At 39.5% G+C, this 121,896-nt stretch overlaps 5 protein-coding genes across 9 annotated transcripts; 3 read left to right on the top strand and 2 right to left on the bottom strand.

Moving 5' to 3' along the window:
- Nucleotides 1–1,586: 1,586 nt before the first annotated feature.
- Nucleotides 1,587–37,517, top strand: cbfa2t2 (CBFA2/RUNX1 partner transcriptional co-repressor 2). 5 transcript variants are annotated; one of them, XM_076884304.1, is made up of 11 exons: nucleotides 1,587–1,834; nucleotides 27,154–27,312; nucleotides 27,501–27,742; nucleotides 27,835–27,924; nucleotides 30,032–30,216; nucleotides 30,310–30,563; nucleotides 32,164–32,249; nucleotides 33,048–33,240; nucleotides 34,614–34,682; nucleotides 34,846–35,033; nucleotides 35,625–37,517. In XM_076884304.1, the coding sequence occupies exons 1-11, from the start codon at nucleotides 1,807–1,809 to the stop codon at nucleotides 35,964–35,966; spliced, it is 1,836 nt and encodes a 611-aa protein (XP_076740419.1). In that variant the 5' UTR covers nucleotides 1,587–1,806; the 3' UTR covers nucleotides 35,967–37,517. The 5 variants fall into 5 exon arrangements, with proteins under 5 accessions (XP_076740419.1, XP_004547701.1, XP_004547702.1 ...); XM_004547644.3 differs by having other exon boundaries at nucleotides 1,588–1,834; nucleotides 34,843–35,033; XM_004547645.5 differs by lacking the exon at nucleotides 1,587–1,834 and adding an exon at nucleotides 16,751–17,141 and having other exon boundaries at nucleotides 34,843–35,033.
- Nucleotides 37,518–44,992: 7,475 nt separating this feature from the next.
- necab3 (N-terminal EF-hand calcium binding protein 3) lies at nucleotides 44,993–89,776 on the bottom strand. The gene is made up of 13 exons (XM_004547643.4): nucleotides 89,488–89,776; nucleotides 85,034–85,058; nucleotides 74,350–74,458; nucleotides 72,683–72,708; nucleotides 71,187–71,284; nucleotides 68,409–68,545; nucleotides 65,151–65,272; nucleotides 60,861–60,940; nucleotides 53,118–53,171; nucleotides 51,057–51,169; nucleotides 50,606–50,683; nucleotides 49,961–50,052; nucleotides 44,993–45,925 (listed from the first exon to the last, which is right to left on the bottom strand). Exons 1-13 carry the CDS (start codon nucleotides 89,608–89,610, stop codon nucleotides 45,897–45,899), a joined length of 1,086 nt encoding a protein of 361 aa, XP_004547700.1. The 5' UTR covers nucleotides 89,611–89,776; the 3' UTR covers nucleotides 44,993–45,896.
- Nucleotides 89,777–90,390: 614 nt separating this feature from the next.
- On the top strand, nucleotides 90,391–98,034 carry rbck1 (RanBP-type and C3HC4-type zinc finger containing 1). The gene is made up of 12 exons (XM_004547641.6): nucleotides 90,391–90,670; nucleotides 91,044–91,188; nucleotides 91,512–91,608; nucleotides 93,209–93,407; nucleotides 93,543–93,685; nucleotides 93,793–93,966; nucleotides 94,442–94,602; nucleotides 95,351–95,447; nucleotides 95,639–95,818; nucleotides 95,909–96,007; nucleotides 96,710–96,853; nucleotides 96,953–98,034. Exons 1-12 carry the CDS (start codon nucleotides 90,631–90,633, stop codon nucleotides 97,031–97,033), a joined length of 1,560 nt encoding a protein of 519 aa, XP_004547698.1. The 5' UTR covers nucleotides 90,391–90,630; the 3' UTR covers nucleotides 97,034–98,034.
- Nucleotides 98,035–98,274: 240 nt separating this feature from the next.
- tbc1d20 (TBC1 domain family, member 20) lies at nucleotides 98,275–105,155 on the bottom strand. Its single transcript, XM_004547642.2, has 8 exons — nucleotides 104,713–105,155; nucleotides 104,405–104,590; nucleotides 104,212–104,292; nucleotides 102,316–102,502; nucleotides 102,047–102,148; nucleotides 101,252–101,393; nucleotides 100,574–100,752; nucleotides 98,275–100,415 (listed from the first exon to the last, which is right to left on the bottom strand). Exons 1-8 carry the CDS (start codon nucleotides 104,762–104,764, stop codon nucleotides 100,151–100,153), a joined length of 1,194 nt encoding a protein of 397 aa, XP_004547699.1. The 5' UTR covers nucleotides 104,765–105,155; the 3' UTR covers nucleotides 98,275–100,150.
- Nucleotides 105,156–105,810: 655 nt separating this feature from the next.
- znfx1 (zinc finger, NFX1-type containing 1) lies at nucleotides 105,811–120,335 on the top strand. The gene is made up of 19 exons (XM_004547640.5): nucleotides 105,811–105,963; nucleotides 106,822–106,908; nucleotides 107,013–107,842; nucleotides 108,277–108,511; nucleotides 108,682–109,034; nucleotides 109,208–109,387; nucleotides 109,524–109,630; nucleotides 110,462–110,700; nucleotides 110,821–110,952; nucleotides 111,211–111,359; nucleotides 111,618–111,761; nucleotides 111,855–111,972; nucleotides 112,331–112,563; nucleotides 113,534–113,673; nucleotides 114,215–114,347; nucleotides 114,912–115,079; nucleotides 116,706–116,816; nucleotides 116,972–117,067; nucleotides 117,274–120,335. The coding sequence occupies exons 2-19, from the start codon at nucleotides 106,863–106,865 to the stop codon at nucleotides 119,725–119,727; spliced, it is 5,868 nt and encodes a 1,955-aa protein (XP_004547697.3). The 5' UTR covers nucleotides 105,811–105,963; nucleotides 106,822–106,862; the 3' UTR covers nucleotides 119,728–120,335.
- The last annotated feature ends 1,561 nt before the right edge of the window (nucleotides 120,336–121,896 follow it).

Below are 121,896 nucleotides of genomic sequence, written 5' to 3'. Positions count from 1 at the left end.
CACAGTGACTGATGGAGTTCCCTACTGAAATAATAACAGATGTACTACAATACAGGGGCATTACAGTATTTCAGTGAAGCCTGTCTGAAGTAGTACTGCTAAGTAGTTAAGGTGTGCGCACAAGTGGTTTACAATTTGGGGTGTTTATTTTAAGTTTACAACCGCTGTCCAACTTAAACAATGAGTTGACTCATATAAATAGATTTGAATTCAATTCAATTTTATTTATATAGTGCCAAATCACAACAACAGTCACCTCAAGGCGCTCTATATTGTACAGTAGATCGTACAATAATAGATTTTTTGCATGCTCATGCATGCTTATTTTTTGCATACTTCTTATATTGTTCAGTGCTGTGTTTAACTGTATGTTTTCCACGCCTGTCAGGCATAAAACCAACCCTATTTACCGGAACTATAAATAGGCTTCTTATGTTATTATAAAGAAAGTTAAAACTGTGTTACTCTCCTATAAGTGTAACTTAACTATTGAAAAATGCTATCTGAATGTGAACAGTAAGTGCTCTAGTGAGTGGCAAATGCAACTCTTGTAAAATCTGAAGATTCTGAACAGTTTTATCTTAAATAATAAGGAATGTGTTGTGAATGTGTATTCTTTCATTGTTATGTTGCTTGTGAGAACAGCACAGTCAATAACACCTGACTTGCACAGACACTGACTGACACAGCATATTGGCTCATGTGTCCCCAAACTGTAACTCCCCCTGATCTCCTGCTTCTCATTAAAACGATTAGTGTCCCTTACCCCTTCTTTGCACATGAAGGGGGGAGGCACACAGCGCCGGTAGCTGATAGCTCTTCAAGTCTTCCATGGCAGGAGTAGTAGGTAATGACTCCTGCCTGCCACGGTGGACCTTAATTTGTCATTGTAGCACAGCAGCTGTGCAGCATGCTGCAGAGAGCAGGTGGCAGCCTGGCAGGAGTGGAGGATGGGGAAGGGGGGGCGGTTGCTGGAAGGGAGAAGAGGCGGAGGAGGTGGTGGTGTGGGGTGGACAGGAGCGTGTGGCATATGTGGATGGGTGCGGGAGGGGTGGATGGAGAGCTGATGGTGGCTGGGTGTGTATATGCGTGTCTCGGGGGTGGTACAGTTGACAGCCTTCTCAGCCAGCATCCAAATATTACGCTGGTAAAGAAAAAAATAACACGTGAGACTCTGGATGCAATCCAAAACAATTTGTGGCTTCGACTCAACAGATGACACACAAAATATTCAACTTTGTTTTAACTTGCGTGCAAGTTTATTGTTCAAAGTTCAACATTAATTCATCCCTAAAGGGTAAATATCCACCATAGTTCTCTCGTCTTTGCTCGTTTCAGTGACAATTTGTGAAAGCTTTCCGAGCGATAGATTTAGGCTATGAAAAACAAAATCAATACACCAACAAGTTGAGGTCGTAAACGACTTTGCTCAAGGCAATGGAAGTGTGTCTGCTGTGACGATTATGCGAGCTGAACTGGTGTCCTATTGTTGCCGCTGGGAGTTAATCATTACTGTTTCCCTGCTGCAAACGAGCGTTATTGGCTTTCTGCTTAAATGCTTACAATTAGTACCGCCCACTCAGATATTCTCTGTTGCGTTTGAGAAAACATACCTGATGCCTGGCGTTGGACTGGATCGATTGTCTCCGGCACATCGTGCTTCATTGTTTCTTCATTATTCTTAAGTGTTTAGAAGGTTTTTGGTTTGGAGGAAGGTCTGCCAAAAAATAAGCGAGAGAAAGTGCTTGAAAAGAAGCGCCAACCAACATTCCGCCAAGAGCAAGAAAACTCATAAAGACGAAGGGCATGGTCGGAATGCCGAGTGCTTTAACTTGTAAGTGAACCTTTAATGCATTTATTCCATATTGAAATGCATCCTGTGTGACTATGCGATCTTTTATCTGATATAGTGAATATTTACAGGTGTGTTCCTGATTTTTTTGCACCTGCGCTTTTATGCATACTGTTGAACAAATGGCCGGTATGTCCTATTCTCGCGTTACATAATTAAGAATCCAGGATCTCAGTTAAAGAGACGTCTTTGCCTCCTAATGAAAATAAAGCAGAACTTTATTTACTTAATATGTGAGGGAAAGAGTATTGTTATCAGAGTTTCTCTCAGAGGGGAGGCTGAGTCTTCGGAAAAACACCTTTTGAACGTGTTACTTCACATTACATCAAATCATTATGATGAGCAAACAAAAACTCGGTTATCCTTTTGTCTGGTAAGATCTTACGCTCATTACGATCCATTAAAGAGAGTGAATAAACTATGCATAACACATACTCTGTTGGATGCATTATCCCTTATATAGCCCCCACAACAAGGCTATTATGCTCCCATTTGATTGAATAGCAGCTTGTGGTCTATGTGTCTTTTCAGTGGAGGATTTGGAGCCCTTAATCCACCAGACTAAGTTTTTTTCCTCTCTTTCCACCATCTGGAGTTTACAGCTTTTCAAGACAAAAACACCAGGCGGTGTGAAGCCAGGCTGGAACTCCTGCTTTATGCCAGGAGGAGTTTTTTTCCCTCTTTGTCTGTAGTTTCTTCCTGCTGTACTGCTGACACTGAGGGTCAATAGTACAGCCATGCAAGGCAGCTTGACTGTGGTGTGACTGGATCCCACTTATGTGTGCTGCTAAGTGTGGATTTGATGGGAATGGATGTGTTTAAACGCTGGATTTATAGCATCACTTAGTTGTTCAGTAGTCCACATGTGAGAACCACAATAAAGAGTCTGGCATCTTCTGTTGAAACAATTGTGACCAACATATGATGCAAGTGGGGTCAGCAGAGCCTGAAGGCTTGACTCTGGACATGTGTTTCCGTGACCCCCTGCGAGGACTCCATTTGGCCTCTTTCTCACCACAGAATAACAGATAATCAGATGACAAACACATCAACTTAATAAGATGCTGATGTTTTGGTGGTGAGAGTGGTAATGATGATGACAGAGTTACAACGGCCACCAGGGAGCAGCAGAGTGTGTACTGTAATGCAAAACTACATACATGATGGATGCTGGATTTGAAAGTGATTATTGTTTTGGAAAATTTGGTTCCACTCTTAAATCAGAAAGGATAAAATGTGGGTACTCTTCTGTTTTACCGTAATTGCTGTTTAGTTAGAGTAATTTGATGCTATGCAGAAAGCTAAAAAGCCCTCTGGGAAGGATGGATGTTCTAAGTTCACTGGGAAAAAATGTACTGAAGAGCATTTGTTTCAACATTGCTACACCATAGTTGATCATTTCCATTCTCTCTTGATTTAATTAACTCTACTTGAAAACATATGGATAATCTTCAACTCAGATTATTCTCCTCCTTCTCTTGTTCTCTTTGGGCTGGGGTACAGAGTCAGATTCCAATCCTCTGACATTAAAAAAGGAAATAAACGACAAAGGGGCCCTGCAGGTTTGAATTAGAGACTTTTAATTGGTTTTGGCTTGAGTGGGTTGTTAGCATTGCCAGACGTGGGCCCTTAGTGTTTTGCCATGTGGGAGAATTTCCCCATCCTGGAGGTAGAGAAAGGTGCCTGCAGAGCTTTCGAGTCACCCCTGCACTGTTTCTTGTTCGTGTAGACTGATAGCTTGCATGCAGTTGTGTCTGCATTATGTGTTATGTATCTTGTAATGTGTGAAAATATTTTTTTCCCAGTGTGTTATAAATGCTTGTAGCTTGTAAGGGTGTGTGTCATGCATGTGGTTGGCTGTGTTTTCATATAATGCATGTACTTGGGTGTGCGTGTGTGTTTTGTGTGTCAGGCTGTGAGCCCAGTATCCTTCTCACTCCCTCTGGTCTCTGCGTGGGTCTTTTCAACCAGCACTACCACCTGTTAGTGTTTTACTCAGGCCCCAAGGCTACAATGACTGCAGAACCTTGCAGATTTGCTCATCAAGCCCATCAGATCGACTCCATTGCCTTAAATCTGGCTCCCATTTCCTATCACAGGGCCGTTCTGAGCTGGATTGCTTGCAGTTCAGCTGAGTCAAGACTGTGGACAATTAAACAAGTTTGAGTTTAGTTGAGATTGATTAATTACTTGTGAGCGACAACATTTTATTCAGCATGTTCCACTGCTGGATCACACTGGAGTGTTTGCTAAGTGTGGTTTTAGTGGTTAAAGAGATGTTTAAAGTCTGGATTTATCGGGTTACTTTGTAGCCCGATTTGGCAAATGTGTCATACACAGCAAAGATTCTGGCACCATCTGTCTGAGTAATAATCTGAAAAGACAATTTGAATAGACTTTAATTGCAAGTGCCATATATCTAGTGCTAATCGTCATTTACAGTGAAAATTGTAGTCAAAGATGGAAATGAACTCTGACTGTAATAAACAGAATTTACTCCCTTCTTACAGGAAATGAAAATATATCATCTCTGCAGCCTAAACCGCTGCAAACTGCATCATCAGTCCATTTAAACAGATGGGATTTGTCATGTTTTATGTTTCGTGAGACCTCTGAGCTTTTCCGTCCCATTGTCTGTTTCCAATTCAATCCTCTGTGATCCCATGTCTATTACTTCAGACAGTGTGGCAACCTGAAGCAAAGGTTTGAAAAAAAAGGGGGGAAAGACAGAAGTGACCTAACAGTTAAAGGAACACAACAGTGAGAGAATGGGAGTAGAAAGAGATTAACTGTCAGGGAGAATGTGAGGCTAATTGAAGCCAGTTTTGCACAGCTGTTTCTTGTTGCTGTGCGGTACTGCACAGAGCGGCGGAGACAATAGGATCCAGATGTGATCTTGCACTGAGGATCACCCGGCAATAACAATCCTCAGAAATAGAAGGCGTACAGGAGACGGGAGATATTAAGAGTGTCCGTGCTCGTCTACTCTTTTAACAAAACATCACTTCTCCACCTTTGAAAGATAACCCAGCTGTGCCTTTCAGTCTTGATTGCAGGTCTCAGCTTGGTTTCTGAGTGTTGTTAATACTCTCATTTTGTTATACTGCCAACCACCGCCATGACCTCTGTACTCAGGTGTCACTGGTAGCGTAAACATCGCTTTGACACATTTGACTATTCCAAAAAGGCGGCTTGCAGGATTTGAGAGTGGTTTTGCATACTTGTCATATGGCTTTTTAAGGACTCGGCCAAAAGGGACTAAAGCCTCTTTCCCTTTTGTGTGTTCATCTGTTAACAGTCTTTCCTTTAAATTGTCGTGTGAAAAAAAAAAACTCAACAAAAAAACCAAGCATCCTTTATCATTTTTGAGGAAGAAATGCAAGTCCTGCGGTTGTGCGCAGGCATTTATTTGTTTGTCGACTTTAAGTGGAGGGACACTGGCTAGGAACAAAAGTGTCCAGTCACTTCAGAGCAATTTGGCCGAGAAAAAAAAGAAAAAGCAAGTGAAAGAAATGGATTACCACATTATGCTTTCTTAATGCCTGTCTCTCTGTTCCCACTTCTCATGCCTTTCACCCCCTTCCATCATTTCCCACTTGGCTCAGACAAAGAGGAGTTAGCATTGGTTACCCTTTTCTCCACGCCTCCTTTTTCACCCCCTGTTTCTGTCTCATGTTTCTCTCTCCTTCCATCCATCCTTTCTTTGTTCCCTCTCTTCCCTCCCTATGTTTCTGTCCCCTTTTCCTCTATTTATTTGACCTTTTTCCCCCTCTTTCCATCCGCACTCATCTGTCTGGTCTACTGTGTTGAGTCCAGCTAAACACAGCTGCAGCTTGCCTGTCACTGGCCAGAAGAAAGCTGACATCCAGCTGTGTATGAGTTATTATTGAAGACTCATGTGAGAAAACACAGTGCAGGGTCTGACAAGATGAAAAAGCAATATCGCAGCTTTAAAACCAATCTCCTTTCCCCCTGTTGAATTTGTCACTTCTGAAACATTTTTTTAACATAAATAAATTCCTTAAGTCTTGTTTTGTTTGTTTGTATATTCAAGTAATACATCAAAATAATCATTAATTGTCAGCTGTAACATGTGTAGTGTTTATGGTAAGCATGTGCAACAAGCACAGCTTGTGTCTGACCCAGTATATCACTTCTTCCCATGACAAATAGTTGAATGGAGATGATGTAAAGCCTTGGCCCGATATTCTTTTCATATTTGACGCACACACACGCATGCAGTGAATGCAACACTGAATGTGTGATTTTTGCCAAAGTCAATATAACTCTCAAGCTGTTCTTTTCCTCTGTGAATTTTATGAATTTTGTCAAGTTCACGTCATGTGTCCTCACTCTGATTCCTTGCCTGCTAATCGTAGACACATACACAAGCTTGCATTGTAGACTGCCTGTGCTTGCTCTCAACATGTTCTCGGTGCAACTGTTTATTATCTTGTCCTCAGCTGGTGTCTCTGCTTATTGTCTTTGCTTGTTTGTCCCAGCAGAGTACTGTAGCAAGATGTCATACCCGCAGTGAGTATGCAAAGCAACGGCAAAGCAGGTGATGCCACAGTCCCCTATTGTTCGCTGGGATATTTAGGGGACTTGGCTCACAAGATTAAGCATGACGGTTGGGAAAGCAGGAGGAGGTTTGGCTTTGTTTGTTATATCTTTAAAAGAAAAGGAATCACACCGAGCAAAACTGTAAATACTACCGTCATTCTATTAGTCTTCAGCAGACACATCTGAAAATTATACTGCAACATTGACAAGTCCAAACATCCCTGAGGCTTAACCTAGGGAAATGCCAACACATGCCCCTGAATGTGTGCGTGGGTGTGTGTTAGCAAAGCCAGCCGTTATCTTCCCTCAGCTTTAATTGAGCCCTTCAGAAATCCCAAACACTATTACGCACACACAAACACACACTGAAAGTAAAGCCTGGAGGCTCTATCTCAGCCAGGCCAGGTGTTCCCGGCTCCACTGCCAGATGAACCACCTGCAGATCACAGGTGTGGCCATCGCCAGGGAAGAGAACAACACAGCTGCTCCTGCAGCCTCGGGGAGAGAAAGAGAGATATAAGGTTCATAGAGAATGACCTGCTGGTAGCAGGGAACTTCACACATCAGGTACAAAAACAGTCTAAAGTAACATTGAATCATAGGTGTTGTTGTCATCATATTCCTTATAGAAAAAAACAACTGTTCAGCTCAGCTCACGGCAGTGTGCGTTTAACTGAATCAGTGATAGCACTGACGTGTGGGACTACTATACTGAAAACAGAGTGATAGTCATGCTATTTCTAGAGCTCAGTGAAATTGAGAGAAGGTTGCTAAAACTAAACCTTTGGACATTTTAATTCATCAAAAGAAAATCTTCTGTTATGACAGGTTTTTTTTGTGTATTAATGAGCAGAGAAGATGAACGGTTTGGAGGTTCAAGTTTGTCATCTTAAAGTGACGTCCTTTGCAAAGAAATAATTCCGTATTATATAAATTATGAATTTCAGATGTGGAAAAAACAAAACTTTTCTGTTATTCGTTCCCTGCTTTAAACAAAACTGCCACTAAAGTATATCCTGTTGTCCTTAAAGGAATGTGCAGAATGTAGTTACTCACTGTATATGTTACATCTGTGTGTGGGCTTGTCCAAGTTTTAGCAAGCACGCACTCTTTTAACACAAAACGTCTCCCAAACATGGAGTTGTTTATGAGAGCTATTCATGTTTATGTGCCGACAATTGGGTGAGGCTGGCAACGCAGAGCGACTTCTGATCTGCGGTATCATTTTCCAATTAGCAAAATTGCTGCATTTAAAGATTTAACTATAAGCGCCATAGATGGATATCCCCGACAGGGAATCTGCTACATAAGTTAAACAAGAGAGCAGCTGGAGAGACTTTGAAAAGTGTGTGGTTGTTGAATATCGTTTAAGCGGCGTTATTGGTGAGAAGGGTTTGGCGTCTGGCTATGCACTTGGCTTTGCTGTGTGGAAACTTTAGGAAGATGCAGCCAAGCGAGCGTGTGACCCGCCGCTCATAAATTTCAAGCACGCATGCAGCCACTCTCTCACTCTCCCTCATACCAACACACAAGCGCTTTCTCACTTACTTTCCCTCTCGCTCATAAACACACACTTATGCGTGAATCTCCCACTTCTTACACTTTCTCGTCTCTGTTCGTCTCCATCTTGTTTTGCTCTCTTAAACACACTTGTCGCACCCAAAGAGCAGCTTTGTGTCTCCCCTCCGTGCGTGGAGTGTAATAGGAGATGTGATGGTTTTCCGTGGGTGAGCAGGCGGGTCAGGCCTTACTTAAACTAATGGCTCCCAGCAGTGTTGAATAGCCAGACACAGTGGAGCCGAGGCCTGAGGTTTTGGAATGCCACTGCCGGCTCAATGCCTGCCTTTCATCGGCACTGAGTGAAGGAGAGAAAGAGAGCGAGTTAGAGAAAGGAAAAAAATAAAAGAAAGCGGGGGGAGAAGAGGAGGGGAAAGAAGAAAATACGGGGCTCATTTGTTATGGGTGATATGAGGATGACTGAAAAGGAGGGCACAATAGTCTTTGAATGGAAGGACAGAGTGGGGTGAGGGCAGGTCCGTAGACCGGGGGAAGAGGTGAAGGGAGAGGCGTGTTTGAGCTTGTGGGATGTCAGGAGGGGGTAAAGTACCAGTCGCTAGTTGTTTTGTGTAAGAGCAACGTGGGACCCCTCCTGACCAGTCACCCGTTTGTTCTTAATGTCTTGATGGATGAGCTTTGAACAAGTCTTGAGGGAGTCGGTATAGCCTTGTTCAAACTAATGCAGATAATTTAAACATTTCTCTTCTCTTTTGCCTTTCATCCCAACTGTGTGACCATAACTGACCGACAAATACATCCCGTTGGAAATTCCCTAAAAACTCAATACATTTGAAATGCAGACAATGTGTATGTCATATCTCATATGTTCAGACTGATTTGTTCCTATATTATGCTGTAAATGCACTCAGCATTTCACAGTTTACCACTTTAAACAATGCAGCATTTTTTAAAAGTTCACATTTTGTGGTTGTTCTCCTTCTTTATCAGGCAAAAAAGTCTGTAAAACTGTATCTGTGATGTAAGGAGCTAGGAAAGAAAAGTTGCTGGACATATTTAAGTCTCTAAGACTGGACTTAAAGTAGTCCAGTTGCTTTGTGTTTTCTTTCCAAGCTCCTTGGACAGACACCTCTTAGACAGACGTACTGTATCTGTGCTTTGCATGTCTGCACATGATGCATCAGATAATTCGCTAAAGGGGTTCCCCTTTGTGCTGAAATATGACAGAGAGGGAGTTCTTGAGCAAGTTTCAGTAATGCCATGAGTTGGGAGTGAAAATCTGTTGGTACGGGAAGTTTTGAAGGGAACAGCTCTGTACGCAAACGCATCTGCAGCTCAGTCTAACTGAGCCATCTGTGTGCATAGCTTTTTTTGCAAGAGAGCCAGAGAGCATGCATGTGCCTTCCTTTCAGTGTGAGTTCAATTTAGTGTTAAATTTGAGCATTTACAGTTAGGAAAGACTTCCTGCTATCACTACCCAAAATTTAAGTCAATAGAATTATAAAACTGTCTCGTAGTAAAGTATTTATTAAGTCATGTTTGACGTTTTAGGTGGTAATGATTAAAGCATGATAAAGAAACACATCACTTACGCCTTCTTTTCTGAGGTTTAAGGGCCATACAATACTGCTGCGCAAATCAGACTACGTAATTTCTGGACAAATTGCAGTCAGACTGTTGCTTGGCCACAGGTGGCCCCAATAAAATGGTCAAGCTTAGATAACTGATTCACAAACAGTCGGGGACACCAACAGAAGGATAGATAAGTTTAGTTAGGTTGGAAATGTGTACAGATTAGCCATTTGTCCAATTTTCTGAGAAGGAGACAAGGGACATATGGTAATATTCAAATGAATCAGTTCATCAACTGTCAATAGCTTGCACCTCAGCAGTTGGCTACTATGGGGATGGCATGTGTCTGTGTAACCAGAGAGGTCTGTGTAAAATTTCTCTCAGCTCTGCTGTTCAAGAAAAAGCTTATAAATTCAGAACCACAAGTTGTATCAACATGATTTAAAAAACCATAAGAGTCACAAGAAGTTGCTGTTTTTTGTGTTCCTAGTCTTAAAAATGTGGTAAGGGAAGTAAAATGGAAAAATAAAAAGCAGCTTGTTTATGCTTTTCCCCTAAACTCCTTGACTGAATCATAATGGGAGTCAATTTGGCATTTACATAGCCCTTCTCTTACTCAAATACATCTAAATCAAAGTGTGTACATGCGTTAGCTTGGAGGAATGCATTGTTTGAAAGAAGATAAATTTCCCTATGATCTGGTGTAAAATGATGCTTGTAAAGTGATCATTGTGGGTTTATTAGTAGATTGAAGACACATTTTTCATTAAAAATGAGTCCTTTTTAGCCTTCTAATTCACTTGAACAGGGAAGGATTTGAGGGATTTTGTGGAAATTTTCAGTTATTTGAAACTCAAAACATCAAGAAAGCCAAAAAACATCATCTCACTGCAGGGTGAGTCAGTTTGGTGTGTGAATGACCTTTCTGTGACAAACAAGGAAGAGATCAGCTTAACATAAACTGGCACTCTTTGGTTTGCAACCTTTGCACTTTGCACTTTTCGGGTGGCATCAGTTGTTAATTTTTGGTGAAAAAGTGTCTAATTATCATTCATCAACATTGCTTACAAGACACAGCTTTTAGATTGTGAACTTCCATTTAACTAATAATGGAAGAAAATAATGACTTCAGTGTTTTATTCAGTTTCCATAAAAATTAAGGACATTAAAACAGAAGTAAGAGTTTGTGTTTGGAAGATTCTGGGAATCTTACCATCCTCCAATACTTTCCCACCGTCAATAACCAACACATACGGTAAAAAGGAGCTTTGCACTGTCTGTTTTTTGTTTGCATGACCTATTGTTTATCTGATCCCAAAGACAGAGAGAAAATAGCCCTCACTTTACCCTTGATTACTACCGAGAAGCATCTTATTTGATCTCTATTTTTTGCCTCTATCTGTATTTTTTTCTTTTTTTTATTACAGTAAATGGTCCATCAGATAGCAGTAGACCTTAGATAAATGTGGTGTAGACAATGTAATGGAAAATGCATTCTTTCAAGATCAGACAGGGAAATCTATGGCTGTGTCAAATTAGCCAACATCAGGATTCTGAACAGTGATCAGATGGAGGTATAGAGGGAAAGGAAACCGAGGGGGGCTGGTCCATGCTGGTAAGATGCGTAAAGAGAAGAGGGGCAGCAATGATGAGATTTAGCGGGAAAAATAGCAACAATATGGAAAATTACCCATAATTCTTATCAGCTAGCCTGGCAACTACCTCCTTTCTTTGCTGGCCTGACTAGCCTGATTTACAAAAAGAGACATTTGAGTATGCCCGCACGAACTAACCGAGATCCACAGAGCAAGAGGAACTGTTTTTACATGATTTTAGGATAATGTCTAGTGAATTAGGTTACATGCTTGCTGCCCTTTTCATGTTTCTGACATGAACACAGCAGGAGATGGTCAAATGGCATGTCACTGTGGGAAATAATCTATTTGGTTTAGGTGAAGCTTCTGCCTGGGTAGAGGTTGAAGCAGGCAAGTACAACAGACTGGAGTGCTGAGAGGTTAAAGGAGGTTAATGTAAGATATGACTGTGCCAGACTTTTGCATTTTCATATACACCTCACTGAAGCAGTGTTTAAGAAAGTTCAGGTCTGAGGTACATACGTAAAAATTACAAAATCTATATCTGCTAGGAAACTGATGGTGGAAATATTAAACATTTAGTGGGATTTCAATAAAAAGTTTTCATAATGAATATGGAATTCAGTGTGTGTGGGACCAGAATTATTATTATCTTGTAGTGTTGAATAGGGATGGGTATTGTTTAGGTTTTATCCGATACCAGTACCAAACCGGTACTTTTGAAACAGTGCCGGTGCTTAAACAGTGCTCGAACCGGTGCTTAAAGAATGGAGAACACAAAATTGGTCCAAAAACCTCTCATGTTTAGCTGTTTTTTTTGTAAAAAGATAACAATGTTAGCCTTTTCTGCAGCTATAGGGGATTTATGGCATCACTCTTGGCTGGAAGCAGTGCTTAAACAATGGAAAAAACACAAACTTTGTCCAAAAACCTCTCGTGTTTAGCTGTTTTCCACTTTTTCTTTTGTCATTTTAGCCTTTTTGGCCAGGGTGAAGGGAGTATCTGCCATGACACAAGAAGACAGCCGCATGTAACTACGACGGTGTTTGCTAGTTCACCTTACATGCATTAATGTAATAATGTGGTTAGCCTACTCAACGCAAATTACACACGAACAACATTAAGCTACTCATGCAGAGTAGATGATGCTGCGGCCATCATCATCATTTCTGCTACACTGGCAGGGCTAGGGGCCAGGACTCTTCTCTTCGGGTTTTTGGGGGATGTTGCTAACTCCGGGTCCGATAACAGGCACCACACCCGCAGTAGATGTGCTCGGTGTGAGCTCTTGCAGCAAGCTATCAAATACGGCGCATTTCTCGGCTTTTAAAAAAACGCTATGCGTCGCCAGGTGTTTCATCAGATTCGAGGTGTTACCTCCTTTGCACAGTATCAGCTTAAAGCACTTGTTGCAGGCTGCTGAGTTTGCATCTTTTGCTGTGAAGTACAGCCAGACTTTGAACGCTTCGCCTTGGGCATTTTTAATCTGTAGCTCTGCTCTAAAAGAACGTACGTACCTGGGCCCGCCTACTACGCTTGCAAAGGTAAAATGATTGGCTGGCCTCAACATACAGTTGAAGTTCCTTAAACATTCAGCCACGTTACCCAGTAAATTATTTGCATGCACAATCAACATATGAGTAGCCTCTAGAACCACTAGTATATTTGGATTAATTCAATTTTGTTAATGTGTCGGATTATTATTTTCTTTACGTGAGGCATCATACTGGCAGATTCCATTGTTGTTGTATTTCTGCATTCCTGTTTTTTGTATGAGGACCAGCTATGTGAGTGTAAAAACACGGTATTCTACTTTCTGTACTTGCGCCACTTGTATATGCTGTAGAGCTATAAACGTATCTGTCATCACAATAATGACCCATTAGAAAACAGTTTTCACTAGAAACACATGCATTCAGTGATCCAACCGTGTAAAACTGTGTTAAAAATGATTGGATGGAATTAATTTCGGATTGGTCTCAAGTACTCAGCAGGGTATAATAAAGCAATCCAAATGAAGGGATAGACACATGATACGCTCAACTTTTTTTCTGTTCTTTCCCATCAACATTCAGCGGTCCTGAATGTGTACACACACACACAGGCACACACAGAGGACCTAATGTTCTGTCTTGTTTACCCAATCACCATATTCCCATATATTTCCCCTTTTCATCCATCTTCCACTAATTTTTTTCTGGCCTTTCTAAAAAATGTTGTTTACTTTTTCTAAAAGTAGAAGTTTGGCTCGGGAGCGTGTGAACAGTAACAGATGCTGCACAGTCTCTGGTTCTGTCTCTGTCTCACTCTTTATCTCTCACACATACACACAATGACAAACAGCTGCAAGAGGCTTGAGCAGCTACAGTAAAAAGAACGCATAAAATATATACATGCACCATGATAAGTTTTTATAGAACTAATACAGGCTAACATAGAATATATTGTTTTCCTTATTTGGGACCCTTCTGGAAAGAGTTTTTGTGTAGTGAGTGTAGTGATCTCAAAATCTCAGCAGAGGGTTTGTTGTAAAAAGAAAAGTTGAACCATCACAGTGTGTAACAATGGATTGGACACTGTTATGTAAAACTTTTGAAGAGAGAAATGAAATTTAGGCACAATAAATACATTATAGGTGAACCTTTCAATGGTTGATTCAACAAAATAAAAATAAAGCACGTCTAAAAAGTGAACGTAAAACAGAAATCCAAAAGGAGGTACTTGAGAAGAACTAGACAAAGATGGAGCTGGTTACAGAATATATACATATACACATATGCAGGGATGATTTGTGATTAGGCACTGGAGGTGGAAACAATCAAACACAGGTGAAACTAAGGGGCGGGGCAGACGATAAGGATGGAAAGAAACAATATCAGTCAATCAAAACTTTATTTATAAATTTTGGATAAAACTAAGATCAGGTATAATAGATAGATAGATAGATAGATAGATAGATAGATAGATAGATAGATAGATAGATAGATAGGACAGGGACATGGTTTCTTTCCAGTTGTCTGTCCAAAAACTGCATAAAGGGGATTGTGTGAGAACCACTTTCTAAAATGACACATTATAGTCTTGTTAAGCCTTCCTGTGCCAACAGACCATCCATACATCCATCCATGTAATCAATAGAATGGATGTATTCGCCTGTTTCATCTTCTGCCTACCTTACTTCTCCAAAGAGCTTTTTGGGTAATGTAGCACGCAGCTTTGTATATTTAGTATTTATATGCAAATCATTTATCCTTCAAATGTCCTATTATGCTCATTTTCAGCTCTGTATTTTTATTATACAACAGCTCAAATTAATCATTTTTCTTGCACTGAAACAAATCATTTCGCCTCTATTGCTTTTAAGAACACTCTCACCTGAAGATAGCTGTCTTTTATTTGGCGAACCCTAGAAAAAGAATGTTTATAAAGCAAATGGCATACACTGACCAAGCTTTGGCTGTGTGTATTAACCTTAACATAACCTTTTTCTGAAAATATTTATGTTGGTCAAATGTGACGTTGCTTAAATTTGGGCTTTCAATGAGGACTTTCAAGCCAATATTGGTGGAAAAGACTAAAGACCATGCTTGTACATGTAAATCAGTTAGTATCTGATATCTATCACTGGCGTTAGCTCCTCCAGTATGTGCTGCCATCACGTACTGGTAACAGTATAGCTTCATATGCTTGGGCTTCCTAATTTCCCCACCTTTTCACCCCCTCTCTCTCCCTTTCTCACAACCACCTGGTCTTTCCTCTGAGCCTGCTGACTGACCAGATGCACCCTGAATAGAGCAGGCCTTCTACAACAGAGGAGCAGAGAAAGAGGTTATTAAGGGAGAATATTCAGTACAATTTAGGTTTTGACAGCCCACAGCAACATCAACACCCCCAGTGAAGTCTTTTATGACTGTATAGTTTACTATAGGTACATTTCTTTTCTGTGTTTACTTGATCTTAACAGAAACAACTGTGGATGATTGCTGTGTAATAATGTGGCTATATTAAAACTGGCTCTTGTGGCTGGTTTTGACTGCTATGTGTTTGTAGCAATTCTTTGATTCAAAAACTTCACAACAACTTCAATCAAAAAGCCTTAAAAATCTAACATTTGAACCATGTTTCACTGAGAACATTAAAATTTGCCCTTCAGGGTCCTGTTCACTCTTCTGTGGACCAGATAGATTGCAAATTGTTCCATATTTAGAAGTTGTTTGGGGAAAGTTTGGGGATAGTTCTATTAGAGTTCAACACATATTGTCTTTCTTTGTGTATGTGTGAACATCCTTGGCTGGATCGTTATGTTCACCTGTCTGGTTTAAATGCACATTCTCATTATTTTGCCTTGTCAAATTGATCCAAAACCCATAGAGTGGTTTAAAGTGGTCTCGAAAACAGAAGGTAGAGGATGTGTCTTTAGTTACATTAAAAGAGCACATTGATGAGCACCAGTTTTATGCTCATTACACTGACTTCCAGAACATTTTAGAATTCATTTTAAAATCTTAGTACTGATTTTTAAAGCTTTGAATTGTGACGCTCCTCTCTATATTTCTGATCTTTTAGAACCTTACACTCAGCCTGAGATCATCTAATCAAAGGCTGTTGGTAGTCCCCCGAACACGTTTTAAAACCAGAGGTGATAGATCTTTTACAGCGATGGCCCCCAGGTTGTGGAATTCTCTCCCTCCATCTTTACGTTGCCTGGATTGTATTTATTCCTTTAAACATCATCTTAAGACTCATTTATTTAGACTAGCTTTTAACTAGATTTGTGCTGTATGTTTGATTGTGCTGTGTTATGTTTATCAGTTTTATATTATTGTGAAGCACTTTGTGGTTTTCATCCTGTGAAGAGTGCTATATAAATCAATCAAAGTACAGTAAAGTAAACAAAAACAAACAAACTTGATCTTATATTTAACTGATCATAGTATTTCTGATCATAGTATTTCACGTGAGAAAAAAAAATATTAAAATGAACTGAATCCAGGTCATATTTTCTCTGGGTATGTGTAGACTGCCCAGCCTCAGCTAGGCACAAATATCTTAACCTGCTACTTGTCTCGTGCATAAATCAGGCAGTGATTTAAGTTTAACTCAGTCAAAATGGAGAGCAGAGGACAAGAGAGTAGAAGAGGAAAGAAGAATAACTCATTCATGCTCATCAAGTGCTCCTCAGTCCATTTGCTGGCAAGGCGAGTTGAGCTGGCTGCATTAAGGAACTGAAGAAAAAAAAAAGAGGGCTACACCGAAAGGGTTGAAAAGGGGAGGGAGGGTTGTTAGTATAAAAACATTTTAAGGGGAGATCCCCACTCTCTTGAGGGGGTGGGAGAGAGTGTGCCCCCCACTTCTACACATACACACATGCATGTACTTTTGTCTTGCTTGGCACAGTCTCTTGTTTAGCCTTTAGGTGCCAAAGCAATTAGTTATGTTAATTGCAAGGTCCATTGCACTGAATGCAGGTTGAATGGGGCCAGTCAGCAGTGGATGATTGGCCAGGATCCACAGGGGAAGGGGAGTGGGGTTCGGGGAGTGGGGGTTGTGACGTTGCTGGAACACTCGACCCATGAAAACAGAGGATGGGACAGTGTGTGGGAAAATAGGGGAGGAGCTAGAGCTGGAAAAGAGAGCTTGAGAGGGTGGGAGACAGAGCTTGAGAGAGCAAGCGTGAGAGAGGACGGAAATTCAGTCAGCAAAAGAGAGAGAATTAAGTAAAGCAGCCGTGGCGGAGTCGGTAGCAGAGATAGTAAGAGTGATAGAGAGAGCTTCACATGAGCGAAATAAAAGTAAGTAAGAGTGCGTGTAGTGCAGTGTTCGCTGGTCTGCTCGGTTATCTGTCTCCATCTGGGTGCCATCTGTGTCTTTGGCTCTGGCCTTCACCACACTGGGGCTCACATATGTGGGAATGCAAACACATGCCTGACATATGAAGGTGCGGAGTCACAAGAAGGGACAAAAAGCAAAGGATAAGAAAGCAAAACCCCAATACTGCAGCTGAGTTTCTCAAAGGACTGAGTGGACTCTACACTAGAGTGGAGGTAGGACTGAGCGTGTTCCAATATCAGTTTGTGTTTTTGGAGGATTTTTGTGTTTGTGTGTGAAAAATGCCTTGTTTTCACGAGTGAGTGAGTGTGGCAGATAGTCCACTTTATGTGCCTAGTTTGTGTGTTTCTGTGTGTGTTCCATCCTAAATCCCAGAGCTGCTCTGTGCTGTACAGATGGTGCCTCATCCTTATCTCTTCATCCTTGTTGAGTGAGGTAGAAGCCTCTTTTACCTGTGCACAGAAAATGTCTCCTGCCATATGGGCAAAATATTAATTGCCTTTTAAAAAATACTAATTTGTACTTATGTTTAGAAATATTTTAACATTTAACCAAGACTGTGTGGTTTGACTTTTCTTAGAGAAACTACAATAAACAGAACATTTTTGCTCTTCTGTTTCACATTCACCATTCTCTTTCCTTACCTTATTAGTGAAATGTATGTTTGTCCTATAGTTGCTTGTCTCAGTATGCAGGAAAAAAAAGATAACTACTATGAGAAAAAAGTTGCAGCATTCCCCAAAATTGGTGCAAAGGAGCCAAATGTGTTCTTCCACAAAGTTTAATCTAGCTGGATTGGCTGTGATATCTGGAGCATACTTTTTTTTCCTCTGTGGGATTCATGTGTGAACAGCCAAAACGGCAACCTCAACCAGATTTCTTTTTAAAAAACTGAGCAATTAGAGTGACTTTGTGTGTGAAAGGGGCTTATCTCTCTCAGCTGTCATTTCCTCAGATAGTAATCAGTTTTTCCACATGGCAAGCAGAGCAGAAGAAACTAGGTAAAGAAGACGTGTGCATCTGCTGTACAGTATCCCAGACATATGGGAAGAGGAGGGAAACTGCTGTGTCTGTCTTTCACGCTGTGCCTGCATGTTACACTCTGACATCAGTGGAGACGTTGATACTAGTGCAAATGTCACATTGTTGCATTGCTGTATATTTTGTCTGAGTTGGCCTTTTACAGTGCCATGCAGGGGATGTGTTCATGTTTCTTGTGCGCGGGGAGGATCTGACTGGAGACGCAGAAAGAGAAAAGGCAGAGAGACCTGGCCAGTGTCACACCAGACCAGGCCAGTTCATCGGGGAGATAGGAGCGACTAATTGTCGGCTGCACAGACTCAAACCAGAGACCCTTGTCTGGTCTGCTGGACTGTGTCATATTCCTGACAACAGGCACCGTGCTGTATCTGTGAGTTAGTGTATGTGTTTGTGCAGAGGACATTCAAGCTTCTTTTATTCAGAAATTTGATCCCACTTACATTCATTCCTGTTGAGCAGTTATAGTTTTTGTCTTAAATTTATGTGGCTTTGAAGTTTTCGATTGCACACTTCACAAGCGTACAGTATTTTTGAGTCTAAGGAAGTGAACGTGTCTCCATGTGCGTGCCAGGTGTCTTGCAGACATTGTGTCTGCTGAACTACAAGGTTGCTTGCCTTACAGCTTTCTGAAGCTTTTTTTCTTCTGACCTCAAACCCAGCTGAGTTTCTCTGCCAGAAGCAAAGTAATACATAGAGAAACAGACCACCATGACCCTTGCGTACTACAGAGAATACCCCCTGTTTCACCATGCGTATATACACACAGAACAGAGCAGCTGCTTCAAGAGTTTGCTGCAGGAAGTGCTCTATTAGTTCCAGTGGCGAGGTCTGTGATATCTGGCCCCAGGGGTTCAGTGAGACCGTGTGCTTATGAATGAATTTGAATGTTCTTGCTTATATGTTTACGTGTGTGGACACGAAAGGGTCACATCATTTAATCAAGCGAGACTATGCAGTCAATACAAGTAACAACCCGGAGTGTTAGTGGGTATCGAGAGACATTTTAGCATCAGTAGGCACCCCCACTCTGGCTGTCCTTCCTGTTGCAGGCCAGTGATATTGTAACTTGTCTCACCTTGCAAAGTGCGTTATTAAGAGCTCTCCTCCAGTGGTTCACTGACCTGAGAAACCCAGTCGGTGACCCATGACAAAACCTTTATTCACTGGGCTGATGTGGAGAAGAAGTATCAACATATAATTAATACGCTGTAAAATTGCGTAAGTAGTAGTTTTGGGTTGATATATAGTGACTTTGAAAATAGAAGATTAACACTTGTATTTTCAGAGTTGATGAAAGAGGTGGCATGTTACCAATAGTCTGTACGTAGTGCAGAGGACTAAATCACTTGGCTCAACGTGACTAAAATAGGTGCCAGGTCAGGGTATGGCACAGACCTTGTTTTTTGTTCAGCAGCATTACCTTCCTTCTCACATTGCATTAAGTCATTTCAGTGTTAAGCTGAAATGTCCAAGACTTAAGCATGAGGGCACACAGACGGATACCACTTTTCTACCCGCCCTAAAAAAACGGCATTTAACTTGTGCAAATTTTATGGAAAGATTGTGTAATTTTCCAATTCTAAACCCAAAAGTCAAAAAGTGATACTCAAGAGAAAAAGAAGAAGAAATGCATTTGCTGTTTTGTTAGGTGTGTGGGTGGACAAGCAATGGGTGGCGTTGCCTCTCTCCATGAATTGTCTGTCATAGTCATTATTTTCTCCTTTCTCTGGCTTTCCACCCCCCATCTTTGCCTCAGTCTGAAGAAGTGTGGATGTAAATGAGAACATTTCACTAACAAAAACAGTCTTTTGCCTATTGCGATTTGGTTGAGACTTTAAATCACTCTAATCTACATTTTCCTTCCACAGCATTTTCTGTTGCAGCTACAGTACGCTGCGTATTTTCCCAAGATATATAATAAGGAATACATTGTGTTCTTACCCGTATGTTTGCTAAAACCATACAGTACTCATACACAACAATAACACTCATCAAAACACACCTCAGCTCACACGTTTACCCATCCTCCATTACTATCATTGTCTCATTCTCCACATTGTTTTGAGCACAGCCGGCCTCTTTGTTTGACTTATCTGTCTCTCTCAGCGGCTGTTGAGCTCTGGTCTTTTATACAGCTGGGCAAAGCCTGCCCACAGCTCCGTGTTGTTGTTGTTTTTCTTTTATGGTACTCAGCTTTGAGTGATTGGATCGCCAAAATCCGAGTGTGACAGATTAGTCATCTTCATAGTCAAGGTTTAGAAAAAAGTAGATTTTTACTACAGTTGTGCTGCTTTCAAGCATGAACTCCAGAAAATGTTAAGAGAGTCAGGTTGGGACATGGTCCAGAGTTGTCCTTTCTCACATGTCCCACATTCACTAGCTGAGAAATCAGTGCACGGATACTAAACGGTCCAAAATCCCACAGATTTTTTTCCTGGAAGCTTTAAGACGTTTTAATCCGGCTTTATATTTGTTTTGTAGTTTTTTTATGGTTTGCTTGTGAACTAAGCATATTCCTTCCTTTTCATGTGTTTGGCCAACAGTATGTTTTTGAAAGCAAGATCAATGCTGATCCATTTCCTTCTTAGCATTTTAGGATTAATGTATAAAAAAAATCCATAAGATTAACTTAAACATGAACCCCAATACTAAGCCATTGTACCAGCTCTCCCAGTCTCGGTCAAAACCTGCAGTTTAACTTCAGCATGCCATGTGGGGATGTAACATCTGGTTGGACCTGAGCCGAGGCCATAAAGCCTCTGACACCTGGTCCAAAACAGGCCAGCCTTAATGTTAGCTTTGTTTTCTTGTGTCTAGAGCTTGTATTTTTGTTTTATGGATTACTGTAACTTACTAGTTCAATGTGTGCTTTATTGTGCACACGTGTGTGAATGTATGTTAATATGGATTTGAGATCTTCATCATGAAACATGTACAGCGGGTGAGAAAATGGGGGCTACGCAACTTAATTTTTATACTGTCATGCTTCCATGAATATTGCCACTGATTATATTCCACTTGCTGGTTTTGAGTTTGAAGACTCATCAGTCTCTTGATGATTGATGGGCAGGCTAACCAATTAGTTACAGAGAGGTGAGAAGGGTTGTAACCAGATAGGCAGATAATCCACTGGGCTCAGAGAAGGCTGGTGTGTGTGTGTGTGTGTGTGTGTGTGTGTGTGTGTGTGTGTGTGTGTGTGTGTGTGTGTGTGTGTGTGTGTGTGTGTGTGTGTGTGTGTGTGTGTGATTGACAGATATGAACTGTCCTTGTAGTGCCATTGTTGTTATTTGTGTGGCCATGTTTATATGCGCCCTGGGCAGGCAACACCTGGTGAACAGGGCTAATACGCACACACAACGCACGGACATGATGACACAAATACACTTAGAGCTCTATACTTTGGCCCAGATGTGTGTCACATTCATTTAACCTATTGATTATGGAACAAAGCTCGGTGTGAGTCTTTCCCAGATATATTAGTATTACCCTTCATGCAAGAATCTTAAAGCAAAAATAACAATATTTGCATTCATTAGTGTCTTCAGTGTCTGAAATACCTGGGCATTAAATATTTGGGCTTTCTAAAAGAACTTAACAGCAGTATAGGTTGAAGTAAATTATATTGCTCTGTAAAAGGTGTTTGCACCACATTAAGTCAAAGGAGCTTGGAAAGAAAAGCGTCTGGACTTCTTTAAGTTGCTTGAAGACGTTTCACCTCTCATCCGAGAAGCTTCTTCAGTTCTAAGGTCAAATGGTGGAGAGTCCCAGATTTACCAGAACCTTCACAGTCATATGCACCACATTAAGTTTCTGCCTTTCTGATCCACTGCTATGTTTTAAAAAAAATCTAACAGCAATCAGTGACTGCAATGTGGTGTGTGGTGTTTTCAAGTGTTTTTAAGGTCAGCAACTTCAGATCCCATCCAGTCAGTCTTCTCCCTGCGGTCTGACCTCATACACATGGACACTGTGCATATTGTTATCCAGCCTCTGCCAAACCGCCTCTGCTTCCAGCATCACGTCACTGTACCTCTTTTTACTGCTCATTCTTAGTTTTTATAGACAACTTCTGTCTGCCTTGCTGTCCCCTCTTTTTCGTTTTCCTTTTCAGTTTGCCACTAAGTATATTTCCATCCCAGAGTTCCTTTTTTCACTATGTGGCACGCTGGATTACGGTGGTGTTTTTGCAATTATCTCTCTGAGTGATGAGGATATGCGAGGGCTTCTCTCACCATCAGCCTGTCATAGGGACATGTGATAAATTCACTTCGGAGACATGTCTGTGCTTCTTCATATGTGAGAATGAGAGTACTTTTTTGTCCAAAGTCATACCTCTTCCTTCTCCTTACGTCTACAGCTTTCTTTGCTTTTTCCCTGTACTGTCAACCTTGCCACCTTCCTATCGTTCCCCTTCCTAGCAGAGTTGGAAGCAGAGTGTTGACATTGGGTTTTATCCAAATATGTAGTCTACGAGGCTGGAAGGTGGTAATGAAAGCCAAGAAAAACAGCCTGGCTCTGAGTCTAACAACCAGGCTTGTCCTTCTGATGAAACCAAAGGAAAACAGTATTTTCTGTCCTTGTTATTCCTTTCCTCCCATCCTACACCTCTTTCCTCGCTCTGCTTGCATCCTGTCCTTTTCTATCTCTGGTGCTTCTGATTCGCAGACTAATTCATTGTCTCCCTCTGTGCTTTATAAAACTCTGTGTGAAAATGTGACAAATATTACATTTTTAATGTGGGAGCCATTTTGTCAGATGCTAACTGTGATAAAGTCACGTTACTGTTATCGTAAAGGGCTATCCAGGCTTTGTTCTTAAGTGGGAGTAAATTCAAATTTAAAAAGTCTTCTTTTTTTATAGATGTAAATTTTAATAGTCTAAAAAAATACATTTGTAACATGTGGGTCTGCGATTTGTTACATGGAAGCAAGGCATCTGTGTTGCTGCAACAGTTGAGGAGGTGTCAGTCCCAAGAGGGTAATAATGTAAATGAAGTTGATTAAAGCAGAGATGATGTCACCTGAGTTTCTTCATCTCTCAAACTGGATATTATAAAATACAAAGTCACGTAACTCGTTGTTTGGCAACAGTATGGCACTGAGAGGGACATGGACTATTATCTATTTTAAAAGTGGATGTGGCTGTGTGCGGGTGTGTATGTTGCTTCATGTATCCTTGTGCTGTGTGTGTGTGTGTGTGTGCTTGTGTTTGTGTGGGTGGAGGTCAGAACGGAGTGCAGGATAGAGGAACAGATGTGCGCTGTATTGTGGCTGTGTGCGCGGATGGACGGGGACCAGGTGCAGCCTTTGTCTCTCTAGCATTTAAGTCCACTCGCTCGCATTCAGCTGCCTCGTGCCTCCCCTCCCCTCTGTGCACCCTCCTTCCTCCTCTCCTTGGAGGGAAGGCAGAGATGTGTGTGTGTGTTTGTGTGTGTGGGCCGGGCTGCCTTGGCTTAAAGGAAGGGTTTGCAGCAGTCCCTTCTGCCCCCCCTTCTCTCACAGGTGACTGTTGGAGGTCCCAGCTGGCCAGCTCTTGGCCGATTAGATCCATATGGTACAGGAGGAGGAGGAGGAGGAGGAGGAGGAGAGGGAACCTGGTTAATTTTGAAATCAATTGCTTTCCTTTTTTCTTTTTTTTTCAAAGTGTTTCACTGGTTGAATACTAAGCCTCTGTCAGTTGTTTAAAGTATGTGTTATCCTTTCACTTCAGGACTTCATAGACTAGAATTAGGATTGCAGAAATACGGCAGCATTTTGGAAGATATACTTGTGCGCTGTTTAATTAAGAGTTACAAATGTCATTTCGTGTAGTATTTTTTTTTTAGCCATGCTTGGGACAAAATGTAGAAAAGGTTAAAGGAAGCTAAGCACTGAAGTTAGAGGAAAATAGGGTTGTAGTTACTCCGGTTCTCTTGCATCTGTTAGATGTCACTGTCACCACAAAGGTTCTCACTTTGATGAGACTTATAAGTTGCTATATTTAAACTTTTTTTAGTCAGATGAGATGTGAGGCACTGTCGTGCAAAACTAGGGTAATAAGCTTGACTTTTTTTCTCATAGATAGTACGCACAGCTGGGCTAAACCTCCAAAAAACATCCTGTTGATGTCTTCTTGTCTGACTCATGATAAGAAAACTAAATATTTGACAGCATTTCTTGAAAAAAAGAATTCATAATGTTATTTTCATGTGCGTGTGTTTGCGTTAACATGTGTGTGTCTTGACCCCTACATACTTGTATCATTGCACATGCCACAAATTTTCTTTGTGCTCACTGATAAATTAGTTCGGTCCGTGTTACATCTTCTCTCACCTCATCTACGGTGACAAGACAGAGAGCAGTGTGGTTCGAGTACACACACCACCGCACAGCGGCACACACACACACATGCTTCACAGCTGCCAGCCTCTCACAGGGAGTTTAGACTTCAGAGTTAAAACATGAGCTTAATAAACCTTTACACTGAACCCATTTATTTATACACCACATCAAGTGTGATTTATTTCTGTGGACTCGTTATAGCTTATCCATCCCGTCTTTATGTAAGGAGGTCGGTAAATGTTCTCGAAAGTGTATTTGTCTTTTCATTTGCAATTTCATTAGTTAATGGATTGCTTTTACAGCGGTGGCTCAACAGGAATAGTCACATTATGTTTCTCTATCCCTTTCCTCTCTTTCTGAGCCTCGTTCTGAATCATCACTTGCAGAGGCAGCAATTAAAGTCAGCTGAATGTTTTAATGCAGATGAGCGTCACCTGAAGCTGAACAAACAAGGAACACCTGGCTAGCAACAGCCATCACTGCAGATGCATTTTATTTTCCATCCCTGTGATAACAACTGTTGTAGAAAGCAAACACTTAAGGTCAGGAAACTTTCAAGATTGTAAAATTATGGATTATCTTATTTGTGCATGAAGACGTGAGACAGAAAAACAGCAGCACAATATGGTGTGAGTTTAACATGTAATCCTTTTTGGTTATATCCACCAGAAATGAGTTGATGGAGTACCCAGTTTTATATTTTAGTAAGCACTGGTAACAGTGCTATCTGCTTTTTTCAAAAGTATTGCCTATTCATTGTGGCATTTCTGTGTAATCCTGTTGATGTGTGGTGAGGAGCTTTGTGTACCTTCCCTTTGTTGCATTAAAGCAAGGATGACAGGTGGCATTTAGACCAGACAAACACCCCACATCCTCCTCTAAGCCAATATTCACCTGAGTTAACATTAGGCCACTTTGTGCACTCTGTGCATATGCGTTTTGTGGCTGCTGTGACAGCTGCCTCCTGAGACAGCCCTGTGACTATACCATGGACTCAGGTGCTCGCAAGCCAGATGAAGTCATCTAGCTATGTGTGCTGTCTAATTGACAAGCAGAGGCAATTCTCTAAGGGTTGTCAGGAGTACACGCGCACACACCTGATGTCTCCTGCTTTGGCTGTTACCTCTGGCATGGCTAACAGCAGACTGTGCCACATCTTAAGCTTGCATGAACCCTGCTGCAGCTTTGTTTCTGTTGCATGCTCAAAGGTCATGCAGTAAGGAATATAAATACAATATGTTGCTATGTTTACATTCTGCAGAATTATGCATGCCTGCCAGTTAAAGTCAAACACAAAATGGTGCTTACAAGTATGGCAGTCAGTTTGGATCCAAACTACTGTTCACAACCAGTGGTTAATGGTTCATAATGTGTCAAAGAACTTGGGAATACACTTCAAGCTGAATTCTCCAATCCTGGCTTTTGTGTGCGTATGAAGTTGTTTACTTGGTAAGAGTGTTGACACTGAGGCCATATGCCCCGTTGATTCTGTTATTGAGATGTCAGTCTAATTTCCTGGCCATACGGATGGAGTGTGCGGAGCTTTGGAGCCGGTGTGTGTGTGTGCTGCAGGCTGCTTCCTACAGTGCACTGGCAGACCGCGTGTGTGGTGGGTACGGCAGTCCAAATGTCTGCATAGATCCCTCCTTCCTGCCCCCTATGTTCGTGAACAGGTGGAGTGATGGCAGGCAGGCCACGGGGGCTGAGAAAGAATGAAATGGTACGAGGGAGAGAGTTTTAAGAGGACTGCAAAACAGAAGGAAGAACACTCAAAGCTGTATAATGAGTTGCAGACATGACAGATGAGTTGCACAGGGCAGATTGAGAAAGTGCGAGCATAGGATGCAAAAGAGATTTGTTGCCAAAACTTGAGGAAATTTGCACTTTTGCATTCAGATCCATTTGTTTTTGTAATAATTCTGCATGTTTTCACATTTTTTGCACTCACAACAGTACCTTTTATTCATTCCGTGGGCTTCTTTTCAGTTTTCTTTGAGTTACCTACTGACAGCTTAAACCTTTTGACTTAAGCCTTTATAAACTCGGACCTCGTGGCTGAAGGCCATCCAGAGTTCATAGCTGTGAAAAAGAAATAAAGGGTGCTATTGAGTCCAAAGCCCTAAAACCATGAACCCACATTTAGAAGCTGCTTTCTGCTAACCTATGACCTGTGAGACCATGCTTGTCTATTAATTGTCAATTCTTGAAGCTGTTAGAAAAGTCTGATCCACTCTAAATGGAGACGGGATCCGGCCCTCATGGTTCTCGAAAAGACAAAGACAGCTTCTGATCCACATCTCCCCACCACTACACCCCCCATTACACTTTCTCCATAGCCCTTATCTGGTGGTCTCATTCAACGTCAATAGCATATTGAGAAGTTGCATTTAACATTCAAAAGCTTTGTCGATCTTGTTAGTAAAGCGTGAAATAGCCCGTCCCTTTTTCTCTGTCTCTCCTATTTCTTGGGGAGCTCAATGAGGAGGCATTCTACTCCCACACAATGGCCTTCTTCAGAATTTCTTCTGTTATTGATCTGAATGGGTGAGAGTGAGGGGCTAAACTTCAGACATCTGGCTCTTTGATGGGGGCAGGGTGGTTGGTGCCCTGGCAGTGTGTGTTGTATCATGCAAAGTGAGTTGAGGAGAGGGGGCTGGGCATTGTTGTTGTCTTTTGTAACAATAGGCATGACGCTTTTGAATTGATTTAAACAACTGAGCTAATGGGGGGTAAAGTTAAAGTAGTGCTTCTTTTTTTAATTTTTGTGGATGTCATAGCAAGTTACAGTTATTTAACTTTGGTTCACTCATATAGACCTGCTGGTTTCTGATGCCCTCACCTCACCTACCTTCTTTCCTCTTTGCAGACAGTAGAGAGAAGAAGAGCCCTGCCATGCCCGGTTCTCCTGTGGATGCTAAGACTCATTCCAGATCAGCCCCCAGCAGCAGCGCCAGCTCCACTATGCCACCCCTACCTTCTGTCAACCCCAGTGGCCCACGACCGGCCTCTTTTTCCACCACAGCATGTAAGAGTAATAATTAAATCTATACTTAAAGAATTTCTCTCATTCTTCCAGCTTGTCTTTTTGTTTCCTCTTCAGTCTTTGTTCCTTTTCACAAACCAAAGTTGTAGACAAGCTGGAGTTGTAACCACACTCAGCAGGGTTTATTTTGATTTCTCTTCTCTTCATGTTGGTTTTCCGTCCTTCCCCAGTGACCAATGGGAATCATCATTCCCCACCAACACTGAATGCAGTGCCATCTCCACCACAGCGTTACAGCAATGGACCGTCCTCTTCCTCTTCCTCATCGCTGGCTAACCAGCAGCTGCCAGCCACCTGTGGGGCACGCCAGCTGAGCAAGCTGAAACGTTTCTTGACCACACTGCAGCAGTTTGGCAACGACATTTCTCCTGAGATTGGAGACAGCGTCCGAAGCCTAGTTCTGGCCCTTGTGGTAAATTCTATGATGGCATACTGAAGAGAAAAACAAGTCAACATTTTATAGAAATGCATTTAAATTAAACCTTCCCTTTTCCTATCTTTTAGAATTCAACAGTTACCATTGAGGAGTTTCACTCACGGCTTCAGGAGGCTACCAACTTCCCCTTACGACCCTTTGTTATTCCTTTTCTCAAGGTAAACATGCCTCCACCCCCTCCTTTTCCCATCTTTCTGTATTTGCTTTGTGCAGTTCTGCATGGAATTACTTCCCTTTTCTTTTCACAGCACTAGTGTTCTTCCTCCGTTGAGTTAAATGGTTTTACTCCTTGTGGTGTAAAGTTGCCCATCAGATAGTTGCCTAAGTGTAGTTTTGTTAATTGAATTGGCCATTTCAGGTTCAAAGTAACCGTCAAGATTTACGTGTTGACTTGACAAGCAACAGATGACTGTGTGTTAACAGCCTCTTGAGCCCCTCTGTAACCAGGGAAGTCTGCAAGTGTATACTTTTAGTAGCTCCTTGCAGTAAAGCATCCCATAAATCTTGTATAACTGGACTTCAAGCTATAAAAAGCGGCTTTTTTTTACACTTACTTCTTGGTTATCTCTGGAGCCCTTCCGTCTGTCTAAATCCTTGATTATAGTCTCTTGTGGACAGCTATTCATTCCTTTTATACTTCTTTGAAGTCCGCTGCCTGGGGAGCATACATATTTCGTGCATTGTGATGTAAATTTTACACGGACGAGTCCGCACAGTCACGAAAAACAGGCAGGCATTTGGACATCTGCATGCACCATCGCACTCAATAGGTGATGATAAAAATGTACATTTCTCAGACGTTTGCGGACACTATCTTACTTGCGAATGGGGAAAAAGTTAAACAAGACTTTTGGTGGCTGAGACAAGAATGCTCTGTTTTTGTTGTTCTACTGATTTATTGCAATGATGTGGCGTTCTCACTATTTAATAGCAACTGCTGGAGTCTCTCTTAAGAGAGCAGTTGGGACAAGATCTATAGAAAAGACAGAGAAGTGGATGAGAAGGAGAGAGGGAAAAGTGGGAACTCGGAAGTGTGAAACATGCCTATAAAGTGTTCCCTTCCTTTTTTATGGTCTCCACTGCGCCATATGGAGCCGTTGTCCCGTTAAAAGAGCATTCAGCTGCCAAGGCGCCGCCAATCTAGCATCCGCCCTGCTGAAGCCCAGAGAACCCGATGCTCAACTGACACATAGCACATGTGTCCGCTAGCTGGGGCCCCAGGGAAAGAAGGGATGCAGAGGAGCATGGGAAACAGGAAAAAAAGGAGAGCCCAGGGATATTATAGAGAGGCGATCGTAAAGCAGAAGTGTCTGCGTCTATAGGGGAACTACAAGCGATACTGTAAGGATCAGCTCACTGAGGCATAGAGGAATGTTTGTTTCAATGGACAAAAAGAGGTCTTTGCAGAGTAGTAAAGTGATGTTTAACTAATACTATATGTAGTTTCAAATACTAAATAACAATAAGAGGTCAGTCACAAAATGAAAACGGCTGGTTATTTAGTTGGTTGCTCAAGAAGAGAGAGAGGAGGGAGCAAGGAAGTGGTGTAATTGCAAACACACTGAAGTCTGTTCCTAATTAGGGAAACGCAGGGAACAAAAGAGAGATGGAAAGATTGGATGGAGACAGTCCCAGATAAATACAAAAAAAAACTGAGGGGATGAGGAATTAGGGAGAAGTCTGTGTATCATTTGTTTTGAAATGTTTCTAAATTTCTAAGCCTCTGTATCATCACGCATACCTTTGCTGTGACCAACACATTATGCTCTGCACACATGCTGCTTGCAAGAGGTTCATAACCAACATCAGTTGCAGCTTAGAAAACTCTGATTTTCATTTGAATTAGGAAAGCCGCAGCCTCCTTGGAGGCAGCTGGAGAACAGCACCCAGACACAGATCTAGCCTTACAGCCAGACCCCAAGGAGTCACTGCCCCCCTTAAAACCAATTTTCTTCCAGCCAGGCGTCTTCCCCAGGAGGCAGATCTGCACTGTATCTGTTGGCTCTGTTGCAGCATGAACGTAGTCTGTCTAGGATAGTTCTGGTGTGTTTGGTCCAGATCTCCCCTCCTGTTTGTCACTATCAGGTTTTCTGGTGTTTCTCTCTTTCTGTCTGCGTTCGTCTTTGAATGAGTAAAATCAATGCTCATTGATATAGGAGCGAGTAGTGGCCAAAGTCTACTTATACATGGGTTCAATGTGCTCTATGAAAATAACTACCTGCAAATCATAATCAAACTTAACAAGTATAATTTCTTTCTTGTCAGGCAAACCTCCCTTTGCTGCAGAGGGAGTTGCTCCACTGTGCACGGGCAGCCAAGCAGACCCCAGCTCAGTACTTGTCCCAGCATGAGCACCTCCTGCTAAGCACCACTCTGGCATCTTCTCCAGACTCCTCTGAGCTCCTGATGGAGCCTCCAGAGCCTGGAACCAAGAGACACAGCCCAAGCAGGTTAGATAAATGCATAAAAAAGAGCTATAATACATAGAGTATATAGGTAAACAGTGAGAGAGCTACATTAAATCACTCCTGTCTCCCCCTCAGGGCTAAAGAGAACGGTTTCCGTGAACGCCCACCTGTAGCTATGGAGCCTGCCGCAAAGCGGATTTGCACCATCAGCCCAGCTCCCCGACACAGCCCTGCTCACCCATTGCCACTGACCGCCCAGCTTCACCCGACCCCTCCACCCTTGCAGCATTACGCCCTGGATGACATCGCAGCACCTCACATCCTGCACCGTGAGCACAGCCAACGTGTTTTGGAGATCCGCGAACTCAAAGACAGGCCACGACTTCCTGGTATGTGATGCAAACTCAGTGTAAGGATATTCCTGATGAACTTCATTTCTGAAGTTGTTTCCAGTCTACATTGTGGGTGATAAGGTGATGCATATTCAGTCTCAGTTGTAGCCTTTGTGGCAGCAGTGAATAAGTGTTGTAGGCATCCTTGTGAACCAAATATACAAGTGTGTGGTGTCAAACTTGTTTGCACATTTCTGTAGAACATCCGTACAACAGAACTTTATTGGCTCTTTACAGTAGTTTGAATGCAAGTAGCTGCTAACCATATTTAGAAATGAACATACTTGCATGAAGACAGATGCACACAAATATCATATTCTATATGTGATAATGGGTGGTCTCTGTGTTTGTGTAGGCAAGACCCATATATCTCAGGAGTCCACGTATGTATATAAACAGAGCCATACTGTCCAGGCAGGGAGAGCTGGATGTACTCTGGTGTATATCTAGCCTTCATTTGGGGCTTGTCAGCACTCAGTGGAAACATCGGTAGCACACATACACACATACAGACACACACCTTGATATGTTCCTGGTAGAGGTGCTGTGTTTATGAGTCCTTAGTCCCCTGTCTGACAGCCTCCCGACCGCCTGCCGCCACTTAACTCATAGGCACACACACTCACGCATAAACACATCAGTCCACACACTGGTGGCTTTGAACTGATGGACACTGATGAGAACCAGAAGTAGCGAAGATGTTGAGAAGGCAGTGTGCATGAGGGTATCATTGCTCTCCTAAACAACCCTTGTGTGCTGGGTCTTGTTGGCTCTTTCTTACCAAATTTTTAAGAGATTGTGGTTTGCATCTTTGTAGACAGCGTGGGTCTACTTGCATGAACATGTGGATGTTTTTTAGCCTCTGTGTGAGTACAAACTTGTGTGCAAACGCTGATTACTGTTAAATGTATTTGGATATTGCTGATGTCACAGTGTAATGACTGGATTTGAATCAGATTAGCTTTGTTTTTGTGTGTGTGCGTGTAGCCGTAATAGTCTACAATGAGTGTCAGAACGGCTGGTTGTGTTTAGAAGTGGAGCCACTCCACTCAGCCTGAGTGTCTCCCTACTGGAATGCTGTGAGCTCCAGGAGGGGAGGTGCTAAGGGAGACATTTTGGGTGTATGTGAGTGTGTGGTTGACAGCTGACTTCCAGATGTGTGCAAGCTCTGGAGCTCTGGGCGCTGGGAGTCTGTTTTATATCACAGGGGTCTCTTTTTCACTTTCGCTCAATCTTTGTTTCTCACTGTCCCTTTATCTTCTTGCCTCTGCATGTTCACTTGCCCTCAATCAAGACATGAACAAAAATAAAATAAATAAAACTCCTTTTGTCATCCTTAATTGTCGTGTGTTCGAGTTTTAGCTAATTGCCTCGATTTAGTACTTTTAAATTTGTTTAGTTTCTCATGGTGGGAAATGATAAAATTGTCTTTAAGTTTAATGTAAATATGTTTTTTGTAATTTTAACAGAAGCACTTATTTACCATATATAGACATGCGTAGGTGTTTTTGACTCACTGTCACTTGTGGCTTCTCTTGCATTAAGAAGAATGTTAATCATGATGGCCTGTGGTTTGTCTTGTGTGTGATTCAATCAGGCACTAATGGGGGCTACCGTGAGGAGCCAGTGGACCACAGACTGACAGACAGAGAGTGGGCTGATGAATGGAGGCATCTGGACCATGTAAGTCTGCGGACAGGCACCACTGGTGCTGTTGACTTTTGATACAGAAAGAATGTGATTTGTTTTACTGGGGTTTACCACTAAAGCAATCTATCACAGCTTAAAAGCACACATAATCGGCAGGCCAGAACTTTCTGATAAGACATCATTGGTTTATAAGCTGCAATTAATTTATTTGGTATGGGTTCAAACATGTTATTGGGGGTTCATTATTAAACTTATTATTAGCTGTTAAGGGGAACTTTTCATGATGTAGGAAATGCTCCCTCAGCAAGACACTTTTCCATAGGTACCTATTGAAATAATAGACTGTATGATTGTGTGATTTATTGGCAAAAAAGGCTTGTAGGTAATTTGAAGTAAAATATAAATATAAAGTCAAGAAAGGGTTATGCAATAGGTCTGTGAATGTGGACGTTAATGAGTTTCTTAATGGATTGTGATTAAGACATCCTGAACTACCTTTCCAGGAGATAAATGGTCAGGTTATTGAAAAGGTTACAAGAAGAAGAAACATAGCAAAGACACAAAAGTTTGCTGGGAAATTACAATTATTAACATAAGTCAATGTGTTTTAGGCATTAAAACAAGGTATTTATGTTTAACTGCTTACTGGGATGAAATTCTATCAAGTCAAGGAGATGGTTTGTGAAACTGGTTCTTGATTTGATGATATAAGTACTTTTTGAAACTTCAGACATAGCTATTAAATAGTTGCTTAATGATGTAAGATTTAAATAATTCCTCAAGTAGCTAAAAGCGATCTCAATTAATAAAATTTTGTTTGTCGTCATCAAGGTGTTGAACTGTATTGTGGACATGGTAGAAAAGACACGGCGGTCAGTGAGCGTTCTCAGACGATGCCAGGAGTCAGATCGTGAGGAGCTTAACTACTGGAGACGACGTTCGAGCGAGCAGGAAGACCCGCGCAAAGGAGGACCGGCATCTGCTCCATTCTCCAAGACGCACAGCCCTCACTCTTCTGAGTCAGGTGGGCACCGCTGTTTTTTGGGGTTTCGCTTTTGTCAGGGACCAATAACTTTTCATTGTTTACGCTTGCTGCTTTACTACAGTAAATGTTTCATGATTTTCAGAAAGAAGCCAAATTTATATAATGCGTGATGTTGCACATGCTCTAAACTTCATATTTAACCTGCTAGTAACATGTAACATGCAGAAGCCCAGTTTTTTGGGGGGTTAATTAATTAATTATCCCTTAACATCTACTATGTTTTGGGTGTTGGAAACTGCTTTAAGGATTAACAGTTCAATTCGGGTTAAAAGACTGATGTTTCCATTTCCTTTTAAAAGTGTTATTTATTGTGAGATCAGTTCATTAAATGAACTTTAGAATGGGTAAGCAAATGTCTTTTCTAAAGAAATATAACCATGGGTTGTTCACTCTGGGATAATGATGCTAGATAAACTACAAGCATTGTGAATAATAGCACATAATGATCTGGACATTCTGAGATTAATTTAGGCGATGCAAATGTCCAGTCATTTCTGTTTCATAGTCATTACATCATCTAGTGGTCATTAATAGAACTGCGCCGAAGTCACACGTCAGCGTGTTAGTGAGTCCATCCACAGTTAGTCCCTCAGTCTGCTGTGTACTGGCAGTGTTCTTTCTGCGTGCCAGCCTTGCCATCCCCCTGCTGCTCCATAGTCACAGACAGGTGCCAGGATTGGCCTCCGCCATATCGGCCACAGAAGGGCCGTCCTGCCGTCCTGCAGGCACAGAGACCCAGAGCTAGCTGACTCGCCAGAGCACCATCTGGGCTCCCAGTCGGAAAGCCTGCCTGCTTGCCTAGGCTTGGTCTGCTATAGTGGGGGTGTATAAAGGCTTGGTGAAAGAGAAGGGATGTAAATGAAGGCAAAAAGAGAAAGAGGTGGCGAGATCAGTTGTGAGTGATGGAGAAAGAAGCGGAAAAAGGAGATAAGAAAGGCAACAGTATTAGAGAGGCAGAGCCCAGTAGTGAGTTAGGAATGAATTACGATTCAGGGAGACAGATTTGAGGGAAGAAACAGAGTATTGACACAGCTTGATGGTCTGCATTTCTCTCCAAGCCAAACACATTCCTTTCTGAAGCTGTCAGATCGCAGATCCGTCCAGGACTCTGATAACTAACAATAACATTGGTTGTGTGGCCTAGATATTCGGAATTGTTTGCACCAGTGACAGAATAAATGTCAAGATGACAAAGAAACTATTACTGTCTGTCTATCAGGCCTTTTCTTTTATATGCCCCCATCACCTTCAAGGAGTGTCAGCCCCAGTATAAATAAATGAAAATAAATAAATAAATGAAGTTTCAAAGCCCCGGCAGGTGCTAATTGCTTCCGTTTCTGCCTCCCCTGCAGACTCTCAGCGTGATTTTGCTCCACGGCCAGGCTCAGCATATGTTACAGATGAAATCTGGAGAAAAGCTGGTAAGAACATGAAACAAAATTAGTATAAAGACTCAACCAGTTGTTGCATTTACAAAGTAATATTTTGACACACTTAGCAGATTGCTGTGTGCTTTACTTATGCAAGTGTGCAGAGTAAAAACAAGGTGAGCCCCACCTAAATCTCTTGTCTTCTCTATAGAAGAAGCGGTGAATGAAGTTAAGCGTCAGGCCATGGAAGAGGTTCAGAAAGCTGTAGCAGAGGCTGAGCAGAAAGCATTTGAGATGATTGCTGCTGAGAGGGCCAAGATGGAAAAGACTGTGGCTGAGGCCAAGCGGAAGGCTCAAGAAGATGCCATCATGGTCATTAATGAACAAGAGGACTCCAGTGAGGTGAGCAAGAACTGCAGAGAAACTACAGCAACAAGATGTGTGTGTGTGTATATATGTGTGTGTACATATATGTGTGTTTTATCTGTATGTATGTATGCATGCATGCATGCATGCATGCATGCATGCACTTAAACTTCCAAGTATGCATAATTTAGAGTTACAGTCTTTTGGGCATTTTTAATAGCAATTACAGATTAATAGTGTAATAAAGCAATAACAGTGGTGCAAATGACTAGATTAAAGTGGAAAAAGGCACTGTGTTTATCGTGATGATTCCACACATAGATTTTTCTGAACATGTTGAAGGGCCTCACATGATTTAGTAAAGAGTCCATATGGGACTCGGTGGGAGGGCAGAAAAATTACTCAAAATGAATGCTTTAGTTGCTGAATCTGCTGAGACAGCTGTATGCATACAAGTTCACAATGATTACTCCAATTCATTGCTGCGTTTGCTTCTGCTGCCCCCAAATGGTCCAACAAATTACTGTAGTTTTGTTTTGTAAGGGGTTTATTTAAAAATGAAAGAATACAAATGCAGTTTGTACAAGTGAGAGATAGAAATGAACTATATCTTTCCTCTCTCATTAGTGTTGCTGGAACTGTGGTCGCAAAGCTAGCGAGACGTGCAGCGGCTGCAACGCCGCTCGCTACTGTGGGTCTTTCTGCCAGCACAAAGACTGGGAGAGGCATCACCTCATCTGCAGCCCAGGACTTCAGGCTCAACCCAAACCAGTACCTGCAAGCAGAGTGGCTGCCGTGGCTACAGCAGCACCGGCCGCCACCGTCGTGTCTCCTGTTGGTCTGGCTGGGGTCAAAGTTCCTGACAGTGTGCCTTCAGTCTGCAGTCCAGGTGGGGAGAAGGCTTCAGTCGCTTCGCGTTCATCCACTCCCTCCACCCCTGCCTCGGCCCCTGAGACGAACGGACACTAGGAGGCAAAGGACCTTGGCGGTGCATGTGTCACCTACCCTCTTCAAAAACCGGGAAGAACTGAAACAGCAGCATGAGGGAACTATTTGTGGGTTAAGTTAGGATAACAGATTTTTCAACATACTCTTTGGCAGATAAAAAAGGACAGATTATGGATGACTGTTTGAGTGATATGTCAACTGGGACTTTGGCTTTGGCAAAGAACAGAAGGACTCCTCTTGAATGCATTAATTGGATGAACAGATCTCCCTAGCAGATGGAAACGTGTTTCTCATCGTCCAAAAACCAAAATCTTGGATGTGTGAGGAGTGGAAAAAAACTGATTGATCTCCGTTTGTTCTCTGGTGGCAGCGTGGAAGTTATGAAAGGGAGGCATACGAGAACAAACACAGGAGATTAAAGAACAATGAGGTATAAAGATATTTCCCCCCATGTACCAATATCCTCACTTTGATGTGTATAAATCTAAGCTTGGGAGGAGGTGGTGGTAATTGTAAACAGTGTAATAGTACCAGCGCTAAAACATCTGTCTTCGTCCTGTAGGAAAAATCTGACCGTAGACCACGGAAGAGCCGTCTCCGCAGCTCCGGTGTATACATAAATATTTGCTCGCCAATCTTGTCAGATTATCATATGTGTGAATGTGTGTCAAAGAGTCGTGCTGTTGGTGAATATTGTAAAGCATATGATTATTTTTGTCAAAGCAATACTGAAATATTGTTCAGGTATTTCAAGACCTTTGCATCACCAAAGTCGCTAAAGAGAAAGTTATTGTAATTGCTTGTAACTGTGTTTGTGAAAAAGAGATAATGCTACACTAACGCCCACACGTCATATTTACTTTAAAAAAAAAGTTAAACTCTGGTCATTACTTTTTTTTTTTTTTGCCATTTCCAATCATTAGAAGGAACACAGGCAAAGTGATGGTGGTGGATCCAGTAAGCACAGAAACATTCAGTTTGGGCGTTTCTCTGGCTGCAATTTCACTTTGGCACTTGTTCATATCACCAGCTGTGTATGGCAGGTCAGATGTTGCTCAGAACACCTCCACCACTGTAATATTTGCATCAGGGGACAGGAGTGGTATGCTTTCCAGCACCGTTTCCAACAAATACAGGTATTAAGCTATGAAAACGAAATCCGTTTCACTTCAGCTGAAATTTTCACTGATGCTGACAACGCCGTGGTGAAGGTGCAGAGCGCTGACTCTGTCCCACAGAGAATCTCAGGAGCTTAACTGTATTTGTATGTACAGACCGTTCTTGTTCTTTTGTAACAATGAAACCTTGTATAACTTGACGGTTAGGTGAAAGTCAGATGTTTAGTGTGGAAATTTGATTTATGGTACTCTGCTGTTACAACTGAAACTTGCTTGTTTCCATGTGTTGTAAGATGACTTTGTAAAGAATATTATGAGAGAATGCCTTTATTTTGTGAGCCACAATTTTTCCTCTTCATTCTTTGAACATGTTTTTTTTGTTATGAGACATAACTTCATATGGAAATCATATCTTGACATGAAGTATGAAATAAAGAAGTAGAGTTACTTCAAAGCGTTTCCCTGATGTTTTTTGTGCTCATTTTTAAAAATATGCAAAAAAAAAGGTCTTCCTGGTAATATGCGATAAAGTAAAATGTGTCTATTAATAGAGGTGTCATATATACTCGGTTGACACTGAATTAAGAAATTCTCCTTTTTTCACATAATCACAATCAGCTGCAAATGTTAATGTATGATATTAGAGAGTAGTAGTGAATAAAACGGCTCCTATGTATAAAATATGACTACATAAGTTATTTGGTCATGATATAAGGTATTTTTCTACAATTAGTCAAATAATAGATAATAATAGCAGTAATGAAAGTGCTAAACTGGAGTTCTGAGGTTCTTTCAAAAAGCTGCATGGCAGTGAATTTTATATCCTCTTTGTCTCTTTATTGAATCATTCAGTGAGTCCAGTTTAAAAATGCAAGACACATCTTTGAAGTCTGAAGGTACAAAGTAATGAAGTAAGCTCTTGGTGAGAACGGACTACTCTAAAGTGGGTTGAGTTAAAGTTCTGCCATGTATTATGTATAATGTTTTCCACCTTTGAATTCGATTAATATTCTAGTGATTTTACTGAAGAACAAATGTAGAAAAAAAAGTGATCACGGGAGATTGTGATTCAACGATTTTGTCATTGTCACGTTTAAAGAAATGCTACTCTAAAAAAAAAAAGGAAAACTGAGATTGATGCAATAACACACATTACCACAAGGTGGCAGTGTAATCCCTATGTTGATAGTGAAGCCTCTTGATTTCGGTTTAGAAGATTCGGTATGTGGATGAGTCCATTGCAGAATTGTAGTTGTTACAAAAGTATCAAAAAAACTACTAAAAACATGCAAAATATTGTTCGATATATTGCATATTACTAGGAAATAATATTTAAGGCCTAGAAGACAAAATGTCAGTTGGTCACTGCTCTCTCATCTTGTAACTAAACTCACTATTTGCAAAGCAGCTAATAAGCAGAGTAGCTGCAAGGAACACTGAAAAGTAAACTAAAAAAGTATACTTTTACATTATATAAATCATATATTTCAAATCTAAAGCAATCGCTTGACTGATGCTATGATCCTTATTGTCAAAGTAGCTGCAAGAACTAAATTATAGGCACATGTTACGAACTTGTATGTCCATGTGTTTGTTTGTGCAGGTGTTGTGTTTTTTCTATGTTAATTTAGCTGTGCCAGGGCCCTGTTCCGATTGGTGCGTGGATATACTGCCCCGGCGTGATTGGATCCAGCTGGAGGACCCGCCCATTAAAAGGAGGCTGGAGTGCTACAGCGGTAGAGGTCCTCGCGTTTCTCCTCATCACCCAGCAGTAGTCCTGTGGTAGCCGCTGGCTGCAGTATACGCTTGAAAGTTGTGGAAGTGGAGTGGGTAGGGGTGAGCTGCCGTTTCTTTTGATCACCCGTTTTCTCCTGTTTTGAGTTAGTTAAGGAGGTCAGACTCTGTCTTTATTTTTGACTTTGTTTTGGTAAGGTCAGGGGTGCGGGATTTGTGTAGGTTTGTTTTGTTTATTGTTTTGGCCTTGGCTCACCCTGAAGTGTTGACACTCCCGTTTTGGTTCTCTTTATTCACATTGTAAATAAATCACCTCACATCTAACGGATTTGTTTCGTGTGACTGCTTGGGTCTTGGGGGGGAAGCGAGTGCCTCGCTCATGTTATGGCCTGGCCCTAGACGGGTCGTAACACACAATATAGACAGTCTTCTTAACTGCTGACCTTCCACTAAGCAGGGATTTCTGTTCGTTTGCCTTGTCCTACTGACTTTAAGTATTAGTAGTAATAGTATGATTATAAAGAGATTTTGTTGCTCATTAGTTGAAAGGAAAATTAAACATTACCTCATCTCTACATGTAACAGGATGCTCAGTATATTAATTCCCAGTATAACTGGGAATCAATAAAGACGTTTATGTGTACTGTGTAGGAGCACTCCCTATTTAGACATGAAACTGTTTCTGCTGCTTCTGTAAATACTATTCTTTTGTTCTGTTTTGCATATCCAATGTTATTTTTGGACTAATTTTCCATGAGTTTCTAGCTCTTGCACTACAAGTATGCTAGAAGAAAAAGTAGAATCAGCAAGCAATCACAGTAGTGATAGTGTCAGACTGTTTGTGTACATGTGCCAGTCTTTGTTGTGGATAGAGGGGCATCTCTGTGTGTGGTTAGCTTGCTTCTTGGCTCTCTCACCACACTGTTGTAGTGCTTGTGGGGAGATACTGGCTTAATTATGTGTCTGGTTTCTGTCCCAACTTTTTGCCTGAGGCATATTAATAGAAGTCACTTAGGATTCATCATCTTTTTCAGAACTTTCCTTAGAGACAACTCACATTCCCTCCATCATAGTCTGTCTGCCCTTTGATAAAATTTGCTAATGGTTTTTGACAGCACGCTATTATCAACACTTAGTATTGTTCAAGGTCAGCAGTGCTTTACAGTAATCTACTCGGAAACCCGTTTTTGTACTTTGCTAGTGCTGTGCTTGACCTGCATCAGCCGCTGCATGAAATTTAGCTTCATATCCTAATCTATGTAAATCTAACTGCATGGGCTAATAAATTCCACTCATAGCAGAACCCAAGTGAGTATGAGTCTTTAAGTCAACGAGGACAAGTGACTCAGTATTTCAGAGGCAAGATGCCCTCTGAACACGTTACCTCCCACACAATCAAGTCTCCAGCTCGAAAGAAATGGAGATACTGAGGCATGAAATGGGACAACAGCTGCTGCATTTTCAACTTTGTCCCCAAGCCTAGGTATTTCTGAGCAGGTTACAGCTCAAGACGGCAGACATACACAACAAATGTACAATGATTGATGTATAAATCTGTGAAGACAATATTTTTATTTTTATGTAGAGCTTTTGCTTGTCTGTTTATTTTTATTTATTTATTTATTTATTTATTTATTTATTTGGGGGGGGGGGGGGGGGTTGGGTTCCTTGTTAGAGATCAGGTTTCTAAGAGAAGAAACATTGGCAGACAATATTTAAAATTTCTGACAGTCGTACCTTTATTATTTTGCGTTGACATTGTTTAAACTTTTCTGCTATCCACCATAAACCAGAAGGGAAAAATACAGAGAGGTGGCACAGGATTTGACTTTAGGTGCCTTTTGAGTGTTGCCTTCAGCAAAAGAACGTAACATAGGTGGGGAGGGGGGACTGAAAAGAGAACAATGAAACGGGACAACAGATGTCGTTTGGTCACCTTAGCCCTAGCCCTTGGCTTTTTGAAGTGATGAGCTGTGTTTGCACACATCAGAGCCAAGGGCACCTGCCTGAAAGAGCATAAAAAGACCCTTTTTTCTATGCTGCTCTGAAGGAGATGAGCACAGAGAGGCGGCGGCAGCATTCTTCGGATTCAAAATAACAGTACAAGGTTTTAAATTTCACTTTGGCTATTCATTGGTGTCCCTTTCAACACAAAGAGAAACATGTTTCACAACCTGGAATTTAATTAAAGGAAACTAGTACTTTAGTAAAGAAATGACAGAGTACATAAATATGTTAGAGCTCACTGTCCATCTTTTTGTTTATTAAAACCATTGCAGTGAGTAATATTTCAAACCAGAAATATATATAAACTAAAACCTATTAAAATGAAAGAAGCACTCCCGAGCTCATGTTATTTCTGTATCATGCTGGCATATGTAGTGTGACTGCAAGGAGAAATCCCCTGATGCTCAAGGGTTGTATTCTGAATGAATAACACATACCCCTGTGGATTCTTTATATACATTGCTCATCCACTGCGTCTGCTTGCACAGAATCCCAATTGTCTGTAAAAATGGCATAGACAATCCCTGCTGTACCTCAAAAATAGACAATAAATAAGGTGACCTACCTTATTTATTGTCTATTTTTGCATCCACTGTCTGTGCAGTGAAGAATCAGCAGAACTCATTTCTCTTGTGCTGCAGGAGTTAAAGAGGAGCTGGATATATTCTGTTGAAGACTGCAGAAGAAATGCGGATACTATCTTTAATAAACCTCAAAAAATGCACAAATCAAACCTCTTGCATATAGTGATCAGTTTGGCCAATTCAGTGTATTGACTTTTATTAATAAGTTAATTATTTCTACATCTAATATTTGCCATGGGTCTTCAATTAAACTAACACAGAATATCCAGGGGCTAAGGGGGACCTTTTCAGTCATGTTAAAGAAGAAAAACCCAGAAACCATCACTGCCTTCATCATCTGGATAGGGAACTTCCCAGACTGGAATTCCAGAATGACAGAGATGTTGCTGAATCTATTATACCTGAAATAGCTGGGTCATGCCCTGGTCATGTCACACATGAAAAGGAGAGCTATTGAAGTTACGTTCCAAGCTCTAATCTGAGCAGCTATGACCCTTGTAGGAGTGAGGAAAACTCCACCCAGCTGACTACCCAGTACTCAGCTGGAATATCCTTTCATCAAAGGTTACTCCTGAAACAGGCAGGAAGGTGCTGTTTGCATAGCACAAGGCAAATTGGTAGCTGTCTTTTGTGTCCAGTTAGCTTTAGTTGTTTTTGGTCATTTCTGGTCTTTGTACTGTGAGAGCTTGGTTTGTATTGCCAGCAGTAAGTCAAACTGGGCAGAGGAGGATGCATTTTGTCACAACTTCTCTTCATAATATTTATGGATAGAATTTCTATGTGCTGTCACTGGGTAGAGGAAGGAGGCTTTGGTGGTTTCATCTCGGCTTTTTGGAGATCATGCAGTTAGCTTCATCAATTCATGACCTTCAGCTTGTACTGGGATGTTTTGCAGCTGAGTGTGTGGTTTTTGTCGCAGATGAGAATAAGCTCCTCCAAGTCCAAGATAATAGTTCTCAACTGGAAAAGGGTGGAGTGCCCAGTCCAGGTAAAGGATGAATTGCTGCCCAAAGTGGAAGAGTTTAAATATTTCCTTGTTCATGAATAAGGAGAGAGTCGAACAGGAGATTGACAGATGGGTGCTGTTTGCAGTAATGTGAACACTGTAATGGTCTGCTGTGTTGACCAAAGAGCTGAAACTGAAGCTGTCGATTTATATGTCAATCTGCATTCTGACTTTCAGTGATGGTCACAAGTTCTGGCCAGTGGCCGAGAACATAAGACTACTGATACAAGCAGTAAATGAGCTTCCTCTGGGTTATCGCTCAGCCATGAGGTGAGGAGCCAGAGTGAGGTGGTTTGGGTATGTGACCGGGATGCCTCCTGAGAGCTTGTCTTGTGTCTTGTCCTAGAAAGAGGTGGTGAAAAAGCCCCAGAGCAGACCCACAACATGCTAGGAAGATCTGTGTGTGTGTGTGTGTCACTCTCTCGCTATCTTTGTGAGGACCGAAATCTGCATTCTACTATACTTGTGAGAACCAACAGTCACTTGTGAGGACACACACACCGGTCCTCACAAGTTTGAAGGCCTTTTTGAGGCTCAAAATGCGGTTTTAGTGTCAGGGTTACAATTAGGTTATGGTTAGGGTAAGGGTTAGGGTTAGGCGTTAATTTTTAATGGTTAGGGTTAGGGTAAGGGGCTAGGGAAACCATTATGTCAATGAAGGTCCTCACTAAGATAGCTGAACGGGGTTGTGTGTGTGTGTGTGTTTATTTCAATTATTTTTTACCAGTATAAAAATTACCCTGACTAGTTTCATCATATAAATACAACACAGAAAAAAGTTTACTTGAAATTACTGAGAACTGAGTGATACCAGAATCAAAGAATGTTAAATAAGCTGATAGGCCAGCAGTCCATGAATATAAAATACGTTGGTACCACTTCAGTCATTCCAATTACTCTTTGCCCATGCTATATCATTTTCTTAACACCTGAAGAAAAGATACAGCACAGCATTTTATAACAGTTCTATTAAAGATGCATACAGAGGCTGCAGTTTTTGTGGGAGAATTTAAAACAAGGAAAAAATAATATTTGCAGATTATCTTTCACTATATGTAAAAAAACGTGTATTTTGTTTGGGCTGACACTGGGAAGATGGAAATGTTTCACTTCAAACATCAACTTGCTTTGTTTTCTGTCATAACAGCAATTTTTAAAAACACACCCTTCGCTTGCTAGTTGCTACCATAATAACAGTGGATGTAGTGGTGACACTCACCCCTCAGCATTTTGAAAAGCTGAAGTGGAATAGGGGGTGGGGGTGCATATCCTCTGAGCCTACATATTCATTCTGCCTTAACAGCAGACAGCCTGCCTGAGAGGAGGCTTGGGATGAGATAGGGCTTCAGTTTGCCAGCATCAGTCTTGCAATCAAATATTACAGCCCAGCAATCAATGCATGGAACCTTTGAACACATTTGTGTTCACTTACAAGTATGGCACAAACATTTTCCACAGTTACACATTTGTGTTGTAAAAAGACACTGGCTGAAAGGAAGGTTCTGGACTTTGATTTTGATTTAGAGCTTATAATAATCTAATTACAAAGGAAAAGGAAGCATACACACTACATTTCTTTTAAACTTTCTGTGTGTTCTGTGTAGATTTAAAATACTTTGACCATTTTTCACATGTAAAAGTGCATTGCTGTTCACACCTTGATTAAACACAGTGTGATGCAAGCTGTGATGAAGTTACAACCACATGTAGTTGGAAACCACTGGAGTGAATTTTGTAGCTTAGACGTTTCACGTTTGGATGAACCGGGTCGGGCAAGTTTAAATTTCAAGTTCTGCCCTTATTTCAAATCACTGCGGGAAGTTCACGGTTCAGGGAACACTGATAGTAAAATTATTGCCAGAGGTAGAGGGAGAAGTTTGGATGCTCCCTATTTGTAAGCCTCACAATTTGCCCCTCTTCTTGTCAGATTACCATATGGGTTATTTGAATTCACCCCAGTTATGTTCAGACATATCCCTATCTGTTGTCTGCAATCAATTCAGACACAGACACAATCACAGAGAATTTCTTAGCCAATTAAGCCACTGACCTTTTCTTTAGAGTAAGCAAAGTTTTGTGTGTTCAATAAGTTTGCTAACATGTCAGCGTGTGTTGTGTTCTTGTCATCTTGCTGGCTGCTATAAGCTGGTGAACCTAAAATACCACATCATCAGAAATCAATGTCATGAAAGTTCATGTAGTCATTTTTCACTCATTTTTTCCACTCTTTCAGCCAACATCAACTCCTGATGGATATATATACATACTGCTCTTTAGCTTGTTCAATATATTCCCTATAGGCTTCTTTCCACTGTTAAGCCAGTTTAAAGACCTTTCATATTGTTTTTGCTTATTTATTTTTGGTCTGGCACTTACATTTCCCCCCCCTCTTTCCTCTGCAGATCTATGATCCAGCCATTTGAGAATTAATGAAAAAAAGCAGTTGTTATCTTTCATTTTTATTAAAGTTGCTTTTCAGTCATTTAGCTGTGTACATTGCCAAACCAAAGCACAACATAAATATGAATATATGTAATTTCTATATGTACAGATGGTATAAACTCCACCATCATCAAAATAAATACATGATGCATTAAATACATTTTTTTCTTTTATAACTTAGTGATACAATGAAATCTTCTCACAAAGTATTATTTATTTTAAATATGCATGTTTTAAGATATTTTTACATTTGAGACTGATAATGTGTCTCAGACTGAAGAGATGCACTGCAACTAATAGCAGACCACTAGTACACTGTATCTAGCAATAGAGAAATGTCAGGGCAGGTGTGGTCATTTTAATAGCATTTTTGGCATTCTGTGCACATAATAGTAGGATAGCAAAATGAAAAAAAAAATACACTGCTACACTATAACACAGCATGTACAGCCAGGATGCGGCCACATCAACATGCATGTTTAGGCTACAGTAACCTTTCATCTCCTCATCCTCTCCGCTTTTTCATCCTTATCAATTGTACTCAACAGTAAACAACTCATCAAAATACACAAAACCCTACTGGTACTGTAATCTCATTCCAATTTGCGTGTGCTCTAGTAGCCTACATTAGTGTCTTTTTGGTTTCCATCCATTGGCATAATATCAGACAAACACTGCAAAAAAAGGGAGGCCATACCACAATTGAGACAAGGGGGAGAAAATTCATAGAACGGGTTTTGCGTTGCAGAGAATCAGTTACTTTCAGGTCAATAGTAGCTAGTGTGTGCAACTATCCCTTTTCATAAAGCGGCACAATAATGAGCAGTCCAAGACAGGAACATGAAAAGATGCTGCTGGAGAATGCTGGATGACGCCACTGTCTCAGTCTCCTGTTGATTTCAAACACGTGGATGTCTTTTGAAATGTTCTGTATGTGTGTGTGTGTGTTTGTGTGTTTGTATGCGTGCAAGAGTACATGTGGGTGGGTGGGTTGATGCGCCAGCGTGCCTTTGTCCGTGTGACAGTGTAGGCAGTAGATGTGACATTCTGGATTTAGTTGCTAGTTGTTAGTCATAATCCACCAGGAAGCTGGAGAAACACACATAAATCGAGAAAGTTTGGCCAACTCACACCAAAATGATATACAATGAAAGGTCAACAGTGTTCAACAATCAAACAGTCTACTCCAATTTTTGTGTGTGCGCAAAGGCTGTGTTGCTGTTTCAAACTGTCCACTGATTTTATGTTTCACCTGGTGAGCTTTTAAGTCTATAACTACTTAAGATGTAAATAGATACCTAGTTGTAAATCAATAAAGTCTGGCTTTCAGACAACTGACCAAAGAAAAAGAAGAAGAAAGAAAAGTGCAGAGAAAAAAAAACAGCTTTTAGGGTCAGCAGATTGTTTTGTTTTATATATTTTTAACTTTATTGATTCCTAGGTCGATCCCTTCCTCCTCTTCTTACATTTTATAAACTATCCTCTCTCTTCCTCTTATCATTGCCATCTGCCCTCACAAGAATCCCCCAGCAACCAACACCTTAGAAGCAGCTAACAGCTACTTGAATAAAAATACTTTTCTTAACCCAAACGCACCTCTTCGCATAGAGTTACATATGAAACAATTTCTTTTTCTCAAAAGTAATGAAACAACAGTAAAGAAAAGTTAAGTAAAAGAGTTTAATAAAGTGCAGTTATACACGTATTAAATACAATCTTATTGCTAACGTGTGAAGACACATTTCCCAATGGCCTCTTACTTCTCTTCATCTGAACCATTTTCAGTGTAAAGGATTTTACCTGTTTCCAAACCTCTGCTCTAGCCTCAAGGCATAACACAGTATTTGTACTGTCACCTCAAAGCAGGAAGGCCCTGGGTTCAAATTCACCAGCTACGGGGAGCTTAAGCCCCCTGTGATGCTTACCCACCAGGTTGCCCTAACAACCTGTAGATGTGTACTCTACCTCCTTCCCCATGACAACTGACTCAGGGGCCACAACAGTTTCTTTACGGTTGTGAACCTTAAATTCGAACCCATGCTTCCGAGCAGTGTCATTTTAAAACTGGTCTTGAGCTACAGTTCTTCAGGCTCTCTGAAGGTCGTTGAAAGTTTTTCTTTGGACATTGGCTGCTTTTTTCACTCATTTTCAGTCCAGTTCTTTTACCATTTACAGAGGAGTGTTTTTTTTCTTAACACTAACCTAAAAATCATCACACAGTTTGAGAGGCATAAAATAATACTTTTGCACCAATAGGAGATTCCCAACGAGCTTTAGCCAAAAAGCTGGCATATCTCAACATGGTGTGCAGAAGAAAAAGTGGCAGGCCTAAAAAAAAAGAGAAAATATCTACAGCAGATGAACAGTTACTGAACATCATGTCCTTAAGAAATTTTTTAACATGACAGTGATCATAAACTTACTGACAATCCAATTAAATAATACCTGAAAAACACACAATGGAACGCTAGGACTCATTGACAGACCTCCCCAGAGCCTGGACCTCAACATTATTGAAGCAGCGTGAAATCATCTTGACAGAGAGCAGAACAAAAGGCAGCCCACATGCAAAAAAGAGCTTTGAATGTCCTTCTAGAAGTCTGGCGAACTGTTCCTGAAGACTACTTTAAGACATTGCCAGAAAGCTTACCTAAGAGAGTTCACACACTTTATACCAAATACTGACTTTTAAGCTTGTTAGAATCACTCTGTTTTTCCCTCATGTTTGGTATTTCCATGTACATTTGCACATTTCAATAAACCGCTGAACCTACTTTTCTTTTTCCTAGAAAAATTCAAAGAAATGAGGGGTGGCTCAAGATATTTGATCAGTACCGTATGCCTATAATAGTCAGCAAGCTTACGTGACATACCAGTCAGAGATGTGGATGTAAACAACTGTGTACGGTAACCTAGTAACAAGCACAACCCATACATCCCACACAGTTAAATCAGCACTGCAATGGAGCTAAGAGGCAAAAATAAATATTAACAGCATTGGCTTGATGGCTTCTGAAGAATTTTTATTTGTTTCCTGTAGCTAGTTATTCAAATCTGAAGACGAGAGAAATGAGATGAGACCCACTGCAGCCTCTGCTGGACTTTTCCATGTGTTGAGGAGTCAGCGATGTGATGACGAACAAAGTAAATATGTGCGTCACACAGAAAATCGCTTTTCTAAATGTGTTCATAATTGACTTTTTAAAAAATATTTATGCATGTGTCTGAAAGAAAACAGGCGTATGATAATAATGGATTGCATTTATATAGCGCTTCACAATTCCACTATTTATTCACTCTCACACACTGGTGGAGGTAAGCTACAGTTGTAGCCACAGCTGTCCTGGGGCAGACTGACAGAAGTGAGGCTGCCATATCGTGCCATCGGCACTTCACCGGTAGCCGAAGTGTCTTGCCCAAAGACACAACACAGAGCTGGGGATCGAACCAGCAATCTTTCAGTTACAAGATGAGCTTCCCAGCCCCCTGAACCACGGTCACCCATATATATCTCGCACTTACCTTACCCTGATTTCTGTGACTTGCAAACATGTTATCTAGTGTTTGTATCTCCTTTAGGCTAGTTAGAGAAATCCATTATTTTCCATTATTCAATCCATTATTTTGCACTGTAAATGAATTATTGCCTGGAATTATGAATGTGCTCACATATGCATAGTTTGACACTTTAGTGCACCTTAACACATCTAAACCTAATGTATTAACTTAGTAAACACCTTTAGAGTGATTAACACAGTAACTAAACTTACTTTCAGCTAATGTTAAATGACCACAGTACTAGTTACAGGGATACCAGATACAGGGGTGAATAGTTATCTAGTATGTGCACCTCGAAAAAATATTTTTATTAGTTAGTATCGTCTGTTTGCGCACAACAGTAGCGCTAGCACAGTGAAAATCATAAATAAAATGTAGGTTCACTTCTGATAAACACAACACCAGTAGCAACTATTTGAGTTTTGAGGGAAAAGGCTCCATTACTCCAAACACTATTAAGCTCCAATCACACTGGCCTTTGAAATGGTTAATAAAAAAAATCACATATATGTTGCTATCTGCTGCTTATTTGTTGCCTTCTACATACACATAAATCCACATTAAACATCAATTAATATTAACTATTTAGATTCAGAGTCTAGCTATAACCTCCTTCACAAACATTGACATAGCTGCTGCAGGACAACAACTGAACTGCAAATTGACATAGAAGCTCAGCAACCTCGCTTTTATATATGAATATAACAAGAATACAACCAGTTGAGATGAGTCCCCAAGTGCAAAGAGACTCATCCTAGGTGTGTTGTTGGTGCAGACTAACACAGATTGCCTGCAGCGTGCACTCTGGAGGCAATTGTAAATTATTTCTAAGCCAATCTCTCTGAAAGTGATAGCAGTCTGTCCAAGCTGGCCTGCAGCTGTTTAAAGACTCCCATCAGGTCCTGCCTCCCTGAAAATTGTGTCCTAGTGATCAATGGTGTTGCACAATCAATGTCCAAGCAACCAGTTAGTCGCCACAATTACTTGTAATTGGTCGCTATATGCAAATAAATTCAGCGATACTAGGAGCACAATATATGATTTACATTTCTCATATCCAGGCAGGTTATTTTTCTAAAGAAATCACTAAAAAAAAGGGGAAATAGGGAAACTGTTTGAGTAACCTGGCCAAACAACTGCCATGAAATCATCAGAAGAATGACAGATCATAGAACCAGTGAGCAAATGGATATAAAGAAAAGCAAGAGCAGCTAGCACTCTCTCAGTTGGAAAAAGTCTAAAATGCATCTGCTTCGATGCCAAAAATGGACTTATGAGTCATAAATGGACATCATCATCAAGCAGCTCAAACATATCTTGATGTATGTAGACTATAAATATCTTCAGGGTATTTTTCTAGGTACAAGCACACATATAAATCAGATTTAAACTGACAGCATAAATATATGTGGCTTTCATACAAATATTTTCACAATTTTGGAGGTTTGGCCACATTTTTCATGCACTGATTGCACATTAAGCAGAGATTGCAGATTTTCTAGAATAGTATCATTTTAGTTTCACATACACTACAAATCCTGCTCTCCCAGTCACACATATACAAACCTGGGAGCAACATAGTGGATACTACTTCAGCATCCTCCAACATATCAATAATGCAGCGTTGGAAGTCTTTACTGCTGTTAGACTGAAGATAGCTGTGGACACAGACAACAACAGAACAAAACAGACCTGTGTGTCAATCAGCTGTTGATTTTGTTGAAATACATCGTAGCAGACTTGATATTATTTAAAATATAATTTTAAAAAAAAAATCTTGTACATCATGTACATATTAGCAGCAAATAAAACAACAGTTTATTGATTTTCTCTGCGACATCATGTTTTAAAGGTTTCAAAAACTGAATAAATATGAGCACGTACAAAGTTATATGTGCTCAGAAAAAAATCCCTTATTACCAAAAGTCTTTTGGATTTTTTTCTTGCAATGTTCCAACTGATAAATTAATATATTCATTGATATGTGTGCAGCACAGATACCCTTTAAAGCATTTAAGCTGCTTTCTTGTGTGTGTGTATGTTTTAGTGCGTCTGTGCGTCTGTGTTTGAGTATGCGAACTGAGAGCTCGGCCATCTGCTCATCTTCAGTGGTGGGGAACATTTCCATCAAAAAGTTAAGAGTGCCAAACCGTCTGCCAATATCTAACACACAAACGCACACGCATGCACACACAAACACACCATACTGACCTCATCCAGGAGAGGCGGTCTTGCCAGAACTCATGCATTATGTAACACGACTTTCCTGGGAGCTTCTGAACGGACACACTGACAGCAAGATCGAGAAGAAAAGTAGAGTGGGGCAAGAAGAGGATACAAAGTGAAACAGAGTTTGCACTCAGCAGGGATAAAGTACATGAAAACTTTGAATCTTTTGAGGGATGTCATTAAAATTAGGCAAGACAAAAGCACAACATCAAAACCAAGTTCCAAAGTGTTGTTTTAGTTATGTGAGCGATATAGTCACTTTTTGAACCAGTAAATCGTTATTACTTTAGATGTAATTTGTATTATGCTGCTCACAGTTATGGACCACGTATACTGGCAATTGCTCAGTACTCCAGGAGTTTTCACAGCAGCAGAGTCCCATGCTTTGATTCAAACATGCATTGCTTTTCCTGGAAACTAGCAAGACACTCACTGCAGGTTGTCAGAGTGAGCTGAGGTGGCGTCAATGTAGCTCTTTAGAACTTTCTGGAAATTGTCCAGATTGACATCAGTCACTGACATCTGCCTCTGAACCAGCAGGATATTCTGTTGGCAATAAGACATCAGACAGAGAAAGGGATAAAAAAAAGAGATTAAATGACCAAAGATCTCACTCTGTGTGTTTGTGCCCTTGTATGTCTGTCTTTGTGAGGATCTTTTTGAGATTTGCACGTTTAGGATGATGACATTTGTTTAAAGTGGTCAGCTCTTTGCTTAGGACTTAGCGTTGGGGTTCACAATAGATTGTTAGAGGAGACATTTATATTAGGTTAAGGGTAGGTTAGCATTTGGATATGGGGTTTAGGTTATGCAGTATGTGATACATTTGGTTACAAAAATTAAAAGTCAATGCAGGCATGAGGATAGATGGCATCAAGATGGATACTTTCAGAGCAAATATGTACTGATATCACCATCCATCACATCAGATGACAAATAAATTCAAATAGATAAGTGTTATTTCACTTAGCATTACTCTCACTTCAGTAGATTTGGTTGTGATTGTGAATGTTACCGAAATCCTGGTTTTAATGAAATTCATAGACATTTCACAATTTAAAATACCAGAAAGTGATTACAGAATACTGATACTAGAGCTGGGCTACAATACCTATGTTGCCATGACTCCTCAGTTTTGATTTTCTCAGTACTTTGCCACTTTCTTTATATACTGACGACAATAGCTGAAGGCTTTTTATTCTGAAAACATATCTCAAGTTTCTTAAATGCTTTCCATGGCAGTCTATCGACTTTCAATAAGAAAGGAGAAAAAAGGCAAAAAATCATTTTTGTTCCTTAGAGATTGATGTACCTGGGAACAATCCTGCAAATGGCAGCAAATCATTCTGGGCTTGAACTCAGGCCATGTTTACCATTTGGTCTGCCAGTGCACTGAATCAACATCCTCTCCACTTTTCTCTCCCAGCAATTTGAAGTTACAGTGAGTCCATCCTACAGCTCAATAAAATGTATGAATGTACACTGAGACATATCTTGATTTGAAATGTAATGTGCATCCAGTCAATGGAGTTTTTTTTGTCACTACCCGAGTCAGATGGAGGTGGATGGTATTGCCTATTATATAAGTTACAGTGCTCGTAATATTTAAAAGCGGATGACGCATACAGAATCCTTGTAAAGTAATTTCACTGTATTATTTTCTACCAAATGCGATTACTGCATTTTTTCATTGTTCCAGAGAGCAAAAAATGCTCTACATTGTCAGGTGAAAAATTATATTCAGCTCTAAGAGTTAACACACTAAAAAAAATCTGTTTTACAAAACATGGGTGACAAACTTTTGTGATTTAGGACTAATGACTAAGACTCTTTGAACTTGTTACAAGCAGAAGATCTAAACTCCAACACTAAAAGAAGTCAAAAAGGAGACAATCTGCCAATTATACATCTTACAACAGATGTTGTTCAGATGTTACCTTTTCAAATCAGACAATTTAGAAATGACTCTCTCTTATTCTTGATTCAATGAGAAAGTGTTGAGAAAACAAAGCATCACAACTTGCCTTTTAAAATTTTTTCCTGTATAACATTTTATCAAATACACAAAACAAAATACACGATTAATTTGAATGACTGGTAGCAATTATTGTAGTGTTATAAACTTGATGAGATGAGATAGAGAAAAAAAAAACAAGAACATGATCCAATTCTGTATATCCATGTATTGTGTTTATGTTGAGTAATGCACATATGAGAAAAAATATTTGCTATTCAACTAGAGCTGTTTTAATGAGCAAAGGTCAATCAAGATACTGTAAGTATAGACAGAGTCGTCCTGTAAAGCTGCAGTGGCTTCAGCCACAAAAATATCATATTTCAGAATTTGTGGCCATAAACAGTATGCAAACTGTTTTTTTTATTGTTTGTGTGTTTTTTTAGTGACAAAAACGTGAAACTTCACCTTGAAGTCCTGTGCCAGCCTATAAGAAGGTCACAAGAAAAATACAAAAATTCTGCTTCAGTGCTGACTTACAGACTTGTATGTACTGGCCAGTGTGTCCTCCTTAAGTGGCTCCAACTTGGGACTCTGAAAGAAGAAGGTAACAGTTAAGAGAAGAAGTTAATGTCTCTCAGTATCAAAGATCAGTTTAACTTAAAAAAAAAATCAGAGTGATACTTGAAACAAAGCTAAACTCCCATATTGCATTTACAATAAATTCCTAAAGGTTACTTTGGCATTTTTAATTATAAGGTTCATTATGACATCTATAAAGAGAAACTTCACAATTATAATTTACAACTGAGGAATGCAAGGAGGTCCTACTTCTCTGACATCATCACTAAAAACAGCCATAATGCTCGGGTCTTATTTTCTACAGTTGACAGGCTAACAAACCCTCCTGTGTCAGTGGCAGCTGAACTTCATTCGACCATGGCCTGCAATGACTTTGCCAAATTCTTCACTGAAAAAATCCAAAAAATTAGACAAGCAATTGGTACATCAACAGCAGATCCAGGATATGTACTGTGTCCACCAAAAAACTGTTTAAACACCATGAAACAGTTTCAACCTATTAACAGCAAAGACCTGGAGGACATCTTAGGTCAACTGAACTCCTCCTCCTGCTGTTTAGATGTCCTGCCAACAAGTTTTTTCAAAAAGGTCTCAAAGACTTTAGAGTCAGACCTGTTACAGATCGTCAACTTTTCTTTATTATCAGGTGTGTTTCCAGAATCACTAAAAACTGCTGTAATCAAACCTATACTGAAAAAGGACAATCTTGACAAGACACAAATGAACAACTACAGGCCGATCTCAAATCTCCCGTTTTTAAGTAAGATCATTGAAAAAGCAGTTTCCCAACAGCTCAGTTACTTCTTAAAACAGAATAATTGCTACGATGCCTTCCAGTCAGGTTTTAGACAGAACCACAGCACTGAAACTGCTCTGACCAAAGTGTTTAATGACATATGTCTGAATACAGACAGTGGAAAAATGTCAGTCCTAGTTTTACTGGATCTCAGTGCAGCATTTGATACAGTTGACCACAACATATTACTCAAACGACTGGAGAACTGGACAGGTCTTTCAGGAACTGTACTAAACTGGTTCAAAACATACGTAGAAAACAGGAAATACTTTGTATCAATAGGTAACTTCACATCTGAGCAGACAAGTATCACATGTGGAGTTCCCCAAGGTTCCATCTTGGGACCCCTTCTGTTTAACATCTACATGCTCCCACTGGCACAGATTATAAACAACAACAAAATAAACTATCACAGCTATGCAGATGACACACAAATATATATCACAATGTCACCAGGAGACCGAGGCCCTGTACAGGCTCTTGGTAAATGCATTGAGGAAATCAATGACTGGTTGTGCCACAATTTTCTCCAGCTAAACAAAAACAAAACTGAGGTAATAGTCTTTGGCGCCAAAGAAAAACGATTACAGGTCACCAGAGAACTTCAATCTATACATCTAAAAACCACAAACCAGGCGAGAAATTTGGGTGTAGTGATGGATGCAGACCTAAACTTAGAAAAACACATTAAGACAATAACAAAGTCAGCTTACTATCACCTCAAGAATATATCAAGGATAAAAGATCTGATGTCTCAACAGGACCTGGAAAAACTAGTCCATGCATTCATCTTTAGTAGGCTTGATTACTGTAACAGCATCTTTACAGGTCTACCTAAAAAATCAGTCAGACAACTACAGCTCATTCAGAACTCTGCTGCTCGAGTCCTCACTAAGACCAAAAAAGTGGACCACATCAGTCCAGCTCTGAGGTCCTTACACTGGCTGCCTGTCCGTCAGAGGATAGACTTTAAAGTTCTGATGCTGGCCTATAAAGCTCTGAATGGTTTAGGACCAAAATACATCAATGACCTCCTGACCCAGTATGAACCATCCAGATCCCTCAGGTCATCTGGATCCGGTCTTTTATCAGTTCCCAGAGTCAGAACCAGACACGGAGAAGCTGCATTCAGCTTTTATGCTCCTTATATCTGGAACAAACTCCCAGAAAGCATCAGATCAGCTGAAACACTCAGTTTATTTAAATCCAGGTTGAAGACTCACCTGTTCTCAGCTGCATTTGAATAAAGCACCAAATCCACACTTTAAGCTTAAATTTCAAAACTTACATTTAACTACTGATTTTATCTACTGTTCTGATTTTATCTGTTTTGATTTTATATACTGTTGTTTGTTTGTTAATTAGTTAGTTAGTTTATTTGCTTGTTTTATTCAATTTTAAATCATGCTTTTTATTTGTTCTTGTTTCTAATGTCTCTGTAAAGCACTTTGAATCACCTTGTTGTTGAATTGTGCTATACAAATAAACTTGCCTTGCCTTGCCTTGCCTATACTGTTATAGTTTTTAATTATATAACAATGCAGAAGTTATAAAATGAACAAAAACACACCAAATAACCTAATTTACACATTTATTTGCACAGGTGTCTAAGAACTGATAAATAGGATACATTTATTTTTTTTCCACAGTGCACGATCTGATTTTTCTTTGGTTTTATGTAATTTGTCACAATCTTTCACAACAGCTACTTGTCCAAAACAGGGTAATAAAGGTAACAAGTAGAGAATAGAAAATCTATCACTTTCAATTTTTGGAACCATATCCTAGTGATGAATGTAGTCTATGAGAGTATTATGTTATTGATAATAAAATATAATAAATGAAAAAGAACAACAAGCTCTCTGTGATAAAGGTTACGGTTCTTGTGTGTGCACATTTACGAACACATAAAACATAACCTTTGAAGCACAAACTCATTCTGCTGCATTTGAGAGAGCAGTGAATATGAGGGAGATGGACAGAAGAAGTGTGTGATGCTGGCAGCACTGAGGTGTGGGGATGGATATTGCACTCAGTACATCCTGCAGGTTATGAATTGCTTTGATATTGCTCTCTGAGTCTCTCTGAGTTGACAAAACTGAGGAGAGAAAAATGGTCCAAGTGAAAGGATGAACATTAGAAACTGTGAAAAGCAGGAGTTAATAAACAAAAGAACAGACAGAAGAAAGGAGATGGAGCATAAGATGAGGCAGTAGAGCGTGAAAAAGGGTTTGGGATGATGTAGTGAGAATGGGTTACATGATGAGAGCGATGTGACTTTGTGTTTGACAGACAAAGATTGTAGAATTCCATTTAGAAAAGCAGTATTTTATCTTGCGAGTCTAACCATTTTCTTTTTGATCACACACACAATGAATATATAAAAATGTACAATAAACATCATAATCAACAATTCAGAGATGAAACATTTCTGATTGAAAATATACTCCATGTTTGGACTGTTTTTTTGCACCTGGTTGCATACTGATAAAAAAAACAATATTAAATGGTCTAGTTGTGGATTTCTTTGATGATATGTATAATCTGAAATCATTTATACTTGTATATACCCATATACTAGGGGTGCAACGATACACAAAATTCACGGTTCGGTTCGATACTTTGGTGTCACGGTTCGATATTTTTTCAATACAAAAAAAATGTTCATGCCTTTTTAATTTGTCATTTATTAAACTTATAAATATATATTTTAACTCAAAAGTACAGTTTTTAAATTTAATGTTGCTGAAACAAAAGTAATTAAAAAAATTAATATCTGATTGAGGAATCACTCATCTTTGGAAAAGAGAGTTTATTACAGAGAAATGGCTCTTTCCAAAATAAAAGCAATACTATACACTTCTTCTGGGCTATATTCTCAGCAGCATATTGTAGCGGGTCAGGGCTGTTCGGGGTTCTGTTTGTACAGTTATGTTTTGTTTATGTTGCCATAGTGACGGGTGACGCCCTCTCGCTGCGACGGTGTGTCCTTCCGGGGTCAGAGGGCGCCCTGTGTGTTGTTTTTTTTTAAACTTTATTTAACAAACAATGAGTATACAACATACGAACAGATGAAGTATACAAAACAACAGAACATGAACACAAAAAGCCAAGGGTAAAAGAAAAAGGTAACAATTATAGGAATACACACAAAATTTCACATACATATATTGTTTTGAGAGCCTTTTTGTTGGTGGAGTCTGATATTGATTGTATGTACATTTCCACATGGGCGCCTTGTGTGTTGTTGTTGTTGCTGTGCGGTTGCCGCGCTGCGCCAAAAGAAGGCACCTGGGCATTTGTGTGGGGTAATGGGGTCGTCGGGGACGACTGACCCCTTAGGTGGGGGCTATGTAGCGGGTCAGGGCTGTTCCGGGTTCTGTTTGTACAGTTATGTTTTGTTTATGCTTGCCATAGTGACGGGTGACGCCCTCTCGCTGCGACGGTGTGTCCTTCCGGGGTCAGAGGGCGCCCTGTGTGTTGTTGTTGTTGTTGCTGTGCGGTTGCCGCGCTGAGCAGTTAGCTAGCGGCAGTGTTCTTCTGCAGATGTCAATAAACGGCTGTGCTCCCTGGCTAGCTCACGGGAAGCAAGACCAAACGACACCTCCGTCTCCTCCTTGTCTGAGCTCGCCACAATATTAAACATATCAGGTCCCCATAAGGAGAATCATGTGCTAACGGCTGTCTAAATGACTCGGGTAAAGTTTGTAGCATGCTTGTTGTTGTTTTTGTCTGCTTCCACTTGTCTTTGCACTAGGATGATGTCGGCGTAAATGTGCAGTCATATTCGTTGTGTTCCCACTAGTGCTGTCAGCGTTAATCTCGTTGAAATGATGTTAACGCCACAACACGGCAAATCTCCGTTAACGAGCTACCCTTGATCGCCCGTGCGTGGGGCTAGACGGGCTAGACGGCCAACACGTTAACGAGCTAACTGCGCTAACACACTAGTTCCCACCCATGTAATTGAACATTGCGTGGCACATCCAACATACTGTTTTACTTTAGTCCATGACGCGCTTACCTTCAGGGTCATACGTCACATGAAAACCAAAATAATTCCAAACGCCAGATCTGAATGAGGGTGGGGGAGGTTCAATTTGCCATGTTGCAAGGAGAGCTTAACTTCTGTCTCGCTAGCTTGCCCTGCGCTCTTCCTTCTGGCAATGCTGTCTGTGCTGAACGCTCAGTGGATCTGCGCTCGACAGTGCAACCTAGGCGGAGTAGTCGAACGCAGATTCACTGAGCGCTCAACACAGACAGCATAGTCAGAAGGAAAGTTGATAAAATAAATTACAAATTTTGTATTGTTCGATACATATGCGTACCGAACCGAAAGCACTGTATCGAACGGTTCAATATCGATACGAGTATTGTTGCACCCCTACTATATACCTATACCGTGTACAGCTGCCTTGAACCTGGCACTCGACGTGTTGTTTTTGGAATTCACTTTGGCCATAAAACTGTCAAAAGGACTAATTGAAATGATAGATGATAAAGGTCTGGGAAGAAAACCCAGAAAGTTATGTAAGACAAGTCCTGACGATCAAAAAGAGAACAAATATATGTAAGATCGACATATATGGATTGTTGAAAAACACTGACAAACATATTAAATTGATATTTGTAAAATTGGGAAAATACAAATAGTTTAAACTTAAAACCAAATAAGTGAAAAGTTACCCAGCAACAGGAGGAGGGGTTATGGTCACCTATAAAAGAAGGGTCAGATATATGCCTCCCTCCACCTTATTCTGTCTGTGTCTTTGTACTCTGTGGTTTTCTTTACTTGCTTTGCTATGTGTTCTGTTCTGTATACTGTGATGTACTGTTTTGCTGTTCATATGATTCTGTTCAATGAATTGTGCTTCAAGAATTCTACTCTTTTCTAGAGGATCTATTTGAGTGGTTTTATTTTAAAAAGCTGGATCTCCACGTCATTGGCTGGATAATGTTTTTCATGTTGGCTTTAAAGTCCTGTGAGTATTTTATAGATGATGCTACAGAGACAACCACAAATCTAAAGAGCCGTTTTATTTCTCATTATAAGGGCTAATATTCTGTGGCTCGAAGCAAAATTATGTTTGAAAAAGGAATGCATTAGGGATTTCTATTTTGTACATTCTCTGCATAATTCATCACCGGTTGTTTAGTATAAAACATGTTCAGAAAAAAAGGAGTGGGAAGGGCTTTATTGTCTGATATATTATTTTATTTCTTGGTTAATTCCATTACCGGTTCAACAAAGTTAATGGATTCAGTGCTGATGATTGCTCCATATTTGTATTCACAGGAAGGTTATGCATTCATTTCTTCTGTCGGTGAACACCAAGACCAGCATAGCACAGTATGAAGGCGTTTTAGTCTTATTTGTTTAACCTTCAGAGAATCAATATATTGTCATAACTAACAAAGTGTTATTGTTTTGTACAGTAATTTTTAAAACAATTATAAGCTGCTGTCCAAGTTAAAATACTTTGTAATGAATATAAATAACTATAGAGATTATTTGGACAGTAAAAGACTTATTATGGTGGTATTATCTACATGCATGCTGCCTGTCTCCTACACTTCACTGTTTAGACTCTGTGTATCACAGTTCTTTGTTTTTCTCTTCAATTTTGTTGTCCAGTACAGATCACTGTGTACCTTACAGTCTCGTTCCTTGGTCTTTATTAAACCTAGGGAAACAATAGCACCGGTATATTTTTATGTATGATATATTCACTTTCTTGTGTGCCATTATTTGCATATTGTCCACCATGTTAGCTATGACTGCTTGAGAGAAATTTATAATAGACTCGATACAACCCCTGGCCTCAAGGGAAAATTGACCAGTTGGTGAATGGTTTCTGGAGGTTGGTGGCTGTTGCTAGGTGATATATAAGGTGCTGCACCAAAAACTTCCTTGTGACTACAGTTTGCCACGGTCATCTGTAGTTTACATGTTAACTAATTAGCAAAACTAGCAAATTGTGATGCAGACCGGAAACAGAGAAGGTTCACCTTCAAAATAAAAGCTGTGGCACACAGCTGTAGGTATGTGTAGGTCCTCAGTCATCCAGGTCATGGTAATCTAAAGAGCTTGGAAAGGAAAGCGATTGGATTTGGAAGTTTCACAAAGACGTTTCGCCTCTCATGTGAGAAGCTTTTTCCAGTTCTATATCTGGGATCTCCTTAGATCACAGAGTTGTAGCCAACCACATTTCAAAAGGTGCAACTGTTCTTTAAAGGCAAACTGTCTTCATTTCTGGTTTGAGTCACACTTTAACAGTTCCACTCCCACTCGGAGAGAAGTTGGTGAGTGCTTGCAGCCAAATTGGCATCTTTCATGGTAATTACAAGTAACTGCAGCAATGAAGCAATTACTAAGAGGCTTTTGCTAACTGGTCAAGGAATACATGTTCTTCTTGTGTGACTGGCGGTTGTCAGGGTCTCTCTGACTTCCTGAAATGGACCTCTGTACTGTGTTGCTGGTGGTGCTTTAATCAAACCTGATAAAACTATTGTTAGCTGTGCAGACATTTTTATGAACAGAATTCCTAAAATGTTTTCTTGCAAACCAAGTTACCTTACAGTCTTATTGACCATGTGATCACATCCAGCTCATTAAAATGGAAAATGCAAATTTGAGGATTTAAAATAACAGTTATTAAACAAGTAAATGACATGACTGTGGCTATACAGACTTATAGTTTAAGGGCAGAAAACCATGAGGGCAGAAAATCATTAAAATGCTCAAAAGATCCATTGCACAGAATTGTAGAAACTCAAGTTTGTTACTGAGATTTTAGCAAAGAACTAGAACTAGTCACTGTGGGAGCAAATAACATACTTCAAAGTTTGAAAAGTGTTTTGCTGTCCACTCTAAAATATAGCCTACATAAGGAAAGTTCTCCTACCTGACACTCCAGTTTATCCAAAAGTTGCTGCAGCCTATTGATCTGAGAACACCAGTTCTCTCCATCTTCCATGTTGACACCTGGAAAAACACAGTGCTAAATCATCAGATTGGTTTTTGAGTAAGTGCATAGCTACATACAGTAACATATTTATCAAAACAGATTTGGATGGTCTGTTTGTACTATAAAATTGGGTTAGAATAGAGAATTCAACATTCTTTCTGTGTTCAAGCCTTTCATTCCTATAGGACAAAGACATCTTGTCAAAGCAAAAATAAAGCACCTTGAGGCAAGGTTGTTGTAAATTTGTCACCTCATAAATAAAATTGAATTATATAAAATTGAATTGAAATTCAAAAGGATGAAGGATTCAGGATGCAAGAACATTTGAAAGAAGGCATAATACACCCCTGACATTGAAAATACTGTATCTGAAAACAGAATATTGAAAACTGATTTTAAATCTCATTCTGTCATTTCAGAATCACAAGTTTAGTCTATCAATAATAGTGAATAAGAAACAAATGAGGGCAAACCTAAAGCGTTTACCTCTAGAATTTGTTAATAGTATCATGGTCGGTGAAAACTTGAGGGAATACTCACTGTCTGCACTTATTATGCATAACACAAACAGCAGTAATGAGGATAATACTTTTCTACAACACAGAGCACAATGTACCTCAGGTACAAACGATACAAAGTGCACCTCTTTATTGTTAAACTTTTGTAAAAACTATAACATTTATACTGTTGCTAAATTACTGTACTCTGGCAGAGTTAGCAGATTTCAAGATAACCTTGATGTATTTACAGCATGTAGCAGATATTAAAGAAAAAAACAACAATATTTTCCAAGATGTTGTTTTTTCCAAATCCTGTGAATATGCATAAATTCAGCCTGATGACAAATGTGTTACAGTTAAACCCCGTTTGCAGCGTTTGCCAATATATTCCATCCTCCGCCCCGAAAAAGTATTAAAACACATCACTCTGTGTTTTGGTATTGTGATGAAAAATCTTTATATTGAATCATTCATAATACTGAAATTCCAACTACTGTGCAAGTTTATTAGAAAATAATCTGTAGCAAATTATCTTCTTTTTGGGGCTGCTCCCATTAGTGGTCGTCACAGCGGATCATTTGTCTTCATCTCCCTCGCATCCACTTCTGTAACACCAACCCTCTGCATCTCCTCCTTGACTATATCCACGAGTCTTCTATCTTTTCCTTCTCCCGGGCAGCTCCATATCCAAAGTGTCTACTGTTCCTCTGTGTACATGTTCAAACTATCTTTGCCATGTTTCCAAACCACTCAACCTGATCTGACCCTCTGATATATTCATTTTGAAAATCTTAGCATCTTCAGCTCTGCCATCTGCGGTTCTGACACCTGTGTTTTTGTTAGTGTCACCTTTTCCAAACCATACATCATGGCAGGTCTAACTACCTAACTTTGCCTTCCACTCTTACTGCTATCGTTCTGTCACATCTCCATCCACCCAGCCTGCCCTCTTGTGTATTCTGACCACAGGTATTTAAACTCATCCACCTTCAATACTTCTACTCCTTGTATTGTCACATTTTCTTCTCATTCACACTCTCATCTGACTTTCCAGTTCATACTTCCATCTCTTCAGGTCCTTTTCTACCTTCTCCCTAATCTCAATAAAGATCACAATGTCATCTACAAACATTATAGCACATGGAAACTCCTGCCAGTAGTCATCTGTCATCCTGTCCATCACCACTGCAAACAAGAAGGGTTCAGAGCTGATCCCTGATCTAATCTCACACTCTTCTTGAACTAAACTGTCACTCTTACCGCACATCTTACCACCGTCCTGCTGTTCTCATACATTCCTGGCACCACCCTCACAAACGTCTCTGTCACTCCTGACTTCCTTATGCAGTAGCCTACCACAGTTCCTCTCTGTGGCACCCTATTGTAAGCTTTCTCTAGATCCCAAGAGACAGAAAAGAAACTATTTCATGTTGTTTGAGGAACTACATAGTTTATAGGTTTTTGTTCTTTTGATTTTTTAAGCAATTCCACAAATACATGACAAGTTTCAGTTTTAAGTAAAACCAAATTGGCCTTGTGTTGATAGACATAACCAGAATAAATGAGAGCAATATTGTTATAACCCCAGCAGGACCTGCTGTAATATTGCCCCAGTGGGTGGGCCTTGCTGTCCAGCCTTAGGTGCCATCCTTGAGTGTAGCTGATTCTACTTGGCAATTAGGCCAGAGTGCTTAAGGCTGGCACTAGAGAGGAGAGCTCTAGTGACAGTCTGCCTTTTTGTTTTGCAGCTTGTGAGCTGTGTATTACTGCTGCTTGCTTCTGTTCTGTGAAGAGGAGAGTTATTGGTCATTTAACCTTTTTTTTTACTTCTTTAATTAGTTACCAACATCTGGGTTTTGTAATTTTTTCTTTCCTTTGATGGTGCAAGAAGCTTGTCTGTCTCTTTTAGTTTAATTATTAATAAAATAATTTATTTTGTTGCCAATTTTGCCTCTTTGTCTCCTTTTTTCAATATGGTTACATTGTGTTACATTCCCACATCTCTTGGTCATTTATGGAAACATAAATGTCCAAGAGATTGCTCGGATCTTTCAGCTGACACTGAAAGATCACCTAATACTTTGTTGATTTTGTTCTATAAGAAATTGTTATCATTATTATTAAGTTACAAATACTGCACCTAAGCGCTGGTGGCAAATGACTGAGAAAAAAAGGAAGCCAATAAGTTGACGTCTGGTGTTCCCTTCTTTTGCTACAGACAACAAACAATTTAAAAAGACCATATTTCACTTTTAGCAATTTAAGTCTACAGGGTGGGCCATTTATATGGATACACAGTAATAACATGGGAATGATTGGTGATATTAAAGTCCTGTTTGTGGCACATTAGTATATGTGAGGGGGCAAACTCCTCAAGATGGGTGGTGACCATGGTGGCCATGGAGCGGATTGAAATCGTGTTGATATCTGGTGAACACAGTAACCGGGTCATTGCAGCAGATTTCAATGCAAGACACCCTACAAGACCACCCATCTCCCATGCTACAGTTAGCAAACTGCTTGCTAAGTTTCGTGAAACTGGTTCAGTGTTGGATTTGCCAAAATGTGGACGCAAGAAAACTGCCACTAATGAAGAAACATCAGTGGCTGTGTTAGCTTCATTCAGCAAGAGCCCACAGCGTAGCACTCGCCGCATGTCACTGGAGAGTGGCATTAGTCGAACATCCCTTCGGCGGATATTAGCTACTCACAAATGGCACCCTTACAAACTCCAGCTACTGCAGCATCTCAATGAGGATGACCCAGATCGGCGTACAGAATTTGCAGAATGGGCAAAACAAAAATTGGAACAGAACCCTTAGTTCACGCAGAAGATTTTGTTCAGTGATGAGGCAAACTTATGTGAATGGTGAAGTTAACAAACAAAGCCACCGCTATTGGTCTGACACTAACCTACATTGGATGGATCCCTCCAAGAAGTGGTTTGGTGTGGTATATGGGGTACAACAATAGTGGGTCCATTCTTCAACAATGGAAACCTCAAGGCCACTGGATATTTGAAATTGCTACATGATGATGTGTTTCCCTCTTTATGCACTGAAGCTGGCACGTTCCCTGAGTTTTTCCAGCAAGATGGTGCACCACCACATTATGGGTGCCAGGTCCGAGCATTCCTAGATGAACACTTTCCTGGAAAGTGGATTGGTCGTCGTGGGCCAGTTGAATGGCCCCCAAGGTCTCCCGATCTGACCCCCTTAGACTTTTATCTTTGGGGTCATCTGAAGGCAATTGTCTATGGTGTGAAGATACGAGATGTGCAGCACCTGAAACTATGGATACTGGATGCCTGTGCTGGCATTTCTCCTGCGGTGTTGCTATCAGTGTGTGAAGAGTGGGAGAAGAGGGTTGCATTGACAATCCAACACAATGGGCAGCACATTGAACACATTTTATAAGTGGTCAGAAACTTGTAAATAACTCATGAAAGAATAAAGTTACGTTGTAACCAAGCACACCATTGTTTTTCTTGTGACATTACCAATAAGTTTGATGTGTCACATGGCCCTCTTCCTATTGAAAAAACAAAAGTTGTATCCAAGATGGCCGACTTCTACATGGCCACCATAGTCACCACCCATCTTGAGGAGTTTGCCCCCTCACATATACTAATGTGCCACAAACAGGACTTTAATATCACCAATCATTCCCATTTTATTACGGTGTATCCATATAAATGGCCCACCCTGTACTTTGTTGTTCCTCTTACCCATGGTCAGGATGCCAGTGCAGGGATCTGATGGAGAGAGGCACAGGTTATTATGGACCCTGCGACCACAGCGCCTGCCATTTCTCTGTATTGCTGTCAGCTCTGGCGCCTTTACTTCTCTCCTGCCATGACAGCAGTGGAAATCCAGCGAGACAAACATCAGAGAGAAAGACAGCAACTGTCAGAGCAATGTGGAAAAAACCTCTTAAAATATAGCAAACAGGGGAAGTCACATGGGAAAATATGAAGCATATATAGAACGAAACATTGGAAGGAATAGAGGAGATTGAGGGGCCAGAGAATGCAAAGAGAGGAAGAAAAATATGTGGAGAATGATACATTAATAATTGATTCCAATCAGAAACTGAGATAGGTTAATGTATGATGCAAGAGACACAGCATAATCAATGGCACAAAGACACACAAAGAGACATCCAGAATAGAGGTGAAAACAGCTTATTATCCCACAGGGTAAAGATTTAAGGGGGACAGACACTTACACTTACTCCTTTCCTCAATCACACATATGCACACACACACACACACACACACACACACACACACACACACACACACACACACACACACACACACACACATACTATCTATATCTCTGTTATAGATGGAAAAGTGTTTGCTGTGCTAAATGCAGAGTGTCAAGGGCAGGATGTTAAGCACTCTGTAGTCATGAGGGTGTGACAATCGAGATAGTGTGTCTGTGTGTGTGTGGTGTGTGTGTGTGTGTGTGTGTGTGTGTGTGTGTGTGTGTGTGTGTGTGTGTGTGTGTGTGAAGACTTTGATTTAGTTATGTATGTGTGTGTGGCTCTCTGTGTGTCTAAATGCTTCTGCGCGTTTGTTTGTACTTGGTAGTGTGAGCCAGTGTCTCCCTCCTTTTGTTTTGTTGTTATGTGTGCACGTTAATACGTGTGTATGTGTCTACGTGTGTGTGTGTGCAGGATCATGCTGACAGCGCAGAGGGAGTGCATTGCTAGGAGGTTATCATGCTGAGAACAGCCTGGAGCCCAAAGGCCACTGCAACCACCATAAATCTACTGCAGTGAAGCAAAGGAGAGAGAAATAAGCTGTTTGTTGTTTAACTCAATATGTCTCTAATTCTGTCACTCACACACACACACTCACTGTGTCTGTCCAAATCTATATCTGCTTGAGCAATATTAAAAGTGTCTGACCAAAAAGCTCCGTGTTATGTTCATTTGTACAGGCCTTCTTTCCTTTCTCCAATTCATCTTAGGCTCTCTGTATCATTCTGCTATCCATTTACTTCTTTTTTCTGCTTTGCTTTCTCTCTCTTAGTGAATTACTGTCTATATATGTCACTGCTACCAATATCATCCTTTAGCCTTGTTCCCTTGCTCTGCCTCCCCCAGTCAACTCTCAATAATTCACCCTGGCTATAATCACTCTATTATCTTCAATAATGCCAGCGTGGCACCCAGAGGTAAGAAAAGAGACAACCCAGGCTGCGATTAGTGCTACCAAATTATTTAGCCATGAAAAATGTAGAAAAGTATCCTTATTATTTTAAATGAGAACAGTTAGTGTTGCCAAAGCATTAGTCATAATCTTGACCTGTGCTGACACAGACTTCTACTCATTAAATGCCTAGATGGATCGTGTTTGCCAAATTCTTAATTGGTGACAGCAGTTTATTTGTGTTTTTATTCCATGACCTTCATTTACATTTAATGAAAGCATTAAGGTCTTTGACAGAAATTCTGAATTTCAAACAGTCTACCTATTAGTGAGGCATCTGTTTGAAAGCCTGTGAGAATACAGTAAATTCAAAGCTTTCTGCTCAAAGGCATGTCTTGAAAGAAAGCTTCATGATACAGCATTGATTAAGTGAATTTCTTGCTTAAAAGTATTGCTTAGACCAATGCTAACTGTTTTTTTCATACCTGGTTGTGCTAATAATGAATTATGGAAGTTTTCTGTTGACACAATTAAAAAATAGTATGTGTGTATTTCTTGAAGCAGTTTGCATTAGCAGTAGTAGTCTTGAAATGCTGTGGTTGAATATTTTTTAAAGAGAGATTATAAAGTGAGATATTAGTAAAACATTGTTGAATGATTAAAGAGAGAAAAACATTCTGAGTTATTATGGTGCACTGTATATAAAAATATAGGATTATTATATTAAATTACACAGAGCATCATGGTACGACAGAATGCAAAGTCTAGCAGAGAAATCATCCCTCCAGCATGAGTCATTTTTCTCCTTCAGCTAACAAACACGCTGGCTTATACCACACCTCACTAAGCAGTATGAACATATATGCAGCATTTCCTCTGTTAGATCCATCATTACCACACTGTGTAGACTGGAATGAGTTCTTAGATGCGTTTTATTCATTTTAGTTTGGACTGTCTGCTGCACATCTCAGTTGGGCTGAACTTATTTAACCACTGCATTAAGAAAAACAAAACACAAACAAAAAAACCTTTAAATGTTCTCCTTTCCTTTAGTGTAAAAATCATTCTTAAAAAACAGCCGAGGAACATCATAAGAATGATGCAAGCGCAACAAATTCTAAAATCTGAAAAATCAAAGAGAAGCATCAGCACGTCCCCTCGGCTCAAGCAGCTTCTATGTGTTGTGGTAAGTGAGAGGAAAAAAGTAATGCGCTTTTATAACTAATGATGCTTCAGGCTTCTGGCTCACATGTAATTAACAGTTCAGACAACAATTCTCATAGTGTGATCCACTCTGCAATAAAATACTTGGTACAAAATACAGTGTCACTCTCGAAAGTATGCACTGTGTTTCTACATACTTTGCAAGTCCATCCAGTGGGCAACAAAAGAGGACTAATTCTGACAACTCTGTCATACCTAAACCACCGACCATGTTCCAATCTACATATAAAAGTAGAAGCAGAAGCCTTAATTAACTGGAATTAAAGATTTACAACAGTGAAATTACATTTAAAATATATGCAGCATAGAAAAGCATGACTGTACTCCCTTTCTGTGCAGTGTTGCAGCAGAATTTTAAAGTTGTAAAGTAAAGTTGAGTTAAAAATTCTAAATTTTCATTAGAACAGCATCTATGAAAAAAAACCACAAGGTAATCCTTATACCTGAGTTTAGCATTACAGCACCAGTCATCAGAAATGCTGTTGCTCATAAGTTCTCTACTTAAATTACGACTAAGACTTTAATAGTATGTAAACAGTGTTGAATAAAATGTAACAAATAACAGAAAACACAAAATACTGTATCACATAGTGTACTAACGGGGCAGGGCTGCTCTGCTCTTCCACAGCCTCCATGGCACACTGCAGGGACCTCTGTAAAGAAAGCAGCTGACTAGATGTCTCCCTTAGCATGAATCTGGTGACAAACTGACCCAACACGCTGGCACCTTGGTACTCCTGAGAAAGAGAGCGACAAACAGAACAAAGGGTTAAAGGACAAACTGCTCAAACCAAAGCGCAAAGAAAGGAAAAGCAGCTCTGAGACAAGACACACCACACAGAGAAGGAGAGAGAGCGATCATGTGATAACTTCTCCAAAACAACTGCAGGCACTTGTGAAATGTGTGACAGCTGCAATTAAATGGGCTAATTAATTCTCAGAACACATACATTATTCAGAAGTGCGTATTCAAATTCCAAGGTGGAAGAACTTTAATAGGAGACATAATTGCTGCTCATGTCCCCAAACACAAATGTGATTACGCATTCTCAAAGGAGACATAGTCACGCAATGTGCGAGTGAAGTAACATTGCATAGCTCATTGTCAAAACTTGCGATGACGAGCCTCTACTGAAAAAGCATCATGGGATTAGCAGTCCAAAGCACTGACAGACCACAGCTGCTAACCAGTGACTGCACAATCCTCTAGGGGTTTACCCACTTCAACAGCTTTAAAGAAGAGGCCAAATAGAGGAGGTAGGTGATCTAATTAAGGCAGGTTCCATAATTATTCAGAACACATTTCCTCCACTCTTCTCATTTAACAACTCCTATTAAACTTTAAATCCCTGATTCATAGCTGTTACCTCAAAAAATCCTCAAGCACTTTTAAAACATTTTGTCAGCTCTAGTTGAGCAACATAATAAACAGGTACAGAAATGCTAGGCTGTGCCAAACCGGTACATATTATTACATGAGGTTTTTGGGACACACACACCGTGGGACATCAGGAGTATCAAGAGAATATTTGTAGCAGTTAGGACTGAAAATTGCAGACTGAACAAGACTTAAGGTCATGGGATTGCACTGCACTGATAGTCCATTGGTGCTACTCAGGACTTTGCAAAGGTTCTTTTTGCATAATTTTGCAGTGTCACTTGGTGACACTACAAGAAACTGGTGCTGTGCATGATTCCTGATTATGGCATGTGTGGTTGTTTTACCTAATAAACACAGAACATCTCTGCAGTCAGGCCAAGTATTAAAAACAACAAAATCTCTCAAGTAAAGTCATGGCTTGTGCTTCTTCCTCTTCATGGAGAATTGCCTTCCTGCTCTATCTCTGTCTCTATCTCTTATTAATCTAGTATAACCAGAAAACTAAAAACCATCGCACACAACCAGACTACCTTCTTCCTGTTGCTCTAGTCTAAGCACTAAGGTACATCAAAACATCTTCTTCCTGCAGCAGTTTCTCATTAACCACTCACACAATTTACCAGTCTCCTCATTTAATGCTCAGGAAGAGAATGTGCATCCCACTTAAGGAAGCTACTTTCTTAAAATCAAGCATACTATAATTGTTAAAAATAAGACTGATTATGTGGATTGATTCTTCTGCTTGGACTGAACACAATCAAGGCCCATGGGACCCGCAGTACATAGGTGGGCAGACTGCTGGCTTAAATACTAATCAGTGGTTTTTTTCCATCTGCAGCTTTAGCAGTGGGAGCAGTAATTGCTGCAGCAAAAAGGACCAAAAGTGCTGTGCTGCTGGACAGGAACAGAAATGTTAAGAAGTTCCCTGGAGTAAAAAAAAGGGCAAGCAGTAACAAGGGGAAGTCAAGTCAACGATTTTAGTTACATGTTAATGCTGGTGCAGTACACGCTGTAGCTTTGACAGACAAGTTAATAAACAGAAACAGCATCACAGTTGTGTCCAAAGTATCGGGTAGATTATTGTGTTATATAGGATATCTGTGACTCATTTATAGTTAGGATATTGAGACAACACTGCTGTGTTTTGTGCAGAACGTATTAAGTCATTCTTGGGTCAAACTCCCCATCTGATTTATTTCCCAGCCCATCCCTGCCTGAAATATTTTTTTTTGTCCGTCTTTTGTTAATTCATCACTTCTGGGAGACTTAGTGCAGCAGTGGCTCCATCTGTGTACACGGGGGCTTCCTCTAATAGACAAGAATCAGCACAAAACTAAACACAGGAGATTTATAGCACAAAAAAACCTAACTTGGTGAGCGTGTCTGTGTCTACTTGTATTACTTACATTGTGGGGATTGGTTTGGATACTCACGTTATGTAGGCCCACCTCCTTTAAGGTAAAGAAATGTCCCCATAATGCAAATCAGTATATTATAAGGTGAAGACTCAGTTTGAGGTTTTAATAGGAGATAGGATAAACCCCGTCAAAGTGTCCTAACCTTGTTACATAAAATTTGGTAAGCGTTAACAGGTAAATATCCGTTCACCGACTCATTCAACATTTTTGTGTTTCGGGGTTTGGCGGTATTTTCCAAAGTGGGACCAAGGATAACGAGACCACAGGTGATGTAAGTCAGTGTGAATCATCTGAATTGATAAAAACTAACTGCTTTCAGCCCTCAGTTTTTCTTGCTATTACCTGCATGGTGCATGTATTACATTTGAGACTACATCCAACCTGCCAGCTCTCAAGTACAAAGTCTGTGTGAAGCCCAACTTCCAATTTGAGAATAGTGCAGTCATTTCAATAATCTGTTGAATTCAGAGCTAGCGAGTGGTGGCCATGTGGTCTGCCAAAATTAAGACAGATTCACATAAAACTAAATGGTTCATAGTATAGCTTTCAGAGTCTTCACGTGCTTTGGTGAATTCTTACCTCTTTAGTTTTATCCATTGCCTTTAAGATGGCAATATTCAGGCTCTCCAGAGCTGAAAGGACATTAAGATACTCTCCAAGGTGCTGAGAAAAATAGTCTAACAGGGAATAGCAAAAAAAACCTGTCAGTGTTATTGCAATCACGGACTATGAACATGAATAGTCATCAAACATTAATTTTAACGTTTAAAAGTTGGAGACAAGCTCTAATATGTTGCCATGACAGACTCCAATTAAGAGACGACGACGACTACAGGAGTGAGAATATAATGAATGCACAATACGTCAGCAACACTTAGCGCTCCCCGTTTCATGAAATTGAGGGTTTTTTCTTTACTAATTTTAATAAGGCAGTGTTATAAGATATCTCATTCACTCTTGTAGTGTTAATGATAGCAAGCGTGAAGATTCATTTCACACCAGACAGCACCGACTGCTATAAAGAAACTCCTACACATTTTAATGTTTATGTCACAAATGAGCTCACGTAACTGCAAAAGCAGTGTACCGAGGCTTATTTAAAGTGTCACGGTAAAAAGGCTGTGCGAGGAAGGTTCACCAGAGTAAAGCAAAGAAAAAGCTCAATAGTAATTAGCTCTTGATTCTTAATTAAAAACTTGATTTTACACTAGCTAAGAGTACGAGTGACATGACACACAGTTAACAATGTGATCCAAGGTGAATGGTGGCAGCCTTTACACTCCCCTCAGTTACATTCATTTATGTTGCATTACTGAATTTTAAACCGTTAATCAGAAACAATTTGGTCTAAAGAACATAGAGCAGTGGCTGACAGATGTTCACTGAACTACATATGAGATAAAAGAAGCATTCTGTTATGGAAAAACAGTCAACTTCTGTTGATGTCAGATGCAAAAGATGCCATTCCCATTCAATAAATTATGCAGAAGTTTTATTCTGGGTACAAGTCATATTTACCGGTCTCTGTCCTAGTTCTTAACTTTATTCAGGTCATCTGACACACATGTATTTTTTAAAATGATTAAAAAAATAGGCCAATAGATCACTACTATATATATCACTACTACTGTGTATACTATATAACAATATCGATATGACTCTTACTGTATGTCTGTAAATTTTAGGAAACCAGCACCTGGTTGACTTTCCACACAAGAAGTCTACCAATAGGGAAACATGACTTTTTACCAGATTTTGCTCAGCAGTACCTAAACATGTCAGACGACACATTCAAATCAAACTAAATCACAAATGCTTTTGATATATAATTTAGTTGTGTTGCTTGTTTGGCGTGCGCAGAAAACACAGCAAAACCTGCTGCCTCTAACTTTATACAATGCTTTCATTTGAAAATGCAAATTTCCCAGAGTTTTTAAACTGTTGCTATGAAGTTACTCATGAACACTAATAATAATTAAAAAAAGAATCTAAGGATAGGGTAACACAAGCACTTATGACAGTAACTTTTATGATAGGAGTTATACAGAAATCAGAGTAAGCACAGTCCAACCAACCTGATAGCTTGTCAGTGTCCAGATTGCTGCAGAGCAGAACATAAGAGAGAAGCAGGGAAGATACTGAGAGTTAATTAGGAAAATTCAAAGTTATGTAGCTCTTCATTTCTGCTTGAGAGGTTTGGTGTGACTATGTGTGAATATAGTTAATATGATAACAGTGTTGTCATATAAAGACATACACAAGACTTGTTAAAGTGTTAAAACCATATAAATCACACTTGTGCGCAGCATGTTAACCTGAAATGTTTATTCTCCTTAGAAATGATGTCTTCTGCATTTTATCATTATTTAAAATGTTAGACCATTGTCTGTTTTACTTCTCCCACAGTGGTAAAAACATTGCAATAAATACGTCTTTGTTTACTTTTCGTAGCAGAAGGGTTTACATTTGATGAGAAATTATTCTCTTTGATAAAGACCATTACTACTACCATTACTATGTGAAAAATTCCCCTGTTGTTTTAATGACATTTTAAAGACTGAATCAAACTGGAAGTGAAGCTGGTAAATAGCTGCATTATTATAATGCTCACACAGCTCCTGCAGACAACAAAAACAAATGCCTTTTTGGCAGTTGCTGTTACAAATCTGCATTTGGATGGTGACAATGAGCTCCCACATATCTCTCTTTTAGGCTATTAAGATATAGCTAATGTGATCATTCTTTTCCCTTTGCTTTCAGTTCCAGCATTTTCTGCATAACTTTAAGCATTATCAAGCATATACAGGTAAAACACGTTCTTCCTATCACCACTCCATTAACTGTATTGTTATATTGAGAATAAGAAAAACCTTTAATTAGACATCAGAGCACAGTTCATGCCAACTGCCTCAAAGCTTGGAGGGTGGTTAGAGAGGTCTCGAGGCTATTGTTTCTCATCACAGCGGCAATACTAGCCTAGCAGCATGTTCAAAAGCAATTTATCACACAGTGATGGAAGAACTGGCACCACAACAAAAATAAATACAGAGTGGTTACTGTAGCCAAACTAGTTAGATGCAAAAAAGGAAGAACCCCCCCCCCCCCCCCCCAAAGTACATATGCATCTATTCCAGTCTGCTTTTGTGTGTGAGACTGGGCCTACTGATGCATTTCAGTGATTTACCAATCATGGTTAATTTGTTATATCACCTGAGCTTATACAAAGATTTTGAAACCTTGTTAAGCCTCACTGTTGGCACAGAAGAAAAGTTGCAAAATGCCTCATGAATACAAATACCTGATCTGCCAAAGGCAATAAAACACACTGGCTTTAGGTAAGGATCAGACTTAGATACATTAAATACAACATGGCAGGGGAGAAATGGTCTTTTCCTCTGTGGCTAAAAGAGTTAAGCGTTCACTGCAGTGCGGTGATTTCAGCAGCTATCCTGAGGCTGATTTCCTTGATTGTAATTTCAGGGAAGTAGTCTAGGTTTTGAAGTAGCTGGTTTAGCCCACAGTATTTTATGTCCAAAGGAGGGGGTAAACATCAATTCTGCTTGAGTTGAGTTTACCGAGGACCTCCCTCCAGCTGTGAGACATTTAATCTGTGGCTGGTGACTTGAAAAGAACACATTAACACTGCCTTTAAGCATGCTTTTATTTTGCCCTCTTTAAAAGGTAAAAGCACAAAGTTTATGAGAGAGAATCTATTAAATATAACACTAGGTCAAAAACTCACTTATTCTGTTGGCCATCTATGGAATAGAAAAGCTCCTGTAGCTCCTCAGTAGTCAGGATCCCATCAGCAAAGTAAGTATTAAACTCTTCAAATGACAACTTGCCATCATCTGAAACAGAAAGAAAGTTTACTGCACAAAGTCGACAGGCAGCCTTGTATCAACAGTTATAAGATGATAGGCTCACTAGTGGTTACGTGTATAACATGTATATTACATTTTTTTTCTTCTTGCTTGAATGATTTCTTGTTTCTGTGCTCTTGCTTCTACCAAATCTTAGTTTCAGTAATACTAAACTCAGGAGAAACATCTTGCCTAACATTAAAGAGAAAATTGAGCCACCTGATTGCATCGTACTTGGATGTGTTTACATGCTGGATAAGACACTACCACCTATCTTAGCTTGGACTTTTTACATAACTCATTACACATGTGGTACTTAGTTCTGGAAACTATTCCATTTAATTCCCTTTTAATCTCAGTGTAAAGGCTCAAGAGCTTCTGTAGCCCTTTTCTGCTTTTCTGCTATGCTGGAAAGTCAGTATTGTTTTGTAACTACCACAGCTGCAACCTTTCATATTAATGATAATATGCATAAAGAAAACAAAAAAAATGAACTGAATGACTAAAAAGTAATAAAACATCTTATTTTCTTGGAATTAACTGACAAAATATTTCAATATCTATCTATCTATCTATCTATCTATCTATCTATCTATCTATCTATCTATCTATCTATCTATCTATCTATCTATCTATCTATCTATATTAGGGGTGCAACGATATTCGTATCGATATTGAACCGTTCGATACAGTGCTTTCGGTTCGGTACGCATATGTATCGAACAATACAAAATTTGTAATTTATTTTATCAACTTTCCTTCTGACTATGCTGTCTGTGTTGAGCGCTCAGTGAATCTGTGTTTGACTACTCCGCCTAGGGTCGACAGTGCAGCCTAGGCGGAGTAGTCGAACGCAGATTCACTGAGCGCTCAACACAGACAGCATCGTCAGAAGGAAGAGCGCAGGGCAAGCTAGCGAGACAGAAGTTAAGCTCTCCTTACAACATGGACCTCCCCCACCCTCATTCAGATCTGGCGTTTGGAATTATTTTGGTTTTCATGTGACGTATGACCCTGAAGGTAAGCAGTCATGGACTAAAGTAAAACAGTATGTTGGATGTGCCATGCAATGCTTAATTACATGGGTGGGAACTAGTGTGTTAGCGCAGTTAGCTCGTTAACGTGTTGGCCGTCTAGCCCCATGCACGGGCGTTAACGGAGATTTGCCGTGTTGTGGCGTTAAGGTCATTTCAACGAGATTAACCTGAAAGCACTAGTGGGAACACAACGAATATGACTGCACATTTACGCCGACATCATCCTAGTGCAAAGACAAGTGGAAGCAGAAAAAAAACAAGCAAGCATGCTGCTAACTTTAGCCGAGTCATTTAGACAGCTGTTAGCACATGATTCTCCTTATGCTGCTGAGAATATAGCCCAGAAGAAGCGGATAGTATAGCTTTTATTCTGGAAAGAGCCATTTCTCTGTAATAAACTCTCTTTTCCAAAGATGAGTGATTCCTCAATCAGATACAGGGCTCGCAATATCGCTAGCCCAACGTCCGGGGGCTAGCGATTTTTTTCAGTCGGGCTACCAAAATCTATCTCTTCCCTGCCCGTCGGGCTATTGTAGGAAGGAAAAATTTATGTCAATGCTTTTGCATTCTTTCAGAAATGTAGCTGGGTAATTATGTCATTGGCATCGGTGAGCCACTGTCAATATGTGACATATTGAAATCGCGTTTGAATTTGCGCTTGTTTTTTTGCTTTCACTTTGCAATCGCGCGAACTGTGTATAGAGAGCGACAGCACTGATCTGTGAGTGATGATAATTTGTGCACCAATTCCTCTGACATCGTCTTATTAATCGTTAGCTTACTATGCAAACATGACAAGTGAAATCTCCCGCAGCTTAAACATGTGAGAGGTTGATCGCGCAGAGAATCGCTGAGCTTATGTGAGTGCGTGTGTAAAAGCAGCAGGATTTATATTTGACTACGATGACCTGGATGACTGAGAACCTTCACAGACAGATATATATTTTAGTTCTGCTGAGCCAAATAAGACAGGTCAGGGTGAAGAAGTGACAGCCAAAGAAAAGCTTACCACAAAACGGAGAAGTTATGACAAATCAGACTATAAGGCAAAAAGAAAGTGCAGCTTTATGGTTTCATGGACAAAAGAATTTCTGTGGCAGCAATATGACGAGCTAAATAACCAGGGCTGCACATAAGTGGTCCGCAGGTGCGCATTCGCTGTCAAAATAAAAAACACGCACAAGGGTTAGGGTTAAATTTAAAAACTGTACTTTTGAGTTAAAATATATATTTATAATTTTAATAAATGACAAATTAAAAAGGCATGAACATTTTTTTGTATTGAAAAAATATCGAACCGTGACACCAAAGTATCGAACCGAACCGTGAATTTTGTGTATCGTTGCACCCCTAATATATATATATATATATATATATTGGCTTGAATTGTTGATAAAGTAATAAGTCATATTTGATAAAGTAATAAGTCATATTTGAAAAGAATTGTCACTTATTTAAACATGTAAATAAACATGTAAATATGACGCGTGTCTGTAAAAAGCAAAAAAACCAAAACAAATATGAATGTTCTAACAGATAAAAACTAAATTCTAATACTATGCATAAGTGTTCCACAAAATATAAATGTAAAAGCACTACAGATGGTGAGCACATTGAATTTTTTCTCATTCTGCTCAGACTAGTTAACAGTGAGCACAGATTTTTGTGACAATGCACAGGAAAATCAATAGCAGATGATAAATAGCTTGGTTGTCATCTGTGAAGAAGTGTTCCTTCGTGAGCCTATTATAAATCAGTCTGCAAGCACAGATTACACAGATCAGTCAGCAGTTAGCCTGCCAGAAAGAAGCTGCTAGATGTTTTTAAGTGCAGCTGAATAAATAGACTAGGCATATTTACCTAAAAAGGGAAGCAAAAGTATACTCGAAGGAGTTGGAGACATAATTAATCAATGCAACTGAGTAACATTACAATAAAGAATGATGAAATACAGCTAAGACAGTCATATGCACAAATAAGTATGGATATGAGGTTGGTAAATCCACCAAATAGACAGTTTTTTGCACAGAGAGTCATATCAGGGCAAAATCAGGGCAGCTACGAAACTCACACTTTCACACTTTTAAAATTTGGCTTCTAACCCCCTGAGTAATCAAACCCTGTCTATGCAAAGACAAGGCAAAAGGAGAGTGGTTTAATATGCCATTCCACTTGGTTGGCTCAGCAAAGCTGGCAATTCAAGGGCAAGCTGGAAGACCATCTGTTCAAGTGGACCCATACTGACACTGTTCAACATTACCTCTGACCAGAATGTGTAATGTGTTGGTCCAGACAACAAGCTGCTCTCGCCACTTTGGCCCACATTTTTTTTCGAATAAAAATCAAATCTTCTTTGTCACACAAAAAGTGTCTTTTGTTTTTTCCAGTCTCTTTCACTGCCTTTGTTTTCTCTGTCAAAATACAAAGAACTCTTACGTACTATAAATCATTTGGATCACCACACATGTACTAGTATCTTGGACAATTTTTAATTCATATTAAAAATCACATTTTAGTTGATGTGCATGTTGAAAGAGTGATTGATGTTTTCTTGGTTAGAAAAAAAGCATGACATATTAAAAGCTGGCCTTCTTTTAATAGATTTTAATAGACATATGTGCTGTTCCACTTATATATACTTTATGCAATTTCCTTATAATTTAATGCCGTCTGTGCTCAGTATGTTGACCCAGAGACTGTAGATCCTGCCACATGTCACAGCGCTGTACTCGGAAAGATTCCTCTTCATGGAGTGCCAAACAAGACACACAGCAACAAGGATCAGCAGCAACACTTCTCCATTTGATTGCCAATTGACAGCAAGTAGCAGTCTCCTCTGTTCATTTTGACATTTCTGGGTTAAATGTCTCTATCATAAAGGAAAAAACCCAGACAAATACACAAGCCTGAACATCATCATTTTTCAAAGGCTTTGAGTTGATGTCAATGACATCCTGACCCAGGGAACAGCACTACCTTGACTTTTTGACCTGTCTTAGGAGACATAAGGAGTATAAGTTGTAAAAACATGCAGATTTGCATGTTTACATTACAGCTATGTTTGCAGCATTAAATTAATTAAAAAATCCGTAATAATCCTGACAGAAGACATCAAAAGATTAAAAAAATATGTCTAAGCGTCAGGAAACATCTGGTTCCATCCTCATATCTGACACATCCATCTCCTCTGATGGATGTAAAGATGAGAACAGTGGATGCTGGAGCACTTATTTCTAAAATGGGAAATTCTTGTACAGCCAAGTGTTACTCTAAAATGATGTTGATCAATTATGATACATTATACAGTTGCATTGTTTGCCTTGAGATCACTTAAAGAGCAGGAAGTATTGAAGGAAATGTCTTCTCTTCCCCTCCTCGTGGGAGAATAAACTATGTGAACTGCATTTTACATGAGTACATACAGTATAACCTAGTTTAAATTAGCATCACCACTAAAATGAATGAAGTCTTCCAGCCATTAATCAGTGTTGAGTTTTATATAACAGAAAGGGGTGCACTAAAATGCCACTGACTTCCATTTGCTCTTTTCATCCTCTACAGTCCTATTAGATCAAATCAAATCAAATTCAAATTTTTGTCACATACACAGTCATACACAGTACGATATGCAGTGAAAGGCTTACACAACTGCTCGTGACCTAAAGGAAAAAAAAGGCTATGAATAAGATAGGAAATAAATATGAAAATTAAAAAGGGTAAATTTAACTAGGAAGGAATAAAATAAAATATAAAAATTAAAGTTAAAAATGAAATAACTGTACAACAACAGATTAGAATGAAGGGTAAATTTAACTGGGAAAGAATAAGATAAAATATATAAATTAAAGTTGAAAATAAAATAACTGTACAGCAAAATACACAAATACACAGTATAGAAATATATAAGAATGTATGAAGAAATATAAACATATATATACAATAACAGCAGCTGTACAAGTATTAAATGGAAATGAAGAAATATAATGTCCAGTGTTGTGCAATCCACATTTGTAAGCGTCTTGTGCAGTGCAAATATGCTTAAAGTGATTTAGTGATGAAGTGATTCGATTAGATGACCACGCATCTAATCGAATTAGTGTAAACAAAGTCCAGAATGTCCAGTGTGTGTGTAAGAACCATATGTGTGGGTCAGTACTATGTGATGGTGTGTCTGTCCTGCATGGTGCTGTTCCCGAACCAGGTTGAGATGTTTCCCGTCAGGATGCTCTCTATGGTGCACGAGTAAAAGTTCCTGAGCACCTTGGAGTTCAGTCGGAAGTCTCTCAAGCATCTGAGGTGGTAGAGACGCTGTCGGGCCTTTTTCATCACAGTGTTGATGTGACAGGACCATGACAGGTCCTGTGTGATGTGAACGCCGAGGTATTTGAAGCTGTCCACTCTCTCCACTGGGCACTCGTTGATGACGGGGGTCTGGTAGTTCCTCTCCTGCTTAGTGCTGAAGTCCACTATCAACTCCTTTGTCTTACTGACGTTTAGAAGGAGGTTGTTCCTAGATCAGCTACAGTCTCTAGCTACTAAACATTCACAAACCAAGTATCAGCTGATGTCCTTAAATTAATAAATCACGCATGGCCCACTGGCATATACGGTGTCTAAGCAGATCTCCCTTCCTAAAAAACATGACTTCTGAGGCTTTGTAATGGTCATGTTTCCAGATAATGTGAAGTTAATGCGATTTTACAGCAGCCAGTCCAGAAACGCTTTCAGAGAACAAACTTTCAGAGAACAAACAATGACTTTGATGTTGAATAATTGAAACCACAGTCTGCAAAATGAATCACTGTCTGCGTGTTTTTTGACCTGGTTTTAAAGAACACACGAGCTGCCTGAAACAGACAAAATACCTTCGATGCATTTTACATGAGGCATGATACTTTTAACTTTTTATTCGTGTAGTCAGGGTGTTTTTAAAATAAGACATTTCTGTTCAGAAAGTAAGGACAAAAAGACTACATGGAAACTATGCAAGGATTACAACTTGCTGACAAGGGAGAATCGTAAAAAGGATGGGCATTACCCGACCCGAACCCACACTCTAACCATTTATCACCGAAGCAGTTGTCAGTGCAGCTGTTTCATTTGAAAACAACAAATGTGTTGAACAGAGATGTGGAGGGGAATATTTGAAGCTGAGCGTGTAAAACAACCCTTTAAAGTGAACCAAAATTTAAATAGCCAAAGCCTCCATTTAACACTCCGTCGTAGAGAAAATTCCATTATAAAAGGAAGCGGCTTTAAATCATGCTGACGGTTGGGGCAAAAGCAATATGCATATATTGTTCTTCATTAGAAAGAAAAATCACTTAGGAGTTTCAAGATGTAAAAAAAAACATGTTTCCAAAGAAAGAAAGTGCTGCTTTTAAAAAAAAAAAAAAAAAAGCTAATGGGACACGGCCTGATCATATATAACATTTTCTCTTTACTTTAGTTTATAAAAGTCAGATTACTATAACAAAGTGTTCACAAGGCAAGAGTAAACAAGAACATGAAAGTGAGTACGTCCTGTAAAGTAGGGCACAAAGTAGGGCACATTCATATCTTTCCAAAGGTTAGTCCCATTGCAGACTCTCCTAAGAGGTTTATAAATTCCCCATGAATGCATCACTTCAATAACAACAAGCATTACGAGGAAAGATGGGTCTTGATTCCTTTTGGTAAACTTCTATGCACTAAAATGCCCGCATCGTTACAGATTCTGGTATTCTTAGCACAAATGCTCTACTTAGGATGTGTTCCACCTGGCCACCTGTGAGAAAGTCTAAAGCTGCTCTATATCTTCCATATTCCAACTTAAGTTGCTTTTAGAACAAACAACCTATTGATTCTCCACTTCAGTAATAACATAACGCTGACAGGTCTTATCCACCACAGAGCAGATGTTAGAAGAAAGATGAGGTTTCATCTTCAGTCATAACACTGCAAGTGTGATCTGCTGAATATGGAGAAATAACATTTTTTCATAAGAAAAGTTGGGGTTATTTAAATTATTCTTAGGATTTCATGCACATTGGTCTCAGAGTAGTCATTAAAAGCAGGATGCAGTTGCAGTATAAAACTTTTGAATCATGATTTTAACTTAAGTTAAAAACTACAAGATTTTTTTCTCTTATGGACCTTAATTTGGAATAGCTGTCTAAGCTATTCCAAATTAAGGTCCATAAATTATTCTTTTCCGGAGTAGTAATGGAGAGAAAGTTTTATTTATTTATATATATAGCTTCAAAGTCTTTACAGCATACTGTTTAACTAGGAGTAACTGCTTGAAATGTCGAGCTACTTTCGGATTTTGTTTTTCATTAAATCTGGTTTCTGTCTAACCAAAACGTGCCCAATATTCGGTCTCATTTTAGCTCTTTTTAACCATTTATTCTCATTTTCTATTATTCACTTCATATGCACAGAAACTAGTTTTTAACTTCCAGGAAAGATCATGGTGTGGGTTAAAATACACCTCAACTGTAAACAAATACATAACGCATAGTATATAAAAATATACTATATAAAAGGTTGTATCAGCAGGTGTGATCGAAATACAATTGTTATACCATATGAGCTATGACACAAGACACTATATATAAGTTATTGAATAATATTGTACATTTATTATACATCCAAGACAAAACTAAACATAAATTATAATATTGCTAATATTTTTTAGATATTTACACAGAGACATTCTAATAACTATTTACTCAAGTTTATTATCCATCATTGTTACTATAACCATAGTAACACTTTATAAGTTTTACCAAGACAGGACGTGCTTAGTAACTACCACGTTTCTATTATTCAGTGCATTCTGATGGTGTCATCATATTATATTCTTCGCCTAATTCCAGTGGGATTTATATTTCAATTACTAATGAAAAATAACTAGCAGGGGTTGTAGGAGAGAATATTTTCTTTGAGTTTTTCTGTCATTATAACGAAACAGAGAATACATTTGGCTGGAAGCAACAGAACAATTCATAATGTCAAATTCCTGTCATAGGAGATTGTTAAGAGCTGCTGAGAAGTAATTGTTGTGTGGAGGTAGACCCTGTATACGCAATAATGTCCTACTGATGTGCACTTCTTCTTGATTTGCTTTGGCATGTTATTTCATCTGATGTTAGAAATAAATATATCTCTCTTACAGAGCAGTAAGGGTGCTGAACCTGCTGTACATGTGTTTTTTTCCTCAATCATAGGGCTCTGGTGACAATCTATATGCCAAAAAGCATTTGATTCTGTTAGATGAATGGTATTATTTTACATTATGGATGGAATTATCCTAGCCTATCCTATCCTATGCTATACTGTACTATATTGAAAACAATAAAATACATACAATAAAAATGAATATATACCCAAGACTATTCAATTGATTTCATTTCAAAAACAGAAGAAGATATTTGGAATTGAGGTAAAGAAAAAGAAAACCGAGTATGAGATGTTAACAGACAAGCAAAAGTTTACCTTTTGAACCTGATTATAGGTCAGACTAAATGTGCAGTCCTTAATGTTCAAAACCATTTAGTAAGTAGACATATTTCTGATAACAAAAATGTTTGAATAAGTAACTCCCTTGAAAAAGTTAAATGTAAAAAAACTACATAAAGTAGAAATGCATTTCAGTCACAACTGAGATAGAAATTCATGATAATTTTAAAGAGCTCTTTAAAAACTGAAAAGCAAAGCATGAAAATTAAAGTAAGATAGGAAGCCAAAGGTCCTTTCATAATAACACAAGAGAAACGAGATACAGTGGTTAACAGCATGCTTACTCTCGAGGAGAATCTTTAGCTGGAAATTAGTCATTTGTTTGTTATTATAATATTTATCTAATTTCTCTACCAAGGCTGACTGTTGGAGGTCCTGCATCAAATTACCTCAACATCCATGACAAATTTATTTAGAGCTTGGACTCCAAACTCTAAGCTACTCCCTGATTATTGGGCAATAATCAGGGAGTAGCTTAAGAAAGGGATATGAAATAACTAGATTGACCTAATTTACAAAATATATATTACTGAGATGACTCCATTGGTCTCAATGTTCTGTTTATTTAAAAACACAAAGATGATTTAACAAAAAGAAATAAAGCTTTGTTGGAGCATAAAAAGAGGACAGTTCTTCTTCTTCTTCTTCTTATTATTATTATTTATGTTTTCACTTTTAGGGCCTAAAAAATGTAAATGCTGACCCATCAGAACTTTGCCTTTCCTAAAATTATCGATTGTGCACTTAATACATGCCAAGATGCATCCCAGTATGGTAGATGTTGATGTGAGCCAGTCTTTTTACGTATTTTCTTCTGTAAATAAATCTTAAATCTAAAAGCGTTCTCTCTTTGCACACTAAGAAATGCGTGCCTTCTGTTGCACTGTCAAAAGCAATCACAAAATAAAAATGGATCATTTTGTGCCTCAATGAAAAAAAGAAAATTGCATCTGACACAATGACAAATATCAGTTTAGCAAAATCACAAAATATTTTTTTCTCAACAAAACAAGTCTCTGGTGTAATACAAGAGACATACACACATACAAGAGACACGGCAGCCGCTTTTGCAGTCATCTTTGTCTGTTTACTTAATTTATTAATAATCCCAGAGCAAATACTGCATAAGCTACAGCTTCACTTCAATCTAATTTCCTGAAAATTGCTCATGAAAACTATAATGAACCAATCTGAGGGGGAAGTCTGTACAACAAAAAGTAATTTCATTAAAATTAGCTGAATGCATTAAACATCACGCACCAATAATATTGATGCATTAATGCTGGAGTCTCCCGGGGCTACTGGCACAAATAACAACTACAGTAAGCGCTTGCAATGCTTATATCTTCTCACTGCCAAATTTTACAAACCCAAGGTGCCCTTAAGAGCCCTATACAGTGTGACGTAGGAGGCATCTACAGGTGCATTCACTGTGCATTCAGACCAAACTGATCCGGCTAACCGACAGTGAGTATGGAGCTACAGTATCATTGTGAAGTAGCACAGTTCTTGGTAGACTGTGCCATTACCATGAGGTAAAATGAGTAAAACAAACAACTGATTATGACACAGACATAGGTATGTGTACAGATGTCCAACTCTTGAAATACGAAGTCTATCCTGTACGCATTTGGCAATAAATTTGTTGCTAGAAAAAATATCTTGGCTGCGGCTGTGTTAACATGACTCATAATAATTTGTAAACAGCACCCGCAGCACCCAAACAATGCAGTTTGACAGGAAGAAGCTTTATTTTGTGTGGCATGTTCTTCCAAGTTTGGGCTACAATCCAGAATCTCAGAATAATTTTAATTGGGTGGAAAAACTTATTCAAGCATGCAGAGGAAAGAAGATTCACTTGAAGAGTCATTCATGCAAATTCCCCCCCCCCCCCCCCCCCCTTTTTTTTTTCTCCATCCAGATTGTTTGGGGCATAATAACAAGTGGAAGGATGTGGAGAAATAACAAGCATGCATTGTGACAAATTATTCATCACCAAGCATATTATGTACTGTTTACTCACCGTTTTTGTCTGCTCTGCGGAAAATCTGGAAAACAAAAAGAGGGGGGAGAGGATGGTTTTTATTTCTAGCATAGGATCACTGAAGGGATTCTTGCAATAAGCAGGTGTAAATTATTAAGAATCATGGCAGTTTGTCAAAAACACAATAGGATGTTTAACGCCTGCGGTTCGTTTATCCTGGTGCACAGACTAGAAAGATGACAAGAAGAAGGACATTTACAAAGGCTGTTATACTCTGCATGAGTGAGTCATGTTAGGTTGAAAGCAAATTGATAGTGTCAGTTCTAAAATAGGTTGAACAATTATCATTCTAAAGTAAACAGTCATTTACTTCAGAAGTGATAATTGTACGGTAACGCCACACTATGTTTATTGTCTATTTGTTTGACTCACTGATGCTTTTTCATTAATTTCTTAGGAGGGCCAATATGGTAGGTAGTAAGAAGGATAATCATTTGCTATATGTATTATACACAATTCTGTTAAATATACAGTATGCAATAATATGCAAGAGTAACAGTAAGTCACAAATAATGGGGACTCCAAACACAAGATACTATCTGATCCACTTGCAGCTTATTTTCTCTGGCATGCAGCTTTGTCTGCAAACAACACAGAAGTCCACCTTTCACTAAATCCTTTTTTCACTATGAGCATCTGAACATTTGACAGCAGGAAAAGCAGAAACAAAGCTCCTGCATTAGTTTACTGTTTTGCTTACTTCAACATAGCCATCGTATCAGTTTTATAACGCGGTAACAATGTTCGTTTGAAGCCATTTCATGGATTATCAGTCTAATCACAACGATGCTGCGCTGTATATAAACAATGCTGTGTAATCTTAATAGAATTGGTTTCCTCCATTCTGTTCCCCGTGGGGGACTCTCATGTACAAAACTGGCTTGAATTAACAGTAGCGGATGGAGCACTTACGTCAGTTGTATTATTTAATACACCAATGATGACTATACGAAGACAAAACTATGACTGCACACACCACATCACTCAGCTGCAGCAAAAAAACACCAAAACAAATACAGATTTTGTTTTATATATATATATATATAACTGGTCTGTGTTTGATAGTAGTTACTGTTGCAATTGTTATGGAGTTTAAAAAAAGATAGAATCTTCTTGTTTTTAGCTGAGTTTTGAACCACCAGTAATGGCAACTTATAAAAAGCCCACTTCTCAAGCTGAAAAAAACACCCATCAGATAAAATCAACAGTATAGATTATTCACTAAAAGTAGAAAAATCACTAAAACTGAGGAAAGCCATTTGTTTTCTGACACGCAAAAGACAAATGTCCACACAACAGGATAAAGCTCAGGGTTGATCCTGTAAAGCCTGTGCGACTGCTTTGAGAAAAAGAGTTGCTTTTTGGTCAACATGTAAAAATCTACTTGTTTCATTTCTTTTTTCTTTAGCTCAGTGAAAACATTATTGTCCAGAAAATAGAAAGTGGACTGTTTGGCTTCACCAAACAACATAAAATAGAAGCAAAACAGAAAGCTATACCAACACACCATCAATAAATAACAGCGGTAAAACAGGGCTTTAGATCTAGATTTAAAGATCACAGCCACAACACAGCGACTAAAGTAACTATTGTGAAGGCTAAATATATTTTTCAAAGCGTTTGAATACACAATCAAATAAAACTCAAGTCTACTGTGCACTGAGATGTGTGTCTTGAAAATATGAACATGAAACTTAGATTTTTAAACCAATTTTAGTTTAATCTGTGCACTATAATAAGAATTTCACAAATATTAATGCAGCCACACAAACAAACATATATGTGCATTTGTAGCTGTATGCAGCTTGGTTGTCATTCAGGGGAGCAGAAAACAATAGCTTCATTAAGCGAGTTTGAATGCAAGATCTGCAATGAAAACAACAGATTCGTAATTTGTTCTCTTTTATTGATTCTCTTTCACTCCCTGAGACATTTATGTCCAGTGTTAAGCAGCACAACTGCCGTGCTCATTGGTTTTGACCTACAGTTTATTAATCCTGCAGAATTTGGTCCTCGTTTTAATTTGCTATAGGTCAACAAGCTCAAGGTTTGCACTTGTGCCCTCAGTGTGTCTGTCTGTCTCTCCACTGCTTCAATCCTGACTTATAACAAGAGCCGGGTCATAACGACTCACTTCACGAAACACTGGCTGCTCTATTTTTGATTCCTCATCCTATTAAAAGCAACATTGCACTTGGATTGCACATAGAAAGGACAATCAGAACACTCTACTTATCTTACATGAATACAAATTTGATGTTGTACCGGCTTTAGGGTTCTGTCACTGCACAATCTCAGTCAGCAGCTTGTTCTTTTTCACTTTGGCACTGTGACCCATCTAGCCAACATTTTCCACTCCTCCTCTATTCCAGGAAGATCAGGTATAGCGTTAAATGTGTTTGTTGTTTGGCTGTGGCTTTTGACTCTCCGGTGTCAGGAGACGATAATGCATCATTTACAGCAAGCCCAGGAAAGGTCAGACCTGCTTCCCATTGTGTTGCTGTTCTGATGTCATGGTGGAGGGTATTAAGACGGTGGGTTATCTCAGGCTCTGCTTTCACACCACTTGGTGCAATGCTTAATAAAAAAGACATAACATCACCAAAACAACCCTAATAAATATGCTTTGTTGTTAGTAAATGCCAGATGATTTACTTTCTGTGACAATCCAAAATATCATATTTTTCTTTCTCAGTAGCAGCAAAAGAAGAGAAGAAGCAGAAATAAGTGCCAGGAATCAAGAAAGCCTAAGAAAAGCAGGCCTGCTGCATTCACAAAACAAAGACTCTAAGAAGAGTAGCCAACAATGTAAATGATGAAACAGCCTCATACAACCCTAGCACAATCAGTCACTTTTAAAGGTTTGCTTTTTCTTTGATTTGTTGCAATCTTTGCATCTCTAATGTTAGTGACTGGCTCAGTATCCTGCAATTGATGCACTGATGTGCAGATCTGTCTGCAAATTAAAGCTTATATGTTGCATGCAAAACCAAGCAACGTGCTTTTATAATAAATCAGTTTAATTGTTACAAACAATTACAAAATGTTCTGAATCAATTAGCATTTAGTCATTAATCCCCTGTCATTCTGTTGTGTATGTCTCGTAACCACTTGAAAATCAGTAGGTAGCACTGCAATAACAAAGGATTCACATTACTCGCTTTTACTTTAGGAACACAAAATCTTTATGCAGACTTAAACCTGTACTAATGGAAATGTCAAACCAACACAAAAGATTAAAATTCTTAAAATCTCTCAGCTGTCCCAGGGGAATATTTGGTCAATCTACAGCTAGGAATGTTTCCAGTCTTGGAACATGGTGCTTCTGCACCAAATAAAGGTGGAAAGCAATAAAAAGAAAGAATGAGGAGAAAAATGCAATGCACAGAGCAACATGGCACTTAAATTCAAGACAGCATGTCCGTTTCTGACTGAGACTGATTATTATTGTATTCAGTACTGTCTCCTACACACAGTGTTTTAAACAATTTAAGCATAATTATATTTTGAGCATAGAACCGTCAAGCTGAATGGTCTTTTTTGTGTGTTAGTGCTCAGTCAACAGAAAAGCTCAAGGCCGAAGACTGAATATGAGAAGCACTTCAATCACATACCCCATTCAGGGACAGTGCACACTTTTAAATAGACATTTCTGCAAAAGTAATGTCCTTGTCTACACAAGGTTGTAGTCAAAGGGAAATGGAAAGCTTCAAGCTAGTGAGAGCTCAGATTTGGAAACATCACTGGTCTGCTAACCTCTAACAAGATGACAAGCTGGATGGTGGTTTCTATGGCAGCATTGCAGGTTAATAAGGCTGTTACTGTTTTGAGCACAACTTAGGGTAAGCTGCGCATTATAAATCATAGCACCATTTTTGAGTTGATCACTTAGTTTGTTTGTTTGTTTGTTTAATACATATATATTGAATAGGTTCACTGTTATGCACGTATTGCCTCTGAAAGCCCAGAAGTGTTTGCATCTGTGCGTAACAAAAAGAGGAGAACCCCCAGCAGTCCCTAAACCTGTCAGACTGGGGGCTTAATTTATCATGCAGAGACAGCAGCTGCAGCTGCAGCTTTTCCTACTTTCCTACGCACACGCGCGTACATGGCGAAGCGCACACCACACAACATCTGATAAACAATACTGTAACGATGCAGTTTTCATTTCCACTAAATTCTCTAGAAAGTAATAAGTAAATAAGAGGGAGAGAGAAAAAACATTTAAATTTGCAGCACTATATCAACTCAGACCAGATCTTTTCTTTTCTTTTTTCTTTTTTTTCATTCAATCTAATATTATTTGAACAATGAATATATTTAGATTTACAGTTAATATAAAAAATACAAGAAAAATGAATGAAAAGCAAAAGCGTCAACAATGTGTTGCATCAGTAACACTAATACATGAGTAAGAGAGCGGATCCACTCACATCATGAAAAATAGTAAGCCCCTGTCCGGCATTGTGCGGCGGCTGCTGTTGCTGCTGAGCCCGAAGATGCTTCTGTTTGGCCGACTGCAGGCACATAGTGATCATCTCTGTACAAGCCAGCATCTTCGACCGCAACCAAACACGTCTAAATCAAACTGTTGAAGTCTAGAAGGCTAAAGTAAAATGAAGATGTTGCTATGGACGAGATTAGGGCTCCAGGTGCGAGAGATGACAAGTGCAAGCAGGCAGGCGGGGACTCGGGGACGCTCTGCAACTTTGTGGTGCGCAGCTGAACAGACCCGCCAGCCCCTCCTGCTGGAGCCGCTGTGATTGGCTCGTTTATCAGCATCTGGATTAAACTGATCATCACTAAAGCTTCTTATCTTCCCATAACCCTTTGTATATCTTTTTTTTTCCGGTTTGAACGCAAAGACACACTATTAAAACTAGAGCTGCAATATACGACCAACTTGCCCTCGGAGTGCTCATTCATCGCCAGAGATGTTAATACCGATAAAAAAGGGCTTATTTTAAAGGGCTTCCGTTGTTCTTAAGTTAAATATACAGCGAATGTAATTAATCTGAATTAAATATTAGGTCCAAAGTTGTAAAACCTGAATGTTAAAATGAGTTCAGCCTTTGACATACACTGCCATCTGCTGGATGCGAGAAGTCACCATTTCAGATGGGGGTTTTTTTGTTTGTTTTTTTAAAGGGGGTGAATTTATAATTAGATTTCATGCATCGGCTGTTATTTATTTTTGGACTTATTCGTGTGGTTTTTAGTTTTACAATAATGCATTTAACTGATTTAGATAGGAACAAAAAAGTGTCAACGAGGGGTGGAGCGAAATAAATTCCAAAGCGATCCTTTAAAAATATCTCTTCCTGGGCGTGAGTCAGTTTCACTTTCCGTTCTACCTGACAGGGACTGAGAAGTGAGAAAGCGACGCTAGAGTGGTACTTCTGACTTCTACTTGGCTCTCTTTGGCCCTATAGCTGCCTTTCTTAACCTTAAGCCGAACTTGGAAAGGCTCTGTCGGATGAGGACTGAGGAAGTATTGCCTGAAATAGTTTTAAAGGCAGCTGTGTTTCGTTACAGCTGCCAAGCAGCTTAATAATTTTATTACCTCCCGTGTAGTAATGGCTTCAGAGGTGGCACCGAGGGTCGATCTGACTGAGGGTAAGCAGCTCAATTAACTTTCGATTTTGTTATGAAGACTCCAAATACTTCTTGACAACTACGTTTTATAAGATCTCAGAGCTGTCCTAGTAAAACAGAAAGCGTTTTGTGTGTGTCACTGCTTGCTATCGATTTCTTAGTGTAGAGATTGTGAAAGTGTCACTGTTGTTTTGGTAAGACTCAACGCTTTATATTGTCAAAATCAACAGACAAGCCACTATCAATTTCGTAATGTTCATTTACCATTGCTACGTACGTGTATGTTGGCATAGAGGATAGAAAGAAATCAATTGATAATACGAAGAATTAAAGAAAAACGAGTTATGCTGACAATAAGTCACGTGACGCCCCTCTTCCTTTGCTCGCGATGAAGCGGAGGAGCTTGCCCGGTCTCTGACTGAAGCCCTCAGCAGCGGGGACTCTGAAGAAGCAGCTAAACTGTGCCAGAGGCTGACTCAGCTCTCCGTCCGGGTGTCAGTCAACATCAACAGTCAGATCTACCCCCAGGAATCCATAAGGTGGGACACAGCAGTGTGTGGGGATATGCCTGTGTGTACTTCCCTGTTTCTTAAAATGCCTCCATGACAGTAATACCACAGACGCTGCTGTTTATGGGGGAAGAGTTCCCCTTTTTATTTTTAGATGGGCTCTGTTTTAATTTGGAAGCATGCAATGTAAACAAGAATTAAGGCCAAGTGCCAAAAAAACAAAACATGCATATATGACTGTTTGTCTGTGGTTACATGCTGGAAATACCAAAATAAGAACACGAATGAATGAACATGAATGTTCAAGTGAAAATAGTAGAGGGCTGACATGTTCTGTTGTTCCTGTTCTACAGGTTGAAGGTTGGAGTGGAGGATGGACAGTCAGAAGACAATATCCCTGTGATTCTTGAGGTTGCTACTGGCATGACAATTGCACAATTAAAAGACAAGGTACTGATGTGAAAGCACACGCAACACAAGAGGCAATTTTCTTCTGTTCTTTTATTATTATTTTTTTTTACGTAAATATTTTCTTACCAACCTATGATACATTACACATATAAAACCTAAAATGGAGCTGAGCTATGATCTATTAAAGGCTACTTGTGAAGTTTTCTTGTAACCAAAAATGTTTATGCATCACTCATAATAATGCAGTGAGTGTATCATGGAGTGTATCATTTGTCAGTAAAGCCTTGCCCCTAAATGCAATTCAGTATTGTTTATATCAGTGTTTATCAGCAAGCAGTCTTTTCTATTTTTATTTTAAATTCAGCTTTATTTCAGACTTCGTGTCCAAAGTGAGTTTGCTCATTTCAATTTTAGTCTTGTTTTTAGAAGTTTCACTGTTAGTTTTACTGTTTTATTGTCTAGCACGTATACACTAAAGGTAAAAGTTAGGAAAGTCATTATAAGTATTATAAAGATTGTAAGTATCCTATTACCTTAAAAACACAAAACGTTTTTCAAACAGTTGACTCATTCTTGTAGATATCCAAAGTCTTAATAAACATCTTCATCAAAGTCTCCTCAGCCAAGCTGTGATAACAAATTTTTTGTTACGGTTTGGAGGAGGACTCAAGCGCAGGACTCCGGTTCTGATGCTCACAAGAAGGATTTATTTACAATTCACCTGGTGTATATACAAGAAGGTGCGGGGGGTGCTATATACAGCTGAGTGAGGGAAGAAGGGGTCTCCAGGGAAGTCCAGGGGGGAAGCACGCGTTCTTCAGATCATCCACACAAACGATCACAGGCTCACACTCCGACACTGCCACACAGAAATCACACAGGGGAAAATCCAGGAAGCTCTGTAGGCAGGGAGTCAGGGTTAAGTACGACACACAAAGGAAAATACTCTTAACTAGACTTGCTGTAGCTTGGCTTCACTAACGCATGGTAGACAACGATCCAGCGATGAACAGCAGTCGCCTCCTGGTTTAACTGCTGATCGTCTTAATGAGACCCAGGTGTCTTATCTGTCGAGGGCCTGGGCCAAGGGCGTGAACCCACAGTGAGTTTCGCGCCGGCGAGAGAGAGAGAGAGAGAGAGAGAGAGCTGATCAGCTGATCCGCCTGGCCGTGACATTTTTACCAAACGAATAAATACTAAAACTAAGGATGTTTCCTCTTTTCTATTTTTTATTTCATTTGAGTTCATGTTCCAAGTTCACAAAATCATTTCAGTTGGTTTTATTTTTCCAAAGTCTAGTATGTATTATTTTTTTTAAATGTTAGTTAAGTAAAATTTTTTTCACATCTAGTTTTAGTTTTCAGTTTGGTGTTAGTTAACTATAGTAACCTTACCACATACACACAGTAGCAAAGTTGTGCACCGATTCATACAAAAACAGCCCCACAGTGCTACAAGAGATCAAAACCCTCCTGACCATTCTTGATGTCTTCTATGCATTAAAGTGTTTATTACCCTTTAGGAAGTGGTAGTACACCAGCTGGCTTATGTTATTGTCTTTAAAGTTTCACTGCATTTTGTTAAGCCACATTGAAATTCCAGTGGACGAGTTACTTTTTCTTTTCTTTTATATTCAAAGATCAGCCAAGATTTTGGGTTCCACCCACTGCTGCAGCGCTGGGTGATTGGGAAGCGGCTAGCTCAGGACCAGGAAACATTATATAGCCATGGGATTCGAAATAGTGGAGACCAGGCTTTCCTGTTTATCAGGTCTGCCCATGCTGCTCATCTCACACGGCATCAGCACAACCTGGACCAGGAGCAACAACGTATAGATGGTAAGTAGTAAACAGTTGTCTTACCTTTTGAACGATAAGAAGAAGTGCTTTGGCTATGATAAATACAGACAGCAAAGTATGCCGTATTGATGTTTAATAACACTGAAGTTTTATACAATTAAAATATATTATTAGGTATCATGGAGTCGATGCAATCACTGCAGCTGTTTCCCAGAGGTCTGGATGGAGGTGGTGGTGAGAAGATAGTTCCTCCTCCTCTTCCTCCTAGAGACCAAACTGCTACTGTACCCAAGCCTCCTGTGGCTCCTAAACCTCAGGTCAGAACACAACTAGACCCTGCTTTAGCAATGGGCCTGCACATATAATTGTTTAAATACAGTAGTGCATGTTTTAGAGATGTGTAAACATATTGTATGTCTTGCAGTTGGGATGGGCCTGTTCAGTGTGTACATATCTGAACAAGCCAACACGTCCTGGCTGTGAGATGTGCGGAGGGGAACGGCCAGCAGAATACACTGTGCCTGACATCTACCAGCCAGATGAGGAGGAGATTAAGAGGATCCAGCAGGAAACACTTGCCATGATGCAGTACGAACAGGTAAAAGTGCTGCTTGTTAAAAAACAGCTAAAATTAAATCCTTTTAACACGGTCTCACATTTATGTGTGAAATAACCCTAATCACCTGGGGTCATGGGAAAACCTGAAATATTATAGGAAATAAGATTTGTGCTTGACAGGTTTTAAAGAAAAATTTAATGTTTATATTAAAACATCGGTATATTTGTTATAAAAGAAACAGACAGAAAGAAAGAGAAAAACCATCAGTTTAATTAACTCATTAAATCTTGTTTTTGTGTCACTTTTTTGTTTAAATTCCACATTTTAAACTACGCATTGTTCCTAGATGATTTGCCACACATTACCATTAAAGAATAATGAGAGCTGACTTTCGGGCCACAATAAAACTTCTCAGCTTTCACTTTCTATCTTCGGGAAAAGCTAAATTACTATGTTTGTAATGAGTCATGCAGTTTATCTGAACCTCTGCTGCGCATGCTACTCTGTGATAAAGGCTCAGCGGATGGAACGAGAAGAGAACTATTTGCACTTGTTGGCAACAGAAGAACAGAACCTTATCCCAAATGCCAACGAGGCAGATTGTCCAATTTGCTTCAGTAATCTGCAGCCAGGAGAGGGCATCGTGCTCAGAGAATGTCTCCATACCTTCTGCAGGTATGACAGAAAATAGCTTTGTAACATGACAGAAAAATTATCAAATTCTGTCTGCTTTCTTGGTCACTTTCTGATTAGCTAACATTGACCTTTACACCACCCATACCATATCCCAACTTCCCTGCTGCTAGACCTTCGCAATAACGTCCTTTACCAAAGTGCATCTAATGTCATCATCAATTTGATACCTGTACAAATCTAGCCATTGCATTTACTACTGTTACTACTAACTGTACAGTGGAGTTACATGACACACTTGACTTACAACTGACTTTTGAAAAAGAGCCTTTATTTAAAAACAAAACAAAACAGAAAAGATTTGGCATTTTAGTAGTATGAGTCAGAGGGGAAATATGCAGGAAATGGTCTGGGGGAGAACTAGGCCCCTGCAAGTCTTTCTCATATGGGCTGCCAGCTCGGCAAGATGGGCTACAGTGGTGAGTTTTCTTGCATGTACTGCCTGGTTCACTCACAACATTTCAGTGGGATTTAAATCTTTAGCTAATTTATTCTGTACCCCTCAAGCATCTTTTTGAACCATGTCTTGGTGCAAGTCTTGTTTTAGACCCGAAACACCTTCTTCTCCTATAATTTTAACTACATGTGTCATTTCTTTTGTGTATATCAACTTTATGCATATGCAGTGTTTCATATGTATGCTCGTTTTGAATAATAAGAGTCAGTGTATGCAAAATGTGCATTGTGCTTAATATTTTATGTATATAATGACGTGTATGTGATTACTCAGGGAGTGTCTAAAAGGGACAATAGTAAACAGTCAAGATGCTGAGGTGTCCTGTCCTGACAACTGTGACAGCAAATTACTGGACCGAGAGATCAAAGAGGTGAGTGTAAGCCACGGGGACACAACCTTAACCTTCACATGGTCTATGTTTGACAGTCATACATCACCTTTCCCAAAAAATAACACAGACAATAACTTTAAGAGAAGCAAATATGTTGACAGCCACACAGTATGTAATCTCTTACTCTTCATATGTCTCTGTTATTGTTTATGGTATAATCCTGGGTCCAGCTGCTCACGGAAGAGGAACACCAGCGGTTTCTGGAGTTGCGTCTGAGCATTGCAGAGAGCCGCTCAGAGCACAGCTTCCACTGTCAGACTCCCAACTGTCGTGGGTGGTGCATCTATGAGGATGAAGTCAATGAATTTCACTGTGAACTCTGCGACGAAACCAACTGCATTCTCTGCAGGGTACCTTTGTTACGTTAATACCTTAACTGAACAAAGTTTCATTTCGTGTAATAGAGAGGGCACCAGATGTAAAGGACGTATATTTTTCAGGCCATCCACAAAGACATGAATTGCAAGGACTACCAGGATGACCTGCGTGTAAGAGCAGAGAATGATGAAGCAGCTCAGAAAACTAAACAGATGCTGGAGGTAAGTCAACTTTAAAGTGCTTTGTTAATTACCCTGAACAGTGAAAATCTATGAATGCTGGCAAAGCAAAGCAATGTGGATCAAGAAGCAGAACACAAATGACATTACAAACAAAATAATACATTGTCTCTTATCAAGGACTATAATTTTTCTCTTATCCAGAGTGAAATAAACCAAATAGGCAATTTTGTAGAATCTTAACCCTGTAAAATAAATCATAGAACAATCAGTCATTTTTTTTACAATTAAATGTTCTTTCATTAATGGCTGCTTAAGGAGGCAGTTTCCAAATCCTCAGGTGTATCTTAGACTAGTGTCATTATTAAGGGTGAAGCAAGCTTTGGGAAGCCTTTGTTTCTCTGTGGCGGAAACAAGGGCTGTGGTGATCTGTTGCGCTCTTAACACCTTCTGTCTAATAACCTTGTGGTATTCAACACATGCTGTAAATGTATCTGTTCTGTTTAGTTGCATGCAGTGGCTAGGTCCATCTTTTATATGCAGGCTATGGCAAGGATTTAGGCATTGGATTGATACGGGGCTTTACTTTATGGAATCCAGCAAAGTTAGATCATATTATATTCAGATTTTGAGTCAAGTGGATAAATTGTATTATGTTGATGTTTTTCTGTACTTTTTAAAATCACCCTCTCAGGCATTTTCCTCTATGGCTACTTCACACTGTTTCACTGTATTCAACTACAGAGCCTGCTGCAGAATGGGGAAGCCATGAAATGCCCACGGTGTGACATCATTGTCCAGAAAAAAGATGGATGTGACTGGATCTGCTGCTTGATGTGCAAAACAGAAATCTGTTGGGTCACTAAACAAGCTCGATGGGGCCCAAATGTAAATATATATGCATTAAGATAGATAAACATATTCAGAAAGGTTTCTCTATTGTGTGTCTGAGACATGGTTCTCATTTCTTTCTTTTCTTTTTTACAGGGCAGCGGTGACATAACTGGTGGATGTAGATGTCGAGTCAATAATCAGCCCTGTCATCCTAACTGCCAAAACTGTCACTGAGGGAAGAACACTAATGAACTCATATTAGAACCTCCAGTGAAAGCGATTACACTGTCTGGATAAATTCAAACCACATCTCGTGCTCAGATCTCCGATTTAATGGTAGTTTGATTTATTTCACCCTCTCTTTCACTGGTATATGGACAAAACTCATCATCTATCTTGCTTGCAATGCATCCAGGTGTATTAAAAACTGTTGTTAGTACAGTGTGAGGGGGAAAACAGTTATACTTGGAGTTTTTTTGCCACAATACCTTCTTATCTCTAGCTATTGCTTTCTTCTAGTTCAATGAGCCAATTGTGATACTATTTACTTGAGTTTGGATTCGACTCAGAATTTATCAGAACACGCATACTGAGGTAACATTTTACTTTTCTGAACAAAGATGCAAAAGGTCTTTGTGCTTATACAGTATATAATATTAGCACTCCAAAGATGACGGTGCATGATAAGGGCTTTCTTGTTTATTTTGTCTATAAAGTCTGATGATAAATAGCAATATTTTTCATTAATTTATTTTACAACTAAGAATTTTATCTATCAAACACCAGGGCAGTTGTGGTTATAAGTACTATTAAGGTCTTACCAATATAAATGGTCAGCACTTTCTGTTTAAAGTTACTGTTTTTGTTTGATATGTTATTAAAATAAATGGCTGGTTATGGGATTGTTCAGTCGACAAATCAGACTTTTCTTTTTGTTTACATTGAATGAATGTACTCATAATGAAAAACAGATTGCTCTAATGCACTTAATGGCTATAAAGTATCATGTGTATAATGTCTTTCTCTGCAACTAATTCCTGTATTAATTCCTAAAGAATTACAGGAACTAAATTACTACACATAAATTATATGTGATGTTGCATTAAAGCTTGTTGTTAGGCTTTACATTCTATGTCTTGAGTCATGAAGCACCATGTATTTTAAATATGGACATTATGATGTAACTGTATATCTAAACAGATTTTAAAAATGAGCTTAAGATCAGCTCAAGCATCTGACGATGTTCAACTTTGTCATCTTCTGTATCCTTAATTATTATTTCTTATTAGAACCATAGCACTAATCTAAATATGTTAAGAAGCCTAAGGAACTGAAGTCACAAAGGACAATTGAGGCTAATGTGGTCTAGCAGAAGCCGTCAGAGGGCAGCTAAAACCTGAATTTGAGAAATCCTGAAAAACACACTATATAGTCATAGAAAATATTCTGAATAAAAACGTAAGCCTGAATCCAAATGCATAAAACCTTTTCACTCTAGTTTATTAGCATTCTCTTGTACAACTTTACATTAGTAGACAGTCCAATAGTAACAAAAATAAACATAAAAGGCAGATAAATCATTTAGTGCAATGAAAATAAATGAACACCGCTGAGTGCAGATACGTCCTGCATTACAATGCTCAACAACTAAGCTCTTAGGAGCATAAGAGCATCCTTGGACATGTGCCAGTCACCTTCATTTCAGTCAGCTTGCAGATCCCTTACCAGCTGAATGAGAGGCTCAATACAAGGCCAATAAACCAATCAAACACAGCACAGCACTGGAGCATCAAGCCTTCAGCTTCACATAGAAAAAAAGCATCAAATAAAATCACTTTGATGAGTTTCACCCAATTAAGAAGTTTTTAGAGGACTACCAGTTCTGTGTCCCGGTAGGGGGCAAGAACTCAAGGCTGATATTTGAAACAAGAACTGTGGGTTTTCAAATGACTGACAATAAACGAAACCCTATTAAAATGAAATCTCTTATTTAAGGATGTGATTTTAATGTCAATGACTGGAACAATCTGGTACCGTGGACCAATTCTACACTCAAATCACTTTACAAAGGAGCATCTGCTCAAATCAAGCAAAAAAAAATCACGTATAAATCTAAAATATTAGACAGAATTAATATGAAGGCCCAGGCACTTCTCTAAAAGGAGCACCCTTCCAAACAAACTGAGTAAAAGCAACTATCAAATCAAAGTGATTTTACAAAACTAATGCAGTCAGTACAAGCCAGGTCTGCTATACTGCTAATAAGAAGACAACAATATCCACTGAATTTTACTTATTCCACCTCTGATATTTACGGTTACTAGGCATTTGGTGAATGACCATATTGTGGGAACTATTAGGATATGACCATCTTCTCTAGAATTTTTTTTAATTTTTTTTTTTACATAAACTAGTTATTTGGGTACACAAAACACAAACTCATTTTCAGGTGTGTGTGTGTGTGCAAGCATTAAATAACTTAAAAGTTATCACTTAGCTACTCTTATACTATTTTCCTGGGCGATGAAAGCTATATTGTATTGCGAGGGCATATTCTCAAATATATGTTTAGGCAAACAAAAACTTCAAGTAAGCTACAATGTATTTACTTTTGTAAGACCAGTTTCATTTAACCAAGTCATGGGTAACAGCTGCTGATGTGTTAAAGATACTCGGTCCTTTAGAGAAGATACCTTTATACGCTTACTGAAAGGGTTAAACATAACTAATGAAATACACAAAATGATCTAAAAATAATGAAATGGTGACCCTTAAAGTGCCTGCGTGTCATGTTTCTATACAGTTACTTACCTTAAAATTAACAAACAGTAAATTTTACAAAGCGAGAATTCAGGAATTCCCTATTTGGTCCAGGTATCAAATAGATTACAAATGGTTTGTGACTGCGCACACACTCAACTACACACACAAACACACACATTCACTCAGGCGCTCGTAATTGGCAGCAGTTTCAAATGTAGTGAGTCTGCCAAGTTTTCTGCAAATCCCTGTGAGGATAATGCCTTCAAATTATTTTAATACTAAATATAAATAAGCTTTCGTGATGACCATCAATAATGGTTCTTATACATAGTCTCTTCATTATATTCTTCAATTCAGAACAACAGCAGCATTTACACTGGTGCCTATTCAGGAATTACAAAGCAAAAAGGCTTGACAAACCCTACACAGAGTAGAAAGACATCCTCGACTTTAGAGAGTGCACCCAGACAGTGTTGCCGACTCCGCGGTTTGTGGTTTAAACCATTAAAGGGTTCTTGATAGCAGACCCACCAGCTTGATTTAGTAGAGGACAGAATACATGGAGTGTTGGTGTAAAAGAAAAGCAGTTCAAGGAAATAAGTCTAGCTTGGGGGCCCACTCAAGAGCAGTATTGACCACAGCAAGAGCTGCTGCCCCTAAAGCCACTGTGAGACCCATGACTGCAAGTCGAACAAACCGCCGTGCTGCTGAAGGTTGGGCCACTGCAACTACAGAGCTCACTCCTGAGCTCTCCAGTGCAGCCTGCTTTTGTCTGCGTCTGCGACGGAGAACTGAGTCTGGTCGTTGCTGCGCAGATGCAAGTTCAAAGTCCTTAAAGGTAGAGCTTGCCATGCTTAAAGAGACAGATACATGTAGAGAGACAGAAAAAGGTTTTATTGAAAGTGAGTAACTGCAGTTTTTGAAGTAGAAGAAACTAAAATGTGAGTATTAGTATATAAGAAAAATCAGTGATGACAGTTTCATACAACTAAAATAACTATAAGAACTTACCTTTCATGTGAAGCAGCCTCTCTAGCCAATTCAGACGGGGGAAACTGTACAAAGAGGTCTCCTGCTCGGCTGATGAGCGTCTCATAGGGTAGATCCTGGGGAATCTGGGATAGCAGGTGATGAACCATGGCCATATCACATTCACACTCCAATACCTCCTCCTCTCTGTACAGCACGATCTACAACATAAATACAATTTGCATACCAATATAAACATAGAGATGTAAACAGCATATTTGTCAAGGAAAACAATGATACATTCATACAGAAATAAGAAGCCATTCCCATTAGAGATGTAATCATTTAAAATAACACACCCGACTAAATTAAACTAAATAGGGGCAACTTAAAAAGAAGAACTGATCTGACATCACTGCATTGATCTAATAATAATACTAATAAAGGGATTGATTGATTAGCCACATATAATGTCAATAAATGCTCAACCATTACCAAATTGGTTTCCACAACCCTCATGAATACAACATTATCCATATCTTCAGCTGTCACAATGGCCTTTGCACAGTGAAAAAATATGAGCTTTCCATATGCACAAATGGAGATTATATAAATGGTTTATTCTTACACTGATTTAGAATATGTAATTCATGTAGTGTTAAAGTAACTTGATGTTTGGGGAGTGTCTCTGAGAGACAAACCAGGAAACAGGAAACTCACCACAGCAGCAAAATAGATGGGCATCAATGGATGGCAGGCCAGGAAGAAGTCATACAACCGGACAACATGGCGGAAGTCTGATAGGACATGGCCAAACCATGTGATGAGCCAACTGAGAGCAAAGACTGTACCCACCTCAGCCCTTAAAATGACAAGTGATGAGATCAGCTTACAATGACACACACAACTATTTAGTTTGCCAACTGCTCCACTTAAAGTACTCTATATAGCACCTACAACCAGAAATTTCTACAACTTTATATACTTTATATATTTATGATATAATCAGGAACTGAAAATCAAACATGAAGGCCAGCTGTAATGGTAACCTTTGGTTGCAGCCTTAATGACGTGGATGCCTTACAACTGAAACTTGAGCTATCATAATTGGATCAGTGTGATGTAAGAGCAGTCACCCTTCATTCCTTCACCTAAAACAGCTTTCATTTTATAGTTGTACCTGTTTTAACATTAACCTTAGCTGTTTAAAGGAGACACCGCTGTAGATATGCCAAAGTAGTAAAGGGTCATACTAATGATCATCATTAGTATGATGATGTACTGTCATTACAACAGACGCTAAAAGATTTTCTGTCTAAAGGAAAAAAATTACTATTGCATGCACAATTCTTTACTGTAAATTTAAGAAGCTAATATTAAAAGTTGGGTATGCAATCTCAGGCTTGTCATTTAACACACTAAAAAATAAAAATGCAAGGTTTAACATCCTCTTGTATCCTAATGCAGAACAAAACCCATTTGGCCTACTTTCACTAGAATAGGAGTGAATCTTACTGTTGCATGAAGTCATGCACCTCAGGGTTGACCCTTTCAATGATGGGCATCAGATAGTTAAGAATGTGTTTTGTGTTGTCCATAGTGGGATCCATGAAGTCCCTGAGAAAGAGAATAAGACAGACAGCATTTTTTTAATACCTCACAGTATGATTTTTATTGAAGCATAAAGCAATAAGGACAGACTGTGCATACAAAAAAAAAAAGTGGAAGATTAAGTAGCAGAGAAAATAACCTGCTGTAGATTCATTTGTGTCTGTGATAAGTACCTGAGGTGATGTGTGGAGAGCTTCTCCACTAGAGCAGTTGCAAGACGCTCTCCCACAACTAATAAAAAGGTCACGACAATGTCATGGTATCCTTGGTAGTAGTGCAGCTGGGGATTACGTTGCAGAACTCTGAGGATGATGTCGATTAACTCTTCCTGGAGACCCTCTCTCTGCTCATCTGGCATACCTATGCATGCATAGCCAAAATAGCGCTATATGAATCGAAAGTGCATTGAGTGCTCAAAATTAAATAGACCAGCCCGTTCAGCATTTTTCAAATAAAATACAGCTGTTAGCTTACATTGGCATTCAAAATGTCTCCACAACTAAAAAAATAATAACTATGTAATTCAAATTTGGAGTTAGGCTAACCACCATAGTAGCTCTTTCAACTAAAGTTTATTTAGCTGAAAAAGATGGAAAAGCAATTTCAGTGCATGTCGTTTGAGTATATCCTATGAATTCTCAATTGTCTTGGTTTGAGAATTGGATTTGTAATGGGAAAAATCTAGTTAACCCTCACATTTATTGGGGCGATCGTGGCTCAAGAGTTGGCAGTTCGTCTTGTAATCAGAAGGTTGCCGGTTCGAGCCCCGGCTCGGACAGTCTCGGTCGTTGTGTCCTTGGGCAAGACACTTCACCTACCGCCTACTGGTGATGACCAGAGGGGTGATGGCGCGATATGGCAGCCTCGCTTCTGTCAGTCTGCCCCAGGGCAGCTGTGGCTACAACTGTAGCTTGCCTCCACCAGTGTGTGAATGAGAGTGAATGAATAGTGGAATTGTAAAGCGGTTTGGATGCCCAGAAAAGCGCTATATAAATGCAATCCATTATTATTATTACATTTAGATGTAGGTGGTTAGAATTTCACTGTATGATTTTTGTATAGCCTTTGTAGGCTTAGCCGAAGTATATGTGTCAGGATGACATGGTGAAAAACTGCTTTGCTTTGCTTAACAATGTTTCACTATGTTATCTGCTAACTGTTGGGGTGTAGAAGGACGAAACTCCCTAGCTGACCAGTGCCAGGAGCTTCCTGAGAAAAGATAGTGGGAGTTGCCCTCTCCCCAGTAACATCCCGTGGGACAGAAACCTGCTGTAACTAAAAGATACACAGAGTTGTGTGTGAGGGTATAAAAGAGGAGCTGAGATGTCCCAAGGTCAGAGCTGGAATGACTGAACTGTGATGTGTGTTGGCTCTCCTTCATGCAGTAATAAAATAGCTTGACCACAGCTCTGACCATGTTGCAGACATTCTTTTTTACAGAAAATACCACGACAGATTCCTGCAGTGGAGAGCAATAGATATAGCTGCAACGAAGCCAAGTGGCTACCAGCAAAGGCCACTATATCAGCTAGTAGCAGCAAAGCCATTTTCATATTGCATTGATAATTACAATATTAAATGCAGATTATTTTTCAGGTGGATAACTACCTAATTTAAAAGGTTACAATGGAAGAAACAGTGTTTTGTCAACAATGTATGGGCAAAACATTAAAACATTTCTCAACAAAACTTCTAGCCAATTATACCATAACCCACTACAAGGCCAATAATATATAAAGAACGATGGTGACCCTGTGCCCATGTCAGCAAAGGCAAGGCAAGGCAAGGCAAGTTTATTTGTATAGCACAATTCAACAACAAGGTGATTCAAAGTGCTTTACAGAGACAAAGGTTAAAAATATACAAGATTTGCAAGTAGAATTTGCCAACCCAGCTCAGTTTTCCCATAACATCTGGGATATGCTTCAGCCCCCCCAAGCCATGAATTGGGAAAGCAGTTAAGAAACTGGAGGAATTTATAGTTGTATTAGAAATGATGACACAGTCACTCTATATAATGTCTACAGTGTGTGTATGTAGACACAATTGGCCATGGATTGGTCACTCACCAGGTGGGAACCTCCGTAGTGAACGCTGGACATCCAGCAACACCTGGTTGTAGTCTTTGTTATTTTCTCGGTCTACAGTGTCTGAAAAAATGAAAATGTTGCCACCAGCAATTACTGTATGATGCATTGACTGCTAGCCTTTGTATTAGGAGGTGCGAGACGCGCAACTGCATATCGTCAACAATTATAATACCTGGCTCTTGATTCAAGACATCAAGGGGGACGTTGAGGAGCTTAGGCCAGACCTGGCACCGTATCTCATCGGTCAGCAGTCCTCCTTCACTGATAGCCATCCTCCTCAGAGCTGCTACGTCCACTGGACTCACACTCAGTGCCTGTGTGATATCCGCTATTTTCCTCTTCCGTCTGGTGTCCCAGTCTGGAACAGACAACATCGTTTCACTGTTAGAAGCTATGCTCCCACATTTGTTTATTTATTTGTTAGCAAAGCGCCCCGAAGTGTACTCAAACAGTTGACATGACACAGTTAGCGACCGTTACCTTGCTTTCCATTCACTGGCGACGATGTTCCAACATTTCTAGACTTCTTCATGGTGTCTGTACGTCTTGATGCGTCCTCGTTAGATAGCACTACTTTCCATTCTCCCTAGTTTTTGCTAACTCCGATTTAGCCTTGCGTGGCTGTCAATGAAAACTGTTTAATTACCGATGCTAGCCCCATGAAAACACGGCCTGGTAGATAACTAGCTATTCAGTGTTAGCTATTTACTAAGCTCGCGCTACACTGCCCTGGTTCCATAGCGGCTATTTTTAGGAACACAGCCATCATTGCTGGGACCACTGACAAACAGGTTAACAACCGCCTACCAGCACTTGGATTAAATCGAAAAACCGGCTACATGTTTACATTGGCGGAAGCAACCAAGTATACAGCTGATACAGTTAGCCTAGCCGCTCATACGGAGTGATGACGTAGCAGGAAAGAAAAGCAGGAAGAGGAGGAGGAGGGGTAGGGTCGACCCAATTTTTACTGTAAAGAAACGAAACTTTAGAAACAGGAAAACACTAACAAAAACAAAAAACAAAACATCAGGCAATACTTATCTACCGGGTTTATATAATACATAAACTAGAACTGTCTGCAAACTGTGTGGAACAGTATTTTCCTTGATATAAAATTATGACTTAACAACCAATTTATAATGATAATAATAAAAATTATAAACAATTCTGAGAGATTGTGGTGCTGTCTAAAATCTTTTTTTAAGTAAATGATAAACTTAAGCAGGCCTAATTTGGAATGGGATGCGTTTATAACAAATATAAGAATTAAATGTGATCAAAGATGAAAAAAATACAACGCTATAAAAACCCGCAGTCTATTCTAGCTACTTATTACTTAGGATGTTATTACTGTTAACTAGGCTAGACTTCCATAGTTATGCAATACAGTGCTTCCTGTTTCATTTATTTAAAAATAATAACATGTGTGTCCAATATCACATTAAAATAAACCTAAATTTTACGTGGTCCTAGATAGTCATGCTTTTCAATTAATTTAATGCTCGCTCTATCTTTAGTCAAGGATAAAAGGACAAATCCATTCTGTCTTCTAGGTGGGGTGTTAGTTCTGGAGAAACGAAAACGAAAATGACAAAGCACTTAAATAGCAGGTTGCTGAAGTCGACAGCCGGAGAAGAGGCTGCGATGAGCTTGCGCACAGACCGAATGAGAGACGGCTAGACAAAGTTTGACCAGGAAAATATTCATGTTGGTCGGATGTCACGCTTGGTAAGTTCGCTCTTTTCTTAGGCTATCGCTTATCTAGGAAGTGTTTAGGATACAGAGTTATTTGTCTTATTGTATTTTCTTATTTAGTAAATAATAATAGCGTGTACACTGAGAACAGTGATGCGAACTGATAGCTAAAATTGCAAGTCATATAGCACACGACATGTAAAGTCATTGACAGACAGACAGACAGACAGACAGACAGACAGACACATAAAAGGCAATATGAATGGTATAGCTTGTTTGGAGGGCAGCCAGCCTGTGGAGTGTTATTATTGCCACATCCGTGACTAAGACTTGCGGTGTAAACCTCTGAATCATTTCTTGAAAAAGGAAACCTGTCGGGCAATATCCTGCAGAGGGAAGAATTTGCATTTCATACGAATACAGTGCAATGGACAACATTAGAATAAAACAAATATGGCACGTTTCGTTTATAGCGCACACCAACAAACCTACAACGATGGACATTGAAATATAGTCGCAAAACACGCGCGCGTGTTGCACACACACACACACACACACACACACACACACACACACACACACACACACACACACACACACACACACACACACACACACACACACACATATATCCATTCATCCATGAACTCTATTAGCTTTGATTCCCCCATATTTTACTGATGTAATCAATGAGAACATCCTTTCTATCTGAGGCTGACTCACTACAAGTTATGACCCAGTGATAGAGAGTGAAAGTAATCACTGTTCCTCAATCAGTGCTGTGTTGTGTTTTCTATTTTAATAGACTCATGGCAAAATTTCTAAATCATTGTATTGTTGCATTGTGTTTAAATGTAGTTCTTCTCCTTCCTCTAACTATTAAATCATCAGTGTTACTGGTCTTAACTTCATCATCTACCACATGCACAACCATGGAAAGCTTGATGTTAATGACTGGGAGAAGCGGACCTAATAATGGTAATTATACAGTATGTGATGGCAGTCACATAACAAACTGAGAAAATCTGGCAACTAAAATTAGTTACTTTAGTCTCATTACATAAATGTTATTTTTCCCCTAGATACTGATACTGTCCAAAGTGAGAATGCTCGTCGAGGTGGAAGGAGAAGACAAAGGGGAGCACAAGGAGACAGAAAAAGAGCACAAATTCATGGGAGTAGTCAAGGTGAAAGGGAGGAAAGGAAAAGAGATAGTGAAGAGCTGCGTGGGAGAGGAAGGGGAAGAGGTGGTGGAGCAGGAGGAGGTGCAGAGAGAGGTAGAAGAAGAGGAGCAACAGAGGTGGGCCGCAATACAGAAAGGGGAGGCAGACAAAGAGGTGCTGGAAGAGATAGAAATGAATGGGAAGGTGCAGCGAGATGGAGATCAGAAGTAGGAAGAAACCCAGAAGCAGGTCCAGTTGTTAGACAAGGAGCGAGAATAGGGATGGCAGGGAGAGAAGAACGTGGAGACAGAAGAGAAGGTTGGAGGGGTGAAAGAAGAGATGTTGAGGGAGACAGGCAAGATAGAAATGGAAGGAGATCAAATTCTGCCAGCACAGCTAGGCCACCACAGGGCCGAGGACTGGGCTTTAAAGCGCTGGAAGAACTCTCTCTAAAAGACCCATCTGTAGTGGCCATTACCATGTCCTCACATCCTTCTGTGAAAGATCTCCTCAGTGAGACCAAAATAAGGCAGGATCTTATCGAACTCATTTGCTTGGTGCTGAGTAAAGCCTTTAAATCAAGGACAGACAGAGGCACTCAGCAGCACCTGGCTGGCATTATAAAAGATTCAGGGTTCTTCTGCACCTCTCTACCCCACTATCTTGTGGGGATGGTGTCAGATAGCAAACCTGCTCGCAGAGCACAATACCCACAGCATCTGGAAAATATCCTGGTGATTCTCTCACAGGTAAATAAACTGATGAAACATAGAAAACTTGACAAAACATAGGAAATTCAGCTGAAGGATAATTGATTTTATATCTGAAAAACATATGAGGACATTGCTCAATAGATGAAGCAATAAAGTACAAGGGTAATTTTACTATGTACAAACAGTGTGTATACTGTAATGTACTTCATACACTAAAATACAGACCAGTGAGATTTTTTTATATGTACATACAGTGCAGTGGGAATGATAGTGTAATATATAAATCACATTTATTTTTATTTTTCCTGTGTGCAAAGAGAAAAAGGCATAATGAAAGATACAGTTATTGAGAAAATCAGATTACATAGATGTAAACAAACCTTATTTAGGCATTTCTGTTTTTATTTCCTGTGCTTTTTATTAACAGTTTTAAAGTAGCTAAATTCTTTTTTCCTTGTTATGTTTATTAGGTGCTTAACATCTTCCCTGCTAGTTCGGTTCATACAGTGAGTTTGTTACTGACACTGCTCCAAGCCTCCATTAACAGCCTGAGGGCATCAGGTGTGGACTTTCAGCCTCAAATTGAGGAAAGTGTGGAGCAACTTCAGGACCTGATCACACACCTCCAGAATAGAGCAAGAGAGGGTACCCTGCGCTCAGACAGAGACACATATGCATTCCTGCCCTCTGGTGGTGGTAACCCAGGTAACTGGCTCTTGGAGATATTTCTACTGAATCACTTTGTTTTCACATATTTGGATAGACTGTCCTGAAGCAAATACCATGCAGTTGGCCAGAAGAAAAATCTTTTTGTAAGGTTTTGAAATGTTAGTATAGATGGGACAGTTATTAATACTTCCACATTTCTAACCTAGATGAAGAAGATCAACAGGATTTCAGGACCATACCAATCTACCCAACTCCACAGGAGTTCCGACAGGAGCATAGGCCTTTCCTTAGACCTAACATTACCTCCCAGAGCTACACAAACACCCACCTCTACCTTGATACACACTTCCGGCTGCTCAGAGAGGACTTTGTGCGACCACTGCGTGAGGGGATTCAGCAATTGCTCCAGAACCAAAAAGATATCGGAAGGACCAACAGCCCACTAAAGACAAAGCGCTTTGATGATATCAGAATATATTTTGACACACAGCTAGTGGTGCCCAAATGCACACACACTGGCATTGCCTACATTGTCCAGTTTGACGCACAGCCACTTAAGGTTAGCTTCTGGTTGTTGATGTCTTTGTAAAATGGCATTTGAATGATGCAGTAAAGTATATTCTGTGTCACTGATGTGTTAATACATACACTGGTCATTCACTATTTAAATGGCAAATGTAAAGACATATATAAACATGTATGTTACTAACAGGTTGTCCATTTTACCCACAGTTTGTACGCTGGCAGAACTCCAAGAGATTGCTTTATGGCTCCCTGGTATGCCTGTCAAGTGATAACTTCGAGAGCTTCCTGTTTGCCACAGTGTCAGATCGAGACCCTGAACATCTGCAGGAAGGACAGGTCCAGATTACATTTACAGAGGAGAGCAGGTTAAAGCTGGCAAGAATTGAGGTAGAGTAATACATTGTTTGCACCATATGTTAAAATGGGCATGATGCATTCAGTTTCTTTGCATAAATGTAAGAAATATCTGTGGTCATTTGAAACAGAAATACAAAGAACAAAATGTGTTTTTTTAAAATCACAGAAAGATCGAGTGTTTCTGATGGTCGAGACCACTGCCTACTTTGAGGCTTATCGGTATGTTCTAGAGGGCTTACAGGAGCAGAGGGAGGATGATTTGCCCTTTCAAAGGTAAGGATATGTGTCAATGTGCTGCCCTGGACTTTCAGATTTTACTGTCAAGGTTTTTTTTTATATAATCCAAAAGTTATTTCAAAACAATTAACACCACAAATATTTTTAAAAGAGTTTTGAGTGAGAAAATAGTAGCAAGAAGGGTTTGACAGCGGTGTTTGGCGTAAAAGTGTCAAAGTAAGTTCTGCATTCACTTTAATTTATCATATCATCTCACAATTCCCCAAAAACTTTTACATATGGATCTTTTCAATACTTCAAATATTGACATCACCTTCAGTACCCTTAACAAATACTGAAAAAATATTGTTTTATATTTGTTGCCTAGCAGTATCTTTAAATGAAACTCCATTAAACCTTTTCTCTCAGAACTACAACATAAAAAGGGTGTCAAGGGTTTTGCCACACTTGACTAGTTTGACAAATAAACTAGGAAAACTCATGTAAGTGCCTGCAGTGAAGACCAAGAGACATAGAGTGTCTTTTGCTGCTGCTATTATCATGGTTAATACCACTAAACCATAAGGGTTGTTGCCATTGCACACTGCACTTTGTTGATGATAAAATCTGGGCTGTTCTGTCTGGGCTTTTTTGGGGTGTTTTTTGCTTGTTTTTGTCTCTCTGTGTATGGACAGACTGCAAATCAATTTCCCATTGGGGACAATAAAGTTACCGTTGACAACTGAAAGTTCCCATTGAAACCTGATTTTAACAGCACAGTTTCTGTAGTTAAGCAAAAGTCCTTGCAATATTAAAATGCTGATTTAATTGTTTAGGGAGAGATTTTCTTTAAAGAAATATATTACTAAGGATCTTTAATTCTTTCAGGTACATCGTGGAATGCAAGACAGATGTCCAACCGCCAGCTTATCTTCGAAGAAATGATAATTATGACTTGTCATCTGTTGCTGACCCTGACTACAAGGCCAGAATACGGCCCTTTCACAGTCTGAAGGCAGAGGCCTGGCCAAGGATGGAGGAGTTGGGTCTGGATGAGTCTCAGATGAAAGCCTTCCAGCTGGCCCTCACAAAAGAACTGTCTATCATACAAGGACCTCCAGGCACAGGTAAGCAATTGAAAGACCATTGTTAGTGAGTTTTTCATTTTTATTTGTTGAATGACAGAATTTTAAGAAGTGCAAAGTTAAGTTTTCTCTAGCAAAAATCAACATGTTTTTTGGCCTCAGGAAAAACCTACGTTGGTCTAAAGATTGCTCAGGCACTCTTGACCAACCAGGAACGCTGGAGAGATCAACCTGACATGGCTCCGATGCTGGTTGTGTGTTACACCAACCACGCCCTGGATCAGTTCCTTGAGGGTAAGCACCGACAGCTGCTTTGTAATAACACGCTTGGTTTGCTCACTTGTCACGGAAGAGGATGTTTCAATTTCAGGTACAAAGAATCTTATGTGTCAAGTGTATTTACATTCACTAAAAGGCCACAGACCTCTACTTCAGGTTATATTTAATTATTTATCCTTCTGGTCTGTTTCCTGGAATGGACAATGCAATGCAAAAAAAGCTTTCAGTGTTCTGGGATGTGACATGCATTTATATTTTAACTCTGTATCTCAGGTATTCATAAATTTTTAAAAGATGGCATAGTGAGAGTTGGAGGTCGCAGCAACAGTGAGATCCTGAAGCGTTTCAATCTGAGGGAGCTGACCCATTCACCTAACTTCAGACGAACACTGCCCGGTCATCTGCGTAATGCATATAATCAGGTGAGCTCTTGCAGGTGAACTGCAGTTTGAATCTTATTTTAAAATGCTCCTCGTGTATTCCTTTTGTTCACAGAAAAGATGAAGAAAAAGACTCAGAATATATAAAAAGATGAAACAGGTTTAAGTAAATGCCTTTTGTTTCCTGTTAAACATCTTTTGTTTATCTAATAGGTTTTCTATTGCGCTTATTCGTTTTTTTTGTCAATGATCACACAATCATTCTTTTTGCTTTGTGTGGCTTGCTCACCTGCTTAACAGGTTTACAGGGAGCTGTGTGAAGAGGAGAAGGAGATCGAGGAACAGAGTATAAAGTTGGAATGTTCTTTGAAAGGTGTGTTGAGGGAAATCTTCTTACATAAGTTCATCTTGCGCCAACACTGGGACAGCCTGCATCGCCCCCCTGTGAGTCATTCTGAATAAGAAATTCACATTTTATGCATATGAAATGAGCTTGACAGAATGAGTCCAAACTCATGAGTTTGAAATGATTTGTAGGCAATGGATGAATTTCAGACCTGGAATGAGAAGAAGCCCAACCTGATGATGGAGTGGTTGGGTTTGGGTTCCACTGTCTTCCTGCAGAGGGAGACAGAGAATGCGAATGGAAATGATGGTAAGACTTTTACTCTAAGCAGTGCTCAACTGAACAAGTGAAAGATTATTTAATAACTGACTTTCATCTAATGTAAACACTTAAGGTTCCAAAACACCAACATGAGCATTAAATCTAAACTTAAAACTGCTGTCACAGTCATTTCAGATCAGCAATTGCTGTCAGTGAAGATTATAAACATTTTATCATGCACATACAGTATGTTGAATAGCATAAATACCATATGCTGAGCATGCTGAAAATAGAATTATTTCACTTTATGAGGTGTCAATAAAAAAAGAAATATGTGCATTTGTTGTGGTGTTTGAAAGAATTGTCATTCTGACCCATTCTGTTGCTCTGAATGGGTAACATATAGAAAAAGTATCAATGGAGGTGGATGAAGAAGAGGACCTCATTGAAATCGCTGAGGAGGCAGATCTGATCCAGGCAGAGCGGATTATTGAAGACAACTTTGGTCCCAGAGGCATTAGAGATGCCAGAAAGAAGGAAGAAATGCAGGATGCTGTCAGAGAAGTCGAGGATCTCATGCTTGCTATGAACCTGGATAAAGTTAAAATACAGGCTGGGCAGAGTGAAGAAGGATTTAAGGTAAATTTAATTGAAGGGTTTAGTGCAGTGATCGTAATGAGTTTATCATTTCTCTAAGAGCACATTGATGTAGAACCATAGCAGACTGAGTGGAGTCTGATGTAAGGATATGCTTACATTAAATCAACATCTGACCAATGGAAGTATATTTACATCTTAAGTCCACAGCATACAATATGTTATTTACATCCATGTTTGGTAGATGGCAGTTTCAGGTTTCCCTTTGTTGATGATAAGTATAGGACTTGGCATGTTGCTGTGAATACTGTGTAAGTGTAATAACCAAAAGCTTCAGGAGAAAGATTTCTCAGGCATTGTAAAAGATGGACATAGTTACTATAAGTCACCCAGCAGTTTGGGCTTTTGGTTTAGGGTCTTGCATTTACAAGATTCAGTGGTAGTGTTTTTGTCTCCCGCATGCTGTTATTCTGGAGAGGCAGAAGTTACCATGTTTAGGTGAAAGGTTAGAGTACTAAATTATCGCCTAATGCTAGGAAGTTAGTTTAAATTTCCTATGTGCAGTGCTCAGGCACATCAGCTAATTAGTGCTCAACAAACTAATGAAACATTAGAATTTCACTCACCAAAATTGAAGCACAAACTTCTTAGATGGTCTGCCCTCAACAGCAAACCATAATATTAGTCAGAGACTTACATTAAAATGCTCCAAGAACAATCAACTGCATAAACTAAGTGTAGAAATCTAGTTCAGTGATTGTAGTTAGAAGAGGTGAGGTCTAAAAGATAACAATCAGCTCCAGATGCTTGTGTCAGAACATCTGTCAGTCAATGTAACCATGTCTCTAACTCCAGTATCCAGTATCTAGTGCACACTATGACAACTTATTACAAAAAGAAAAAAGAAAACAACAAAAAAATAATACAAAATCTACTTTATAATATGAATTCATCACTTAGTTAACTGAGGTTCAGAAGGTTATAATGTTTTTTACCATCCTGATCAATACAGTTCCAACGAGACCAGAGGAAAAAGATGAAGAAAAAAATCAGAAACGAACTTGGGAAGACCTCAGCTATGACTGAAAGAGAGGAAGATAACGTGTTTGATGTTTGGACTCTTAGTCAGCAAGACAGATGGAAGCTCTATCGGTATGTCTGCATCCGTGTTCAACGTTTCTTTTCTTTTATTACTATGTACCTTTTTTCTGGCTCTTTCCTTCTGTTGCATTCTCTGTACAGTTCTGTCCTCTTTCCTTCTTTCTTAATTCCCCTTTTATTTTACACTCTTTCTATTCCCTGACCTACCTTCGTATATTCCCACTGTGTATAATTAAATCAAGTAATCACTAAGAAAATGTATCTCTTAGGATTTTATCACAGCAGAAAGCCAAGATGTAAATCTAGTCTTCTATTACTGTAAAATCAGGACTGAAAGAACTGTGTACACAGTTTTATTTCTCATTTAAACTAACAAACAGGGAATTGAAGACACAAACAGTATATTGTTTAAATTGTTTAATTGTTTAAATATGCTGTATTAGTAATGAAGAGATATTAGTCAATCATACTATATATTTTTGCTCTTGCTCCATGTTATTTCAGATTAAAACAATAATTATCTTAGGGCTTCTGCATGGCTCTTTCAGTCAGTTCAGTGTTTTACTATTTCATATTGGCTTTGTGTTTTCAGGTTGTGGGTGGCACGCTACAGGACGGAGCTTCGCGAAAAAGCCCTGCTATCTGAACAAGCGTACCAGAATGCAGTGGACAGATTGGCTGATGTAAAACGGCATGAAAGTCTCTGTCTCCTCAAAAAAGCCACGGTACAGAATATATTAATTAGCATATTCCTTTTAAAAATCCTAACCATAAATTATATAGAATTTATCAGATTTATTATAAATTATTTTAACTAACGTTAACAGATAAATTATTTTTGGTTTCATTTGCCCAGATTTTGTGGCAAGCATCTTTGTGCAAGAGAAAAAAACTGTATATTATCCAAATTAAAATACTTTTTTCTTCTGTGCCTCCATTTAAAAATAGTAGAAGAGAGCAGAATTTCTCCTGGTAATCCAAGAAGTGACAGTAATGTTACAGTAATGTAACCTATTGGTTAGTTACAAAGTTTTAAAACTTTTCCCAATAGCACCTGTGGCCATATGAACAGACTGAGGCTACAGGCGATAAAGAATCCAAGTGTTAAACAACTACAGAAACAGACAAGCTGCTTCCCACTGTTTCCAGTCTTTATGTTAATCCAACAGACTCCAGCTTTACATTTGTATAGGATTGATATCTACCTTATGCACTAACAGTCAACAAAAATAAATAGCAAATTCAGGTCAACTTGTCTCTTTAAAAAAAACAAATATCCCGTCCACCAGGTTGTTGGCATGACAACAACAGGGGCAGCAAAGTTTCGTCAAACCCTGCAGGAAGTGTGTCCACGTCTGGTGATTGTAGAAGAGGCTGCAGAGGTTCTTGAAGCCCACACCATCACCACATTGAGCAGAGCATGCCAACACCTTATTCTGATTGGAGACCACCAACAGGTAAGACCTGACACAGACAAACAAGGCGATGTTTCCTGAGCACTTAGGAGACTTGCAAGGTTTATTAACTCTGCTTGACTATTTTTGGATCACTATATGTGTTTTTAACAAGGCACAGTTGTAACATGAAAATTTAAAGACAACATATTATGAGATGCTCTGTGCTTTTCTATATCTTTATGTGTGTTGCCTTGAAGGTAGCAAAAAAAAAATACTAGCTATTACAAGAGATAGAGAAGAGTACGCAGTGATATCCTGGACATCAGGAGGCTATTATACAACAACTTGTCGGGGCCTGCCAAGGACATATGGCTAGGCAGCCTGTCTACCAATCTGCAGCATGTGATCACAGCTACACAAAACTCTATCACACATCTCAATATTCAGCTCTGGTATATTCTTGCTGTGCAACAACTACCAAAAACTAACATTTGCTTAGTGTCCCTGTTTATTCATGTTTATTTATGAATCTGCATACATAGGGTGTACATTTGACTATACTAACAAGCGTGTGCTCCATGCAGTTGTACTAAAAGTTTAGTAATGGAATTTAAATGAAGTTGACTTAAAGAGTGACCTTCTTGCAACCCAGAGTTGGAAATAAATGGCAGTTTTTACACCTTATCATTATACTTCTTTATATCATGTACATCAGATTAACATAATAGTATGGAACCTCATGTGTAGCACATTAAATAGTATTTAATGTGCTACACATGATCAAAGTATATGGATAAAATTATTTGTGTAGTTATAGTATAGTTATATTTTCTAGTTTATTCATATTGTAAGTTACCAAATTAAGTAAGTGGTGAAAAAGAACAAATGAACAAACTAGATAAGGTATCCTGGTGACACATATTAGTGTTAGTCGATAGCAGTTATTTTTACTCTAGAGGCAAGTATTAAAGCATTATATTTGTGGAACATAAACTTGAATCTGTGCAGGTAAGGTAGATGGATCACACTGTCCAAGTAAAATAAGGCCTGGCATTGTTGTGCTGGTCATTAATCGCAGGTTTGGTGTTGAATCGAGCAGAACACAATGCTTCACATTTATACTAGAATTTGTCTTGCCTCCCCCACACCACTCCCACATACATGCACAATCACGCTCTGTCCTCTAGCTAAATTAGGTTTGTACACACGCACACATACGTACACACACACATACACAAATACATACATACAAGAAAAACTAAAACGACAGCAAAAGAAAGTTAGAGTGCATTTGCATGCATTCTATACTCCCATCCAAATACACACCCATATAAGAATATTTATTTTATTCATTTATGGTTTCCCATATTTGTATTTATGGTGCTTACAAATGGCTAGGAACTATTTAACAGCTGTTCATTAGTAATTATGTCTGATGCTCCTGGTCCTATGGCTAGGAAAATCAGTGCTCGTTTCTTCACTTAGATTGCATGATGTTGCTCTGTGCATTGCATTTAAAGCCTAGAAAAAGAAGTCGTACTGTTATTTTTGGAATAACAGAAGGCAATGCCTTGAAATAAGCAGGTATTTAACAGGTTTCATGTAAATACAGGCATTACCTGATGTCTAATGTTAACTTACCTTTCAATGCATATAATAAACAAGTGTTTTTTCCCTCTCCTTTAGCTGCGCCCTAGTGCCACAGTATATGAACTCGCTAAGAACTTCAACCTGGAGATGTCCATGTTTGAGAGATTAGTGAACATGGGACTGCCTTTTGTCAGACTGAACTATCAGGTTTGTTTTTCTGCATATATTAGCTCTCTCATCTTCTTGCAGGATCAGTCATTAAATTGTAGACATCTTTATGCAGTTAAAGACAGTAAGATATATATCTCAATATCTCTATGCGATTTGTTCATCTATGGTCCTTATTTTTGTTTGTTCTTAAGCATCGTATGAGGCCAGAAATTGCCCGTCTTCTGACCCCACACATCTACACAGAGTTAGAAAACCATCCTTCTGTGTTGGAGTACGAAAACATCAAGGTACATGTTTTTGTTTGCTCTCCTGCAGTGCCTCCTGCATGCAAGGATTTTTAAAAAAACTTTACTACTCTAGACTTTCAAATGCATCTTAAGTCTCAAATCTAATTTAGGCTGTGCATACAATATCTAGAATACAGGATAAAAAATATAATACGATGAATATAAAAGAATAATGTGGAATGTGTTTATTAAATGTTTATTTACAGGGCCTAAAGACCAATTTGTACTTTGTGGACCACAACCACCTAGAAGAAGAAATCAGAGATGGAAAAAGCCATCAGAACCGTCATGAGGCAATGTTTGTTGTAGCTCTTTGTCGCTACTTTCTCTTGCAAGACTACAAACCAGAGCAAATTACCATCCTCACGACCTATACTGGCCAACTCCACTGTCTGCGTAAACATATGCCAGCCAAGGAGTTTGCAGGTGTCAAAGTGCATGTAGTAGACAAGTACCAGGGAGAAGAGAATGACATTGTATTGTTGTCGCTTGTCCGTAGCAACCGACAGTCTAAAGTTGGCTTCTTGAACATTTCCAATCGTGTCTGTGTGGCGTTGTCACGTGCCAAGAAAGGTCTCTACTGTATTGGCAACAGCGTGATGCTGGACCAAGTCAAACTGTGGAGCAAAATCTTCCACACCTTGAGAGAGAAGGATCAGGTTGGAAAGGCTCTGACTCTGTGCTGTCAGAATCATCCAGATCGAGAGGTAAAAGTATCAAATGCTGACGATTTCAGCCAAGCACCCGAGGGAGGCTGCACCCAGCCTTGCCAGTTCCGTTTAGACTGTGGCCACGTTTGTACTAGGGTCTGTCATCCATATGACCCAGAGCACAAGAAGTATAAGTGTGTCAAAAAGTGTGAGAAGATTTTATGTGATATGGGACACAAATGCACACTTCTATGCCATATAGAATGCCCAAAGAACTGTCCAGTAAAGGTTGAGAAGATCATACCCAAGTGTCAACACACACAAATGATTCCTTGTCACCAGGACCCAAACACATTTACATGCCAGGAGCCTTGCCAGAAGTTGCTCAGCTGTGAACATCCATGTGAGTCAGTCTGTGGGTTACCATGCACCAGTAAGTGCAAGGTAAAGGTCATCTTAAAACTTAGGTGTGGACACACCCAGGAAGATGCATGCTTTTACAAAGATTGCATCGATAAGGCTGAATGTAAGGCCCCATGTGAGCACCAGCTAAAATGTGGACATGCTTGCCGTGGTACATGCGGCAAATGTTTTCAGGGACGCTTCCACTTTGCCTGTTATCACAAATGTGAACGTCTCCTCATCTGCTCTCACCAGTGCAAGGAACCTTGCACTGGTGATTGTCCCCCTTGTCAGAGACCTTGTGAGAATTGCTGTGTTCACAGTAAGTGCATGAAGCCATGTGGGCAGCCATGTGCTCCTTGTATAGAGCCCTGTGCATGGCAGTGTGCTCACCATCGCTGCAATAAGCTTTGCTATGAGCCATGTGATCGCCCACCATGCACTGAACCCTGCAACAAGACCCTAGATTGTGGCCACCCGTGCATTGGACTGTGCGGAGACAAATGTCCAAGTAAATGCCGCATCTGTCACCACGATGACGTCACAGAGATTTTCTTTGGCACTGAAAATGAGCCAGACGCTTACTTCATTCAGCTGGAGGATTGTAAACACATCATTGAGTACACAGCTATGGACATATACATGGGTATGGATGATAACAACCAGGCAAATGAAGTAGAGCAGGTGGCCATAAAACTAAAGGAATGCCCCAAGTGTCGTACTCCGATCAGAAATAATCTGCGCTACGGATCTCAGATCAACCGCAGTCTGGAAGAGATAGAGATGGTAAAGGAGAAGATAAATGGACAGCAGTCAGATATTGAAAAAAAGACGAAAGCACTTCGAACTCAGTGGCGTGAAAACCTTCGAACCTATGAAATGGATGACCAAATGGAATATATGCTTATCAAAGAAAGTCTGAAAAAACCCTACCTCACAGCAAATGATCTATGGGTAGTGGAAAACAAGATGGATTTCTTAATAAGAGTTCAGAAGCTTCTGAAGATTGAGAAGAAAGACATGATGGACATGGATCGCGACAAGTTCTCGAAGAATGTTGCAGAGTTTGTGTGTTGGCTCAATAGCTACCACCAAAAATTCACAGACCAGCAGGTCTTTGATTTGCAGAGAGAGCTACAGAGACTCAGTCTCCTGGCTGAACTGAATGTTCGTTGCCATTTGGCAAATGAGAGGAGACAAACGGATCAAATTCAATCAGACGTACAAAAAATAAGAGATATTTTGGAAACGTGGGGTCAATTCACTGAGCAAGATGAGCAAAAAGTGAAGGAAGCCATGAAGAAACTAGATGAGATGTTTCCAGTCAGTGGCTTGGGGATCAGTGACGAGGAAAGAAAGATGATTGTCTCAGCCATGAAAATGCGACCTGGACACTGGTACAAATGTCCAAATGGCCATGTCTATCTTATCACAGAGTGTGGAGGGGCTATGGAGAGCAGACATTGTCCTGATTGTAATGCTACTATTGGTGGGCAAAGCCATATACTTGCAAGTGACAACCAAGTTGCCTCAGAGATGGATGGGGCACAGCACCCTGCTTGGTCTGAAGCCAATAACCTTCTAAACTTTAATCCACTTGACTTCTAAAAGCCATTTTAGAAAAGCCTGTTGTTTTCTTTCCACCCTTGACTCTTAGCTGGAACATGTATGAGTGACAAAAGTTTGTGGATTTACTTAAACAAGGGCCTCAACTAAAGTCAGTGTACTCAGTGTAAATAACTTGGCAAAGGAAAATAGCATAATTTTACTTTTTACTGTTTTACTTTATGGCACCTACGAGATGGATTAGGCAGAGAGCTTTTAATAAGACCATATTTTTCTTGCATGAACTGTACTTTTGAAATGTTTTTCTTGAAAATGTAGATTTTATGTTGGCAAATATTTTATGCTTGTATGTCAACATGTGTCTTGCCACCTTCAGTTATGAACATATATCATGCAGTATTGCTATTCTAAACATGATGAGTAGTAGTTTATTTTTAAATGCTTTGTAAATTACAGATTAAATAATAGATGGTAGTTCATAATGCTAAACTTGGTGAGTCTTTGGTTGCTCAGGACTCCATTAAGTACCAGTTGCATTATGGCTTAACAACAGGTGGCAGTAAAACACTGTAAAATAACAGTGAATAGTGACTTGATAGTTATTATGGTTAATGCTTGTTCATATGAGATTAAAATGTCTGTAAATACAAGCGTGTTCTTGTTGTCTTTATTTTTATATAGGTCTCCATAGGCTCAGAGAAATAAGCTCAGCAAATGTGATTAACAAGTGTACTTGTTATGCTACATAAAAAGACACATTCAAGTAAAAATATATGAAAAAAAATGTTCTTAGTCACTTTCAGTTGCCATCCTGCAAAAATATCATTTAACTATTACCTAACTGATGCATGAAAGGAAAACAACAAAACGTTTCTCCTCATCATTAAAACAAACATACAACCGTTAAACATTTGCGTCTATAACAGGACATCATTGGCAGCGAAGGTGATAAAAACAACCCTGAAATAGCTGCAATTCCTTTTCACTACTATACAAGACTCACAGTTGCTGAGTTTCAATTTGATGTTTTGTAACAGCTTGCATCACTTTATTACATGATGAATGCGTCCTTGTCACAAAAACAGCTCCAATGCAAACTGTGCTGTCTGCAGGGTGAAAAAAACAACAAAAATCTGCTGTCAAGACAAGTGTTAAAATTGAGCAAACTTTAAAAGCTTGCCACTCTTTCCGTATTTATAGTATTCAAGCATCAGGATGAGAGAGAGCTGGATGGCAAGGCAGCACCTGAGAAAAATGGTAATATCCTACAGGGTGGACTGCCTCATCTATCATTTCAGGTGGCCTTAAAATATGTTATTGTCAGAGTTCCAGGTAGTCTGCCCATGCAATAGACACTACCGAGTTCCCTACCACTCCTTCCAACATACAATTTGTGGTTTGATCACTGAGAAGAGAAAAAAAACTGCAGAGTTTAACGACTTGGTAAAGCAGCAAAGGTGCCACGAATGATAATGTGTCAGTTCATGTAAAGCCTTGAATTTGAGCACTTGAACTAGAATGGGTCAAGATTGACGGCACTGACATAGCATCTTTTTTAATGCCTGAATAAATTGGAAAGCCACTTGTGAACATGTGAACTAGACACAGAAGAAATCAGTGACAAGGATGTGACCACAGCATCTGGTCAAAATTAACTGTTGAATACATTGTAAAAGATTAGTGATTGACATGGTGTATTTTAACAAGAGCTTAAATGTATACTGAATGACAAGGAAAATTCAATACAGAAAGGCTATTTTAAATAGTGGTTTTCAAAGAATCCCCAAGGCCAAAGATAAAGAGTGTCTGAAGTCTTTGTAAGAGCAGTTAAAAATTAAGAGTCCATGTGAGAAATAAGGAAAAGTTCTCCTAAGATAATATTACATTTGTATAGTCTTAATGTTATATGAAACATTCGGCAGCTTTTTAAATAAATCACTTTTCATTTATTTAGTAATTTTAGTTTATTTATTTTCTGTGTTGGATTATTTTCTATGATACATTTTTCATGACAGCTTGGATAGACTTCAGCTCCCCAAACCCCACCACCCTGAATTGGATAAATGGTTAAAAAACAGAGTAAAGAAAGTGAATAAATGAATCTGGTATTTGTATTCCATATGCAACCTTTGTCTTAACTCAACAAAATATAAATATTTATTTTTAAATAAATGGCTGGCTTGTGAGTATACATTTTTACCTCCTTGCATT

The sequence above is a fragment of the Maylandia zebra genome, linkage group LG5, assembly GCF_041146795.1.
Source record: "Maylandia zebra isolate NMK-2024a linkage group LG5, Mzebra_GT3a, whole genome shotgun sequence".
Classification (NCBI taxonomy): Eukaryota; Metazoa; Chordata; class Actinopteri; order Cichliformes; family Cichlidae; genus Maylandia; species Maylandia zebra.
The sequence above is the reverse complement of the archived record's forward strand: the minus strand, read 5'-3'. Positions and strand labels throughout refer to the sequence as shown.

What these genes read in the sequence shown, in the direction of transcription:
- cbfa2t2 (XM_004547644.3), top strand. Translation starts at nt 1,807, where the DNA reads ATGGTCGGAATGCCGAGTGCTTTAACTT. An exon ending in TTGTTATTCCTTTTCTCAAG is followed by an intron (nt 27,925 to 30,031) that starts GTAAACATGCCT and finishes CTTTCTTGTCAG; the next exon opens with GCAAACCTCCCTTTGCTGCA. An exon ending in AATGGAGGCATCTGGACCAT is followed by an intron (nt 32,250 to 33,047) that starts GTAAGTCTGCGG and finishes GTCGTCATCAAG; the next exon opens with GTGTTGAACTGTATTGTGGA.
- necab3 (XM_004547643.4), bottom strand. Translation starts at nt 89,610, where the DNA reads ATGCTGGCTTGTACAGAGATGATCACTATGTGCCTGCAGTCGGCCAAA. An exon ending in ATAGATGGCCAACAGAATAA is followed by an intron (nt 72,709 to 74,349) that starts GTGAGTTTTTGA and finishes TCTGCTCTGCAG; the next exon opens with CAATCTGGACACTGACAAGC. An exon ending in CAATGGATAAAACTAAAGAG is followed by an intron (nt 68,546 to 71,186) that starts GTAAGAATTCAC and finishes TCTCTTTCTCAG; the next exon opens with GAGTACCAAGGTGCCAGCGT.
- rbck1 (XM_004547641.6), top strand. Translation starts at nt 90,631, where the DNA reads ATGGCTTCAGAGGTGGCACCGAGGGTCGATCTGACTGAGG. An exon ending in CCATGATGCAGTACGAACAG is followed by an intron (nt 93,967 to 94,441) that starts GTAAAAGTGCTG and finishes TCTGTGATAAAG; the next exon opens with GCTCAGCGGATGGAACGAGA. An exon ending in AAACTAAACAGATGCTGGAG is followed by an intron (nt 96,008 to 96,709) that starts GTAAGTCAACTT and finishes ATTCAACTACAG; the next exon opens with AGCCTGCTGCAGAATGGGGA.
- tbc1d20 (XM_004547642.2), bottom strand. Translation starts at nt 104,764, where the DNA reads ATGAAGAAGTCTAGAAATGTTGGAACATCGTCGCCAGTGAATGGAAAG. An exon ending in GCCAGTGAATGGAAAGCAAG is followed by an intron (nt 104,591 to 104,712) that starts GTAACGGTCGCT and finishes TGTCTGTTCCAG; the next exon opens with ACTGGGACACCAGACGGAAG. An exon ending in TGTCTTGAATCAAGAGCCAG is followed by an intron (nt 104,293 to 104,404) that starts GTATTATAATTG and finishes TCATTTTTTCAG; the next exon opens with ACACTGTAGACCGAGAAAAT.
- znfx1 (XM_004547640.5), top strand. Translation starts at nt 106,863, where the DNA reads ATGGAAAGCTTGATGTTAATGACTGGGAGAAGCGGACCTAATAATG. An exon ending in TCCTGGTGATTCTCTCACAG is followed by an intron (nt 107,843 to 108,276) that starts GTAAATAAACTG and finishes TATGTTTATTAG; the next exon opens with GTGCTTAACATCTTCCCTGC. An exon ending in CCTGGATCAGTTCCTTGAGG is followed by an intron (nt 110,953 to 111,210) that starts GTAAGCACCGAC and finishes TCTGTATCTCAG; the next exon opens with GTATTCATAAATTTTTAAAA.